This window comes from Monodelphis domestica, chromosome 1 (genome assembly GCF_027887165.1).
Source record: "Monodelphis domestica isolate mMonDom1 chromosome 1, mMonDom1.pri, whole genome shotgun sequence".
NCBI classification, from domain to species: Eukaryota; Metazoa; Chordata; class Mammalia; order Didelphimorphia; family Didelphidae; genus Monodelphis; species Monodelphis domestica.
Window position 1 is genome coordinate 289,082,538 of NC_077227.1, and position 144,179 is coordinate 289,226,716.

Sequence of the window (144,179 nt, forward strand, 5' to 3'; positions counted from 1 at the left end):
GACTAAAAGGACAAACTACAAGAAGAGATTGTATGTGTGTGTGTGTGTGTGTGTGTCTGTCTGTCTGTCTGTCTGTCTTTCTGTCTGTCTGTGTCTTTCTGTGTGTGTGTGTGTGTATAGTTGAGAATTTTCTGGAAGATTCTTGAAGCTCAGTCAGGTGGGATAGTATATATTTGGGCACCCTGAATTGAGGAAATTTTCTCCTGTTTATGAATACACACAAGAACGAAAAACAATATAGAAGTACCATATGCAAACAAGTATATATACATCTTGCAACAATACTTTCTGAACACTTTACATACCACTACCAGCATTAAGAACAGTATGTCAAAGCTGGAGCTTGGATCACTTTTCTCTTTCAGATTCAGTGCAGAATTGATTGTGCTTGCATGAGTATACAAATAAGCACTGACTGTAATAATTATATGGAATGTTTCATACCCATAGCTCATGCAGAAATCAGACTTAAGATCAAAATGCTAGTATCTCCTTATAACACTGCACATTTTCTGTTGGCCTCATTTCAAATACAAAATGGGCTAAATATGATTCATTCAAACACACACACATATAATATAATGTTTACAGAAATGTAAAACTGGGTTGGGCTAAGGAGAAAAATAATTCCCTGAGATAAACTATAATATGCAGATTCTTGTACATCCTTGATATATGGCCAATTGAAAATATGAATACATGTATACACATATCATTAAGACAAACAGAGCTAATTGTTAAATGTACTTGAAATGATTTAATGTTTTTCATTAAGGAATTAACCTTACTGTAGGTTCTAATTTTGTTGTACAGTGTGAGTGGTTGTGAGTACATGTGAATCTGTGTGTGTGCATTGGAAAATGAAAGAGACAAGAGAGAGCAATTTAGTTTGGTAAAGTTGAGCAGTTCAAGCAATAGGGCTGGATTTGTGAGGTTTTGCTATGTGTTAGGGTAAGGTGTGACCACAGTGTGTTTGTGTGTGTGTGTTCTGAGTGGGTGTTGATTTTAGTGAGGAAATGTGGAAGTAAAAGACTACAGATGGTGTGGTGTGGTGTGGTGTGGTGTGTGTGTGTGTGTGTGTGTGTGTGTGTGTGTGTGTGTGTGTGTGTATTGCTGAATGTTGAACCAGTAACACAAAGATTTCACAATTATCTAGCTTGAAACATACTCAAATGGCAAAAAGTTGCAAAATAGATTGACCTGCCCGAGATGAGAAGGAGCTGGCTACAGAGGTCTGCAGTCGTCATCCCTTTTTTTCAATACATTTTAAACAAGAGCATCTAGTAAGTGATTCCGATTCAATACACATAATCAGTTTGGGAGTCTTATTTCCATTTGAAAACAGGGCCATTTGCAATCATAAGAGCTGGACACACTGAAAGATTCAGAACGCATTCAGAACAGATGATAGGTGATAGACTCTGTAGACAAGCACTCAATATTTTCTTCCAGTTTCAGACCCTTTACATTGTGCTTTAATCACGATGTATTTTTAATCTAATATTCTTTTTGAAAATATGACTTAATTGCTTTAGAAAGCAAAGCTTTGACCCACAGTGAGACTCCCTGGTGGAAAAAAAAATGAAAGAATGGTGATTGAAAAAAGCATGTTGATTGTCCTTCTCGTCTCTTAGGGTTAACAGTCATTTAATCAAGAGTACACTGGGTAAATGATTTTGTGGAAAATGCTAACTTGTTTTTAAAGTAAGTGCTGCCTGAAGAACATTGTACAGGGCCTAAAAATAGCAGAGACCATACACAGATGCAAACTGAAAGAGTACAGGCAGTCCTGACACTGTTCAGTGTCCTCTTTGGGGGCTGGGATTGGATGGGGGGGACAGGGAAGGAAAGAAAAGAAAAGATCCCTTGAGAAACATTCAGAGTCTGACAAAGCAGTGGGTTTGCCTTTCTATCTCAAGAGATTTCCAACAACCCAGGACTGATTTTTCAGAAGACATAGTTGATAGATGAAGAGGTAGATTATACTGGCCCCAAGGCTTCAAGTCAGGATATTCAGTCAAAACTTTGAAGATGTGGATTCAGGCGATGTTTTTCATCCTTTCTTATTTTGAACTCCACACCCTCCTTTATACATGAGCTAAGTACTTTACCTCTCAGCACATATTAACATGGATACCACCCTTTATCCATAATACATTACAAAATTCTAGCTCCTGTTTAATCATCATATTAATTTTTTAGTCTAAAAATTTAGACTTTCAGGTGTGAATGGTTGAAGAATATGCAGAGGCAATATTCAATCACATCTTACTCTGGGCTACTTCAACTCAGTATTGATTGCAGACCAGTGGAGAAAACAGCCATAGAAAAAGATAATTTCTGAGGGTGAGAAGGGCCAGGATGAAAAATGAAAAAGTTTTCAAAAAAGATTAAGAATTCTGTTTTTCATTTTAGAATAACCTTGCTATTTCTTAGCTTTTTTCTGAGTTAAATAGATCATTGTATTGTGCTATTGCTATGATTCAAGGAACAGTGAAGATTGAAAACCTAACCTAAAAGTTTATTTTTCAGGCATATATAAAAGCATATAGTGTCCTTTTAAAAAATCTATAGAGGAAATTTCCCTGATTTTTCATGAAGAGGTAGCCTTGGCCCTCCATCAAAGGGCATATATCTAAGGAACTTACTTCTAAGTTGATGCAAAATCTAATAATATTTATTCTTGTGACTCTTCTGTGCTTTAAAAGGAAAGTCATTCATCAAACATCTGGAACTGGAATTTTCAAGGTAAATGAAACATACTTAGATGTCATTGTAAAATATTTTCATTTTGTTAGTGATCCAGATGATGATATTGTAGTTTAGGGGAGAAAATGTATGTGATTAGAAACAAAAAAGTCTGTGCCTAATTCCTATGTCCCATTTTGTTCACTTATATAGAAAACTTGTATAACTAATGAGGCAACATTTGTGAATCATAATTCTTCTGCCAACCACTCTACTATTACCACAATCAACTATCCATTCCCAGATATTTTAGTTAACCAGAATCTGTTAACATATTTTCCAATGGCAATCAGTGGATCTTTTTATTTTACCTTGAAACTAATTAAAAATATTTGAGTTAGTTCAAAATATTTGAAGAACCATGAATACAAATTTTTTTTAAATGCCCAAATCCTATGGGTTCCCCACAGCACTATGTCTCCTGACCTCGCTTTTTTTTTTTTTTTAAGGATCTGGATTCCCTCTATACTTGCTTGCCCTGGCAGTGTCCACCTATTCTCAGTGAGTCCTGTTGAGGGTGCTAATGCAAAGCAGGGTAGGAGTAGAAGGTTTGGGTGGAGACTCTCTGAGGATGGCTAGAGGAAGTAAGTGATATCCATGGTCACCACATAGCAGATTTGGATTCTCAGAAATTAAAGCGACTGTACCCCAAAATTCATTTGTCTAGGAGGTCAGATTCCAGCATCCTTGTAAGAAAATCATCTCATGAGTCGGACAAGGTCTAAATCTACATGACAGTGTACTTTTAGTTGTGTATAGATCACTTAACATATCTTAGCTGAGTTTATATTCACACATGGAGACAACCTGTTCTATGTGTGACAAAAATTAAAGTAATAAGTGACTGTCTCTCTCGGAAATGTAAGCCTTGGGTTGATTGTTGGGCAAGAGTGATGGATTTGCTCAGATGAATTTATCCTCTCTGGTCTGATCCCACTCCTTGAGAATGTTAATAGGAGTTGATGGTTTTATAGTTTTTGCTCTTTTACAAAACACAAATTTTACTAGGAAAAGACACACTATCTCATATAATTGTCCCAACAATTAGATAAGACAAACATTGACTTCCCCATCTTTCAAGCAAGCAATTTTGATTTAAAGAGGTTGAATGACTCTCCTTAATTCAAACAGCTATGAAGTAGTTGAACTAAGACTCAAGGCAGTTTTCCTGAATCCACATTTTTCCCACCATAACAAATTACCTTCCCCTCATAAATTTTCAAATCAATTCAGAACATTTTTAGCTTTGCATTAGAGGAAGCTTATGATTTCTTACTCTCATTTCAACTGTGTTCTAATAAACTGAGCCAAATTTCTACATGCTGTACACCTATTCATACATGAATAGTATATAGTACATTTACATTTTTGAGTATAATATACATGAGATAAAGTGAAAATACTGTAATAAATTGTACCAATGTACAATGTACAACTGTGTTGTACAAATGTAAGTGTACAAAATACTATAACATAATGAAAAGATCATTATACATTTTTGAAATTATGTGACTTCATCTCTTAACCTTTTATGCCTCAATTTCCTCATCTGTAATTTTAGGGATACTAGTGTTAGCACTAATCTTATAGTGTTATTTTGAGTTAAATTCTCTTTAAACTACTATAAGAACTTTATTCCAACAGAAATATGCTGAGTAGTCATTACTACATATTAAGTACCAGCAATTTTACCTGAATGCACATTGGACTTTTTTGTATTTGTAACAAATAGCTTCAGATTAACTTCTTTTTTAATACTTTAATTCTTTCTTTTATCTACATTTGATGATATATTTTCATTCTCTGATTTTAAAGGCCAAAAATGTTAGTTTTATTCTTATACTTTGCTATCCACTTCTGTTTGTTCAATTTGCTGTCCCTTCTTAGAGTAGCATAGATACTATGACCGAGCTTTATTCATGCAAATTTTATTTTGGTCTGTAAATATTGAGACAGTTATAAGTTCCATGTTGTTGGTATTCTTCAATTATTTCAGTCAGAAAAATTCTTCATGACCTTGTTTGTGGTTTTCTTAGTGAAGATAATGGAGTAGTTTGCCATTTCCTTCTTTAGATCATTTTTATAGATGAGGAAACTGAGTCACATAGGGTGAAGTGACTTGACCAGTTTCACTCAGCTAGTAAGTGCCTAAGGCTAGATTTGAACTTAAGTCTTCTTGACTCCAGGTTCAGCACTCCGTGCCACCTAACTGCATAAAATCAGTTCCATATGCTGACCAGTTAAAATTTAATAGATCCTGAAACAAATACAAAAATTTAATTAACTAGTTAAGAGGGTTATAAAATAAAAAAGAACATAACTGAACCATGTTTAAGAGAGAGAGACAGACAGACAGAGAAAGAATTTTGGAAGAACTAAATTAATGATATTTGAAAGTAAGAAATAACTTATTTGGGCAAGGAAGGAAATAAGGAAAAAATATAAAGTCCTTGGCATGCTTCCCCCCCCCCCATCTCATGACTAGTGATTCAGGTTTTCCTCTATTTTAATTCTGTTAAAATTTCTACCTTATTCTTCACCCCCTCCCCCATATTCAGAATTGATCATTCTAGTCCTTGTTGGACTTATTAGTCCACTTCTCCTCCCATCATTTAAAAGAGGAAAATGTTTAATACTTGAAGTGGAAGCAGGAATGGGAAAGGAATTAATCTGGATATCTTTTGGAAAATTAAATGGAACCATCTTATGCTTAGAAATAAGTTTTCTGTATTAAGCAAAGAACAATTTTTTTTTTACCCAAACTGGAAGGAGTACAACTTTGGTTCCTAAAAAGAAGGAAATGTCATGATCTCAGATCCTAAAAAAAGGTACATCTCTTTGCTTTGAAAAATTTGGGATATTACAAGAGTTCAAAGTTTGAAAGGAATTAATTAAGAGAATTTTAGGATTTAACTTCTCACTGATTATGATTTTAAAATATTTAAAAATAAAGAAAACAAATACAGAACAGATACTTCCATGATTTCTGACAGGAGTGTTTTTTTTAAATCCTTTCATTTTTATAGTCCTTAGAGCATTTTGCACCTGAATTCTAATGTATTGAAGCCACTTCCAAAATCAGATCACTTTTCAGAGAAATAAATTTATTTCTTCCAGGAGTATCATCCCTTAGGCCTTAGACTTGGTGGCTAAGTGGGACATGGTGTTACAATAAACTTTAGAGGGACTGGCCTTGGGATTTCCAGACACTCTCTCTACCAAAGTAGACTAATACTATTTTTTTTCAACTTGTCTTAGAATATAAGCCCTAAACAAATGTATACTGAATTGAATTGAATTGGAAATTACATTACCAATATTGAAGACAAATGAGTAAATGGTGAATTAAGGCCAGGACACTGCCTTTGGGCAGGGGAAAAACAAAAAACAAAATAAAAAAACATCTTGCACCCAATAGATTTGCTCAAATACTTTTGCTGTTTTTATAATATTGCCCCTGAAGATTTTAATCTGGTCTCCCAATAATAATTGAACCTGAGTAAACATTATACCAAAATATACTTTTTTTTTTCTGGGACTATATGTACAGTTAGTTAAAGATCTCTATTTGGTTTTGCTTTGAGTCTAAAAATTTAAACTCAGCCAACTGAATTGAAAAGTTTTGCTTTGATACATCTTTTAATAACTACACAAAAACAGATTCAGCAATGTTTTTGAAAATTTAGCATCCTGGTACTTTCCCCCCTCCCTATAACTTACTTCAGAGATAGCAAAAACTGAGTAGCCTTGAATCAGATGCCTAAATCTAAGAAAGCTCTTTCCCTCCTTTCTCCTTCCATCCCTCCCACAGGGAAGCTAACCTGTAGTTTTCTGTCCTTATCTCCAGACTAGATTTAACCAACTATGAAGAGACTGTGGGGAAGGGGAAGGGAACCAGCTAGACTCTCTCAACCATCTTTTCAGCCCATTCTGAAGGGAATGCAATTCTTTAGCTTGAGTGACATATGGCTGGGAAATTAAAAAAAGAAAAAGAAAAAAGAAAAACAGTGTGTCAAAGTGTCAAGGGGGCGGTATTTGCCCTGTAGGGGTTCAACCTTTCTCCTTCTATCATCTTGGATGAGGACACTAGGTAGGTAGTTTACCTTCAGAAACTGGTTTGCTTGAAAAGCAAATCCTGTCTGTTAGAGTAATTCCAACATCCTCCCAAAATTCACTCTAGAGACTGTTTTTTCTGTGCCTGTGGGAGGTATACTAAGTTGCTGTGGATATACTTGGGACAATTTAGGGAAATGTACAAACCTCTCCTTTATCACCTCCAACCTCTTCATGTCCTTTCAACTGTTTGTAATTTTTAAAAAATCAATATTTCTCAGTTTTAAGAGAAAAAATGCCTATCTCCATTAATCTCCTGAAATTCAGAAATGAAGACATCTAAGTTCTTACAGTTCGTTTTCTTTTCTCTTTCTTTTTCTTATCACCATCACAAAATTGAATGCCTTTCTGTGCACTGAACTCATTTGGGGTTAGCTTCTCCATGTATTTCACACCAAAAAAAAATGGGGTCCCTTTTATTTGTACTTGTCCTTAACCTTTATATCAACTGCTGTAGATAGCAGCCCTGTACATCCTCTAATAGATTTTTACCAGGGACTAGTGACAGAGAACTGATTTCTTTTCTATTAGGGTTTAGCACATCTTTGTGGAAGCCCTGTAGAATGACCAGAGATTAGATTTGCATCTCTTAGACTCCCTGTGTGGTCTTTGTGTGAAGCTTGTAACTGTTAAAAATGACTTGTTAGGAAGCGTGTGGGCTCTCATCGTTCTCCTTTTGACAGAATGATTGTGAAATTCAGATTGGCCCTGTAGGATTTAGCCTGCAGATTCCACCTGAACCCTAAGCAATTAGACCCTAATCTCACCGCAATCATATTTGAGTTAGGATTTGTTACACTGTGTTTACTTCAATTAAAATAGCGGAATATAGACTTAAAAAAATACAAATCACAGCTTTCGAATCAGATCTACAGGAATGAACGTCAGAGTTTTGGTGGTGATGGCATTTTAAAATATATTTGTTTTTTGTGTGAGTTCTTTACCCCCTGGCGACCCCTTTAAATAACTGTCCTTTCTTTCACTATTGGCCGCTTATACTAGATATCGGTGGTGGGAAACTTAATGCGGGTCACTGGGGAAAAGCCACACCATAATCTTGCCAAATAGGTCTGGAGCCGGGTGGGGTTGGGTGGGTGGGTTGGGGGGTGGGGTGATGGGGCATGCTTAACGGCCTCTCTCAAACTCTCTCTATACCTTCCCCTTTCCCATACCATCCCTCTGAGAAGCGCAACGCGCCAGTCAGGTTCACAACCCAACAACTATATGCTTTTCGATTTTTTCCCCCTTCTTCTTTTCCCCAAATAATTGGCAGACTCCTAAAACAAGCACAGATGTGTGGTTTCCACTCTGCTGAATTTAAATTACGCAGTGCTAATTCCTAATTAAGCTAGATAGTACGTTTTTGTTTTTGTTTTTTTAAGGTGGCAGTTCATAATTGGGTCGATTTAAAATCCCTCTGAGCCAGCAATACAGGCGGCAGGTTTCCTCTTCCTTGGTCGGGAGTCCGGCTGGTTCTCCAATCCTATCCTAGTCTAAGCTTTCTCTCCGCCTTCGAGCTCCCGGCATTATCAGAAAGGGAAAACGCCCGTCAGATACTTTGCGATCGCTCTTTTATTTTATTTTATTTGTTTGTTTGTTTGTTTGTTTGTTTGTTTGTTTGTTTGTTTGTTTATTTATTTATTTATTTATTATTTATTTTTTTTAAGTACAGTTGTAGGTGTCTGGGAGGCCAGGGCTGGGGCCCGCCGACTCTGGAGTAAGAATGTGTATTAGGGATGAGGAGACCAGGGGATCCAGAGAGGTTGGGGGTGTACCTCACAACTAGAAACTATTTGTATACCTACCTGTCTTAACAATTTTAACCTCACATTTAGGGATGGGGATTTTCAATAGCCGATTAAGGGCATGAGTTACAGATATGGTAGCTATGTCTGTCTAATCATCCCTCAAAATTCTTGGCTAGGCTAGGAGCAGCTACGTTCCGAATTTAGTCTCTCATTCCTTGAAATAATCACCACAAGGGTAGAGTGAGGAAGAAATGGCGAGCGCACCCCGTTTATTTAAAAGTTTCTCCTTTACTTCTGACACTGTTGCTGTTTGGGCATCAGACCTTTATGTCTCGGGAATTCGCAGCCAGAGAAGGGCTTGTGTCCCTGTCCAAATTACATATAGTACCAGCGTTCACTGGGAGCCCCTCAGCTTCCATACTCAGTAGCCTTCAAGCCCCCTTCAAGCTACCGCGCAGCCTTTTGTAATGCTTTGCTGCATCCTGTCTTCCTACTTGTTCCTGCTTCTCAATTCGCCTGCACCGGGTTGCGGCTCCAAGGTCCTTCCTTATTCCCACAAGCTCTAATCAGTCCCATATCCCTTTTTTCTATATTCTTATCTCATTTCTCCTCTATTCACTCTTTTACCTCTCAGGTGACTACAGGCCACAGGTCTGTGTTTTGTTTGGAAAGGAGATACAGCTCACTGGCCCATAGAGTGCTAAGTCTCAACATTAGTGCAGAAAATACTCTCTTCCAGGCTTCTGGAGGTGGGTGAGTTGGGGAAGGGGAGTAGTCAGCCATCTTTAAAGTTTTCTAAGGTTTGAAGTTTGTCTCTTGTTTGTTTTTCCAGGCTTCAGAGTTTGGGTAATTGTCAAGAAGTCAGATTGTTTAATAGACTTTTCCTTAAATACACTTTCTTATAGATTGCTTAATTCATTTATTTTATTTCATCAGAACCTCACTTTAACGGGGAAGGCAAGGAAAAGTTCTTACCTTTACAGTTTTTGTCTTTCCATTGATAAACATTTGTTCCTAACTAGTTTTATTCAGGTCTTTGAATTATTTTGATTACTTTTCTCAGTTAATCCCTAGCAAGGGATGTAAACAAAAACAAAGTTCTATTCTTAGAATCTCCAAAATGTATTTGGGTTGGATTTTGTCTTCCTCTGGAAGGTGGTGATGTGTGGCTGCTTTATGTTTTTTGGTTTGTTTGACTTGGATTTGTGATTTCATTGTTTTAGGGAATACCAAATGAGGAAGCTCATTCTATTAATGCAAATGGACAACAGTTCTTCAATTTATAGGCTCAGAATTGCATGGGAGGGCAAGGTTTACTTGCCTAAATCCACACATCCAATATATATCAGAAGGGAAGTAAACAGATATCTTTCCTTTCTGGAGTTTAGTTCTCTGTACACTACAACATAAACTAATTCATCATCTGTTTTTAAACAAGATTTTCCCTTTTCAACTTGTCTAGTATGGTAGACTTTTCATGATAATTATAGTTTGCTTCTATTATAATAAAAATTAAGTCTACTTTCGTTTGCAAATGACAGTATTATTAAATAATGATTGAGAACTTTGCAAATATTAAGTCCTGTATTAATCCAAAGTAGCAGTGCCTGGCTGAACAGATGGTTATGTTTTAATGATATTTTGACTGTACTAATCACTATTCTTTTTTATATTGCTAGGAATGTATATGTGTGTGTTTGAGGGAGGGGAGGAAGCATGACAACATGAGTAGGAAAAAGAGGACTATTATAGACTTCACTGCCTTCCAAACAGGGAATTTTTAGAAAGAAAGTATGGGATGATAGAGATGAACCCTATTCTAGTAATAAGGATCTTCTTTCTAGATAAATTGTAGGTTCCATGAGGACAGAAACCATAGCTGATCCAAACACAATATCTTCCTGAACACCTGGCATCTACTTAACAATTGTTCCTCCAATGAATGAAGGAATAATGAATGACCAGTTTTTGAAATATCTCATTACATAAGGAACTGAAAATCACTAGGCTAAATTAATCCTAAATTTCTTAGTGTTGCTTTTTGAATAGGAATTATGTCAAAGCTTCAAGGTAACAGTGACAAAAGTAAATCTTACTAACTAGTAAGTTTTTTCTGGCAAAGAAGAAATCTTTAAATACCTCATGATTTGTCACAGTTAATAACTACTCACTTTAATACCATTTATAGGTAATATTTTACAAGTAATGGATATCTCCTTTATTTGTCAACCATTTCAGAATTGTAGAGACTGTACTGGTTTAAAATATATGTAATGTTTTTATTCTTCTTTTAGAAAGTCTTTCTGTAACTTGAGCATCACTCTTTCTGTTATTAAAAGCTGGCATCTCTAATCTATGGCAAACAATTTATTCACTCTTTTGGCTATTTTTCAGAGCACATGTTTTGTTGGCAGAATCCATAGACATTATTGTAAAATTAATGAAAATTGAAATTGAGAGGTAGAGCTTCCAGAAATAATATGATAGTACCAGTGTGTTCTGCCCTGGACAGATCACATCTGGAGAACTGCACTCACTTTTAAGTGTCATATTTTAGGAAGGAGATGATAAGCTGAAAAGTGTCCAAATGAGGGGGGGTGGTTACTGAGATGGTGAAGGGACTTGATTATACACCATATATGAATCAATTAAAGGAACTAACAATGTTTAGCCTGGAGAAGAGAGACCTGGGTGGTTATGATAGCAGTGCTCTAATGATTTGAAGGGTTAGCATGTGGAAGAGATATTAGCCTTGTTCTGTGACCCTTGAGAGTAGACCTAGGAGCAACAAGCAACATTTAGGCTTGCCACACATTAGGAAAACTTTCTTAAGAATCAGATTTATCCAAAAGTGAAATGAACTACTTTTAGAGGAAATGGGTTCCTTCAAGCAAAAGCTGGATAAACACTCACTGGGCAGATGAATTCTCAGAGATATCTTCTAAAAAGAAAATTCTGCAATTTGGTGATTCTATGAATGGCATTTAAAAAAGATAGGAAGATGGCTCTTTAAAAAAATAGTAAGAGCACATTCTACCACACTCACTGAGCAATTTTCAGTCTTTCAGCTGTTTCACTTGGAATGGCATCAGAGGGTTTTATTTCTGGTGATTTAGAGGCAGGCAAAGGGTTGATAAGAAATTATTCAGGTGAAGGTAATTTCAAGAAGTTTCTTTTCAAAATTAACTATTGGACAGATCTAGTTCTTAAAGTGGACATTGATGGGACTATGCTTCATACCACTAACAGGAGAAAAAGTTCAAGGAAGAGTAAAGAGTAATGAGTTCCCTAGAAAAATATTAATAGAAAAGGCAAGAAGTTTAAAAACAACTTTGGAGCATATCCACTTCTAGTGAATTAAAAAATAATAGTGATTTAAAAAGTTTAAATTTTTACTTTTTTAGGTAATTAAGCAGCTACATTTCTGTAAATCGAGGTGACCTGTGTGTTTGATTTTTATATATATAAGAAAGGAAAATATTATAATATAAATATCCCCCATCCTACCCCTACCACAAGGGGGGGTGATTTTTGACATATAAGAACTTTAGAGGTGTTTAAGTCCAATGATAGTGATGAATCAAAGAATGCACTCATTATGACTGGTCACTTCATCAATCTCCTTTCATCAATAGAAAGTAAGATCTGAAACAGGTCCTTTAGTTTATTCTCTGTTCAGAAATTGGCTCTTTATCTCATAGCCATTCATACACAGGTGGTGGTTTTTAAATCTCAAGTTGTCTGTCATCAGTTAAATTAAATCCATAAACTTTACTTATAGATACTTTTAAAAGAAAATCAACTATTAATTTTAAAAACCTGTTTTGATTTTGCTTGGCTTTTAGCAATTTCTGAATAGAAGAAAAAGTATAATTTGCAATTGTAAATAATACAGAAGGCTAGCAATGTGGACTTTAGAATATGAGTAATTTGAAAAATTTCAAAATTATGCTATTGTTACATTACCATACTTATAAAGAATTGAGAAAAGCATTAGTACCTACATCATTAAAGGAGCAAAAGCATTTAAAAATTAGATGACAGATCTATCTCTTATAATTTAAACAATACTGAATGATAAATAATCTTCCAAATTTACTTAAGCAGTAAGGGAAGAGAATGTCCATGACCCAGAAGAGAAATGATCTTATTTTATAATTATGCATGAAATAACATTGTCAACCAAATCATTACTTGGCATCTTTACCAAGAGTCAGCACAGTGAACTCATCATGTGTAGATTGCTCTAATCCCTTAAGAAAATCAAAGCCTAGGTCTTTGCGGTAAGTGTAAAAAGGACGAGCAAAAATCCATATACTCCTTAGAAAAGTTTCTAGTTCTAGATTTACTTATAAAATTCTTAAGTTTTGTATCTGTGTGGGCAAAATTTTAAAATTCTAGGTGGGTTAGAATTGTGAAAGTTAAAGTTTAAATGAGAAGGAAGTGGTTGATGGTAGAAATATAACTATCATTTTTTTCTATACCTTCCTACAAAAAGATGCAGATAAAAGTGAGATGTCATAATATCTTTATGTATATATAAATGTATCATATATTGGAGGTCAATTTCCACACACAGTATGCACAAGGGATTAACTATTTTGTAAAATACTTGAGATGATGTTTTTGTTTTAGGCTTAAAATTGTTAGGAAAGTTACTGCAGTGTCCAATGGACTAAGGAAGGAAATCTGAAGTGGAGAAAGAATCACAAATCTTATCCAATAGAAAATCAATTATCAAGATCTCTTCTTCTAGAAATTTGTCAGTTCTCAGTTCCTTTCCAAAACTAGATGCATATATCTTCAATTACTCTTATTTTTTGCTCTTTCCCCATGTAAATGCCTTCTTCTTCTAGTAAATATTTCCACACTTGGTTCTTCCTAAAATGTAACATGAATTGTGACATATCTCTGTAAAAACATGTTGTTTTTTTAAGATTAAGACCCCACTCTGTTGTCTCTGTCATAGACTTTATATCAATTTGAGCATTCCCAAGTTAAAACTCAAGAAAAATAGCTTCCTTTTACAAATGGAATTTCTGAATTTACTTGAGCAAACCAGTAGCCTCACTTTTCACAGAAGAAACAAAGAACCTATTTCAATTCTGTTGCTGATAAATAATAATTTGATCCATTGTCTTTCAAAAATTTAATTGTCTTATAGAAGGAGATTCAATCATGAAAAAGAATATTAAGATGGCACACTAAAGGAGTGCAATTTTCTCTTTTGACTGAATATATAAAGCGTCCAAGTACATAAGGATATATGCTTAGTTCTTTGAACCAAGATTTCATTCTTAGCACAAGGTAGATTTGCAAGTGAAGAAAGAGTTTATCTGAAATTAATTTAAAAGGTAAAACTTCTATTGGCTCATAAGGGGGCCACTACTTCTACAAGATTTCTCAATTATCTTAAGCCAGAGACACTGAGGGACTGCTTTCATCAAAATTCCCATGAACTTCAAAATAAAAGGCACACTTAATTTTTGTTACAGTTAAGGCAAGGCTTAGAAACCATACTTGCCTTTTATTTTCATTTCCCTGTTGTTTTTGTTCAGTTATTCAGTCATTCCAACTCTTCTTAGCCCAGGGGACCATAGCACACTAATATTTTTCATGGGGTTTTCTTGGCAAAGATACTAGAGTGGTTTGCTATTTTCTTCTCCAGTGGATTAAAGCAAACAGAGGTTAAATGACTGGTCCCAGGGTCACATAGCTAGTCTGATATTAGAGTTGAATCCAGGTCTTCCTGACTCTAGGCCCAACACTCTTTTCCATCCAGCCACCTAAGGTGCCTTTTACTCCTCACCTGTCATCAATCCCTGACCTCCATTTTATGAAATTTATGAAGCCTGATTATTGAACCTGATGGAGCAGTAACATCAAGGAGGCTGCTGTACTTGATTTATGGGATGGTACATGCATAAAACAATTATGTTTACCTTCCATAACTTAGTCTATATATTAAAGGACAAAAAATCTTGGAAGCTCCCTGAGAAACTCTTAATTTCAACTCTTGCAGTTAAATTTTTACTTTACTGAGTCTTAAGGTAGATTTCCAAATGGGAAATGTGAACTTCACTAACCAGGCCACCACTAGCTATATTTGCTTTATGTAATACTAAAGTTGCTATGTCCAAAAGAGTATGGGCCTGAGATTCTGGGAATTAAAAAAAAAATTTGGTTGCTAAATTTCAGGCAACATTATATTTGGATTCCATTTCCTTTAAGCTAAAAATGTGTGGCTTTAAAATATATATCACATACTTTATTAGTTTAAAAATGTGTGGCTTTAAATATATACTAAGCACCTTAGAGGGGAAAATATTGACAGCAATTTCTATTTACCTCCAAATGTAGATTTAGATTCTTTGTATATTGGAAGGCTTTCTTTATCTTAGCCTCTGTAGTAGGATCCTATGGAAAGGTGAGGGGTACCTCTCTATTAACATCTGAAATTGATGTCATCCTTCATCAATCTGAGGACCACTTCATTAAAATTTAATTGTGATTTTTCTTCCTAACTCTTTTGTAGATCAACTACAGAGGGAGAGCTGCAGAAGTTAGTCACAGAAAAGAATTTTTAGAAATAATAATAATAATAATAAGCTTTTCCATCCAAATTACCCATTTCCTTATGCATCCAATAAAAATTGATTTTGTAGACAAAATAGAGGAATAGTCCTAAAATCATTGAATGATAAAGAACCAAGATGGTTCTTTCAATAAACACATAAATCTTTTCTTTCTTTTTTTTTTAAAGTAGAGAGAGGTAAGTCTTATCTTCTCTAGAAGTTATAGCTAGGTAAATCTACACCAATATATAAAAATATGGTGGTCAAAGTTACTATTATACCACAAAAAAAGATCCTTCTCCACTCCCTACTCCTTTTTGTTAACAATTGGTAAACTTTTTAAAAAATGGAAATCTGTTTTTCCTTCCTTCCTTCCTTCCTTCCTTCCTTCCTTCCTTCCTTCCATTCTTCCTTCCTTCCTTCCTTCCATCCTTCCTTCCTTCCTTCCTTCCTTCTTCCTTCCTTCCTTCCTTCCATTCTTCCTTCCTTCCTTCCTTCCTTCCTTCCTTCCTTCCTTCCTTCCTTCCTTCCTTCCTTCCTTCCTTCCTTCCTTCCTTCCTTCCATCCTTCCTTCCTTCCTTCTTTCCATCCTTCCTTCCATCCTTCCTTCCTTCCTTCTTTCCATCCTTCCTTCCATCCTTCCTTCCTTCCTTCCTTCTTTCCATCCTTCCTTCCATCCTTCCTTCCTTCCTTCCTTCCTTCCTTCCTTCCTTCCTTCCTTGATTCCTTCCTTCCTTCCTTCCTTCCTTCCTTCCTTCCTTCCTTCCTTCCTTCCTTCCTTCCTTCCTTCCTTCCTTCCTTCCTTTCTTCCTTAAGTATTTGAAACTATGGTAATAACTGACATCAAAATAGTGCTTTTAAGTTTGTTTTACCAACCTTACCTCATTTCTAGCCTTTCCACAGTCCCTGAAAGGTAGGTACTGCAAGCATTATTACTTATAGCATTACTTTTTTTTTTTTAACAGATGAAATTGAGGCTCAGAGGGGCCATGGTCACATAGCTAGGGCCAATAAAATTCAAACCTAGGACTGTCTTATATTAAACCCAGCATCGTATTCACTATATTACACTCTCTGTTGGGTCAGAACAAAATATATTTTTTTAAAAGAGCAATACCAAGATGAAAATATGAAAATACCTTCAGGAAGGGTTATAGACACTGGCATGAAGAAGTCTTAAAATGATTTACCATTGATCTAGGGAGACTGGTTATTCATGTTGGGTAAAGATTGCTAACTGCATTTCTTTCACACTTCTCACCCCATGTGCATAGTTTTCATAGAGGACACTGCATTCTTTACTTAATTTCTTTTTGTCTTCTTGCTGAAGCAGTCTGAGAAAGCATGAAAAAGAAGGGTTGGGAAACCTAGGACCTAGACTTTTCTCTCCAGATATCTAATCCTATTGAATATGTACTTATAGGTAAAATGAGGGGTTTGGGCCAAATAATCTTTAAGGTTCTTTCTGGTCAGAAGTTGGAGGATGTGAATTCACCTGTTCTTTCCTCCTGCTTCTGAACATTATTATTTTATGTCATTCTCATATTGGAATGCCAATATAAAAGTGGTTATTTGGAAAGTGAAAAAATATAGTAAAGTGATCCCTTTATTTGTTACTTAGAGTTAAATTTGGTTTTAAGTCACTTAAGTCTGAAAATACCATTGACAGTAAACCTTTTGAAATCATATCTTCTATGATATTGGCTCCTTCCTTCCTTCCTTCCTTCCTTCCTTCCTTCCTTCCTTCCTTCCTTCCTTCCTTCCTTCCTTCCTTCCTTCCTTCCTTCCTTCCTTCCTTCCTTCCTTCCTTCCTTCCTTCCTTCCTTCCTTCCTTCCTTCCTTCCTTCCTTCCTTCCTTCCTTCCTTCCTTCCTTCCTTCCTTCCTTCCTTCCTTCCTTCCTTCCTTCCTTCCTTCCTTCCTTCCTTCCTTCCTTCCTTCCTTCCTTCCTTCCTCTAACAGGGATTGAAGAAACCAAAATTAATTAATTTAGCATGTTGGTTTGGAGAAATTGATTTACCTTTCATTTTCACAACTTTAGTTGTATTCTCAATTATTCAATTTTCTGGGGTACAACTGGAGGTTCAAAAATAATGCTCTTAGAAGGTAGGCTGGGGAAAAAATGTGGCCCTTGAAATTATAGCAGGATCACTAGGAGTAAAAACTTCTTTTCCAAGATAAAAATTATACATTATGTTTAGAAAATAATTTTTAAATGTCTTTCTTTTTTGTCATTTAAAGATCATGTTTACATTAGTTAAAATATATATCTTCCAAGGTTCTGGGAGTTCACTGTTTTCATACCTACATAACATCACAATCTATTTCCTGACTTCAGAGCTACACAGTGGTCCTTGTGCAAATCAAAATATTTTTAAAACATCAAACATGTATAGTTAATGAAAAATTCATTATTTCTCCCTGTCAGTGCTGCTTGAGTTTAAGCCACCAGAAAAAGGTGAGTGCATTGAATTTTACTTAATACTCTTAATTCTGGAATACTTCCACCTCTCTCATTTTGAATCCCATATCTCAGCCTGGAAAGAACATAAAGGTACATTTCTGTCTCATACTCTTGTAAAAAGAAAGGAATTAAAAATTAACTGCATACCCTCAATTGCTTTTCAGAATTCCCTACTTAAACCTTCTCTCTGATGTATAACTTTTAAAGAGGGATTTAAATGTGGTTTGAAAATGCAATCATGAACTATAGAACATGCAAAATACATGTGAAAGGCCACAAAGAGTACTGTTGATTTAACTGATTACACTTTATGGTTTAAAGATATTTTCAAATTTATCCTTTTTGAAAGAATGTCAAAGAAAATATTGCAGAAAAAAATTAAATCCAAAATTATGTAGATATTGAGATCAGCTGTTTCTAAGTAAAAATCTTTTCAAAGCAAAAAAAAAAAGCCATTGTGTAGTGTGTGCCTACTAAAACTGAGAACACAAGAGCATTGCAGTTAATTAGTATCAATCAACACAGGATGCTTTGCCACATTTCTTGCATCAATGCACCATCTGATCTTCATAATACACGTTTCCCACAGTCTTGATGCAGAAATAACTGGAAATAAATATTTGAGGCATTGAAAATATGACATTTTAATTTCTCTTCCAATAACTATCTTTGGTTAATTGATATGAAAATAAGAATTTTTTTAAAATGCCTGAACATTTTTATTTGATATTTAAAGGATAATCTTATTGCCATTGTATACTTACTTTGATCTTTTATATACATTTTGTCACAAAAAGAGACAATATTATTGATTTTTTAAAATTTGATTTTAGATTTAATGTAGTTAATTATAATATTTATGTATAATTATTGTATAGTGTGAAAGATAACTGTCTTTCTGGACTGCTAAACCATTATATTACAAAATACTCAATTTAATGCATTATAAATAATGAAGTGCTGCATTATAATAATTATTTTCCTATTAACAGAATCCTGAACCAAATTCACTACTTTTAACATCCTTATCACACTAAATGCCTTTAAAAGATAAGTAGTATTTAATACTGTAACTTTTCTACAATTCTACCAAGCCTTGGTTGAGAGGAAATATCCTTGCGTTAGATTTAATATTTTTTATTATAAGGTTCAAAAGTTCTATGCACATCTAAGCTGCATTTCTGTGAAGGTTATGGTGAGTTTGTTATATTCAAGTTTATTTGACTGATCTCTTCCTATATCATATTCTTTTTCAGAACAGGTTCTTTGTTACATTTTTTTTTTTACATTTAGCATTGCTCATCATTTTCAACTCAATGTGGGGCACTCCAGCTTTCTTAAAAAGCTCTGTGAGAGTATTGATTGCTTAAAAATATATTTGACTTGAAGTGGGGAAAATATAAATCTTGACAGCAACTTATATTTAATATGTAAAGAATTATTTAAAAGCATCTGGATAATGTTTTGTTGTTGCTATTTTAAAACAGGCAGGAATATTTGTAAAATTTTAGTGTAATGATATATTTGTTTACTGTGAAAATTACTTGCAAATCACGTGAGTATAACAAGTATATTTATAAGATGCTATAACTTGTTTGCTCAAGGTGGGGGGGGGGGGGGTTGGGGGGGCAACTTACCCAACAGTCCTGCTGGGGTTTGGGGAAAAGAAACATGCTTTAGAGGAGAGTAAATGCAAGCTGATTTGTGTTCCTTTTTTTTTTTTTATTAACCCCCTAACATGTAGGAAATTCTTTTCTTAAAAGGTTGATTGTTAATTATTTCCTTGCCGAAGCATTCAATCCTTGTTTCTAAGCAATATATTAAATAATTTCAAGGATATATCTGCTCTCTGGTTTATTTTTTTCCCCTCTTCCTTAGAAAGATATGCCAAGTTCTTTCCTATGTAGTTATTCTTTTAGAAATATCATATTTCTTTGTTTTTCAGTAGGCAAACTATGATGCCCAATGCTTCAAAACATTTTTCTTAAGACTGCATTTTGTAGCTGTATAAAAAGATTTGACTAAATATATATATTTTTTCTTTACTAAGGAGGATATCAAGGTGATATTTGTTTATTAATTTAAAATGAGTAGCTTTGCTTGTCAGGATAGAGACATTATTATGCTCAATTCTCTTGCAAAATGCATTTTAAATAAACAAGAGTTGTTTTTGTTTTATTTGCATCTAGTTTACTTTTAGGTTATGAATTAGCAGTGATGAAACAAATGCCTAACAAGTACTATGCACATTTCTCACTAGAATATCTCTTAAAGCAAATAATTTAGAAAGAAAAGTAATGTGATAAAAAGTAATTGGTTTTGTGTGAAATAGGACTCACATTCTTCTCTCACATAATTATTCAGTTGTAGTTCTAAGTTCAGTGGCACTCCATTAGATGTAATTCTCATTCATCTTAAACTCTGAAGAAAACACACACACACACACACACACACACACACACACACACACATTAAAGGGACCCCACCACCGCTACATTAATTTCAGAGAAAGAAACAGGTATAGAAGACATGTAAGAAACCTTATCAACATTTACATGTTATTCTTCACTTGCTAATTTTTTCTTTTTATTTTTTTCCTTAGAGGAATGTTTGATTTCAGAAAAAAGGTGGTTTTAAAATTAAAGAACTTTCAAAAATCTTTTTTTAAAGTTTGTTAAATACAAACACGGATAAAGTATAATTTAAACTATAAAATATCTGAATTTTAGAAAAGTAAAAAATTAGAAAATAAATGAAATTATTAAAATTTCAGAACTAGCATGAGGATTGCATTCAGTGAAAAAAACCTGAAATTACAAGTGATTTAAAAATTCATTTTAGTTAACATGTGTATTCACAGATTCTAGTAGCTTTTAAATGTTGAAATACATAGAGACACTTGGAAATTTTACCAAAAAATAGTGGTTTCAGAATGACAGTTATTGATTTTATTCAAAATCATTAGGATGTAGTTAACTTTTTTAGAATCTAAAAATATTGTCTTAATTAAGGGTTTTCCTTTTTGTTTACTAAATGACCAAATCATAAAGCTAGGAATTTAGAAAATTTAGGAATATTAGTCACTTTAGATTAGATACAAGCCTAGTACTACTTAGTAGCTTGCAATTCATTTAAAACACTTTGTATTTTATTCAGTTAAAAGTATTTTTTATATTTGATTATGAATATATTCAGTTATAATTTTTACAAAGCAAATGTATTTTATGATAAAATTACAATAAATGTTATTGAATCTAAGCTTGTTGGTTTAATATAAGTACGTACTTAAGGTTGCTTTTTAATAGGCTAGAAATCATTAGGTGTTTGTTTTCTGACTTACTATCAAAATGTTCAAATGTTCAATTTTTCCAAATAAAAATAATATTTTACAGCATCAGTGAACCTTTGTTCATTTCTCCATCAACTTTCTTAAGAAACAAGTCAAACAACCACATACTAAAACATACATGCACTTTTGTGTTAATTTCTTCTAGGAAATGTAAATGTGTTTACCAAGGTGTATAAAACAAATGTAACCAAAGCAAGATGTTTTCAAAAGTACAATAGACCAGTGAACTTTCTCTTCACTTGTTTTCAAATTTTCTTTCTAGTACATTATGTAATTAGACAAAACTAGTTAAAAAAAAACCTAAACCATATTAGAAACCAAACTGAAGAATGTTCAAAAAAGAAAAAATGAAGTGTTGTAGAAAATGATATTTCTCCATCCCTGGACAGGCATGCATACATTAAAAGCATAAAAGACAGCAGGGCTAGAAACAAAAGCTGTATCCTGAGGTTCCTACAAGTTTGAATTAACTAAATGTTTAACTTACTTACTTAATAATAAAAAGAGAATGCTCTTTGTTAAATATGCTGGATATAATTATGGAGCAAAAGTTTTCTCCTAGAAATCTATGAATAAAACATGTATTTGAGCATTAGATAAACAAAAAATAAATGGATGAGTTCAGTTAAAACATAGCATTTTATTTATAAAACATATGTAATCATACTTTTTTTGGCAATCTAAACTTAATGACATCTTTCAGTAAAATCAAATTGCCTCATGAGTAACATCTGATAAAGAGACATTGTTTAATGTTTTCCTTTGTATTTAAAAATAGATTTTCAATTAAGCATACATGTGAAATGAGTGAAAAAGTATGAATTCGTACAGAGTAGTTTTAGAGCAAGCAATATTCAAAAAGCTGAACCTAAAGGGGAGTAATAATTTTGACTTAACGCTAATTTGTCTTTGGGTCACTTATATTTACAAATTGTAAGATTTATAAGACATCTATAACTATATTTATATACACATATGTTCAGATATGTGTGTGTTAACAATTTGGTGAGTCTAGAGAAGAATATTAGCAGAGCCATTTCTAAATTAGTCAGATGTGAATAAAGTTATATGTCCAATTGGGTTATACTTTGTGAAATATTAATTAGAAATCATGTATAATAGGAAAAGAAAACAACAGAATGTGTTTCCTCTGTTGGTGTCTTATAAAGCAGTTAAACTGAAAAAGGAGGGAAGAACTCTCTTTAGATATCACTTAATTAAGTAAAGCATCCTAATCAGAGCCCCCTCCAATTGTAAAGACTGTAGGGAGTCAAGTACATTTCTGTCTATATTAGTGTATCTAACCACAATGATTTATTGATATTTATTTTAGAATTACAACACAAAAGCAACAAAACAGGAAGCAAGGAGAGAGGGAACCTGTGATTGCATTATTCCATGTCTGCCAGAAGAGTTCTACAAAATTTGAAGTGTCTGGGGCATGGGTGGAACCTTTTCTAAGTTCAGAAAAAGCTTACAGATGGACATTTTAGTTTTCTAGATATCAGTTTCCCAAATAATTGTACTAACATATCTCTTTACCTTGTGTGAATACTTAAATCATTGGTTCTTTTTCTCCACTGAGTGAATACAGCTGTGCATGAGCACCTGCTGCTCCAGCAGTAGTGCTGAGCTGTATTCTGCCCTTATTTTAGCCATAAACTCTGCCTTCTCTGAATGGGCGAGATGTTTGAGGAAGAAGTGTAAATACACCCGACAGTCAGACAAGTTTTGGCTTCATTCCAGGCTGCACACAACATTGACCTCTTTACCTGCTGTACCTCACATTAAAAAAAAAAAATATGGATCATCAAGGGAACAAATGGATGAATCACACTAGGAACACAACAAATATTCCAATAAGAGAATGCTATAATACAGCAAGTTATTCAGAACAATGTTAATTAGGAGTTTAAAATCATATATATATATAAAATTAATTGGTAGATATATATCTATCACTGTAAACTGCATATTGTCTATGTCTCTACATGCAAATAATCTAAATAAAAGACAGCTAAAATGCATGTTAGCATAACTATCCAGATAATCTGGGTCAAAGTACATTTTATTTGTGTTTCAATTATCTGTCCAATTTGCATGTGCAGACCCAAGTCTCACTACTGGGGCTTAAAATTTAAATAAGAAAAAAATCACACAGCACATGCATTTCTTACAGCACCTTTTAACCTATTTAGTCTGCAGGAACATAATTTTCTACTTATAACTGACTTTGTAAGCAATTCAATGCTATTTGTTTTATCTCTTTATAGAGTATTAATATGTAATAAATATAAATTAGATAAACATGACTGTTTTACATTTACAATATAACTGCAACAGGACAAAATGATTTAATTTTTGCTCATCTATCTTAATAGGTTTTCTTCTATCTAGTTTACTAGCATTTAATCGAGAAGTAGAAATTAAGTTTTAGAAATAAAATTTTTAGGTTACTTTAAAGATTTTGGACTAAGATCATTTACTGTTCAAGTTTGGTCAGAACCACAATGAAATGAATCATCTATTTTTCCTGATATTTGTAACTAAACTTCAGAGTTTCCTTCACCATCTCATCATCATTAAGATATTTTTATTATATGAACAAACTTGCAGTTGTGTCAAAAAGAATGAGGAAATATACTGATTCATTTTACCCTCATGGACTCATTTAAATATTTTCTCATTACAGATTCATATACTATTCTATTTTGTTCTCTCCAGTTTTATAGAAAGGAGGTATAGAGGGGATCAATGAGGAACTAACCTTCCAAGCAGTCTCAGTTATGTCCTGCCTGATTTCAGTCCTTAGAGCATATGAAGATATTGTTTGCCTATTTTCACATGTTAGAGGCTTGGTGAACTTACTTGGTGAGCATGAGTAAGAAAAGGGCTCATATCATCACTGTGTGATGATGAAGTGTTTTGGTTGGAAAGAATAATGATATATTAGATCTTGAGCCGGAAGATCTTCCTTTCCTTAAATGAGATAAAATCTGTTGTTAGCTATTGGGTGGTAGTAGGAAGAAAGGTTGCCTTATGTCTACAAGTATATAGTGCCTGTGGTTCTTTGTGTTTATTCTTTCCTGATCTTATAAGCATGACTATTCAAAGAGAAAAGCACAGATAGCAGAAGACCAAGTGATCCATTAGATGTCCCACCAGCAACTGGATTTGGTAGCAGATTAATGTCTGACCAAAGAAGAGGAAAAATAATCCTTGAGGAGATCAACAACTTTGGGGATCATGATCTCTCATCAATTAGAAATGCTGATTATGAACACTAGAAAGGCATAAATCCTCCATACCGTCCAGAATTACACTTTAAGGGAATTTCAGAGTGCTCCACAGGGGTGAAAAAAGAACTTCCAGAGCTAGGAGTCTGGAGGCACTAGTCCTATTTTCTATATATGTGTTTTTCAACCATCACACCTCAAATTTGGGCACAATTTGTTCAAGTTTGGTGAGATTAATGTTTTGTAATTATTGGTCTTGTGCTACATTCTTAGTAAATTCCTTTTTAAAAAGCTAATAGAGTTCTAATCATTCATCGCCAATAGGAGAACATAATGGATAAGAACTCAGAAACTGTAGGATTAGAAATCCTAGACCCTCAGGATTATTCCTAGGACCCTGAGGGGAAGAATAGTTGAGACGGGCAGAGGTTATCATACAAGCAAACTGTTCAAGTTGTTCCTACTAACCAATCTGTTTCTTTTAGCCATCAAACCTTGTTTCTACTATGTGGAAAGTCTCGCCATCCTCAAATTTTGGTCATGTGAATACATGGGTATCTGAGGAAACCCTCTAATTTCCATATACTATATTATCTTGCTTACTTCCTTATACAGATACAATTTTGATCTTCCAGGAGAGCTCACTCTTAACAATCTGGAGCCTTAAAAATGTCAATAGAATAACATTTCATTGCCCAAATGATATTTTGCTACAAGCACAGATCATCTTGATTATAGCTTTTCTGGAAGATGAAGTATGGCTGACATTGAGTCTACTGCCAATTGCAACTACGGAGGGTTTTTTCCCCTTGGTTTCTTTTATAATATTTTTTCACCTTCTCATTTCTATTTCAGATCTTCTTTCTTCTAAAAAACAATTAAGGCAATCAGACCCAGACTTTCAAATTGGGAGAACCTCTTTGACTATATTTAAAAGTCCAGTTTTACACTCTGTGAGGACATTTGGCTTGTTTTTTTAATTAAGTTGCTGCTTTTGAAGACCCAAGAAACTTACATAGGGAATGACATCTTTGGTGGGTAGAATCATTATAATCTTATACTCTCTATCTTCTCTTCAGTTTTCTCACAATATGGTCAATATCTTTAGAAATGTCTAGGCCAAGATAGGGGGTAATCCTATAGGTGCTATGACCAATCCAGCTACCAAAATATTTATTATAGAGCTAGAAAACTAGTAAGAACTCATGTGGAGAAACAAAAAAAATTGTTCATCTTAAGGGTAATTATGAGGGGGGGGAGTATGTGTGACTGTGTGTGTGTGTGTGTGTATGTATAGTAATAAATTAGTACCAGATTTCAAACTATTTTACAAAGCAGTAGTGATTAAAATGATGCAGTTCTGGCTAAAAATAATGAGATTTATCAGTGGAACAGATTACATAACATAAAAAAGTAAACAAAACGTTACTATGGGAAATACCATTTGTCAAAAATTGCTAGAAAACTGGAAAGAAATTTGGCAGAAATAAGATGTAGAGTAAAATCTCACACTTTATACCAAGATAAGCTCCAAATGGATACATTGCTTAAACATAGGTGATAATATCTTAAGCAAATTGAAGGAATCAGGAAGAAATATCTTTTCCTCTATGTATGGGGAAGAGTTTCATACAAATGATTGAGAGGATCATAGAAGAAATAAAAAGAATAATTTTGATTACATAAAATTAAAAACATTTATTCCCAAATATAATGTATCTAAGATTAGAAGAGAAATAGGTAACTGATTGGGAAAACAAACAAAAATGTTTGCAGTAAGTTCCTCTGATAATGGTCTAGCCAAGATAAACTCATAATTATAGTCAACAAGTATTTATTAAGCCTTAATAATTAAGGGGTTCAGGTGTGAGGCACTATAATGAGTAATTTTCCAATAGTTAATCAAAGGATATGAACAGCAGTGTTCAAATTAAATAATCTAAGCAAAAAAATCATATTTTTAAAATTTCCAATCAGAAAAATATAAATTAAAGAAACACTATGAGGTTCTGATCCATACATATCATATTGGGAAGGATAACAAAAGAGGAAAATGACATATTAGAGGGGTTGTGTCTAATGTTGGTAAAGCAGTGAATTAGTCTATCCATTCTGGAAGGCAGTTTTAAGCTATGCTCCCCAAAGTTACTTAACGAGGCATATCCTTTTAGGGTGTTCATGGAAGACTAGTAACTTTGGTGTGAGGAACTACTGAGACCTTTTGTACACTACTTTTCTCCTTTGGTATCCATCTGCCACCCAGCTCTGATAAACTGTTGCAGCAGGTAGGCTAAACCAGATTGAGGATAAACAATGGACCCTATAGTTGGTGAGTTAGTGAGGTGTTTACTGAGAGCATGTGAAGACTTATTCCTTGTGGAAGGGACAGATGAGAACAATTTGTTCCAGAGTTCATGAAGGCATTGTAAGTGAATGATATGGAGTGCTTAGAGCTTGGTTAGATATCAAAGAAGACAAAGGTAACCCACTACATTTTGAGATCACCAGTTGTCTTAACTTTTATTTTGCCACCGGACTTTAATAACTCCAGAAGAGATGGTGAGGTTGAAGATTTTGTACACTCTGCCTTACTTAAATCCAGTTTATATACAAATCAAAGGACATTACTACTGATGTCATTTGGGTCCCTTCAAAGAACAAAGGACAACAACCAACTGACCACTGTTAGGTCTATATCCCCAAAGAAATCAAAGAGGAAAAGGACCTATATATATAAAATATATCTGAATTCAGGTCTCTCAAAGATCAGGTTATGATCTATGGATCTTGATCTCAAAGCAGTCAGCTTCTTTCTTTGGCTCTGGCTCCATCTTTAAAACAAAACTTTAGTATTCCTTTTTGTCTCAAATTTGCATTGTCCAGGTAACTCAGTAATACAAGGCAGGTTAGTAAGATCTAAATCCCCTTGTCCTTGATGGCATGACCTCAGTCTAATATCACAGAATCCTTTTCTTGGCATTCCCTTTTTTTCTTTCCAGAAGCAAACTATTAAGGAAAATTTCCCTAAGGGGCTAATGCCCAATTTTTTTAACTCGCTATTATCTAGGAGGTAACTTCAAAGCTAGAAATAATCATCCTCAAGGCCAATAGCTTCTTACCTATGGACAAAAAAGGAAAAAAGGCAGAAGGAAGCCAAGAATAGAATGGAAGTCTCTTTTAGCTCTCACATATGTGCTCATCTTACACTGCTATGCTTTCTGGTGTAGGCAGTGAGTGCCCCAGCAAGCTAGAAGTAGACTGTGCCACAGAGACTTCTACAGCTTCCAGAGCTTTCTAATCACAGACAAGAATAGGGGTCAAACAATTGGTTAGAAGGAGATTACATGAGATCCTTTGCTAGCATTTGGTGCAGGATTTTGTTGCATTACACATAGTTTGCAATCCTAGAATGGGGAGCAGTTTGTTAGCACTCTAAAGATCCCAGCCACAAGGGAGAGGGAACCATAGTCCCAGTGGCAGGGCAGAAAACAGTGCTTGTGGTAATTCACAGAAAAGAACACAGTTCAGATGAACAGAGGCTACATTTATATCATAACACTTAGAAAAAATCAAAATGTTACAGGCACCTTGAACTATCCTTGAAAACAGCCACATAAAAACCCTGAATCTTGTATAGTGCTCTTTTTACTTCTGGATCACAGTCTAACATTATCATGAAATTCAAATTCAAGAAATAAGACGTGGAAAGCCTCAAATAAAAATTTGAATTAATCTCAGATCCAAAAAACATTTCTGGAAAAGCTCAAAAAGAATTTAAAAAATAAAATAAAATAAAAGACAGAGGAAAAAAATGAGAGTATGAAAAATAATAATATTGAAAGAATCAACAGTTTGGTAACAGAAGCAAAAAAATTGGGAAAAGATGTACAAAAATTCACTGAAGGAAACAACATCTTAAAAGGTAAAATTGACTAAATGGAAAACCTAGCACAAAAGCTTCACGAAGAAAATAATTTCTTAATAATAAGAATTGAGCTAGTAGTGGAAGCTAATGACTCCATGAGACATCTAGAAAAAAAATAGAATCAAAGAATTTTTAAATAAGAAGAAAATGTGAAATATATCATTGGAAAAACAACTAATCTGGAGATGATTTTGGAATTATTAAACTACCTGAAATTCATGAAAAAAAAGAGTCCAGACATGATAGTTCAAGAAATTGGCAAGACAAATTGCCCTGATGTACTAGAACCAGAGTGTAAAATAGAAATTGAAGGAATACATCAACTTCTTCCCAAAAGAGATCTCAAAATGAAAACTCTATGGAATATTACAGTCAAATTCTATAGTTCCCTGATAAAGGATAAAATACTGCAAACAACCAGAAATAAACAATTCAAATATCTGAGATTCAGTATAACAAAAGTTTTAGTAGCTTCTACCTTAAAGTACTGGAGGGCTTGGGAAATGATATTCTGGAGGGCAAATGAGCTGGGAAAATAACCTACAGAGCAAAACTGAATATGTAATCCTTCCAGGGGAGAAATGAATATTTGATGAAATAGAAGAATTTTAAACATTCCTGATAGAAAGATCAGAACTGAACAGAAAATATGATTTTAAAAGTCAAGATTCGAAGGAAACATTAAAAGGTGAACAGGAAATAGAATACATAAGGAATTCAATAAAGTTAAACTATTTACATACCTATATAGGAAGATGATATTTGTAACTCCCCCAAACCTTATAATTATTAGGGCAGTTAGCAAGAGTATACATTGACTGAGGGCATGGGTATAAATTGATCATGAGGAGAAAACAGCCAATAAAGCAAAATTAAGGGATGAAAAAGAGGGATGTAGTGGGAGAAGGGGAAGGGAGGAGTAGAATGGAGTAAATTATCTTACATAAAAGGGATGTAAAAGAGCTTTTACAATGCAGGGGTGATGAGTGGTGGGCAATTCTAGAAACTTTGCCCTATTGGAATTGGCTGAAAAAGGGAAATATGCTCAACTTGATATAGAAATCTATCTTATCCTATAGGAAAGTAGGAGAGGAGGGAAAAAGAGAATATGGCTGGTGCCAGAAGGGAAGGTGAATTGAGAGAGGTAGTGGTCAGAAGCAAAACACTTTTGAGGAAGGACAGGATGAAAGGGGTGGGGATGGAGAGACAGAAGGATAAATGGAGGGAAATAGAATAGAGAAAAATACACAGTAATCATAACTATGAATGAGCTCATGTAAATAGAATGAATTCACCCATAAACTCACCCATAAAACAGAAAAAGATAGAACAGATTAAAAATAAGAATTCTAAAATATGTTGTTTATAAGAAACACACTTGAAGCAGAGAAAAAATACTATATATATATATATATATATATATATATATATATATATATATATATATATAATTGACAGCTATAAGAAAGGAAATTACACCTTAATATGAAGTACCAAAGACAATGAAGTGATAGTTATGCTAAACATATATGGACCAAAATACTATAAGGTCCAAATTCTTAAAAGAAAAGTTAAATGAATTATAGGAGGAAATAATAGTTAAAATTATACTAGTGAGGAAGTTCAACTTTCCCCTCTCAGAACTCGATAATTATAATAAAATAATAAAAAAGAAAGAAGTTAAGGAGATGAATAGAATTTTATAAAAGTTAGATATTATAAACCTCTGGATAAAATTGACTGAGAATAGAAATATACCTTTTTCTCAATGGCACATGGTAACCACACAAAAATTGACTAGGAATTAGGGCATAAAGTTCTCACAACCAAATGCAGAAAAGCAGAAATATTAAATGTCTTCTTTTCAGAGCATAATGCAATACAAATTATATTCAGTGAATAGCTATGTAAAGACAGATTAAAATTAAATAAAAAGAAGCAAATTAATTCTTAAGAAGAAAGAATCAAAGAACAAATCATAGAAATAATCATTTCATTTAAGAGAATGGCAAGACAATATTTCAAAATTTATGGGATGCAGCCAAAGCAGTAGAGGAAAATTTATACCTCTAAATGTCAATAAGTTAGAGAAAGAGCAAGTTAATGAATTCAATATGTAACTACAAAAGACTAGAAAAAGAACAAATAAAAAAAACTCCAATTAAGTACCAGGTTGGAAGTCCTGAAGATCAAAGGAGAGATAAAATTGAAAATAAGAAAATCATTGAACTAATACTGAACTAAATAAGAATATGGGCTCATTTTATTTTTAAAACAGAAACAATAAAGTAGATAAACTTTTTTATTTGATTAAAAAAAGAAGAAAACTGAATCACCAGTATCAAAAACCAGAAGAGTGAATTCATCATCAATAAACAGGAAACTAAAACAATTATTAGGAGCTATTTTGCTCAACTATATATCAGTAAATCTGACAATCTAAGCAAAATGAACAAATATTTACAAAAATATAAATTGCCTAGATTGACAGAAGAAATAGAATATTTAAATAACCATTTCTTAGGAAAATTAATTGAATAAGCTATCAATGATTTTCTTTAAAAAATCCCCATACCTAGATGGATTCATAAGTGAATTCTACCAAACATTAAAAGAACAATTAATTTCAAAACTATATAAACTATTTGGGGAAAAGGGCAAGAAAGGGATCCTATCAAATTCCTTTTACCACATAAATATGGTGCTCATACTAAAATGAGAAAGAATGAGAAAAGGAGAAAGAAAACCAATACAAATTTCCCTAATGAATAGATGCTAAAATTTAAATAAAATACTAGCAAGAAGATTATAAGTATTATATCACAAGGATCATACATTATGACCATTATGGGATGTATACCAGGAATGCAGGGTTGGTTCAATATTAAGAAAATGCACAGCATACTCAACCACACCAATAAGAAAGTCAACAGAAACCATATGATTAGCTCAACAGAGGCAGAAAAAGCTTTTGATAAAAGACAACATTCATTCCTATTAAAACTACTAGAAAGCATAGGTATAAATAGAACTTTCCTTAAAATGACAAGTAGTATTTATCTAGAACCATCAGCAATCATTATCTGTGATGAAGATAAGTAATAAGCATTTCCAATAAGATTTTTGGTGAAGCAAGGATGTTCTTTAGCAATAAGGTTACTCAGTATTTTACTAGAAATGCTATACATCACATTAAGACAGGAAAAAGAAATTAAAAGAATAAAAATAGGCAGTTGCAAAATAAAACCATCACTCTTTGAAGATGATATCATGATATCAATTGGAGAACCCTAGAGAATCAACTAAAATTTTAATTGAAATTATTAACAACTTCAGCAAAGTTGCAGCATATAAAAAAACCATCAGCATTTCTATATATTACCCACAAAGTCCAGCAGCAATAGACAATAAATAAAAACTCCATTTAAAATAATTAGACAATATAAAATACTTGGAACTCTGACTGCCAAGACAAACCTAGGAATTATATAAACAAAACTACACATCACTTTTCACACAAATAAATTCAGATTTAGACAATAAGAAAAATTTTAATTGCATATGAGTTGGCCAAGCCAATATAATAAAAATGACAATTTTGTCTAAATGATTTCCATACCATACCAAACTACCAAAAATGATTTATGGGGTTAAAGAAAATAATAGCAAAATTCAAACTGAATTACAAAGTATCAGTCATCAAAAAAAATTTGGTATTGTCTAGAGAGATAAAGTGATAAAATAAATTTACATCAATGGAATCGATTGGGTACACAATAGAAGTTAAAAAATAACCATACTAATCTAGTATTTGATAAATGCAAAGATCCAAGCTTTTGGGACAAGAATGTACTATTTGCCAAAAAGAAAGAAACAAGCAAACAAAAACAGTGGGAGAACTGGAAAGCAGCTTGTCAGAAACTAGGTAAAAATCAACATCTTACACCATTTACTAAGTTAAGGTCAAAAAGGATAATTGCCCATGAATAAGGGAAAGACTGAATAGGTTATGGTTGACTGTGATGGAATACTATTGTGCTATAAGAAATAATTAGCAAGAAGCTTTCAGAAAAAAAAAACTGGAAAGGCTTACATAAACTGATGCAAAGTGAAATGAGCAGAACCAGGAGAACATAAAGCATATCATAGGGCACCATGAAATTGTTTTTTTGTCAGATCTGTGGATAATGGAAGAATTTGTGACCAAACAAAAGGTGAAAAGCATTTTGGAATGTAAAATGCATAATTTTGATTATATTAAATTGGAAAGTTTTTAAACAAACAAAACAATTGTTGCCATGTTCATAAAGAAAGCAGAAAACTAGAAAAACATTTTTACAACAAAATGTTTTGGTAAAGTCCTTATTTCTCAAATACATAGAGGACATAGTCAGATTTATAAAAATATGAGTCATTTCCCAATTGATAAATGGTTAAAGGATGTGAATAGGTAGTTTTCAGATGAAGAAATCAAAGCTATCTAGAGTCATATGATAAATACTCTAAATCTATATTTATTAGAAAAATGTAAATTAAAACAACTCTGAAGTACAACTTCATATCTATCAGATTGGCTAATATGATAGAAAAGGAAAATGCTAAATGTTGGAGGAATACAGAAAATGGGACACTAAATTTACTGTTGGTGGAGTTGTAAACTGATCCAACCATTCTGGAGAGCAATTTGGAATCATATCCAGAGGGCTATAAAATTGTGCATACCCTTTGATTACTCTTAGATTAACATCCCAAAAAGATTAAAAGGAAAGAACCATTGTGTGTTCAAAAATATGTATAACAACTGTGAAGATTAAATTTAATTCTCCTGTGATTGTGAAGATCAAATTGTAACCCCTGCCTATTTTTAGATTTTAATCACCAAAAGTGTAAACACCCAATTTAAAATTTGAGTATGGAGATCTGCCCATTTTTAGATCTAATCACCAAAAGTGTAAAAACCCCACTTAATCATTAAGTGGAAGTTCTGTGACCCACATGTGCGATAGTGGGTGACAAATCAGAATTGATTGACTGCCTCCTGGGCAGTCCTAAAGCAGGACTTCCACTGTGATTGGTAGATGTGGAATTAGGGGAAGGCACAGGAAGTTATGCAAGAGAAAGTGTCTTTAAAAGAGAGTTACAACTTCCTGAATGGAGTTCTACTGGCAACTCTTCATTCTTTGGAGTGGAGGCTGAAGGAGAAATCTAAGGCTGGACCTGCGACCCTGTTCCTGGTGAGACTGTTCTAAAATCTTTTCCTTTTAACTGACATGTGGTGAGTGAAAAGCTGACTCTTAACTGCTGGATTTTCTGAATAAACTAACCTCAGGAGAGACTTACCTTATCCTCTCTCTGATGTTCTTATTTCACTCTTTCTACATTTTGTAAATAAATTATAAATAAATCTCTTAAATAATCTAGTCCAACCCTTTTAAAATTAACCCCTTTCCCCACTTACACAGCTTTTTTTTTTTTGTAGTGGCAAGGAATTGGAAATTCAAGGGATGTTCATGAATTGGGGAAAGACTGAACAGATTGCAGCATATGATTGTGATGAAATTCTATTATCCTATAAGAAATGATTAGCAAGAAGCTTTCAGAAAGGCCTGTAAAGACACACATAAACAAATGCAAAGTGAAGTGAACAGAACCAGGAGAACATTGTACACAGTGACAGCAATACTGTATGATGAACAACTGTGAATGACTTTCAGCAATATGAAGATCCAAGACAATTCTGAGGACTGATAATGAAAAATGCTATCCACATACAGAGAAAGAACTGTTGAAATCAGAATGCAGATTGAAATGTGCTATTTTTTACTTTTTTTTGGTCTTTTTTGGGCTGTTTTCTTTTATAATCTGACGAATATGGAAACGAATTTTTGCATAACTGCTCACATATTACTTACATTAAATTTCTTGTCTTCTCTATGGGGGAAGAGAGAGATGGAGGGAAAGAATTAGTAATTCAAAATTTTAAAAATCAATGTTAAATTTTTATATGTAATTGAAAAAATCAAACTATTAAAGCTGAATAAAAGAAACTATGCACAAAATATATATGACAGCGATGATTTAAAAGGAATGGTACATAAGAGTGAATTGAAAAAATGAAGGTTTAAGTGAAGAGATAAAAACTATCTCCTGTCTCACAGAAGATAGGTTGAGCACTACTAGGAGAAAATGCATTGTCAGCTTTGGTCTATATAAGAAGTGTGTGTGTGTGTATATATATACACACACATCCATATATGACTTTTTAAAGATGATACTATAGAAGTTCTAGATATTCTAAGCCACAATGTTAAAAAAATAAAATTGGCATTTCATTATTTTCTATATCAACCATGCTCTGATCATCAGCTTGTTAGAGCCAAGAACAAAATAATTTCCAAGTTAGAAAAATTAAAGAACATGAAAAGATATGATATACAACAAAATGACTAGAAACTGGCCTAGGCAAGCTATTGACACTTCACAAAGTTCTCTTTCAAAGTTTTCCCAAGATATGGAAATAACCCCAGGTACCCTAAAGCCATGACAGTAAGAAGTACAAGCTTTTCAAGGTCCTAGCAAGCTAAAAAGTTTTCAGATATGACTCTAAGAGACCTTTTTTCTTCTTTTTTTGAGGATCAACCTACTTAATTTTGGAGAGACACATTCATAGTAGGCTGACAATCAATAAAAATAAAGAAACAATTTTAAATGGACTTCAGTCTCCTGCTCAAATTCTAGCCTCAGGCTTAGGTGTAAGGTTGTTTTTTTTGTTTATTTTTTTAATCTTACTGTGTACTTGATATACTCTGGCACACAGTTAATTGCCCTGTCTTGGAGATCCACCCTGAGCTTTCCATGCAAAGATATGGACCTACCTCTGGTTCACAAACTACCCCAAATTGGGATCTATATCCTCACCCCAATCCCAGACTGGGACTCCTGACTTTATTCTAGGCCAAGACAGATCAGTTCACTTCAGTACAGACTACTCTGGGCTGGGATTCTGGACTTCCCCATAGGTTTAGATTTTCAAGGGGTGTGGGTTGATTGGACCTCTATTTTCCCAGACAAGATAGGGTCTAGATGTTAGCTTGGACTTAGCTTGTACCTGGGACAGCAGATATTGTTTGGGTGCATGTGTTTTGCTTTTGGCTTGTTCTTCACTCCTTGGTATAGCTTCCTCCTCTCTCACCCCAGGTATTGTTCTCCTCTCTCACCCCAGGGTCCAGATTTCTCTGCCCACATTTTGGGTTTTTCTTTTCTTGAAAGTTATTTTACTACATCTCCTTGTTGGTTCTTTCTCATCTGTATTTGTTTTGTGGTGTTATTTTAATATTGTTTGGAGAGGATTCTTGTGGTGACTCTGAACTTCTCTGCTTTACTTCACTTTCTTGCCCCCTGACTTCAGTCTCTTGTGGTAACCTTTGGCTGCCTAATGTGACAAGAGCAGAAAGAGGGTAAGGAAGGGTCAAACATGCTAAGAGTTACACAGGATTCAGACTATTAACAAACCAATTTGATTGTTGGTACTTGAAATGTGTGACACTTGTATAATTTGAAAGGAGATATAGCTAAAGGTATTAAATCATATCAGTCGATATTTCTGTAAGATAGGGAATTAGAGGAAAGAAAGAAGTTGAGGCTAAATGATAGCTAGGTACTCTTTCAGAAAATCAAGAGTTAGTTTTCCTAAGAACTTCTATATATTGAGGAGTTTGTAATCCATTTACTTGTGGGGAAAGGTATATAAAATAGTAAAGTAGCATACATTTACATATTATTTTGCAACTTATCAAGCACTTTCCTTTCAATAGCCCCATTAATTAGTAAGTACAAGTATTACTAATTCAATTATTTAGATGAGGGAATCAAGGATCATAAAGTAACTCGAACATTGCCAAAGTCTGCACGCATATCTTTATGAACTCATTGTGTTCAAATCTGAACTATTTTCCTCCTAAATTCCCCCTTCATTTTCACTTTTCAGTGTCTATTCTCCAGATCACCATACTTCCAGTCATCCAAGTTTACAACATTATTTTTATTACAAATTCACTCACCCTGCCCCATAGCTATATCCAGTTACCATGTCTTTTCAACTTTACTTCATTAGTAAATCAGTCAAATAGTGGTATTAAGAACTTTTTGTTCTTTTTTTTTTAGGTTTGTCGGGCATTGGGCTAAACATTTAGGATGGAAAAAAAGGCAAAAAATCCAAGCCCATAGTCCTTAGACTGTGAAAACATGCAAACAATTATGTATTGACAATGTAATGTTTTAGTTATTTACATAGCATATATTGGGAACTACAACAAGAGGAAAACACTATAATTAATGGGGAATAGGAAAGATTTCCTGTAGAAGATGACATTTTATCTGGCACTTGAAGGAATTCAGGGAAGCCAGGAGTTAGAGATGACAATGGAGGGCATTTCAGCCATGTGAAACAAATAGAAACAAATAGGAAATTCAACTACCAGTGAAAATTTCTGGAGTCAGGAGATAGAGTTTATTGGTAAGGAGGCCAGGATCATGACACTGCAAAATGTGTGTTATGGGGACCCAAGAGTTAAAGTGTGAGAAAACTGGAAGGATGGGGGGGCGTGTGGCAGGTTACAATGGGCTTTGAACATCAAATAGAAAATTTTATATTTGATCTTGGAAATGATAAAGAGCACTAGAGTTTACTAAATAGGAGAGTGATGTAGTCAGACTTGAACTTTTAGAAGATAACTGACAGCTGAGTGGAGGACTAGAGTGAGAGGAATCTTGTGGCAAGCAGACCAATCAGCAGTATAGTATAATAGTCTAAAGGAGGCAATAAGGGCTTGCACTAGGGTGGTAGTAGTACCAAAGGAGAGAAGATGGTGTATGTGAGAGATGTTACAAAAGTAAAATTGTCAGTCCTCAGCAATAGTTTAGAAATGGGGGGAGGTAAGAATGAGAAGTTGAGGATGACAGTTTGGGAGCCTGGATTATAGGGATAGTGATATCCTTGAAAATAATAGGGAAATCAGGAAGGGGAAAGGTTTTGGGTGGAATGATAACTAGTTCAGTTTTGGACATGTTAAGTTTAAGATGTCTATAGGAATTCAGCTTCAGATGTCAAATAGGCAGTCAGAGATACAAGAATGGAGGCCAGTAGAGGTTAGGGTTGGAAAAGTAGATCTGAGAATCATTGGTATAGGAATGACAATTGGAATTGGAACTATAGGAACTGCTGAGAAGAGAAATAATGGAATAAGAAAAGAAAGGAGTTTAGGATAGAGGCATTGCCTGGATGAAGCTTTAACCAAGGTGATTGAGAAGGAGCAGACAAGTGAAGGATCGGAAGAGAACAGTGTCACTGAAACCTACAGAGAAGTGAGTATCAAGGATTAGGAGATTGACAGTGTCAGAGGGGACAGAAGTCAGAATGGAAGGACGGATGAAGGTGAATAAGAAGTCTTTAGATTTGGCAATTAAGAAATCATTAAGGAGGGGCAGCTGGATAGCTCAGTGGATTGAGAGCCAGGCCTAGAGACAAGAAGTGCTAGGTTCAAGTCTGGCCTCTGTGAGAATAAAAATGAATGAATACTCCAAGCATTTAAATGTATAGGATTTAATAACAACAAAGTGATAGATAAAGGGGTTCCTTCAGCCAAGTGAGCAGAGCACAGAGCCAGAGACCCACACCTGTAATGCTTTACCAAAGCAAAAGCCCTACAGCATGGGTTTCAGTAAAAAGTATCTCCCAAACAGTGAGGACGTAACTTAAAAGGATGCTGGGTAAATGTAGCTCATGTGTGCCAAATTTCAATTTGCATACCTCAGACACTTCCTAGCTGTGTGACCCTGGGCAAGTGGCTGGGCAAGTCACTTAACCCCCATTGCCTAGCCCTTACCACACTTCTGCCTTGGAGCCAGTACATATTATTGATTCTAAGGCAGAAAGAAAGAGTTAAAAATAATTAATAACTTTGGAGAGAGCAATTCAGTGATTAGGTCAGAAGCCAGATTAATAGAATTAAAAAGAGAATGAAAGTAAAGGTAGCAGAGTTATGTTAAGAGACTTTTCAGGGTGTTTAGTCACAGAAATATATATGCAATGATAACTAATAGAATCGGGTGAGGTTTTTTTTTTTAAATAAAGGAGATATGGATATATTTATAAATGATGGGAAGCTAGTAGGGATAATACACAAGAGAAGATAGGCTAGAATGAGATCACTTGTGAGTGTAAGTTTATGTTGAAGTCTCCTAGTATGAGGATTACAGATGAGGAAGAATTGCTGTTTCAGGCGCTAAACTCATTGAGAAAAGGAGATTAATGTTCTGTAGGCCAGTAGGCTATACTATCTGTTGTATTCATCTCCTCCTCTCCTCATACTATGACCACTGTTGTCCAGGGTCCCATCACCTTTTACTTAAACATAGCTTCCTAATTAGTCTCTGTATTTTAACTCTTCCCATACAATTCAACACACAGCTACAAAATTCATATTCTTAATGTGCCAACCTGAACATATTGTTCCTCTACTCAGTAGGCTTCAAGTTGCCTAAAGGATGTGATACAAACCACTCAGGTTAGAAGTTAATCCCATTTACAAAATGGCTCCAACTTAACTTTCTAGCTTGATTATACTATATTTCCAACATTATATTCTGTTGCTAAACTGACCTATTTAACCAAAGCTGCCATTCCATCTCCTACCACTGTGATGTCAGTGGAAGGAAAAGAAGTAGCATGTGATTAAAGTTCATTATCAACTAGGATAAAGGTAGAAACATATGCAAAAGAAAAGGTCCTTATACAAATGATAATGAAAAATTAAGAGAAAAGTAACTTTTGACTCTCTGTACTGAATCACTACCTGTTCACTGCTGCCTTAGCTGCTCTTGTCCCTTTTCACCCCAAGTAGCCATTTTCCTGTACACTGCATTCAATAAACAACTCTTACCATCTTTAGAACCCTTTTCATCTTTAGAAGGTGGTCAAGAGTGGAATGAAGGTAGGCCACTTATTGTTTTATTGATCACTTTTTCTTATCATTGCTCAATTAGTTACTCTCTTTGAACTTTATCAGTGTGCCAGAAAATCATCTTCCTGGGAGATCACATCAACTCTGAACCTTCTATCATCTCAGGACTTCTTGTCCCTGGAGCTCTTTTGATAAGAATGGATGAAGGAGGAAATATGGAGAGCTCTTCCCAGTTTCTCTCTTTAAGGAAAATGTCCATCTCATTATCAGTGTAACAATCTCATCATTTCCAACCTGGTTGTAAATCTTCATCATGTCCACTTAGTAGGTACTCTATCTCCCTTCGCTTCCTCTCTCTTTTAGCTCCTTTTTTTCCCTGTATTGTCTTCCCAATTAGATTATGAGACTAAAGCCTTTTTTTTTTTAATCTACAGTACTTAGCACAGTGTTTGGTACAGAGCAGGAACTTAATAAATATTTGTTGACTTACTGACAAATATTGGTCATATTATTTGCCTCTGTGGACATGCTCCAGGTCCTCTCAGCTGAGAAAATGGTTGTGATAATTCATGAAATAACTGGAAGTAAAATTGAAATTGGTTATATACATATATTTTGGTATCATCTAAGTCTCCTTCTGTGCTCCTCTCCAACACCACCTTGGAACCATTGAGAAGCATCCTTTATAACAAAATTTTATTTTTTAAAGAACATAAGAAAAATTCAGGAAAATCAATTAAAACATCAAAAAATGTTATGTTATATGCAGTGCCCACTCCTATGGATTCCAACTCCAAGAAAAATTAATTGAGAAATTTCTTCTTTATAATTTCACTACATCCGGTTTTTGCTTTTTTTTATTGTCTTTTGCATTTACATTGCTTTATGTTGTTCTCCTGACTCATGTCTTTTCCTGTTTTCCTCTAATTATTTTTTTCATTTTTCATAACATAATAATTCTGTTATGTTTGTATACCATAATTTGTTTAGAAACTCTCCAATTGATGGGAATCTACTGTTTTCGATTTTTTGATACCACAAAGTGTGATGCTATAAATTTCTTGGTATATAGTGTTTCTTTTTTTTCCTTCCAATTATCTCCTAGGAATACATATTTAGAAGTAGAATCTGTGGACCTAGAAGTTTTTATTACTTTCTTTTCATTAGAGACTAGTTTCCAGAATCATTGCACTAATTTATAGCTCCACCAAAAACCCATTCATATATGTCTACTTCAGTATTAACTTTTTCTCTCTTTCATCATTTTGCAAGTTTGCTAGTTTGCAAAATAAAACCATAGGGTGTCTTAATATTCATTTCTCCTAATATTTGGAGCATTCTTTTATATGGTTGTTAATAATTTGCCAACCTTTTGAGAAACATTTTTATAATTTATTATTTGTCTGTTACCTTTAAGATCAAGACCTTCTTAGAAATATTTGTTACAAAGATGTTCCAATTCCAATTTCTTATCCTATATGTATAAATGCTACTTGTATAAAAGCTTTTTAACTTTATGTAATTAAAATTATTTTGCCTTTTGTAATTTTCTTTATCATCTATTTTGCTAAGAATTGATATCATACTAGCTGCAAAAAGATTTATGATTGGTTTCTCATAAGATTTTTAGAGTTTAATTTTAAATATTCAGATTTTAAATCCACTTTAACTTTGTTGTAGAATATGGTGTAAGATGTTGATCTAAGTTGAATTTCTGCCAGACTATATAGACTAGTTTTCCCATCAATTCTTAACAAATAGAGATTTCTTTCCTAGATATTTTTCAGGTTCATTAAAAAATGAGTTGTTGAATTCAATAATTTCTGATTATCCCTTGCTAATTTGGAATCAGGGAATGTGAAAATGAAAGCCAGCCTTCCTCACATGAAAAATTTCTGAATAATTTATCTAAAAAGGACTTAGCCTTAGCTTTTACAAATTTTCTCGAATAATTTTGTTTTAGATAATTATTACATAAATATAAACACCATTGGTGAGCTAGAATGCTTTGTTACATAAGTTGGTTTAGAGGAACTTAGGTGGGGAAACCCCTCTAGTTAAAGGTATTTAATTAAAATGTTCATCATTTGTAACTCCTTGATTATGTTACTCTTTTCAAATAATTGAAATACTTTGTCAGTTAACATCTTGATACATCAGTGATACAAATGCAAATATAAAAGTGCTAAGGAAATGAAGAGGAACTTAAAATACACACCATAACAAATCTCTTGCTTAATTTGGGCTCACTTTGTATTTTTAAACTAAATATTGTGGTGAATAGTTCTTAGTATAAAACCTAAGTATAGAACAATTTATTATACATAATATGAAAATACTTCAGGAAGTATATAATTAATGCTGTGGCATTAAGGCACAGTTTATAGAGATTTTTAAATCAAAGACAAAAAGCCTAAGTGGATGATGAAACACATGAAAGAGGTATATATGTGTTAAAGGAATTAATGCAAATTTATTCATATAAGCACAACTAAGACCCCTTATGTTTTGGATAGGTACAGAAATGAGACATTTTTTTCTATTTGACACCAAAGGAGTTTTCCAAATCAGTCATAAGGGGGTAGTAGTAGTCTCTCTGAAGCCGAGAATGATGATCAAAAATACTTGTGCGTGAAAGAGATTTAAGTGGAAAAGTAGGTGCACAGAGACAGTCCCACTCTCTCGGCGTTGGAAGCCTGGATCCAATGGCACGAAAAATCATTACACCTGGAGACTTCTTCAGCTGCATTAGGTGGCTGTGTTGTCCTTTGTGCTCCAACATGCCCTAAGCACTCCACAGTGCTTTGCTGCATCGCCATCTCAGCCGTTGAACCTTCTTGTTGGTTTCTTCCGTCGAAACAGTCTTCACATAATGGGTGAATAAAGCCCTAGTTCACCAGGGGTCGACAGGACCCGATGGCTACCCTCACAAGGTTTGGCGGGCCTGTCCAAGCCGTTGCCTGGGGTGTGGCCACTGCTGCATGCTAGCAGCTACTGGGAGCCACAAGTGAGAGCTGGGTGTCAGGTGAGGGTCAGAGGCTGGAGAGCTGCCCTGGGAGGGCACAACAAGCCCTCCATACCAGAAATACTACTCCTGAACACCCCATACATCCCATAAGGGGATACTAAACAATAATTGAATAGATTTTTTTCTTTCTATTGCAAAAGATGCTATCTCTGCACCACAGTGATCCTGTCCCTGCCTTCTAGTACTTGCCTCAAACAAAAACTCCAATTGACTTCACGTCTCACAGATTTGGACCATCTCAAATCCACTTTGATACAGAATTTTGACTCAATTCTTTAAGATCTCTCTCAAAGTCTATTGTATTGCTTGAATTTGTTCCTTCCAAATCACAATGTTTGTATTTGGGTCATGCCTAATATTCTCAAATTGCTTTTGAAATTACCTATCAGTGAGTATGCAAAAAATCCATAGAGTCTCTATGCCCTGTTGAGCTCTTAGACAAATCTCTAGGACTATAAGTTCCAGAGAAGATAATTACTTGCATTGTTAAAAAAGATATTTCTTCCTTTGGAGTCCCCTTTATTAATGAAGTCACAGGTATAATCCCTATCTATAAAATATTAATTTTTGTTCTAGACCTATGATTTCATCAGGATTAGGGAACTTTCAGTGAGGACCTCCCCATTATTATTACATTTTTTCAAACAATTATTCATCAATTTAAAATCTTAGAATTGTCTAAGACAATTGTCTCTAAAAATTTTAATTGCAAACACTTATCAGTAAAAATTTTTTAACACATACTTCCAATATATATGTTTACTTCCTTATAAATTATTTGCATGTACTAAAACAAAATATATTATAAAATGTGAATGAAATATGAATTAAATTTAAAAGGGTACAATAAAGTTGGAATATTTTATTCATTAATAGTACAAAAAACCTTTTTGTTGTAAAAAAATGTTATTCCGTATGAAACTTTTAAAAAGTGAGCTATGGTTGGACACACATTATTACTTTGGTTTAATACTTTGTAATATAGTGTTTGGAGGTCTGGTTGCAAGTTCTGGGGTTTTTTGGAGAGGGGGATCATTGGTTTTAATGGATGTTTAATAAAAAATACCTTAAAATTATATATATATATATATATATATATATATATATATATACATATATATATCCAAATGGGAAAAATGCAATTATTGACTATATTTACTGTATTATATTTATTTTTCAATCTATACTCATACCATAATCTATTCTATACAAAGTTTTTGGCTAAAAATTATCAATTTCCATTTTCACTTATTGTCAGTTATTCTAAGTCCTCAGTTTTTTATCTTTAATTTATTTTTTAACAAATGGATTCAAAACACATTGTGACTCTTAGTTTGTATGATTTTTGAAATATGTTAGAATATTCTAGTTCTCAATCTTTTTAAGATGTACACATAGGAGAATTTTTATACTTGTTATAGTTTTAGAAAAGATGAAAGTATATAGATTGAAAAGGTGGCAAATAAAATTATATGCTGTACAAATCAAGAAGGATAAAGGCAGAAGATTGAGAAAGGCATCATATTTGGCAAAGAAAACATTAGTAACACTCAGATGAGTGAGCTGTCGAGGGTAATGAATAGATTGAGAACCTTGTAGACTATAATGATGGTGGGTGCTATTCTCTTTAGAAATGAGAAAGTTTGAAAGAGGGATGAGTTTTAGAGAAAAGTTAATGCCATGATATATGCCATACCATCATGCCACCCACCCCTGATTATTCTGTGCTACTTATTCTTTTCCACTGGAAAAAAATGGAAAATGAGAGGTGATACTCAATGGCCATTGTCTTGAAACACAGAGCTTGTCTTCTCAGGGGAGCCTGTGGCAGTTATAAGATGATTCAGGGAAAAGAATAATCTGAAATTACTGGGGTGGGGAGGGTATGAATTTTGCCTGCACAGTTACTCTGGGTGTCTGTGTCATGGTTAGAAATAATGCCATGATAAGGAGTCAACATTCAGGACAAGAAGATTAGGTAAGCTGTATGATCTCTTTTGGTGTTGACATTTCATGATTGTATGAAGTGACTTGGAGCATGTCCATAAGCCAAAGCAAAGGCCTGAAAGAATAAGAAATCAATATTGTTATCTGTGGGTGATCTGATAGGATAAGGCTTAATTTATAGATAGAGAACATCAGGCTTGGAGGCTACAGTTCTTCTTGGGTACTTGTATTTATCCTGATTATGTTTAGCCCCTTTTCCCCTCTGATGACTAACTTATTCTGTTACTTTCAGCACTTGTCTACTCAGCCTCTTCTGTACTTTTGTACTTGTGAACATATTGTCTTATATTGTTCTCAAACTGCTTCACTTCTTTGTTTTTTTTTGTTTGTTCGTTTTCCTTTTCACTTCTGTTAGTTGTTTTAAGTCAAAGATTTACTTTCTACTGTTTTCATAAGACCCCTGGTATACAGGATGTCATATAATTGTTTCTCTAGAGTTATACATGTTCTTTTTTTGACCCAAACTAGTAATGACTTCTGTGACCCATTCCATTATTTGAGGATGCTGGTGATTTGAGAATTTATCTCCATAGAAGCAAGGCTAAATGATGGGGTACTAGACAAGATTGGATATATTTATTTATCATTTTATACTGAAGATGCTACTGCAGCCCTCATTTTAGAGATTCCCTTCCATAGTAGAACTATTTTTTTCCAATGTAATGTGTTGTGACCTTTTTTGCTTTCATGTTCAAAATAAGTAGTTTTTCTTTGAAGTAGATCAGAAACACTAATAATCTCTTAGTTTAACCATGTCATTCATCCTTTGAAAATTTTATGAGAAATCTTACCATAAGATAATAGTGGTTTCTTCAATGATCATTCTTAGGAAAATCATTAGCCCTGGACAGGTGCTGACATTACATGATCACAATGAAATTATTAGGTTAGACAAGTCTCTCACTGAAATAATAAATAGCTGCTTTTGTGACTAAGACAGTTGAATAGTTTAAATGTGTTCAAAGGTCAAGTTGCTCAAAAGCAAACAAACAAATCATGAGTTCAAAGCATAGTCATGTAAATGAACCCTGTGCTAGCAAATACCTTCAAGGTCAAAGGTAACCTTTTAGGTCAAAGGTAAGAATTTGCCAAAAGCAACACAGAAGTAAGGTTTTTTCTTTATATAGATAAGAGCAACTAAGTCTCAATTCACACTCAAATGAAAAAGATCAAAAGAGCCCTGATGCTGAATATCAAATCTGCAAGATTCACCTAATCCTCATATATGTGGGAAATAAATAGACAGGAAGACTCTTATTAGCCCTAGGAGATATCAGAGGCATATACATTCCATACCCTACTCTTATCACTTGAGTCCCACCTATCTATGGTATTTTCTTCAATAAAAATGTTTGGATTTTCCTTTTTACTAGTATGGAGGTGAAATTCAGTAGGAGAGTATTTGCTACTATAGGTTAGAGAATCTCCTTGGAGATCCATCACCTCCCTAGTTCCTGAAATTATACCTACTAACCTAGTACAACTGAATTTGCTCTGTAAGTAACATTTTAAATTGCATAGAGGTTACAGTTATAAGGACAATATGACAAAATTCAGATTTATTTAAAACATTTGGTAAAGATGACTCTGTGAAAGGTAGCACAATAGTTCAACTTTCCCATTGTTATTCTAGTAGTGACCAAGAAAGAGCACCCTATTGAACAATTATGAAGAAATGTAAAGAGAAACAGGAATAAACTATTCTATAAGACCTAGGCTTACAGAAAACGATAGCTGGAAGTTCTATACTCTGTAAGAGAATGCCTAGCAGAAATAGTCACAGAAGTGAAGTGAAAGAGATTCAAAGCTCACTGAAGTACACTGACAGGGAAAACCCAAGCAGAGGATAAAGTGTCAATGAAGTCACATTAACTGGGGAACTTTTAACAGGCATATTGCTTTCATAAAGAAAACCCCAAGAGGGACAGAAGATCATCCAATATCTTGATTGAAGAAATCCTGAGGGGTGTGAGGAGAGGACAGAATATCACTCTTGTTATGGAAGCCCTAAAAAAGAGAGAAATGACATCAATCCCAACTGTGGAAGCCTTAGATATAATAGAAGTGGCTATGGCCTAACCAAGCTAACCTCAGTGGAAACAGAAGATCACCAAGTGTCTTGACCAGGTAAGCCTGGTGGGGGATGGATGGCTAAGACAATGCCTTAATTAGGGATAGCCAGATTGCATGCTGCTGATCTGGAAACTGAAGATTTCCAGTGTATACTCATCTAAGAAAGTGGAAACTACAAGTAAAGAAAAGTCAGTACCAAACACATCCAAGAGTACAGGCACATGATCCAAATCAGGAACTGAGACCAGATATGCATCAACACATATAGATAACATTTAGTATGAAGAGATAGTATGCATTAATTATTATCCAAGAGGAAAACTCAGATGAGAGTAACTTCATAACAATTTCAAGTAGAATCTGAGAGAAAAAAATAGGGGGTGGCCCACAAGGACTTTAAGAGTACATGAAAGAAATTAAACAAAACATTAAAAGAAAGAGTTCTAGAGGAGGGAAATGGAATGGAAATAAATGGAAAAGTCAAAAGACAGAAAACTTGAATGTATCAGATTCTGCAAAAGAGTGTAGAACAAATAAGCCTCAATGATCAGAACAATATCAAAAATTTGAAAAAATAGAAGACCATGTCAGGTATCAAAAATAATTGACTTGGAAAACCGTTTGAGGTAAGATAATTTAAAGAATCACTGGGCTCTTTAAAAACCATGACCAAAAAAGTACCTATATACCATATTTCAAGAAATCATGAACTAAAACTGCCTACATTAAAATCAGAGAACAAATTACAAAATTATAAAAGAAAACAGAAAGTATATGGCAGTCATCTAAAAGAAACACCAAAATGAATATTAGAAGAAGAATCATAATAAATATTTAGAACGTCAACAAAAATTATTGCAAGAATACAGAGAGTTCAAGTACCAATTCACTATACTCAACATTGAATAAGACTTAACAGTTACTACTAAAAGGAGAGAGAATTATGCATTACTAAATTACAAAAATGCAAAAGATAAAAGCTTACAACCAACTTTCCTGATAGGATAATAGTACTGGGGGTGGGGGAAATGGGTTTTGGCTGGAACTTGGAAACATTCCTAATGAAAAGACAAAACGTAGAACAGAAATTTTTAATGCAAATCCAGAAATCAGGAGAAACTTAGAAAAGTAAATATGTTTGAGTAATTTAAAGGGGATAAATTATAATGAATCATTTACATAATTTTTACATTTTTATCTTTATTGTTATGCAAAACACACTTCTATATTGATCATTGTTGGGAAACCACACTCATACAAAACAACCCCCCCCAATAAAACTGTAAATACACTGATGTTAAAGATAGTATACTTTGACCCATATCCATCTGACTCCAACAGTTCTTTTTCTAGAAGTGGATAGTTTTCTCAGTCCCAAATCTCTCAGAATTATCTTAGATCACTGAATTTGATGAAAGTAGCGAAGTTTTTCAACTGATCATTATACAATATTGCTGTTACTATGTAAAATGGTCTCCTGGTTCTGCTTATTTCGTCTGCATCAGTTTGAACATTTACATTCTAATAAGCAAAGAAGAAATGCTTGTCCCTTCAGAATCTTAATGACTTCAAAGGTCACATAGGGAGTTAAGTGAGACAAATGGTATGATTTGGTGTGGCTTTGTTATAGTTTGATGATTTTAAGAGAGAAAGAAAAAGGAATAAAAAGAATCTACTAGAGAGGAAATTAGGAAGAGGGAGAAATTTACTGTTTCTTATAAATAGTGTTTTTGAGAAGAATATACAAAAATACAAAGAGTAGTAGGACTTTGCATAAATGATGTTCTCATGTAAATGGGACAAAGGAGTATATAGAATGAATACACACAAAGACTGGCATAGTAACATATTAAACTCAACAAAGACAGTGAAAAAAGAGAAAAAAGGAGATAATAATTAAGGCAGGCATATTCATAAGCAAACCAAACCTCAACTTTGGAGGGTATATCTTAAATGTAGTATTAAAGAGAGAAAAAAGAAATGTAGGTTGGAATGTACATGAATGGAAGAGGAAGAGTAGAATGGAAATTGTTTAATTTTAAATTACCTGTGTTGATCACATTCCTTCCTTTCCACTATCTCATTTACTGTAAAGAGGAGGGATACAATATAGGGAAATATACAATCTATAATTGTATCTGTTAACACAAATGGAATTAACTCACCCATGAAACAGAAGAGGATAACAAAAGAGATTAGAAAGCAGTAACCCAATAAAACAAGTCTTATGTTTTATAAGAAACACACTTGAAACAGAAATATTCATAAGGAGCTAAAATGAGGGTCTGGAGCATAATTTATTATTCTTCAAATAAACTAAAAAAAAAAACAAACACAAACCCAGGGGTAGTAATCATCTCCTCAGTGAAGGCAACTATAAAAATAGACATAGTTAAAATTGATAAAGAGGGAAATTACATCATGCTTAAAGTATCCTATACAAAGAAACAAAATCAATATTTAACATATGTGAATTGAGTGGCATAACATCTAAGTACTTGAAGCAAAAATTAATCATGGAGAAATATACAGTAAAATTATAATAGTTGGGGACCTCAATGCATTCCATTCATAAACCTAACAAAAGGATAAACAAAAAAGAAGTTAAGGACTGGAACAGAATGTTAGAGAAATTATGCATGATTTAGTTAGACAGTTGACAGCATTTATTAAACACTTACTATGATCCAATCCTGCTAAGTGCTAGAATATAAATAAAAGCAGAAAGTCCTTGCCTTTCTTACAAGCTTATATTCTAATGGCAAATGAAAAATATAAAAGGAAACTGAAAAGTAGGGAGGGAGGAAATACTTGGTAAGGTGGAGATAGTAAATATCTGGTGATTACTAACTGAGAAACAAAGAAGTACATTTAAAAGACTGACCATGTGCTAGTGCATAAAGATTTTATAAGATAATACCAAAAAGCAGAAATTAAAAATTAGAATAAAGAATTTCTTTAAAAAAGAATTCAAGCTTCTATAAATAACAAATAATTTAATTCTAAAAATTGGATTAATAGACAAATTATAGGAAAAGAAATGATTCACAAAGAAAATAACGCGACAGCATATAAAGACTTTGGGGATGTAGAAAATTTATATCTATAAACACTTCTAGAAAAAACAGATAAATTGGGGGACAAACTTAATAAAAACTAGGAAACAACAAATAAAAATTCAACTGAACATAAAAAAAGAAATTCTGAAAATTATAGAAAGTAACAAAATTTAGAAAAAAATTAAGTTGAATAAAATGAGCTATTTTTGAAAAAAGCAATTAATAAAATATATAATGGTTTCTTAATATGATTATACAGAAAAACAAAATTACCAATATTAAACATAAAAAAGAAAACTTCACAACAAATGAAGAAAAAATGAAGTTATTAGAAACTATTTTGCTCAGTTGTGTGATAAAAATGAAACCTTAAATAGATGACTCTTTACAAAAACATAAAGTGCAGAGATGAACAACTTAAAAAATATTAACTTTAAATAATCTATTGTCAGAAGAAGAAAAAATAAATTAAGCAAGCCATAAAAGAGCCCCAAAGGGAGAAAAAAAAAACCAAACCAGGACTAGATGAAATTACAAGTGAATTTTATCAAGCATTCAGCAAATAATTCCAAAAATTATGTAAACCATTGCAAAAACTCAAAAAAGGCATTATGCCAAACTTATTCTATCATGCAAAGTATTATCTCTAATACGTAAAATAGGAAGGACACAAGGCATAAGGGAGAGGACACTAGTATTGGAGTTGAGAAACGTTGGGTTTAAATCCTTTCTCAGGAACACCACCTAACCTCTCTGTGACTAAGTTTCCTGATCTGTGAAATGAATGATTGGATCTGATGGACTATGGGATCTTTAACAGCTCTAAATTCATTGTCCTATGATTCTAGAGGAAAAAAAAATACTAAAAAGCAATATTGCTAATGAATAATGATATAAAATACTGAATAAACAATTATCAAAAACTACAGCAACATATTAAAAGGATTAAACACTCCAAACTACCTAAGCTTGGGGCACACTCTTACAAAGTATAAACAGAGTCCAGAGGAAAAGCGGGCTTATGTTTATAGCACATCTGGCAAAGGGTGTGTAATTTAGCTCTTATAAGTTCTTTTTCTGGAAGTCCTTTAGTCCCCTTCATGGTGTCCCCATGATATTATCCTTGGGTATGGAGTAGCTAGCTCCTAGATTCCTTGAAGAGACCTGCAGTTGTTTTTCCTCAGTATTTCTTGAGCTTCTCATATAGACACTACTGTTAGCTATGTTGAACATGGGTTACTTTTAGGATGCCCACAGGAAATCCAAAATTATCTAGTTTTTCAAAGTTCACAAGGTTTGTGAACCTGTTCCAGGTTTTGGCATGGGGTATGGTTAAAAAAAAAGTTATCTATTATCACAACTATTATTTCATATAGTTCTAGAAATACTGGCCTTAGAAATAAGACAAGAAAAAACAAGTGAAGAAATAAGCAAAGAAGGAATAAATTTATAGCGGATGATATGATCGTATACTTAGAGAGTCACAGAAATCAAATAAAAATTAATTGAAACAACCTAAAAAAAAACAGGTTACAAAAAAAGCCTACACAAACTATCAGTTTTTCTATTCATTAACAGTGGAACAAAGCAGAAAACAGTAGAGAAATTTTATTCAAAATAATTATATAATACATAAATTAGAAAATGTTTGGAAGTCTGTTTGCTACACCTCACATAAGAATTATACCAATATAGCTTCAAAATGCTCTCTACAGAAATAGAGTTGCACTTAAATAAATGGAAAGGCATTAGTTTTCATGGATAACTCACATAAATGTAATTAAAAACTACTTTTTAATTTATATTAATTTATAATAAACTGCCAAAGGACTAATTTAGAGAATGAAAATACATTTCATCTGGCAAAACAAAAATTTTAAATCTCAAGATTTAAGATTCAAAAAGTAGGAAACAATAGAATAAGGAAGTACTAGATCACAAATATGTTATGATGATGATGATGTTGATGAAAAGAGACAGACAGAGAGATAGATAGTGAGAAAGATAGTGAGACAGAGATAGATGTTATAGATAGGGAACTTAGTATATAGTTATCACATATACCAGGTTCTATGATAAGCAATGAAGATGCAAATGCAAGGAAAAAGTAAAAGTCCTTACACTCAAAGAGCTTACATCTAATGGGGGATTATAACACATGAAGGAGAGCTGTAAAGCAAGATATTCATGTGAAATCAAAGAAAAAATAGTGAATTTACTGATGTTGAACTGATGAATTCAGGATATTGAGAAGTTGAATAAGAAGTGCATTAGAAGGTGTGAAAACATTGGGAGGGGAGAATGGGAGAAACTGCTGCAAAAACTAGAAAGCAGTTTATCAGAAATTAGGTTTAGATCAACATTCCACAATTATTTCCAAATGGATATATTATATTAATAGTAAACATCATATCACAAGTTAGAATAGCGGAGAAGGAAACACCTTCCACAAACTTAGATGTGGGAGCATTTTTGAACAAACATTTTTGATAGAGAGAATCAGAGTAGATAAAATAGATAATTTTGATAGTATAAAATTGAAATGCTTTTGCATAAACAAAATTAATGCTGTTAAAATTATAAGGGAAAAATATAGGCAAAAAATAAATCCTTATATAAGCAAGCTTTTGACAAAGAGAGCTAACCAACTTACTAAAAATTGTATGTTAAGCCCTCTTTGTCCATTTCATGTAAAAATATTCAACTGATTCCACTCCTTTTAAACCTTCCTCTATATTTGTATTCTTTTTATTTAATGGTTATATAATTCATGTCCTTTTTCTCCCTTCTTCCCTCCCCGCTCCTTGTGCTGGTAAGCAATTCCACTGGGTTTTTGGCTGACCATGTCGGTTGTGCTGAAATACCCTCAATCTTCTTAACTTTCCTAAACTTTTTCTTTACTGTGACTTTCTCTAAGTACAGCTTTTAATATCTTATTTTGATCAGCTGTAGAGGTAAGTAAATTTGGATTTCCCCCCCCCCCCCCTCTCTCCTTAAATTAGATAGAACACAGCTGTTTTAAATCTTAGCAATAGGGCCCTGAGGTCCTGGATGGGAGAGCTGTTTCTAAATCTCCTTTTCCTTAGGGAACAACTGCTTGGATTAGGAGTGAGGCAAACCTGTAGAAAGTTTTGGCCTTGTCCTGCTCCCCACGTGCTTTGTGAAGCCTGCTAGGGAAATTTACAACAAAATAAGACCCTTGCCAGTAGAACCATCTACTGACAAAAAGCAAATTTACAGGCAATTTAATGTTTGACTTTAGAAATATGGGGTTACAGACTTCCGATTAAGATGGCGGCTTAGAGAAAGCTAAAGCTCAGATCTCCTGAAAACCCTTCCCGACCGATCTCAAAATATAAGCTCCTAAGGCGCCGAAATTCAAAACGATCAACAGCACAGACCCTGGGAACCCTCCTCCTGGACCTGGACCCGGTTCAAAAGGTACGGCTCCCCTCAAAAGCCAGAACCCGAGATCCCTCGGACCTCAGGGGTAGGAGCGCAGAGTCCAAGGCTCCCGGAAGCCACAGCCCGGCCGGGCTCAGAGAGCAAAACCCTCAGGGCCTTCTACAGTCCCAGTGAAAGTTACTGCCTGGGGCTTCCGCTGCAGAGAGCTGGTCAAAACAACAGCAACCCTCAGGGCGGGCAAGACAGCCTCACGGGCTGGATCCTGCTATCCAAGTCTCAGTGAAAGTCCTTGCCCGGAGCTTGGGAAAGCTGCAGCCCATCCCCCCGCAGGCCGACGAAACAGCCTCAGGGCCAGCGATTCTGAAGGCAACTTCCGGAAAGCGAGCCGGGGGGAGAGTGTGGCCTCGTGGTCCGACCCTTCCATTCCAGTTCCAGTGAGGCATATTCAGTTTAACCCAGGGAAAGCTCATAGAACTATCTGCCCAGGACTAAAGCCTCTGAACACCAGAAAGAGACAAGAAAAACTAATCCTCCACATTCAGAAATGGCAAACTCCACAGAACCACAGAAGCCCCAAAATACCAAGAAAAATAAGAAGAAAGGGGCGACTTTGGACACATTCTATGGAGCCAAAATACAAAATACAGAGCAGACAGAAGATAATATAAAAGAAAATGCTCCAAAACCTTCCAAAGGAAATGGAAACTCTCCACAAACCTATGAAGAATTTGAATCAGAAATGACCAAAAAGATGGAAGCCTTCTGGGAGGAAAAGTTGGAAATAATGCAAAAGAAATTCACGCATCTACAAAACCAGTTTGACCAAACTGTAAAAGAAAACCAGGCTTTAAAGGCCAGAATCAGGCAGCTGGAAGACAACGATCGTGTAAAAGAGCAAGAATCAATAAAGCAAAGCCAAAATACCAAGAAATTAGAAGAGAACATAAAATATCTCACCGACAAGGTGATAGATCTGGAAAATAGAGGGAGAAGGGATAATTTAAGAATAATTGGACTCCCAGATAAGCCAGAAATAAACACCAAACTGGACATGGTGATACAAGATATAATCAAAGAAAATTGCCCAGAGATTCTAGAACAAGGGGGCAATACAGCCACTGACAGAGCTCACAGAACACCTTCTACACTAAACCCCCAAAAGACAACTCCCAGGAATGTAATTGCCAAATTCCAAAGCTATCAAACAAAAGAAAAAATCCTACAGGAAGCCAGAAAAAGACAATTTAGATATAAAGGAATGCCAATCAGGGTCACCCAAGACCTTGCAAGTTCTACTCTGAATGATCGTAAGGCATGGAATATGATCTTCAGAAAGGCAAGAGAGCTGGGTCTCCAACCAAGAATCAGCTACCCAGCAAAACTGACTATATACTTCCAAGGGAAAGTATGGGCATTCAACAAAATAGAAGACTTCCAACTTTTTGCAAAGAAAAGACCAGAGCTCTGTGGAAAGTTTGATACCGAAAATCAAAGAGCAAGGAATACCTGAAAAGGTAAATATTAAGGAAAGGGGAAAATGTTATCTTCTTCTTTTACTCAAACTCTCTTCTATAAGGACTACATTTATATCAACCTATGTATACTAACATGTGGGGAAAATGTAATGTATAAATAGGGGGTAAAGAAAGACCAAATAGAATAATCATTCTCACACAAAGATTCACATGGGAAGGGGAGGGGAAGAAAACTCCTATAAGAAGGAGAGGAAGAGAGGGGGGGTTACTTAAACCTCAATCTCAGGGAAATCAGCTCTGAGAGGGAAAAACATCCAGATCCATTGGGATCTTGAATTCTATCTTACCCAACAAGGGTAAGGAGAAGGGAAAACCAAGGGGGGGAGGGGGAGAGGGAGAACAAAAAGGGAGGGAAAGAGAGGGGGGAGGGGGAGGGAACAAAAAGGGAGGGACTAAAAAGGGAAACATCAAGGGAGGGGACAAGGGGGACTGTTTCAAAGTAAATCACTGGACTAAAAGGTAGAGCCGAAGAAGAAAAGGTTAGAATTAGGGAAGGCAATCAAAATGCCAGGGAGTCCACAAATGACAATCATAACTTTGAACGTGAATGGGATGAACTCACCCATAAAACGTAGACGAATAGCTGAATGGATTAGAATCCAAAACCCTACCATATGTTGTCTTCAAGAAACACACATGAGGCGGGTTGACACCCACAAGGTCAGAATTAAAGGATGGAGTAAGACCTTCTGGGCTTCAACTGATAGAAAGAAGGCAGGAGTGGTAATCATGATATCTGATAAAGCCAATGCAAAAATAGACCTGATCAAAAGGGATAGGGAAGGTAATTATATTTTGTTAAAAGCGACTATAGACAATGAGGAAATATCATTAATCAATATGTATGCACCAAATAATATAGCACCCAAATTTCTAATGGAGAAACTAGGAGAATTGAAGGAAGAAATAGACAATAAAACCATACTAGTGGGAGACTTAAACCAACCATTATCAAATTTAGATAAATCAAATCAAAAAATAAATAAGAAAGAGGTAAAAGAAGTGAATGAAATCTTAGAAAAATTAGAATTAATAGACATATGGAGAAAAATAAATAGGGATAAAAAGGAATACACCTTCTTCTCAGCACCACATGGCACATTCACAAAAATTGACCATACATTAGGTCACAGAAACATAGCACACAAATGCAGAAAAGCAGAAATAATGAATGCAGCCTTCTCAGATCACAAGGCAATAAAAATAATGATTAGTAATGGTACATGGAAAACCAAATCTAAAACCAATTGGAAATTAAACAATATGATACTCCAAAACCGTTTAGTTAAAGAAGAAATCATAGAAACAATTAATAATTTCATCGAGGAAAATGACAATGGCGAAACATCCTTTCAAACCTTTTGGGATGCAGCCAAAGCGGTAATCAGAGGTAAATTCATATCCCTGAATGCTTATATTAACAAACAAGGGAGAGCAGAGATCAATCAATTGGAAATGCAAATGAAAAAACTGGAAAGCGATCAAATTAAAAACCCCCAGCAGAAAACCAAATTAGAAATCCTAAAAATTAAGGGAGAAATTAATAAAATCGAAAGTGATAGAACTATTGATTTAATAAATGAGACAAGAAGCTGGTACTTTGAAAAAACAAACAAAATAGACAAGGTACTGGTCAATCTAGTTAAAAAAAGGAAGGAAGAAAAGCAAATTCACAGCATTAAAGATGAAAAGGGGGACAGCACCTCCAATCAGGAGGAAATTAAGGCAATCATTAGAAATTACTTTGCCCAATTATATGGCAATAAATACACCAATTTAGGAGAAATGGATGAATATATACAAAAATACAAACTGCCTAGACTAACAGAAGAGGAAATAGAATTCCTAAATAATCCCATATCAGAAATTGAAATCCAACAAGCCATCAAAGAACTTCCTAAGAAAAAGTCCCCAGGGCCTGATGGATTCACCTGTGAATTCTATCAAACATTCAGAGAACAGTTAATCCCAATACTATACAAACTATTTGACATAATAAGCAAAGAGGGAGTTCTACCAAACTCCTTTTACGACACAAACATGGTACTGATTCCAAAACAAGGCAGGTCAAAAACAGAGAAAGAAAACTATAGGCCAATCTCCCTAATGAATATAGATGCAAAAATCTTAAATAGGATACTAGCAAAAAGACTCCAGCAAGTGATCAGAAGGATCATTCACCATGATCAAGTAGGATTCATACCAGGGATGCAGGGCTGGTTCAACATTAGGAAAACCATCCACATAATTGACCACATCAACAAGCAAACCAACAAGAACCACATGATTATTTCAATAGATGCAGAAAAAGCCTTTGATAAAATACAACACCCATTCCTATTAAAAACACTAGAAAGCATAGGAATAGAAGGGTCATTCCTAAAAATAATAAACAGTATATATCTAAAACCAACAGCTAATATCATCTGCAATGGGGATAAACTAGATGCATTCCCAATAAGATCAGGAGTGAAACAAGGATGCCCATTATCACCTCTACTATTTGACATTGTACTAGAAACACTAGCAGTAGCAATTAGAGAAGATAAAGGAATTGAAGGCATCAAAATAGGCAAGGAGGAGACCAAGTTATCACTCTTTGCGGATGACATGATGGTCTACTTAAAGAATCCTAGAGATTCAACCAAAAAGCTAATTGAAATAATCAACAACTTTAGCAAAGTTGCAGGATACAAAATAAACCCACATAAATCATCAGCTTTTCTATATATCTCCAACACAGCTCAGCAGCAAGAACTAGAAAGAGAAATCCCATTCAAAATCACCTTAGACAAAATAAAATACCTAGGAATCTACCTCCCAAGACAAACACAGGAACTATATGAACACAACTACAAAACACTCTCCACACAACTAAAACTAGACTTGAACAAATGGAAAAACATTAACTGCTCATGGATAGGACGAGCCAATATAATAAAAATGACCATCCTACCCAAACTTATTTATCTATTTAGTGCCATACCCATTGAACTACCAAAATACTTCTTCACTGATTTAGAAAAAAACATAACAAAGTTCATTTGGAAGAACAAAAGATCAAGGATATCCAGGGAAATAATGAAAAAAAACACATATGATGGGGGCCTTGCAGTCCCTGACCTAAAACTATATTACAAAGCAGCAGTCATCAAAACAATTTGGTACTGGCTAAGAAACAGAAAGGAAGATCAGTGGAATAGACTGGGGGAAAGCGACCTCAGCAAGACAGTATACGATAAACCCAAAGATCCCAGCTTTTGGGACAAAAATCCACTATTCAATAAAAACTGCTGGGAAAATTGGAAGACATTGTGGGAGAGACTAGGAATAGATCAACACCTCACACCCTACACCAAGATAAATTCAAAATGGGTGAGTGGCTTAAACATAAAGAAGGAAACCATTAGTAAATTGGGTAAACACAGAATAGTATACATGTCAGACCTTTGGGAGGGGAAAGGCTTTAAAACCAAGCAAGACATAGAAAGAATCACAAAATGTAAAATTAATAATTTTGACTACATCAAACTAAAAAGCTTTTGTACAAACAAAACCAATGTAACTAAAATCAGAAGGGAAACAACAAATTGGGAAAAAATCTTCATAGAAACCTCTGACAAAGGTTTAATTACTCATATTTATAAAGAGCTAAATCAATTGTACAAAAAATCAAGCCATTCTCCAATTGATAAATGGGCAAGGGACATGGATAGGCAGTTCTCAGATAAAGAAATCAAAACTATTAATAAGCACATGAAGAAGTGTTCTACATGTCTTATAATCAGAGAGATGCAAATCAAAACAACTCTGAGGTATCACCTCACACCTAGCAGATTGGCTAACATGACAGCAAAGGAAAGTAATGAATGCTGGAGGGGATGTGGCAAAATAGGGACATTAATTCATTGCTGGTGGAGCTGTGAACTGATCCAACCATTCTGGAGGGCAATTTGGAACTATGCCCAAAGGGTGCTAAAAGAATATCTACCCTTTGACCCAGCCATAGCACTGCTGGGTCTGTACCCCAAAGAGATAATGGACACAAAGACTTGTACAAAAATATTCATAGCTGCGCTCTTTGTGGTGGCCCAAAACTGGAAAATGAGGGGATGCCCATCAATTGGGGAATGGCTGAACAAACTGTGGTATATGTTGGTGATGGAGTACTATTGTGCTAAAAGGAATAATAAAGTGGAGAAGTTCCATGGAGACTGGAACAACCTCCAGGAAGTGATGCAGAGCGAGAGGAGCAGAACCAGGAGAACATTGTACACAGAGACAAACACACTGTGGTATCATCGAACGTAATGGACTTCTCCATTAGTGGTGGTGTAATGTCCCTGAACAACTTGCAGAGACCCAGGAGAAAAAAAAACACCATTCATAAGCAAAGGATAAACTATGGGAGTGGAAACACCGAGAAAAAGCAACTGCCTGAATACAGAGGTTGAGGGGACATGACAGAGGATAGACTCTAAATGAACACTCTAATGCAAATACTATCAACAAAGCAATGGGTTCAAATCAAGAAAACATCTAATGCCCAGTGGACTTACGCGTCGGCTATGGGGGGTGGGGGGGGGAGGAAAAGAAAATGATCTATGTCTTTAACGAATAATGCTTGGAAATGACCAAATAAAATATATTTAAAAAAAAAGAATTTAAGTTCCATGAGAAAAAAAAAAAGAAATATGGGGTTACAGACAGTTCACAACTTAGTTAACAACTGGCTTTTCAGTAAATACATTGTTCTTTTTACAGTACAAATATTATTCTTTGTCTATTTCATAATCCCAGAATATGTATGGCAATGGCTATACTTCACACTGTTTCTGGTTAAGATTTTACTTGTTGGAGCTGTAATGTATCTAATTCTCTCTAAGAGAGTCCTGAAAAATACCATGCATAAGATATGGAATAAAATAAGAGATTCAGGTCAGTCTCCCCTTGAAAAATCCATTTCTCAGTCAAACCAACCAATTGCTCCTTCTAATATTCAACAAAATGAAGAACTATATACTTGGCTTGAGCTTATAGAGGAAAATTTGGGGGAGATCATAGCTTCAATAAAAAGTATTAAAAGAGAGTTAAGAATATCCTGGGATAGGAGTGATTTATTTCTCCATCCTTCCTCATTATCAGATTCTCTGTCCCACCCTACTCTGGACAATATGGCTCCTAGTTCACAAACGTGCCACTCCCACACCCAACTTACTACTACCCAACCCATTCCTCCCCCTCTCCCATACTGACCACCCCAATTCCTACACCTCACGTTCACATCTAAGTTCACACCCTTCCCATGCTTCCTACCCTATCCCCTCCACCCTAAGTTCACACTTAAGTTCATACCCCACTCATGCCTCCTTCCCTAACTCCTCTGCATCCTTTCACCCAGCTACTGATCCTTCTTCCTTTGCCCCTCCTTCTCACCCTGCCCAATTCAATTCCCATACCCTTCCTACCTCTGATCCTTCTGGCACTATGGGACAACAACAAATCCTCCCCCTCAGTGTGCCCAACCTTTCCCTTTCTCACACCTACCCCATTGAAAATTTTACAAGAAGCTTGCTAAATCCTAAATCCAGAGAATGAACTGTTGCTGAAAGATACCAGAAAACCTATACTAAATCAAGAAGATCAAGAATGAACTTTGGGTGTGGTTGATTGAACATTTATTGTAAATCTACACTTTTATGCCAAAGGGGACTGTCCCTAATTTGGCTTTTTGTCAATGCGCCTATCAAAACATTGGCTTGCTTTCTCTCTTTTATATTCCTCCCTAACTATTGTAATTTCCTCTTAGAAAATGAATATTGTATACATCTGTAGTTAGAAGTGCTTTAGGACTACAAGATGATTATGTTAAATGATCAAGGGGGAAGACTAGACACCCAGTGATCATGGGGGGGGGTGTGAACTTTAAAACTATTCCATCCTACTCAGACCAAACTTTAGAAGATTTGATTTAGCTATTTCTTGATTGTAACAATGGAGATACTTGGTCTTGTGAACTCTACATTGCTCCACCCTACTTGGTCTAACAAGGTCAGGAATGTCTGCACCCATACTTAAGGATTAAGTATTTAGGGGGATGGCCTTTGATAGATATGTGCAGAAAACCTATTTCCTTCTTATTCATATCTGCAGTAGAGTGATCATTTAAAGCCAAAATCCGTAATCACATACCCATTGAACCTTGTGGTCAATCATATGTTCTTCTTCTGTGTTTCTATTCCCACAGTTCTTTCTCTGAATGTGAATAGCATTCATTCTCCTAAGTTCCTCTGGATTGTCCTGAATCATTACATTGCTGTTAGTAGAAAAGAAAAGTCTATTATATTTGGTTGTACCACAGTGTATCAGTTCTTTTGGTTCTGCTCCTTTCACTCTGCTTCAATTCCTGGAAGTCTTTCCAGTTCACATGGAAATCCTCCAGTTCATTATTCCTTTCAGCACAATAGTATTCCATCACCAGGATATACCACAATCTGTTCAGCCATTCCTCAATCAATGGACACCTCATTTTCCAATTTTTCACCACCACAAAGAGTGTGGCTATACATATTTTTGTACAAGTCTTTTTTTTTCCTTATTATCTCTTTGGAGTACAAGCCCAGCAGTGGTATTGCTGGATGAAAGGGTATGCAACTTTTTAAAGTCCTTTGGGCATAGTTCTAAATTGCCTTCCAGAACAGTTGGATCAATTCACCACTCCACCAATAATGCATTAGTGTCCCAACTTTGCCACATCCCCATCAACATTCATTATTTTCCTTTACTGTCATACTGGTCAATCTGCTAGGTGTGAGGTGGTGAGAGGTATCTCGGAGTTATTTTCATTTGCATTTAGAACACTTTTTCATGTGCTTATTGAAAGTTTTGATTTCTTTATCTGAAAATTGCCTATTCATGTCCCTTGATCATTTGTCATTTGGGTAATGGCTTGCATTCTTATTCTTATACAACTTGTATTCTTATTTTTATACAACCCCCAAATGAGAAATATTAATTTCCACTCTCCCTCCTATATATTCTAGTGTAATCTTTTATTTGTTTATTTGTTTTAGAGACTAGGTCACCTTATCTTACCTAGGATTGAAGTGCACAGAACTAATCTCTGTATTGATCTTCCTTCTCTTACCACTTTTCAAAAACTCTTAGAACAAGACCAATGTACTCTTTTTTTCCCCTTTTTAAAAACTTTTTAATTCCCTTTGAAAATAATAAGATTCTGAGAGGTTCTGAAAGCATTTCTTCTTCCCCCATTAAAGCACTGCTTTTACTCTTTGAGATTGATTGTCTACTTAAAGAATCCTAGAGAATCTAGGAAACCTAGAGAAACTAAAAAGCTAGTGGAAATAATCAACAACTTTAGCAAAGTTGCAGGAAACAAAATAAACCCACATAAATCATCAGCGTTTCTTTAGAATTCCAACATGTCTCAGCAGCAAGAGTTAGAAAGAGAAATTCCACTTAAAATAAGCCTAGACAATATAAAATACTTAGGAATCTATCTGCTAAGACAAACAGAGGAACTATATGAACACATCTACAGAACACTTTCCACACAATTAAAACTAGATCTAAACACGTGGAAAAACATTAACTGCTCATGGGTAGGATGAGCTAACATAATAAGAATGACCATCCTACACAAATCAATTCACATATTTAGTGCCATACCTATCAAACTACCAAGAAACTTTTATACCAAGAATTAGAAAAAAATAACAAAGTTCATTTGGAAGAACAAAAGATCAAGAATATTAAGGGAAATAATGAAAAAAATGTGAAGGAGGAGGTCCTACCAGTACCAGATCTTAAACTGTACTATAAAGAAGGTCATCAAAACAATTTGGTACTGGTTAAGAGACAGAAGGGAGGGTCAGTGGAATAGACTTGGAGTAAATAACCTCAGCAAGACAGTGTATGATAAACTGAAAGAGCTCAGCTTTTGGGACAAAAATCCACTATTTGACAAAATGTGCTGGGAAAATTAGAAAACAGTGTGGGAGAGATGTTGGTGATGGAATACTATTGTGCTGAAAGGAATAATGAACTGGAGGTATTCCATGTGAACTGGAACGACCTGCAGGAATTGATGCAAAATGAAAGGGGTAGAACCAGGAGAACGTTATACACAGAGACAGATATACTGTGGCACAATTGAATGTAATGGACTTCTTTCCTAGCAGCAATGCAATCATCCAGGACAATTCTGAGAGACTTATGAGAAAGAAAGAATGCTATTCACATCCAGAGAAAGAATTGTGGAAGTAGAAATAAAGAAGAAAAACAACTGCCTGATCACATGGGACAATGGGGAGATGATTGGGAATGTAGACTCTAAGCAATCACCCTAATACGAATATTAATAATATGGAAATATGTCTTTATCAATGATATGTAAAACCCAGTGGAGTTGCTTGTTGGCTATGGGAGAGGGGGTGGTAGGAGGGGAGGAAGATTAAAGATTAAAAGAGATAATATTTATTTTTTAAAAAGGACTTAGTATAGTGCCTGCTAGATAGGGTGGTTAATAATTGCTTATTCCCCTATTTTCATTTATCATTCCACCTTTAGTTCCTAAATTGGGAAATTATACCTCAGTCAGGCTCCCTACCCTGTTGGACTTTTGGGTAGAGTTGTTAACCTCCCTTTATCTTCCCCCCAGGCTCCTGAATTCCTATGCTATCCTTTACCTACCAGGGATAGAGTCCCTAGACTTTTTTATTGAGTTTTATTTTTTCAATTCCACATAAAAACAATTTTTGACAATTGTTTTCTGACATTTTGATATTGAGATTCTCTCCTTTCCTCCATCCCCTCACTGCAACACAATGAACTGTCTGATATAGGTTATATCAGTGCTTTCATGCAATATATAGTTCCATATTCCCCATGTGATGACTGAAGATACATATATATAAGCACATGATGGAAGTAAAGTGAAGGATAGAGTGCTTTATCTGTAATCAGATTCCAACTTCCTTCATTAGCTATTGATAGCAATTTTTTTTATCATAAGTCCATTATGGTTATCTTGAAACTTTGTTTTGCTAATTATAGTTTAATCCTTTACAGCTGATCATCATACAATATTTCTGTTACTGTGTACATTGTTCTGCTTCTGCCTAATTTGCATCAGTTCATTTATGTCTTTTCAGGTTTTTCTAAACTCATGCTGTTTATCATTTCTAATGGCTCAACAGTAAGTCCACTACAACCATATGTCATAGCTTGTTCAGTCATTCCTCAATTGATGGTCACACCCTCAGTTTCTAATTCTTTGCTACTAAAAAAGAGCTGCTAAAAATTATTTTTCAAACAATGTGGACCTTTCTCTTTAGCTCTGATCTCTTGGAGATACAGACCCAGTAAAGGTACTCCCTTTTTGGTCATATTGACCATTCTGATTATTTGGCATTCCTCTAATCAATAGTGATTTGGAATATTTCTTCATATGGCTATAAAAAGTTTTAATTTCTTTATCTAAGAATACCTGTTTATATCCTTTGAGCATTTGTCAATTGAGGAATGATTTGTATTATAAACTTGATCTAGTTCTCTTTATATTTGAGAAATGAAGCTTTTGTCACAGATACTTGATATTAATTTTCCCCAGAATTTGTTGTTTCCCTTATAATCTTAGTTGCATTGGTTTTGTTTGTATAAACCTTTTAAATTTTATCTAATAAAAATTACTCATTTCACTTTTCATAATGTTCTCTAGGTCTTGTTTGGTCATGAATGCCACACAAGTGTGGCGGGTATACTTTTTCATGTTTCCCTAATGTGTTTATGTTATTTTCCCTTTTATTTCTGGATCAAGTATCCATTTTGACTTTATCTCTGTGTATGATGTGAGATGTTGGTCTATGCCTAATTTTAACATATTATTTTCCAGTTTTCCCAGCAGTTTTTGTCTAATAGTGAGTCTCCTCCCCACCCCCACAATAGCTTGGATCTTTGATTTTTATCAAACATGGTTACTCTGGACATTAATTTGTGCATGTGAACTTCCTATCCTAGTCCATTGACCCACTAATTTATTTCTTAGCAAGTAATAATCAAAATAATCTGGTACACACATGAGGAGAATCCCTAGGGACAGTAGATTTGAAATTATACTAAAGTAGAGCACATAAATAAACTCTGTGGCATAGGGTTACTCAGCTTCTGGTTACTGGCAATATTTTTTCCCTTCATGGAATCTTCAAGAAGTTGACTATAAATATTAGTCTCTGTGAAATGCTGAAGACCAGTGGCCTTAAAGAGTCCTGAAACTCTTTCCCTGATGCATCTAGTTTGTCCACACTGTCTCTTCGCAGATATGTGGACTCTGGTATTACTGCTACTGAACTCTATAGTCTATCATGGTCTTTCAGCCTTTCAAAGTTCACAGAGTTGTAAAACAGTCAATCTGTCTCTGTGTCCTTGGTAACCTTTTACTGGGACACTTTCTGTTGAACCTCAGCCTCTCTCTTCTACTTTCAGGTGGATGTACATCTAATAGTACTATAGTCTCTCTGTTAACATGGTGAGTGGAGAAGGGGGAAGAGAGAGGGAGATACTCTTCCCTCAGGAATGATCACTCCTGAAGCTTCTGGTATTTTTAGTCTTGAATTTTGTCTTTCCCCAGCTCAACTACTAGCTTTAAACTAGTTTGCTAATTTCCTATGTAGCCAAATATGTGACTTGATCTTTGTCAACAAATTATAATATATTTACTGAGAAATAAGGAATGTAAGCCAAGGGATATGGATCAAGTCATTTTGGGTACAGGAATGACAAGGGCATATTTTTTAGCTGGGAAGAGACTGACTTTGGTAAGGGAATGACCATCTCTTCAGTGAGACAGAGTGAAGGAAGTAGTGGTAGAAGGAATCTGAATAATATGATATGAGGAGGAGAGGAGAAGGAGGAACTATGAATGGTTTCGATTTTTGAAGTGAATTAGGAGGAAATTTTCTCAGCTGAGAGGGGTGGGGGGAACCACAGGAGATTTGAGAAGGGATGCAAAGATTTGGAAAAGTCTTTGTCATGAGTAGGATAGTGAATTAATATAGGGAGGTGTAAAAGGGTTGCTTTGCCATAGTGAAGGCCCAGTTGTGAGGTTATATTACATACATTTGTAGTGTTTTGTGATTAAAAATATTTTTTTTCAAAAGCATTTGTGTAGGAGCATAGTGGGAGCAATCCAAAACTTAGGTTTAGTAGTGCAAGAAAAGTGATATGACAAGGTAGCAAAAGACTCAAGAAAAGAAGACAATGTAAAATTGAGTTGCTTTACTAAAGAGTCAAGATAGGGAATGGAAGAGAGTATAGCTAGTGCAAGAGTGATGAAATGGGATTTAAGGGAATAAGGGTTACAGAGAGGATGAAGAAGAAGATTTAAAGCTACAAGTCTGGGGAGATCTAGTCAGGGAAGAAATTAGTAAGACATAAGGAAATTTCAGGGTTCACGTACATGGAAGTGGTACAACTATCTTTTTGTGTGGCTGAGGTGGAAGAGCAGATTTTGTGATGAGTAATTTGAGGAGTTTAGGGTATTTGAAGAAATATCATTATATAGATTCATATATATATGTCAAGGAGAGAAAGAGTTTTTTTTCCTTTTTAAATTCTTTTTACTTTGAATTAAAACACCAAATAAATAGCCATTTTCATATAAATAATAAAACAGGGGAATTGTAAATGAAACTTTGATTCTCTATTACATATGCTTCCTTTTCTTTTAAAATATATAAATAAATTCACTATGTAACTTTCAAATTCAAATTCACTATGTAACTTTATCTTCTTGACTATGATTATTTTCTACTTTTCCTCTGTTCTTCTAGTCAAATGAGATATTTGTGTGTTTAACCCAGTGTGTGGTATTTTGTAAACACTTAATGAATGTTTATTCCCTTCCCTACTTGTGTACATTTTTAAAAAAAAATATGATTATTTTATACCAGTTTTTTTTTTTTCAGTTAACAAGCATCATATTTTTAGGTGATATAGAGGATAGAGTGTCAGGCCTAAAATCAGGGAGACCTGAGTTTAAATGAGGCCTCATACACTTATTTGTGTGACCCTGGGAAATTCACTTAACCCTTTTTACCCCAGTTTCCTTAAGTGGAAAATAAGCTGGAGAAGATGAAATGACAAACCACTCCTGTGTCTTTGACAAGGAAATCTCAATTGGGGTCAAGAAAAAGTTGGACATTACTGAAACAACTAAACAATAACAAAATATTTTTTTCTCACTCCTACTTTTCACCAATGGGGGAATAAACAACAATAAAACCTTTAAAAAGGAAAAAAAATGTTTAATTAAACAAAACAAATTCCAGTATTAACACACCCAAAATATATTTCTTACCCTGCATCTTGAGTCAATCACCTCTGGGTCCATCTCATGGATTTGTGATTGCTCATTGTGTTGATCAGAGTTCTTCAGTATTTCAAAATTATTTGCCTTTACAATGTTGCTCTTACTGTATAAGTTTTTCTTGTGATTCTGATCAACTTTCCTTTGCCTCATTTCACACATCTTCCCAGGTTTCTCTGAAACCATCCTTTTTGTTGTTTCTTATGGCATACTCTTATTTCATTACATTCATATAATTTGTACAGCTATTCCTCAATTAATAGGACCTCATTAGTTTCCAGTTCTTCCTCACTAACAAAAAAGCTGATATATATCATATATAAAAGACATATTTGCATATAATATAAATTTGTATATGATATAAAAATATTTTTCTCTTTATTTGATCTCTTTGGGTGAAGTGCTAATAGCAGTGTCATTGGGTCAAGAGTTAAATGCAGTTTAATGATCTTTTAGGCATAGTTTCAAATTACTTTCCAAAATGGATAGAACAGTTCCACCAAAAGAGCATGATAGTGAGCTTCTTCAACAGCTTTTATTTTCTTTTTCTGCCATCTTTGCCAAGTTGTTGAATATGAAATAGAACCATAGAGTTGTTTTCATTTCTATATCTCCAACTATTATTGATTTAGAGAATTTTTTTTCATATCACCATTAATATCTTGGATTTTGTTCATTGAAAATTGCCCCTATTAAAAATAGCGGAGATTCTTATATATTTGAATCTGTAAACCTCAAAATTTCTTAGACTTATAAATGTTGGAAATTTCACCATTGGGAAATTTCATACTTGAAAAATTTCTTACTGATAGTCTATTGGAATGTGAACCCCATTGGCATGGGAGGGTCATTCTCCTCCCTTCTTAAGATTACTTTAGGACAGAAACCTTTTGCTGAACAATGGAAAGGGCTGCAGCATAGATCAAAATTTAATTATTCCAATCTCCACCCTACTCAGGGTAACAGGATTTAGGAAGGGCTGTAGCAAAGGATCAAGATTTAATTATTTGAGAATATGACCTTCAACAGACATGTGCAAAGCCACAGACCTCTGGATGGTCCTGGGTTAAGGTAGAGCCACCATTGGCACAGGGAAGACATGGACAGTGATTGGTAGATGTGAGAACTGAGGGGAGGGAACTTGGATGTTTTCCTTAAAGATAGTGGGGGTCTGAGGACTAGGGGGTTGGAGAGTTTTTGCTCTGAAAGGTTGTGCTCTGAGAAGCTTGCTCTGAAGGAAGCTGGAGGTGGAGGCCCCTGAGACTGTTTCTCCATTTCGGTCACGTGAGTGATAGGGACTGATCTCTTTCCTTTGCCTCAGCTATCTAAGGCTTGGGCCTTTTGGCCCAGCCTAAACAGAGGGGGTATTTAAGCCCTATTCCCTTCTCTCCCCTTTCTCTCTCTCTCTCTCTCTCTCTCTCTCTCTCTCTCTCTCTCTCTCTCTCTCTCTCTCTCTCTCTAATACTTTTCTTCTTCCTGTTTGTAATTAAACTCCATAAAAGGTTGACTGCTGACTTGAGTTTTCATTAAGGAATTACATAGCTGAATTCCTTGGCGACCTTAAATTAATATATATCAGTTTTTAAAGTGATTTCCTTGTCACAAATCTAATCCACATATATTTTGGATATTAGACCTTTTTCATAGAATCTAAGAGTATTTTTTCTGGTTACTTATTTTCCATCTAATTTTATATGCCATTTATTTTTTTATTACTTGATTTGATTTAATTGATATCAAGATGCCTAGGCATTCCATTACTAATTAAGGTGAAGATGAACCACTGTACCACTACATATATGATGTGAAATTAAAAGTAACAGTGTGAGGGGGTAGGGCAGAGAGTGATGCATAGGATATAGGAGATAATATTTTAAACTCATCACATAGTAAATATCAATAAAGGTTTGAAGATGATTTATGTTTTCATGTCAACAGATTGCAATTTTTCTTGAGAATGAATCCATTTGTATCTATTAATAGGTTGGAAAGCAGTAGGCTAGAGTGTAAGGCTCATAGAACCTGAGATTCCATGGGATTCAAGACACTTGAAGCTTCCGGCTTTGCCACTAACTGTTGATATTTAGCAAATTAATTGGTCTCTTTGGGATTGTTTTCCATTCTTTAAACGTGTCCAAGGTCCATGTTTCAGGTTTTTTCTTTTTTTTTTAAATATATTTTATTTGATAATTTCCAAACATTATTCATTAAAGACAAAGATCATTTTCTTTTCCTACCCCCCCACCCCCCATAGCCGATGCGTGATTCCACTGGGTATCACATGTGTTCTTGATTCGAACCCATTGCCATGTTGTTAGTTTTTGCATTAGAGTCTCTTTTTTGCGTTTAGAGTCTCTTCTCTGACATGTCCCCTCAACCGCTGTAGTCAGGCACTTGCTTTTCCTCAGTGTTTCTACTCCCACAGTTTGTCCTCTGCTTATGGATAGTGTTTTTCTCCTAGATCCCTGCAGATTGTTCAGGGACATTACACCGCCACTAATGGAGAAGTCCATTACGTTTGATTATACCACAGTGTATTAGTCTCTGTGTACAATGTTCTCCTGGTTCTGCTCCTCTCACTCTGCATCACTTCCTGGAGGTCATTCCAGTCTCCATGGAATTCCTCCACTTTATTATTCCTTTTAGCACAATAGAATTCCATCACCAACATATACCACAATTTGCTCAGCCATTCCCCAATTGATGGGAATCCCTTCATTATCCAATTTTTTGGCCACCACAAAGAGCAAAGCTATGAATATTCTTGTACAAGTCTTTTCCCCCATTATCTCTTTGGGGTACAAACCCAGCAGTGCTATGGCTGGATCAAAGGGTAGACTTTCTTTTATCACCCTTTGGGAATAGTTCCAAATTGCCCTCCAGAATGGGTGGATCAGTTCACAACTCCACCAGCAATGAATTAATGTCCCTACTTTGCGACATCCCCTCCAGCATTCATTACTTTCCTTTGCTATCATGTTAGCCAATCTGCTAGGTGTGAGGTGATACCTCAGAGTTGTTTTGATTTGCATCTCTCTGATTATCAGAGATTTAGAACATTTTTTCATGTGCTTATTAATAGTTTTGATTTCTTTATCTGAAAACTCCCTATCCATGTCTCTTGCCCATTTAACAATTGGAGAATGGCTTGATTTTTTGTACAATTGATTTAGCTCTTTATAAATTTGAGTAATTAAAACTTTGTCAGAGGTTTTCATGAAGATTTTTTCCCAATTTGTTGTTTTCCTTCTGATTTTAGTTACATTGGTTTTGTTTGTACAAAAGCCTTTTAATTTGATGTAGTCGAAATTATTTATTTTACATTTTGTGATTCTTTCTATGTCTTGCTTGGTTTTAAAGTCTTTCCCCTCCCAAAGGTCTGACATGTATACTATTCTGTGTTTACCCAATTTACTTATGGTTCCTTCTTTATGTTTAAGTCATTCACCCATTTTGAATTTATCTTGGTGTAGGGTGTGAGGTGTTGATCAATTCCTAATCTCTCCCACACTGTCTTCCAATTTTCTCAGCAGTTTTTATCGAATAGTGGATTTTGTCCCAAAAGCTGTGATCTTTGGGTTTATCGTTTATTGTCTTGCTGAGGTCGCTTGCCCTCAGTCTATTCCACTGATACTCCTTTCTGTCTCTTAGCCAGTACCAAAGTGTTTTGATGAATGCTGCTTTGTAATATAGTTTGAGGTCTGGGACTGCAAGGCCCCCATCATTTGTGTTTTTTTTTTTTATTATTTCCCTGGATATCCTTGATCCTTTGTTATTCCAAATGAACTTTGTTATGGTTTATTCTAAATCAGTAAAGAAATATTTTGGGAGTTCAATGGGTATGGCACTAAATAGATAAATAAGTTTGGGTAGGATGTTCATTTTTATTATATTGGCTCATCCTATCCATGAGCAGTTAATGTTTTTCCAATTGCTCAAGTCTAGTTTTAGTTGTGTGGAGAGTGTTTTATATTTGTGTTCATATAGTTCCTGTGTTTGTCTCGGGAGATAGATTCCTAGGTATTTTATTTTGTCTAAGGTGATTTTGAATGGTATTTCTCTTTCTAGTTTTTGCTGCTGAGCTGTGTTGGAGAAATATAGAAATGCTGATTACTTGTGCAGATTTATTTTGTATCCTGCAACTTTGCTAAAGTTGTTAATTATTTCAATTAGCTTTTTGGTTGAATCTCTAGGATTCTTTAAGTAGACCATCATGTCATCTGCAAAGAGCGATAACTTGGTCTCCTCCTTGCCTATTTTGATGCCTTCAATTTCTTTTTCTTCTCTAATTGCTACTGCTAGTGTTTCTAGTAAAATGTCAAATAGTGGAGGTGATAATGGGCATCCTTGTTTCACTCCTGATCTTATTGGGAATATATCTAGTTTATCCCCATTGCAGATGATATTAGCTGATGGTTTTAGATATATACTGTTTATTATTTTTTAAGAACGATCCTTCTACTCCTATGCTTTCTAGTGTTTTTAATAGGAATGGATGTTGTATTTTATCAAAGACTTTTTCTGCATCTATTAAGATAATCATGTGGTTCTTGTTGGTTTGCTTGTTGATGTGGTCAATTATGTGGATGATTTTCCTAATATTGAACCAGCCCTGCATCCCTGGTATAAATCCTACTTGATCATGGTGGATGACCCTTCTGATCACTTGCTGGAGTCCTTTTGCTAGTATCCTATTTAAGATTTTTGCATCTATATTCATTAGGGAGATTGGCCTATAATTTTCTTTCTCTGTTTTTGACTTGCCTAGTTTTGGAATCAGTACCATGTTTGTATCATAAAAGGAGTTTGGTAGAACTCCCTCTTTGCTTATTATGTCAAATAGTTTGTATAGTATTGGAATTAACTGTTCTCTGAATGTTTGATAGAATTCACTTGTGAATCCGTCAGGCCCTGGGGATTTTTTCTTAGGGAGTTCTTTGATGGTCTGTTGGATTTCATTTTCTGATATGGGGTTATTTAAGAATTCTATGTCTTCTTCTGTTAGTCTAGGCAGTTTGTATTTCTATATATATTCATCCATATGACCTAGGCTGGTATATTTATTGCCATATAATTGGGCAAAGTAATTTTTAATGATTGCCATAATTTCCTCTTCATCAGAGGTGAGTTCCCCCTTTTCATCTTTGATGCTGTTAATTTGCTTTTCTTTTCCTTTTTTTAATTAGATTGACCAGTATTTTGTCTATTTTGTTTGTTTTTTCAAAGTACCAGCTTCTTGTCTTATTTATTAAATCAATAGTTCTATCACTTTCGATTTTATTAATTTCTCCCTTAATTTTTAGGATTTCTAGTTTGGTTTTCTTCTGGGGGTTTTTAATTTGATCGCTTTCCAGTTTTTTATTTGCATTTCCAATTGATTGATCTCTGCTCTCCCTACTTTGTTAATATATGCACTCAGAGATATGAATTTACCTCTGATTACTGCTTTGGCTGCTTCCCAAAAGGTTTGAAAGGATGTCTTGCCTTTGTCATTTTCCTCAATGAAATTATTGTTTCTATGATTTCTTCTCTAACTAAACAATTTTGGAGTATCATATTGTTTAATTTCCAATTAGTTTTTGATTTGGTTTTCCACGTACCATTACTGATCATAATTTTTATTGCCTTGTGATCTGAAATGGCTGCATTTATTATTTCTGCTTTTCTGCATTTGTATGCCATGTTTCTGTGACCTAGTGTATGGTCCATCTTTGTAAATGTGCTATGTGGTGCCGAGAAGAAGGTGTATTCCTTTTTGTCCCTATTTATTTTTCTCCATATGTCTATTAACTCTAATTTTTCTAAGATTACATTCACTTCTTTTACCTCTTTCTTATTTATTTTTGGATTTGATTTATATAAATTTGATAATGGTTGGCTTAAGTCTCCCACTAATATGGTTTTATTGTCTATTTCTCCCTTCAATTCTCCTAGTTTCTCCATTAGAAATTTGGGTGCTACAATATTTGGTGCATATATGTTGATATGTTGATTAGTGATATTTCCTCATTATCTAAAGTCCCTTTTAACAGAATGTCATTACCTTCCCTATTCCTTTTAATCAGGTCTATTTTTGCTTTGGCTTTATCAGATATCATGATTGCAACTCCTGCCTTCTTTCTGTCAGTTGAGGCCCAGAGGATCTTACTCCATCCTTTAATTCTGACCTTTTTGGTGTCTACCCGCCTCATGTGTGTTTCTTGAAGACAACATATGGGATTGTTTTGGATTCTAATCCATTCTGCTATTCGTCTACATTTTATGGGTGAATTCATTCCATTCACGTTCAAAGTTATGATTGTCACTTGTGGACTCCCTGGCATTTTGATATCCTTCCCTAATTCTAACCTTTCTTCTTCACTCTAACTTTTTAATCCAGTGATTTATTTTAAATCAGTCCCCCTTGTCCCCTCCCTTGATATATTTCCTTTTCTAGTCCCTCCCTTTTTGTTGCCTCCCCCAACCCCCTCTTCTTCCCTCCCTTTTTTATGTTCTCTCCCCCTCTACGCCCCTTGCTTTTCCCTTCTCCCTACCCTTGTTTGGTAAGATAGAATTCAAGATCCCAATGGATCTGGATGTTCTTCCCTCTCAGATGTGAGAAGGAAATCACTTTAAAAGACTGATATATATTAATTTAAGGTCGCCAAGGAATTCAGCTATGTAATTCCTAAATGAAAACTCAAGTCAGCAGTCAACCTTTTATGGAGTTTAATTACAAACAGGAGGAAGAAAGGAATTAGCAATAGAGAGAGAGAGGGAGAGAGAAAGGGGAGAGAAGGGAATAGGGCTTAAATACCCCTTCTGTTTAGGTTGGGCCAAAAGGCCCAAGCCTTAGATAGCTGAGGCAAAGGAAAGAGATCAGTCCCTATCACTCATGTGACCAAAATGGAGAAACAGTCTCAGGGGCCTCCACCTCCAGCTTCCTTCAGAGCCAACTCTCAAAGCACCACCTCTCAGAGCAAAACCTCTCCAACCAACCACCCTAGTCCTCAGACCCCTCTATCTTTAAGGAAACCACCCAAGTTCCCTCCCCTCAGTTCTCACATCTACCAATCACTGTCCATGTCTTCCCTGTGCCAATGGTGGCTCTACTTTAACCCAGGACAGCCCATAGGTCTGTGGCTTTGCACATGTCTGTTGAAGGTCATATTCTCAAATAATTAAATCTTGATCCTTTGCTACAGCCCTTCCTAAATCCTGTTACCCTGAGTAGGGTGGAGATTGGAATGATTAAATTTTGATCTATGCTGCAGCCCTTCCTAAATCCTGTTACCCTGAGTAGGGTGAAGATTGGAATAATTAAATTTTGATCTATGCTGCAGCCCTTTCCATTGTTCAGCAAAAGGTCTCTGTCCTAAAGTAATCTTAAGAAGGGAGGAGGAGGAACCTCCCTTGCCAATGGGGTTCACATTCCAATGGTGAAATTTCCAACATTCACAAGTCTAAGACATTTTAAGGTTTACACAGAGTTGATTTCCCTGAGAGTAAGGCTTAAGTAAAAACTCTCTTCCTCTCCTTCTTATAGGAGTTTTCTTCCCCTCCCCTTCCCGTGTGAATCTTTGTGTGAGAAAAATTATTCTATTTGCTCTTTCTTTTCCCCCTATTTACACATTACATTATCCCCACATGTTAATATACATAGATTGATATAAATATAGTCCTTATTGAAGAGAGTTTGAATAAGAGAAAAAGATAACATTTTTCTCCTTTTCCCTTTCCTTCATATTTACCTTTTCAGGTATTCCATGCTCTTTGTTTTTCGATATCGAACTTTCCACAGAGCTCTGGTCTTTTCTTTGCAAAAACTTGGAAATCTTCTATTTTGTTGAATGCCCATACTTTCCCTTGGAACTATATAGTCAGTTTTGATGGGTAGCTGATTCTTGGTTGAAGGCCCAACTCTCTTGCCTTTCTGAAAATCATGTTCCATGCCTTACGGTCATTCAGAGTGGAACTTGCAAGGTCTTGTGTGACCCTGATTGGCATTCCATTATATCTAAATTGTCTTTTTCTGGCTTCTTGTAAGATTCTTTCTTTTGCTTGAAAGCTTTGGAATTTGGCAATTACATTCCTGGGAGTTGTCTTTTGGGGATTTAGTGTAGAGGGTGTTCTGTGAGCTCTTTCAGTGGCTGTATTTCCCCCTTGTTCTAGAATCTCTGGGCAACTTTCTTTGATTATCTCTTGTATTATGATGTCAAGTTTGCTGTTTATTTCTGGCTTTTCTGGTAGTCCAATTATTCTTAAATTGTCTCTTCTCCCTCTCTTTTCCAAGTCTATGACCTTGTTGGTGAGATAGTTTATGTTCTTTTCTAATTTCTTGGTCTTTTGGCTTTGCTTTATTAATTCTTGCTCATTTTCTTCCAGTTGGCTGATTCTGACCTTTAAAGCCTGGTTTTCCTTTTCAGTTTGGTCAAACTGGTTTTGTAGATGCATGAATTTCTTTTGCATTATTTCCCACTTTTCCTCCCAGAAGGCTTCCATCTTTTTGATCATTTCCGATTCAAATTCTTCATGGGTTTGTAGAGAGTTTCTCTTTCCTTTGGAAGGTTTCGGAGCATTTGTTTGTGTTTCCTCTTCTATCTCCTCTGTATTTTGTATTTTTGCTCCATAAAATGTGTCCAAAATTACCCCCTTCTTCTTGTTTTTCTTGGAGTGTTGAGGCTTTTCTGTGCTGTTTGCCATCTCTATCTGAGTGGGGAGGTCTAGCTTTTCTTATCTCTGTCTGGTGTTCAGAGGCTTTAGCCCCAGGCAAATTGTGTGTTCGTGGGTGTTACTGTTCTCAGTTCCCTCCCGATGCTTCTTCGTTGCCTTACTCCCACACTCTGAGCCTGGCTTTGCACTGTCCCCGATGTATCTCAGAGCCTTTGTGGGCCAGAGATGCCTGCACTCTGAATGGGGAGGGGCCGTGGCTCCCCGGAGTTCCGAGGGCTCCTGATAGGATTAACTTCCCTGGGTTGGATTGAGTGTGTCTTAAAGCAGGGACCTTCCCTGAGACTCAGAGGGAAGGATCCAGCCAGTGGGCTACAGGCTCCCCTCCGTCTCTCTCTGTTTCCCTGCTATCTGAGTGCCCCCGCAACTGGCTCAGGTTGTTTTCAGGGTGCGGCCTTCAGAATAGCTCTTAGGTTTCCACTGCTGCCTCAGACTCAGCGCACTGGGTTCGGGGGGATGGGTCCTGGGACCTTCCTTCTGCCTACCCCTTAGGTCCAAGTGATCTTGGGGTCTGGCTTTTGGGGGACCATACCTTTTGATCCATGTCCAGGAGGAGGGTTCCCTGGATCTATCCTGTTGTTTGTTTTGAATTTCGGTGTCCTAGGAGCATACAGTTTGAGATCGGTAAGGAAGGGTTTCCAGAGATCTGAACTTTAGCTCTCTCTAAGCCGCCATCTTGACCGGAACTCTTCCTCAGGTTTTTTCTAAACACAAAAGTGAATCAGTCCATGTAACCAGATTAAAAAAACTACTGGGAACTGGGGAGAAAGGATAAGAGGAAGAGTATTACCCCAGTTGTAAAAGGTTCTATTTTGGAAGGATTGGGCATATACATATGAACTCTGCCTACTTTGAAATTTTCCTGCTGTCTTGAGCCATTTTATTTCTTCTTCTCAGAGACAAGCTTTCCTGTCAAACGAGGAAGTAAGCCAGCCACTCCTTTGCTTCGGTACTTTTAAACATAAAAGCAATTCAAGACCAAACTTACTAATTATTTCAGTAATCTGTGTCTCTCTCTTCCTCTCTCTAGGTCTCTGTGTCTCTTGTCTCTGTCTCTGTCTCTCTGTCTCTCCTCCCCATCCCACCCCCATCCCTCATTATAATAGTGAGACTGGCCAGTGAAGACCTAGTCCTTGAAGTATGCTCAAATTTGGCATTCCTGATACAAGTAAGCATAATATTCTCTGTATCCTTTCAATACAATCAATGAAGACTTAGTGAGCTTAATTCTGGCCATGAATACTTAAGGGGCTAGTGTCATGTAACAATGAAATCTTCTGTCTGATTGATAAAACAAGTACTATGATCATTCAGAAGTCAGAGGATATAGAATATACCATTCAGAGATAGAAATCTAGTTTGAATTCAAAGGGGGTAATATTCCAAACCTCCCAGCCCCCTTGGCCCCTTTATACTTTTACTTTCTAGTAGCAGATGAGGAGCCAGCACAACAGTGGAGTAATTTGCTTGGACCATCCTAGCAAAGGATTGACTTGTCTGCCAAGATACATTGCTTGCAAAGGATCCAGTCCCACTGAGCAAAGGAGCAACTTGTCATTCTTCATTGTTGTGACCTGAATTGAACTTCAGAAAAACTACTCAAAAGGTGAAAAGGGTCCCTAGGGTCAAAAATCATTAAATATACCTCCTTGTACATTAGATTTGAACCCACTACCCTAAGATACAAGAAGTGAACTCTCCCACCTGTCAGATTTGGGGGAATATTTTCATACCTTCTGTCCTTGATATCTCTGCTCAGTAAATATCCCTTTGGAAAAGTGAATTGGTGTCAGTTGATGGATTGACTGAATAAAGTATACCAGAGAAGGCCCTATAACAGTATTATTACAAACCTCAACTTCTTAGGGTTACCACTAGAAATTTGAGGGGAGTCATTGTCCTCTGAGAACCTACCTGCTACTCCTGCTAGGTTTAAAGAATGAATGAATCCATGCTGTGTTATTTAATTACAAAGGAAGGACTCCATCAATGAAGAAACTGGCTAGAAATGGCTAAACATTTTAGTATATAACCCCCATAACCCTGGGCATCTCTTCCAGAATCATCAAAGTCCAGAGGCAAGACAAAAGAGACAGGACAACTGGTGATGACTCGAGATTCAGTGAATGGCTTGGTGTCTTTGATGTTTGACAAGTTCTAAATACTCCACAGCACCTGATTCAGCCACCTGCATTTCTATTGGCACAAATTGTTCTAATCTGCCCATTCCACCTGGGGAAGTTTTCACTTAATTGAAGTAGACATCTCCCTAACTCACTAATGGGTTTGAAGCCTGCTGATTACCCTCAACCTGGTTTAGCCCACCTGCCAAAAAAGATTTTCCTAGGGTGTAGCCACTGTCCATGCTACAGTTTCTTGGAGGCACAGATGAGAGTTGAATGAGAAGAAGAAACCAGGAGGATGAACAAGCCCTCACACCAAAGGTGTTAGTCCTCTTTACACATTTCAAATACCCCACATGAAATATATACAGAGCAATTTTTTTTGAAAAATTTATTTAGTCAATTTAGAACATTATTCCATGGTTACAAGAATCATATTCTTTCCTTCTCTCCCTTCCCCCCACTCCTTCCCATAGCTGACATGCCATTCCACTGGGTATTACATGTGTCCTTGATCAGAACCTATTTCCATGTTGTTGATGTTTGTACTAGGATGATCATTTAGAGTCTATATCCCCAATCATATCCCCTCCACCACATTTTTTCCTCTGAATGTGGAATGTGTTCTTTCTCGTAGATCTCTCTGAGTTGTTCAGGACCATTTCCACTAATGGAGAAGTCCATTACATTCTGTTGTACCATTCTCTGTGTACAAGGTTCTCCTGGTTCTGCTCCTTTCATTCTGCATCAATTCCTGGAGGTCATTCCAGTTCACATGGAATTCCTCCACTTTATTATTTCTTTGAGCACAATAGTATTCCATGACCAACATATACCACAATTTCTTCAGTCATTCCCTAATTGAAGGGCATCCCCTCATTTTCCAATTTTTTGCCACCATAAAGTACAGCTATGAATATTCTTGTACAGGTCTTTTCCCTTATTATCTCTTTGGGGTATAAATCCAGCAGTGCTATGGCTAGATCAAAGGGCAGACATTCTTTTAGCTCCCTTTGGGCATAGTTCCAAATTGCCCTCCAGAATGGTTGGATCAATTCACAACTCCACCAGCAATGCATTAATGTCCCAACTTTGCCACATCCCCTCCAGCATTCATTACTTTCCATTGCTGTCATGTTAGCCAATCTGCTAGGTGTGAGGTGATACCTCAGAATTGTTTTGATTTGCATCTCTCTGATTATAAGAGATTTAGAACATGTTTTCATGTGCTTATTAATGGTTTTGATTTATTTAGCTGAAAATTGCCTATTCATGTCCCTTGCCCATTTATCAATTGGAGAATGGCTTGATTTTTTGTACAATTGGTTTAGCTCTTTATAAATTTGAGTAATTAGACCTTTGTCAGAGGTTTTTATGAAGATTGTTTCCTAATTTGTTGCTTCCCTTCTAATTTTGGTTGCATTGTTTTTGTTTGTACAAAACCTTTTTATTTGATGTAATCAAAATTATTTATTTTACATTTGGTCATTTTTTCTAACTTTTGATTGTTTTTAAAATCTTTCCTTTCCCAAAGATCTGACATGTACACCTAATTTACTGTGTTCACCTAATTTACTTCTTTATATTCACGTCATTCATCCATTCTGAGTTTATCTTGTTGTAGGGTGTGAGACATTGATCCAAACCTAATCTCTCCCATGCTGTCTTCCAATTTTCCCAGCAGTTTTTATCAAATACTGAATTTTTGTCCCCAAAGCTGGGATCTTTGGGCTTATCATAGACTGTCTTGCTAAGGTCACTCACCCCAAGTCTATTCTACTGATCCTTCTTTCTGTCTCTTAGCCAATAACATATTGTTTTGATGACCACTGCTTTATAGTATAGTTTGAGATCTGGGACTTAAAGGCCACCTTCCTTCACATATGTACAGAACAATTTTACAGAAATTTGGGAGATAGGCAAAAGAGTTGGAAAGGGGAATCAGGAAATCTCATGTAGGAAGTAGAGTGTGTGAGCTGAGCATTGAAGACTATATAAAGTTAAGATATCACATCATATCTAAATTTCCTAAAAGAGAAAATGTTTTTAGGCCACTATTATCTGAGGAATAAGCAGGACCAATGTGCCCATTTAGAATTTTATAATTGCCAACATGCTTTCTATCATGTAATTGAATTGATACTGGTATCTTGCATAATCTACAACATATTTATTTCCTGGCTATGACAACTCATAAAGATCAAAACATAGAAAGGCTTGAGATCTGTGCTGCTGGAGAGAGAGATCACAACTACAACCATTTTGCTAATATTAATACAGCACTTTAAGTTTTGCAAAGCACTTTTTATACATTATTTCATTTGATCCTCCCAATCATTCTGTGAGATAAGTGTCATTCTATTTTATAGGTAAGAGAGCAGAATACCAACACAAAATAAATTATAGAATGCTAAAAAGCAGAATGCTAAATTTTGGATTCCAGATATTCTACATAGTATTTAGTGACACTAAGCCCTGGTTGAATTAACTTCTAAGTTGTCTTCTATTAGAATGGAATTGAATTATAGGAAGTTGAATTAGAACACCTCTAAGCTTAGGGTCTATGATTTTAATATTCTGCAATCTATGATCCAGTCAAAACTAGTGCATTAACTACTCTGCCCAGCTACTATTTCTTCTGAAAATTTAGAACTGGCACTAGATGTAGAACTTGTTATGAGAGCTTTCTAGAATCTCAGATGGGATACTTCCTCCATTAGACACATGAAGAGAAAGTTGAGAAATGGCATTCTCACTGGATTGAGAGAGAGAGAAATCTGATACTTTGTTCAGGACTAGTGAAATAGTATGTTTTTCTGATGATGTGTAGGCATCCAGTTTTGCCCCAGATAAAAAACCACAAAAGTCTGATCCTGTGGCACGGGAGTGACAACATTTCTTTTTTTATTTTAGAATATTTTCTCATGGTTACATGGCTCACGATTCCCCACCCCCACCCCACCCCTGTCCCCTTACCTCCCTTCCTCCTGGATCTGATAAGCAATTCCACTGGGTTATACATGTATCATTGTTCAAAAACAATTTCCATGTCATTCATATCTTCAGTAGAGTGATCTTTTAACATCAAAACCCTAATCATATCCTATTTGAACCATGTGATTGATCATTTGTTTTTCTTCTGTGTTTCTGCTCCCACAGTTCTTTCTCTGGATGTGGATCGCATTCTTTCTGATAAGTTCCTCTGGGTTGTCCTGGATCCTTACATTGCTGCTATCAGAAAACGATTATGCCATAATGCACCAGTCTTTGGGAACAATGTTCTCCTGGTTCTGCTCTTTTCACTCTGCAACAATTCCTGGAGGTCTTTCCAGTTCACATGAAGTTACTCCAGTTCATTATTTCTTTCAGAACAATAGTATACCACCACCATCATATACCACAATTTGTTCAGCCATTCCTCAATTGATGGACACCCCCTCATTTTCCAATTTTTTTACCATCACAAAGAACATGACTATAAATATTTTTGTGCAAGTCTTTTTCCTTATTATCACTTTGGGGTACAAACCCAGCCATGGGTTTGGGTCAAAGGATAGGCATTCTTTTAAAACCCTTTGGGCAGAGTTCCAAGTTGCCCTCCAGAATGGTTGGACCAATTCACAACTCCACCAGCAATGTATTAGTGTCTCAATTTTGCCACTTCTCCTCTAACATTTAACACTTTCCTTTGCTGCCATATTGGCCAGTCTGCTAGGTGGCACCTCAGAGTTTTTTTGATTGGCATTTCTCTAATCAGGAAGGATTTAGAATATTTTCCCATGTGTTTATTGATAGTTTTGATTTCATCATGTGAAAACTGCCTATTCAGTTCCTTTGACCAATTGGGGAATGGCTTGATTTTTTGTAAATTTGACTTAGTTCCTTATATATTTGGAAAATTAAACCTTTGTTAGAGAGTTTTGCTATAAACGTGTTCTCCCAGTTTGTTGCTTTCCTTCTAATTTTGGTTGTATTGGTTTTGTTTTAGAAAACCTTTATAATTTGATATAATCAAAGTAATTCATTTTACATTTTGTAATGTTCTCTATCTCTTGCTTGGTTTTAAATTCCTTCCTTTCTCACAGATATGAAAGGTATATTATTCTATGTTCACCTAATTTATTTATGATTTCACTGTTTAAGTTATTTACCCATTTTTGAATTTATCTTGGTATAGGGTATAAGATGTGGATCTAAACCTAATTTTTCCTATACTGTTTTCCAATTTTCCAAGCAGTTGTTGTCAAATAGTGAGTTCTTGTTCCAAAAGCTGGGATCTTTAGGTTTATCAAAAACTAGTTTTCTGAGGTCATTTACCCCTAGTCTATTCCATTGATCCACCCTTCTGTCTCTTAGCCAGTACCATATTGTTTTGATGACCATGGAGTGGCTACATTTCAAATTAGAAACAGGGCAATTTTTCATACATATTTTTATTATTTTCTCATTTCATCCTCTTAGAGTATTGGGCATTAATACACCAGAGATTATTCCAACTGTTTTTTTTTTTCCAAAAAAATAAAAAAAGGAACAAATGCAAAGTTAATCTCCACATCATCTTCATTTTAATAAGAGATTATCCTACTCTTTTTAGTAGGTGGAAGAAGTTTCTAGGTACAAAATGTTAATAGTTTTCTATTGATTCCCCAACCTGTTCACCAACTACTCTGTAAATCACCATAAGTGTGCTATGTACTATGCAAATTAAAGGTGCACTCTCCTCATTTACCCAGTGGAATTCAAAATAAGCCCCACCTTGTGATTATATTAAAGCAGACTGAAATGGATATATGCAGAATTTGTAAGAGAAAACATTCCAGTCAGCACAGCCAACTCTGTACTAATTCTTGTTGTTCTTCCACTGATAAATACCTGCAGGCAGGAACCTTGATAAGAGAGTTCATGCAAGTTCCATTATTTAAATATTATGATAGGAGCCACGCCTACAAGGATCCTTGCTAGCAGTCTAGCTATGTCCATTTTATTTCACAATTATCTATTTCTTACCTCATGAAAAGCAATGCAGTTAACTCCCTTTTAATTGTGTTTGAACTGTGTGAGCTGCAGAACATCAATACCACACTCCCTCTTCCCTCACCAAATGCAAGGTTTTTCAATCTATCCCTCACAGATGTCAGCAGACATCAGAGTTACTGAAAAGCAGCACTTCATGCTTTACATGAATATTCATCTGACCTTAGAAACTTGTCACTGGGGACAAAGCAAACAATCCCCAGTTACAACTAACGAAAAGGTGCTTTAAAGTGGATGGATCAGCTTATGTGGTCATAATAGGCAGCTAGTGCCTGCGTGTCTTCCAGCCTCACAGAGAACTTCCTCTTTCTGTGTTTTTTCCCCCCTTTCTCCTCTTTTTCTCATCTTGAACTTCTAATTAAATTTAACAGTTTCAAGAGTTTAAACTGTATACCTTTTTAATTGTGCCCTACTTTGTATTGGCGGATGCACAAGTCTGAAAATGGATATTACAGCATTTTATGATATAATATCACCCTAATTGGTGCTTCATAGGCCGTGGCTGAATTCTTTTCAATTAAACTCTAAAATACAGTAACTGTTTCTCTCTGCAAATGCTGGAAAGCCATTCATAAGAGAGGACTGGTATTGCACAATTCCAAAGTACCTTAATGTGTCAAAAATGTTTTGTGAAGAAAGCAACACTGTAAATGCAATCACCTACATTGGTGTTCCCATTGTTAACTGGTAGTGAAAGTATTGCTAATTGTCCTGCATTTTAGCTGGGTTTTTAAAGCATTATGTAGTAAGTACACCGAAGGGTCAATTTGTGAAGTGAAATACTTAGCATGCAAAGCGTAATACAAGATGCTGTGTAATACTTGACCTCTCAGCATAATAAATGTAGCAGGGAAATGCTGTGCATTCAGTATTGACTGAATAGAGCCTTCGCAGTGGAACAAAACCAGAAAATGTTCTCTTCATTCCTTTTTTTTTCTACTAAGCGAAAATTATTCTTTATAATGGCCATTGCAGCAATTAGCTGGCATTTGGTAGAATAAATGTGCAGAAATAGCAATTTCTTATTTTAAATGAGATTTTGTATGAAGCCTGCAAATTACTTGAGGTATATGAATAATTGTGCCTTCACTTTATCATACAGAATAGGGTGTGGGTGGGTATAAAGATTTCCTATTTGCAGTTAAATGTTTAGACATTTTATTATTTTAATTTCACTCACAGTCTGCCTAGATTGACCCTGCTTTCCCATTGATCATTTCATGTGTGCCGGGAAGCAAGTGTGCAGATGATGGGAGACTTCCAATTAGGGCACTCTGTTTTTTTATGAATGTGCCATGTAATCAGGTTTCCTCTGGAGACTACTACAGTGTTTAGAGTTTGGACTTCGAAATCATTACAATTTAACAGTCTGCATGGGGTTATCAATATTCATTTTAAGCAACTACAACTGGAAACCTAATTAGATTTTTATCTAAAGTTTTTAGCCTTATCAGAATGCACCTTCATGTCTTCCTGGTTTATTTCATGAGCCTGAAGTAGGGTAGTTTTCCCTGAAAATACTTCTTTTGATGATATCAGTATCTTTGTAATTATAAAGTGGATGAGTTGGGTGAAACTGAAATTATGAAATCTGCAGAGTGTTCTTTAGGGTTAGGATATACAATGGACATGCTGAGTCACCAAGAATTTAGGTAGCAATTCAGGTCTTGAAGTAAAAGCCAGTAGGGTAAATTAAGAAATATAATTTATTTTCAATAATAAAGAAGACTTAATATCTTACCCAAATTAAGAGAAGCATTTGTTGTGTAGAGCTAATTTTATTTTTGTAAATCATGTTACAGGGGGAAAAACAGACAGTAAGAGAAGTATTGCTCTGACTTGGAAGCCCTTAAAGTTTATCTTTCTGTATTAATCCACAAAAATAAACAATATTCTGTAGAACAAATGCTTCTCTTCATTTTGACAAGACTTTAAACATTTTGAGGTTTTATTTTTTTATGGTACAATTTGTATTTATTAATTCTTTTGGGGGTAGTTCAGAATTTTGTTTTGGTTTTTGTTTTTCTAGGAAATTGGCTCAAGAATAACTCTAATCTTTGAAATGATGGGTATATTTCATTTTATTGTTTAGCAAGGCAATCCACATAATTCCTAATTTTTCCCAAGGGCTGAGCTGTTTCAAATAAATTGTTCCCCAAAATAATTTTCTATGATTACACGATTCTCAATAACATGGACAAAGATACACTCTTAACAAATAGAATGCTTTCCCATCAAATTAAAACTCTTACCTTTTTTAAATTGGGAAAACCCTATCATGATAATGACCAAACTAACTGTAAACGCTGTCCTCAACCTACCCATTCCTCCTCTCTTCCTCTGTTCACCCCCCTCAATCCAACCCAACCCCTGAAAAACAACAGCAACAACACAAATGACATTGTCTATTAAATAGATAAAACATATGTTTAGCATATCCTGTATTTCAGGAGGGGCAGATAGGTGGCACAGTGAGTAGGATACTGAACTTGTAGTCAGGAAGTGCCACTCAGACAACCAGCTGTACAACTCTGGGCAAATCTCTTACCCTGACTCATTCAGTTTCCTCATCAATAAAATGTGAATAATGATAGCATATATCTCGCAGGGTTGTTGTGCAGATCAAATAGAATACTATAGAAAAAGCATTTTATAAACTTTAAAGGGATATATGTGTGAGTAGTTATAATTATAGCATAGAGCACTAAAATGTTCCTGAGTAGAATTGCTCTGGGTAAAGCTTTGGAGCACTGGTTCATGGTCCCTGGCCAGAACTTGTTTCATTACTAGTAGTCAGGGTACAAAGTTTTTCTTCATCAACATTCATAAAACTTTCTGTTCTATGAAAAATTCAAATCAATTTAACAAGCTTATTGAGTGCTTAATGTGTACAAAAAAATGAGCTAGGCACAAATCAAACTGAGTAGTCATAACCTTAATTTCTTTTCTCCTCTTTCCCTCCTTGCCTCCCTCCTTTCTTTCTTCCCTTTCTTCCTTCCTCCCTTCCTGCTTTTTTTTTCTTACTTTCCTTTTTTTTCTCTTTGCGCAGGAAAAAGTAGCAACAGACACAGGTATCCTATAGCTATGGTAATTTTGACTTCTAAAATTATTTATATGAAATAGAGTATGAACTGTAACATTTTATGTTCTTCCCTTACAAAATTTTCTTCTTTGTAATTCTTGGGGGAGAATGACAATTAGCAGACATGTTTTAAATGCATGCATATATATACATTGTTGTGGGATAAGTACAAATATTGTGGAACTACATCTACACAAGAGTGTTTGAATATTAGTTATATAAAAAAGAAGCAATGACAATAACAATAATTCTTCAGAACATTCCTCTCCCCCAGGAGGAATTTCAGAACATTTTAATTATGTGATTTTCAACTTAATTTACTAAAGTTCTGTAAGAAGGACAAAGCACATATACTCACTTCTTTATTTGGATAAACTTGTTGACACATGGGATGATTTTATAATGAGCATCTTCTGAAATTTCTGATTTAGGTAAAATGAAATATGTACTTTTTAAATGGTAATATTTGCCAGTGTATGACATTTCCCTCTTGAAGACCAAGACCTATTGCTTCTAGCCATGGGTATCAGGCTCACAACTTCTGCAAAGCTATCATCTTATTTGGTGTTTCAACTAAGCAATAATAAAGAGAATGAGATGGTAATGAAAAAAAAAGTAAGCAAAACAAAATCTCCCTTGAATTTTCCCTAGTATGAAGAGGAAAATGTAAATAATATTTTTCCCAAAAGTATATTAGACTAGTAAAAATAGTGAAAAAATAGAGCAAGTAGAGTTAAAAAGAGAGACAAAAATGTTGATGCTATTACTCATCTGAGTATGAAAACATAGAGGAGAATTTAGAAAACATTCTTACTTCCTATAAACCTGTGGAAGGTTTATTGAGTCTCATATGCTTTTCACACAGGATGGTAAATTAGATTCAATGTATCTTATGAATATATCTGAAAAATTCCTCAGTAATATGAGATTATCATTAGCTTTCTTCTATTGACTTACATATCATAGAGCTGTATATGCTTTTCCTGATTTACACTTTATAGTATAGGAAAGTGTACCAATAGAATTTGGGAACCATTTTAATGGACACATAGTTCTACTTTATAGAAAGGTAAAGTATGAATAGTAATATGAACTTAATAAGGATTTGAATATAGATCTTCCACAGAGTCAAAAGACTAAAATGTAAACCCTGATTCTTCCAATTGCTGGTCATGTGAACTTGAGCAAGCCACAATTTCTCTGAGACTCAATTTTATCAATACTAAATGAGGGTGATAATAGTTATAGTCCTTATTTTGTAAGGTTGTTATAGGACTCTATAAATGACAAGGCAACAAGAGTGAATTATAATATTTTATTATTAAAAATTTAGAAGAATGAAATTATACATGGAATAAGCATAATATAATGTGACATCTCTGAAAGTTATTGTGAAAACAGGTAAGATTAGAAAAAGTAGGCACTAAAAAAAATCTCCAAATTCATTTTTCCTATATATGTTATAAAGTAGGAGCCTGATGTCATTGTAGGAAAACATAGCTACATTTACTCCCCAACCTTTACCTGTCCCATTACTGCCCTTGTTATCAGAACAAAATGAAATAGTGACAAAATATATCCTCAAAGAGCCAATAAACAGCAAAGTACAGTGAATGAGGCAAAAAGCTTACATACCTCTTACTACCACATCATAATGTAAGTTCCTATGGGAAGGGTACAGTACGAGTAAGAGGCTTTTCCTGTTCAGTGAGTTGGAATTAAACATGCTAATTTGAGGTCTTTTTCAAGTATTTTATTTAACTACTTTGGCCTTTAATTCCTTTATATTGCATCATTTAATGTAATGTTATTTATATATGAAGCATGTTATGCTTATTAACCAATGTGCAAAAATCTAAAGTACAGATTTTATGTAATGGGCTAATTACAGGACTTTAAAGCCACCTACTGAGTTTTGCTAAGCTTAACAACAGGTTCACTGAACTGGATAAATTTATTCAAACTTGTGGAAATGAACCCCATTCTATGTACAACCGTACTGGGAAAACACACAAATTATACCTCAATACCAGTTTAATGGGTCAAACAGTGAACCTGAATACTGAACTTATCTACATCTTGAAATAGTAGGAAAGTGAGAGGGCCTGTGGTAAGAAAGGGAAGTGGCCATTCAGGGAAGTTTCTTCATGTTTGTAAATAAAGAGTAAAAAATAATAATAAATGGGCAAAAAGGAGAAAATTTTGCACACTTAGGAAATAGAGGTGATCTGCTAATTTTTTACAAGTAATGAAACCTTGATAAACAGATTTCAGGTAGTCCTTTCATCTTTCCTGTGAGGAGTGTCTTTTCTTATGTCAGATTTTAGAAGAAAAGGGGAAAATGCCATAGAGTGCTGACACCTAGAAATACAAACTGTATAAATATGTAACTAAGTCAATTGGTTTCCAAGATAGCTTTATGCTGGAGCTATTGCTTGATAATAACAGAGGAATGTATACCTCTTAAATACTTCTGAAGACCTCTGAGAACTTCATGCTTAAATGAACTTGTTGAAGTTAATAGTGGATCAGCTAAAAGAAAATATCCTACCCTCTAGGAATGCCTCTATCAATCGAACTGATAAATTCTAGTAATTCTGTTTTTTTTTAAATTTAAGATTAATTTATTGAATCACAACCACAAAATGTTATTAATTGGTATATGTATTCATATCCATGCTTCTTAAATGCCTTTTTTTTAAATTCATTGATAAATCCACAACAGGTGATCCACTAATTTTGTCATGCATGATAGAAAAATGTCATTATTGAGCCTTCAAAGATTCTTATTCTATGAATATTTGACATTAACTATCCACAATCTCTCCAATGGCTGACATTTAAGTATTTATACTCATCTCTTTGAGGCAATGCTAGCATGAGGTGCAGGACTGAAATGAAACAGAGTGAGCTTCACAATGCTCTCAGCAAGTGTCACTTAAATAATAATAATGATTGTAAGATTTCTCTAGGAATCAAGGCATGATACAAGTCAATCTTACCAAGACTCTCGGACCAAGGAATAAAAATTTAAATATGAAATACCAAAATTTAACACTTGATTGAAACAAACTAAATGGCATACCATTGAAAACATTTGAGATAATTAATCGATGCTGTGTTTGTACATATCATTAACTATATTATACTCAGTTTAGATTTGATTTCTATACTCCTTTTATAAAAAGTTAAAAGAAAATACATTTGAATTCATGCTGATACTGAAAACATGCTACTAGCTCCTAGTTTCTTAGATTTCAAATCATTTCCATTAACAAACAGCTATTTGCCCTCTAATAAAATATGTCATTATGCTTTATTCACATTGCACAAAAGAATCACTGAAAAATCGCCCCAATGATGGCCAATAATTATACATTTTGCTCCTGTGCTAGCAATGAAGAAATCTGTTCATTGGAGAAAGCAGGTGCTGGGGCATCGTGCTAATAGTCAATGTGTACCACGGTAATTAGCCATTGCGACTGCTAAAATTAACAATTAGCTAACATGCAATTCTCTTTTGCAGGCTGCAGTTTACTTTGTATAATCCTTGTATGTTCTTACTAATTATTCTGACAGCTTATTATTTTTATTTTTTCTGGTTTGAACACAGCTTTAACATTTGAATCAGCTACCCAAATGTTCAACAGGCAGGAGTGAAACAACTGCTTGACTAGGCATTTTTCTGAGCTGCACATTTAGTTAGATTTCTCAACTTTTCATTGTTCAGGATGATATGATTCCATCATAGCCTGAGAACTGCCATTGTCTTCTAAGTCAGCATATTTTCTCCATGTCTGTAAGTGCACATGAAAGCATTCTGAAGCATTTCCTTCCAGCCTAGTAACAATTGAGACTCTGAGTGTTCTGAGAACCACCTTCATAGATATTCTCCATGTTATCTTCATGAAGAATCACAATCCATTTGAAGAAAGCAACCTTTTTTCTTCTTCCATATTTCTTACCCTTAAGGTCATATACTACTTTCAGAAATACATGGACAATTTCTTTTCACGTGGAGGTGCTTGATATTTCCTCACAGAACTGAATAAGAGAATTGTCTTTTATGTGCATTGATTATGTTTTTCATGAAATGGTGTGTATGTGTGTTCGTTGCATGTCTGTGTACATTTTTATTAACTAAGGTAATATTGTTATAGTTTTTCTGGTTCTGGATGTTGTGTGTCTTTAGGAGGTAGGGAGAAAAGATAAAGAATGATTTGTTTCTTGGTAGAGGTGAATGTACAGAAAACACTCCAAACAACCAATTGAAGTAAATTATGACAATAAAATTTCCAAAGCACTATGACAAAACCATCAAAAAATATGTATTCATTAGACTAAGGAAACTATACTTTTCGGTAGCTGCAAAGTTATTACATGTTTAGAGTCAGGAAAATGCATTATTAAGAGGCAGGAAGGTAAGTTTCCTGGTTTTCATTTACAATAGATCACTATGGCTTTACAGCTAGGGACTTAACTGACATAGAACCTGTGTGGACTAGGCTTTGTCTTCCTCACTCTCCTGGTTTGAGAGGTAATTTATTCTCTGTGGTACTCATGAAACTGCTGGGTTTGTCCTCTGTAAAAGCTATCATCATGTGTACCTGTTTATTATAATGTTGGGTTATATCATACTGTGTTTAATGTTTGAATGAGTCACGTGGATTGCTGTCCACTGAAACCTTGAACCTCCTCCAAGAAACATCAACCATTAAGGCCTTTAATTCTTAAATGCAGCAAGCACTAAAGTGAAAAGCTCTGAATTCTTGAGGAGAGTCTAGTTTCTTTCTACTTCTTTTGGTGTGGCTAGGATGGTGTGTGCTCACAGAGTTAAGGCTGGCTTCACTGAAACACCTTCAACCCTTATAAGAAGATGTTGAAAAACCTGGGCTCTGGGAATGAGTGATTACTCCTAAAAACTGCAGGGTCTACTTCTTAAAGACAAGCAGGTAAGTTTGGGGGTCACACCTGAGAGGTCACAGCATATAATGACACCCTCTAGTTATCTTAACTGGGAGTCAAGAAAGGGAAAGGTAGAATGTGCTAGGCAGATAGGAGAAAAAAAATTTAAGCTAAAATTCCAATTTGGGATCATACAAACCCCAAATTGAAGAATCATTAGGCAGGAGTCAGGTCATGAAGAAAAGGGGTCAAGAATGTTTACTGGCAGGAGAAAGTAGCCTTAGATGAATTATGATGTTTCTGATAATTTACAAATTCAAATGTATAAAAGCTCTATTATGAGTTGATTTATTTTATTGAAAGGATACTTTGCTCTACCAAAAATAGTTCCTTAAATGGTAAGCTATTTAATGCACTTAAATTTAAATCGTTTACCAAAATTTGATTTATATACAACTTTTCAGGAACTTATTTACAGTATGAGATACACACAAGTTTCAGTTCTTTTGAGAAATGTGAAACTTAAGAGGACTTTGGGTTAGGATAAACTCTATTTAAAAGTAGATTATGTTTTGCCAAAATCTAGTCACTCAAAATTGGGAAGTTAGATAGATGGACAGAGAAAAGGAGCAATTTGGAGAAGCAAGATCTTCTCAAGGGTGTCACATAAGTTTACATGGATAAGCATAGTGTTTGAAGAAACCTAAGGTAATAGTTTTAAATCTGGTCAGTGGATAATGACAAAAATTCTGGTATGGAAATTAAAAAAATATGAAACACCTTTCAGTTTGGAGAAAATTCTCCAAAGGATTGCAGTCTTTCAAAAAAAAAGGCAAAACAAGCTTTTCATTTTCTTCTGTTATTATTTTAACATATATATTAATCTTCATTCTCAAAACATTTTGTAATTTTCAAAGAAAAAATATTGCTCCTGTCCAACGTACCAGTCCACTATTACTTTTGACTCTGTTTTATAGATTAAAAATCTAAAGCACTGACCATAGGAACAAACAGTTGGTCTGACAAATCTGGCATTTCAATCCCGAACTCTGATTCTGGGCACTACAAGTCACTTCACACTGGTTCCTGTTATATTTGATAAGTGAGGGCACAGGCACAGAATAGAAAGTTCTAGAAGGTAGTCTGAGATTCAAAGAATCAACAGAATCCTTTTTTTATGAGATGGTATCTGGCAAGGAAAGGTGAACAACAAAAAGTAAATTTGAAAAGAAAATGTATGCCAGTAAAGGGGCTAACCAAGGAAAGATAGATGTAGGGTAGATCCCTTTTTCTAAAGATTGGCAAATTTGAAAGAGATATACTTATTTTATCAGAAGCACTTCATATACCCAGCTTTAAAGTGAAGCAAGGTATGGGATAGAAGTTTCCTCTTTAAAGCAAAACAAAACAACTTTACCTTCTTTCTTAGAATCCACACTAGGTATCGGTTCCAAGGCAGAAGAGTGGTAAGGGCTAGGCAATTTGGGGTGTGACTTACCCAGGGTCACATAGTTAGGAAGTTTCTGAGGCCAGTCTTGAACCCAGGACTTCCCATTTCCAGGCCTGGCTCTCTGTCCACTGAACTCCCTTTCTGTCCCAAATGTTTCCTCATAAGTCCATAAGCAGAAAGAGTTTTGTAGTAAACTTAAAAAATAATTTGCTGGTGAACGCCAAGATAGAAAACCAATCCTTGTTCTGTCCCTCTTCTCTACTTTAGAGTTATATTTTCCTAGTTCCATGTTATTATTATTAACCTTACATATCTGGTAGAATTTCCATTCTAAAAATATTCCAAGGATATAAGATGCATTTGTTTAAGTTTTTCAAAGACAGCATCATAGATGGCTCTAGTTCCAGATGAATAATAATTAGCATAATATATGTGATCAACCAGGAAGTACTACAGAGAAGGATGAGGGAAATATTAAAAACACTTTAACAAGAAATGGAAATCAACCCAACATTTTCTTTGTGGCATTAATCTCATAATTCAGCTATATCCCAATAACTCACATTTATACAGCTCATTCTTTGTTATTCCCTCATTCTTAGGGAATTTAATACTAGTATTGTTATTCCTCTTTTCAATTTTTAACTTTTATTTCATTTCATTTATTTATTTTGCAGAAGAAGGAACTGAGATTCATAGAACTTGCCTATGGTCACAGATTTACAACAAAAATTCAAATCTTCTGGACCCAAGACTAGTACTTTTCCCATTGTATTATGTTGCTTTGCATATAATAAAATGTCTTAAAACCTCTAGGTTCTCCCAGAAACACTCTCTTATTTGGAGTCAAAAACACAGAACATCCCAGTTACTTTGCAGACCTATTGAAAGCTGGTTCAGGTCTCTATACAAAAGATTCTTTTCAGTTTTTGCATCAGCCCAATGATCAGTTATTCTTACTACATTATTTTTCTACAGCAATTGTCTTTTTAGAAAACTGGAATCCAAAAGAGAGGAAGATAAAAGAGTAGCTTTATTCCTTCAAAGATTTTATTGGCATCTCCAGGAAGTTAATTTACCCCACTTCCATTTCATACCTACTCTTAAAGGTAGTTTCTATTATAACAAGATCTTAAGTTCCAACAAATAGCCCCAGGACAGTCTCCATTGCCCTAAAACCACCCTACATATGGGATCAAGGGCCATCAAACCCCTATATTTTTAGCATGAAACTGATTGACTAATTTAATGACAAATTAATGAATAATATTGCTTACAAAAGTATCAGTATTATACAAACGGACACTGAGGAGATCAGCTCTCTATGATTTGTTTCCAGTGTAAGTATTATATGTTATTTATACTAGGCAGTGAGAACAAAAATTGAGCTTCAAAAATTTAGTTTTGGAGGGGCAGCTAGATGGCTCAATGGATAGAGTAGGTCTGGAGATGGGAGGTCCTGGCTTCAAATCTGGTCTCATACACTTCCTAGCTGTGTAATCCTGGACAAGTCACTTAACCCCAGTTGCCTAGCCCTTACCTCTCTTCTGCCTTAGAACTGATACTTAATACTGATTCCAAACATAAGGTAATAGTTTTTTTAATAGTTTTGGAAGTAAAAACTCTATATATCCTTAATTATTTTCAATTCACTCACATAGCCACCACCACTTCCCCCAGACTAACTTCCTTAATCAAAACTCTTCCCACTCTAATCCCAATCTAATTCCCAATCTAACCCACAATCTTATCTAGTAAACAATTGCTAAAGCAATATTCCTGAAAACAATTTTGACCATATTGACTCTAGGATAGAAAACACATTCATCTTCTTGACATTTAAAGCCTTTTGTGTGATTGATAAGTGGAGCAGTGGATAGAGTTCAGGGCCTGGAGTCAGGAAGACCTAAATTCAAATTCAGCCAAAGACATGTACTATCTGTATGATGCTAGGCAAGCTACTTAATCTGTTTGCCTCAGTTTCCTCAAGTGTAAAAATGGGATAAGAATAGTCCCTAATTCACGAGGTTGATATGAGGATCAAATGAGATAATAATTGTAAAGCACTTGGCATAGTACCTGGCACGCATGTGCTTAATAGAATGTGTTTAATAAATATTTGTTCTCTTCCTTTCGCCTTCACATTATAACTCCAGATGAGTATTTCAGATTTATTCATGTTCCATCCACTTGAATATTCTGTCCACCTTCATACAGGATATTTTTCTTCTCACAATGTGTTTACATAGACTGTCTACCATGCCTACCATGTACTTACTCTATTGTCATTTTTTTTTAGGATTTCTATTTTCCTCTAGAACTCAAATTGCGTCATTTTTAATACAAAGCCTTTATTGATCTCTCTCACTCTTAGGACCTCTCCCCTCATCTGAAATAGACTTATTTTCCTTAGTGGATTTATATTTCATTTTATGTAAATGTTTAGGTTTTTTTTCAATAGAATATAAGCTACTTGAAGGTAGGGTTGATTTATTTTTATCTTTGTTTCCCCAGGATCTAATATGCTTAGCTCATAGTAGGCTCTTGCAGGATCTTAGAGAAGAAAGGAATCTTAGAAGTCATGGAAGTTAACCATCTAATCATCTTTTACATGAGTAATCTGAGACCCAGAGAGGTTAAGTGATTTGCTGAGGGTCATCAAGCTAATAAATACCTGAGGTGGGATTCCATCCCAGGTTTTTTTCTGAATCTAAGTCCCACATTCTACCAACTCTCCTGATGTCTCTTACTTAAAATAAGCCCAAGGGCTTGTTGATTGATTGAATGATTGTGTGTGTGTGTGTGTGTGTGTATTTGTGATACTGAGGGTTAATCTTTATGTCATGGAACCTCTATTGTCTTTCTCAAGTAGTTTTCAGTGCAAACTCCTCAAATTCTGAGCAGATCCATAACTAAGTTAAGGCAACTGGAGCTTTTCCCCAGAGCGATAACATGAGAGGAGAGAGGGAACATACTTCTTGGTCATCTAGTCCACTGTCCCTGTACCTCATAATTGTCCATTAGGCTACTTTGACAAGATTGTCCTCACTCCATGATGAGACCCTGGAGTGCTACTTCTGGGGTCTCAAAGCGATCTTCTGTCAATGGAGTGCTCTTCCCTTTTATTGATCTCCCTGTCACCTTTTCCTGGTCTTTCAGAGCTTATGGATATTGGCCATGTGATAAGGGCATGAACTGAATGAACCACCTGTAGAAGGTTTGGGGTCACTGCACCTTGGGTGGATTGTACTCTATTTTCTACCCCTCCTCCAAGTTCACCCCTTTCTCTCCACTCAGTTGAATTTATCTCACACAACAATTTTAATTTATGGTCCTGAGCACGCCACTTTTCAATCTGAGCAGAGTCTGATGTATACCAAATTCCTACTTCTTTTATGACTTCTTTAAAATATCAGGTAAATGGAGGATGTTGTAGCAATATTCTAAGCATTTGATTTTAAATCTTATTATGAATATTTCTATATGATACAACAGCTGACATAGAATCATTTATGACACATGAGGTTATATGAATTTATGAACTATTATTAAAATGTATATATGCTAACTAACTATTGATCTTAATGAGGAGAAATAGTTAAAGCATGAAATGTGGAATGCTTATAAAAGGATCTTATGCAATAGTAAAGTAGAGCAATTTAAAAGTACTTATCAGCTGCTGCTGTGATGTGAGCTGTGATCTAGCTTCTATCAGTTAAAAGCACAGCTTTTCATACATGAGAGTAATTTCTCGATTTTCTTAACTGAAATTAAATACCTTGCTATAATCCTCTTTTTGGTAGAGTTCAAAACATAAATAACCTATGGATGCCACTGATAATAAACCAAGAGAATATACCTTTTCAGAGGAAATAATTCTGAGTATCATCTCTGCTTAGGAGGATTTGTAAGAGTCTGGCTAATTCAGACTTCACTTAGATAAAACTTCTACTAAGGAGCTGCATTTAATGAGAATATTGCTTGAGGAAAATTGTGGCTGGGACGATTTGGTATCATCGTTTCAAATTCCATATGGGAAGCCTGGACTACTAAAGAGAATGTGGAGGTTTGAGTTTGTTGTTGATCTGTGGCATGGAGAGAAGTAATAAAATAGCAACACTTTCATTTTATATAAAGGGCTCTTCATCTAAGGGGCCTTTAGAATGTAGTACTCCAGACATCCCTATGAGGTACAGAGCAAACATTATATAGATCAGAGATCTCAATATAGATAGATTACATAACTGGCCTAAGGTCACATAGGAAGCTATGGGATCAGAACCTACAATACTCCAGTCTCCAAACTCCTGGATCCAAGTTCAAGTGCCAGCCAACATCTACACAAAAGCAAGGCTCTAATGCAGGGAGGGAGAGACTACTGTCTGCAAATGGCTGGCTTGGATGTTTGCTTTCTTAACAACAGAGCCAGCCTGCCCTATCAAGACATTTCAGGGAATAGACTGAATTTGTCTATTCATTCCCAGGGAAGGAAGGTTTCTAACTGATTTATTTGATTGCTCTCCTGTAGACTTCTGAGAGAGGAATTCCTGCAGTTTCGGAAATGTAACCAAAACCTGCCAACTGACACCAAAAGTACTTTCATTTCTCTGCAGAGAAAACTGAGAAAGATAAAAGAATGAACAAAGAGAAGAGGATAATGGTGATGATGACAGTGATGATATAGCTAAAGCTTTCTTTATGCTTTAAGGTTCATAAAGTGTTTTATGTACATGTGAACTTTACAATGCCTGGAGGTATTACAGCCTCATTTTGCTGATGAAGAAACAAACTCATTAACACTTACTTTCCCCACAGCCACACAACTACTAAGCAAGTGTGCCCAGGCTCAAAGTCTGGGGAAAGAGGAAGATATTGTTGAAAACATCACAAAATGTAAAACTGGCTTATTCAGGAACTTCATGCAAACTTTGGTGGTCGTGATGCTTTTCATGAGCTAAGTGACTTCTACAAAATAAGTAAGGCAGCAAAACTAGGATTCAAATCCAGGTCTTTGAACACTAAATTCAGAGCTGTCATTCTCTGTCTTTCCTCTAACTTTATTCTGTTACTTTTCTCTGCTTTCTAATATTCTCCTCAAAATCTGGATGGTTTTAAAGGCACTAACTTAAATCAATCGTCATTTGATGTTTCCTATGGTTTGATCAGTAAGTCTCTCACTCCATTTGCTTATAGATCTTGTCTGGATCTGCTTCTTTATTTACAAATACTATTTATTTGTGTGGAAATATTTACATATGTATTACATATGTTTTAAAGTTCTCCTTAGTTGCCATTAGACCAGACCCCTTTTGTTGATAATGCCTCCACCAGTGTGATTTGTTTCTCCATTGAAGCATATCTCTCTTTGCTGTTTATCACTTTAAAATGAAAAAGTTACTTAAAAAATAACTCCTCTGTATGCACCTCCTTGTTAGTCTAAGAAGATATGGAGCCATGACACTTGTACGTAGAATAGATATATTCTAAGGGAACCAAGAGTAAAGAGTCATGTGGAACATCTATCTGTGTCCAAGTGTCACATTGGAATCAAACAGACTCATATATAGAGTTATCCTTGGGGTTGTATAAATCCTGACTACTTTCCCAGTTGATTCTTAATATTCTTTCTGAATTTAGCTGCATCCTGACATAATGTATACCTATTAAACAAAACAATAGGCATAAATTCATATTGTGACTACAAATAGTTAAATGATACAAGAACAAACCTACCACCAACTGCTTCATCCCATGCTATGCTTTGACTATGTGGAGAAAGCCAAGTTTTGAGCCCAGGTCTAACCTGACTCAGGTCATAACCACTACCAATAACATTATAACCTAGAATATATTGAATATAATAATTAAAGTGTATAGCTGTCAAATGTAGTATGCTATCATTTATTCACTGTGCCAAAAATTCAATAAAATTTTTTCAGAAAAGAATTGGGCCAGTATCTTATCATCTTTTAATTTGAATACTATAGCCCAAGAATGTGTAGTCAATGTCTTAAAACTTCTTACTCTATTATGTATGCCTCTGAGACTAAAGAGAGAGAGAGGCTATCACTAGAGCTAAAGTCAAGAATTCCATGCATATTAAAAAATGTAATTACAGGAGAGGTTTTCTAGATTTGACCTCAGACATCCCTAAATGGGATAATGATCCACTATAATACTCTAATGTCATTAGGGTCCTGGTTTATACCATAGGAGAGTTCATGACAACACAAGGAAATGGAGGGTTGTAGTAATCATGTAGCTTTGTTATTAGTCATCACCAAAAGGTTCTAGGATAGCTTTAATGGAAGAAATGAAGGATGGAAAAGTGGTTGCTTACTAGGTTGGGAGTGCATGGGTGGTACATCTGTGTATATACTGACACTTGCTACTTGTGGGTAAGTTCCAGGTTTCAAGGATGATCTGAAAGAACACCTGGAGGTTGAACTGGGAGAAGAAAACAGTGATGCAGTCATTTACAAGTTGTAGAGGAAATGGCTCATTAAAGAATCCATTTTCCATTTGTAGCAGTTTGATACATTAACAAGCAGAGCTGTGAAAGGATTAGATCTGCTAAATGAGTACCTGTTCTGTGTACCAGTGCAAACCACATTTCAGAAAGCAGTGCATGTGTCTCAAATGAGTATCTGCTGGGGGAGCAAAGTCCTAGGATAACAAAGGGGCACAAGAGGATAAGCTAATAATTCCCGCTGTGCTTTGAGGGCAATGAAATGAATGCAATCCTGAGAACTTTTTTTCCCTCCCCTGCAGTTGATATAAACATAAGAGCCATTCTGATGATCATATCGACACTACAGCAAGTGTTTCTTAGACACCAACAAAATATCTCTTTCTAAAGGGTTAAATGAACCAGAAGACCTCAACATAAAATATTCTTTCTTCTTCATCCATTTATTATGTATACCCATTAAACAAAACAATAGGCATAAATTCATATTGTGACTACAAATAATCAAATGATACAAGAACAAATCTACCACCAACTGCTTCATGCCATGCTATGCTTTGACTGTGTGGGGAAAGCCAAGTTTTGAGCCCAGGTCTAGCCTGACTCAGGCCATAACTTGTGAGTCCTGCTATTCTAACCCTTTCTCTTGATCTGCTTTTCAGGGATTCTTAAGACTACACAGCTTAAAGCAGCAGGGAAGTTTCTTAGCAAAGGGCCACCCACTTGCCTATTATTCCTTCCTTGCCTGTGACATGACATAAGAACAAAGTAGACATTAACCGCTACATTAAACCCAGAAGGAAAGTAATCAGTAACCTGTTATTCCCTTAATAAAGAGAAACACATGCAGTGTGAAATCCAGAAGACTAATCAATAGCCCCAGACAATGCAATGTGCCAAACAAATTGCAAATCAATTAGAATCCTTGTTTTCTTTGAAATGGTTCACTATATCTAAAGCAATTACTCCTTCATTAGACCTAATTTAACAGCATGACTGCCCTAGCAACAACTGGCAGCGTCTGGCTATCAAATGGAAGAATAGCAGCTTATTTCTGTCTGTCTGTGAGTCTAGCACTTAAAAAAAACCACACCAAAACTGAATTCCTTTATAGGAGAAAAACTTTTAATGAATGGGAGCAAAATTTTCTTTAAAGAAGGTATCAATAAAGAATAATGGCATGTGGGAAGATTTAAACAGACAAGCACAACAATGTAAATTTTTCAATAAAATGCTATGATTGCAACAAAAGAAGTCTTCTCATTCTTAATAATCATAAACAAAATGTTGAGAATGGAATTTAAGGTTTAACAATCCTTTTAACCCCTTAAGAAAACCCAGTGGAGTTTTTTAACTTATAAAATGAATACCCTTCTGAGTTATTACAGAATTGCTCACATCATTAATTTGATAATGCTTTTAGGTATGCAAAGTCCACCTCAGAGAATATATCCTTGTAAAAATAACGGTAACAAAAGAATACATTTTACTATTCCAGGTTATTTCCCCTTTTGCTGTCATTTAAACCAGATGGAAATAATATGGATGAAATTTCAATAGTTTGAAAGAAATTGTTAGTGTTCTTAGTCAGATAGGTAAACAGCTATTTCCAAAAGGTTACAATGCAGATGGAAGTTATTTTCTGGAAGCTGAAGAAAATATTAGTAAATTAAGTCAAAGATTACTAGTTACAATTTACTACTGGATTCCCAAGAGTATAGTTTGATTTATTCCATTTCCTCTCAAAAGTATATTCATAGCTTTAGGAATATAAATCTTGCCTTCAGTCACACACATTCATCTTTTCTCCCTTTGCTTCCCTCATAGCTGTCAGTTCTCTCTCCTCTTCCCCTCCCCCAAGTCTCCTTTTTTCCTTCACATCAATGGCATCTCATTCCGTCTGAGTCTTTTGCCTTTCTTTTTCCTCTTGGCTTAAGGTTCAGTTAAAACCCCTCTTTTCCTGCAGCTAGGATGTCTCTGATTTTTTCAAGTCCACTTCACTCACCATTCATCTATTCCCCAGTACATAATTCTCTTTCATAATTTATGACTTCCTTATTTTTAACCTGCCCAGACAAAAATAAACATCATCTCCTCCTTGTTAATTTCACAATGAACAATTCCTAAAGTTGTGTAATTCAATAGAAAGAGGGCTGGATTTGAAATCAGAGGAATGGAATTCAAATCCTGACATTGGCACTTATTAGCCATATGACATTGAAGAGTTACCAAACCTCTCTGAGTTTCAGTGCTTTCAATAGCAAATAAGGAGCTGAACTAGATGACTTCTAGCATCCCTTCTGTCTCTAAATCCATTATCCTATAATTCTGTGAAATTATTTTTCAGTCATTTTTGGTTGTGCTAACACCACTCACCTACAATTTCTCAATAAATTCTTACTGAGTTCCCATTCACCAGTAAAATCTGATTGGGTTGGATCTGTCGATGAATTGTAATGAATCCAAGTCAGCAAGGCAAAGGAGAGGAAAGACCAGAAAGACTACTGAATCTGAAGTTAAAAGATTTGGGTTACAGTGCCAGCCAGACCCACTAATTAGCAGCTTTGTGACTATGAGCAATGGTTTCATCTCTTAAACCTCAGTTTCTTCATCTGCAAAATTAAAAAGTTGAACTAGATGACATTTTCCAGCTCTAATGGTGCATTTAATTATTAGCAATATGTTGGGGACTAGGGAGAGGGAAGTATGAAGAGACGTACTTCAGGAACTTAGGATCATATTCCAAAAGTCAATTTGGTTTGAAATGTAGGCAAAAATTGAAGTGATGGCCGATAATATAGTTTGGTGAATGCTTGGATACATATTGCCTGAACTTTTTTAACTTCTAGTCCATCTCTAAGAACTAGGTCACAGGAGCCAAGTCCAGGGTAGAGATATTATTTGGATGTGGCCCCAGCCATCTCTGGGCTTACCTTGTACCCTTGTTTGTTCTTAGCCTGGATAAAACCATTAATTCTTGATCCAATGCTATTTTCAGTTTCTTGTGACTAGTAGACTTAGACTGGCCTCTGGGCAGAAAAAGAAGAAACAATAACTTCAGAATATTCATTTAGAGAATTGACACATACTAGCTACATGGCACTGAAAAGCCACTAAATCTTTTTGCGTTTCAATGTCTTCAGCAACAATATGAAGGAGCTGAACTAGATGAGAGAAATTATTATCATGTTAACCTTCGGAGTCTAGGTTAGTCTTTCTCTGAAGTCTATATTTATTCATTTCCCAGCATATTACTGCATAGTTTATGCTCATGAAGAAGGTTGTCATGAGGAAGCTCTTCTTCTCATTAACTGTGCTTTTTCAGATTTCGCTATGTTCTTCATTTTCTTCCAGATGCTTTGAGATTTTTGCACAAACCTAACAGATTACCTTTATAATTACTGTTCTCTATCAATAATAATAGTAAAATAATAATAGCTTACACTGAAATAGGCCTTTATATTTTACAAAGTACTTCCAAATGCATTATCTCATTTGGTCCTCATGACAACCCTGTAGGGATCCATAATTATGATGATAATAATAACTCACACTTATATAGTGCTTTATAGTTGCAGAATACATACATTATCTCATTTGATCTTCCCAACAAATAGATGCAGAGAAGTAGGCCTAGAGTTGTGGAAGGAATACTAGATTTAAAGCCAAAGAAAGTGCATTCAAATTCTGATTCTGTTACTTATGACTTATGTGACTTCAGGCAAAACATTTAGCTATTATAAGCCTCAATTTCTCTATTATAAAATTAAGGCATTAAGATAGATTTTTAAGGGACTTTCTTATGTCTTCAAATTAAGGAAAGAAGTGCAGTACAGTAATATATGATATATGTATATATGTATTTATAAATGGAAAACTGAAAAAGATGAAATGACTTGCCCAAGGTAAAAAAAAGTAAGTTGCAGAACTAACTCAAATCCTCATCTTCTGGCTGCAAATACAGGACATTCTCCACCATATCATCTTAATCATTCACTGAATATGTCTATTATTTGCTAAGTACTATGCTCCATGCTGTTGGGGTATGAAGGTGTAAATGCGTGAAAAGAGTTTCAGATCTGAAAGAATTTACTATCTGGCTGAAGAAAGGTGAACATACATATAATAACAACAGTCAACAATATGAAGTAGTACATAAACAAGTATTAAATAAATCAGTAGGAGATTTTCTCAAGTGAGAAATATCAAGTCTAGTCCTTCTCGGTAGGTGGAAAGAAAGATATTATTAGCCTCTTAATTTTTAGGCAGCTCTTTGGAAAAGAATCAGAAAAATAATCTGTTTAAATAGCTCCTGTTGTGGGACAGCATTAAGTGAACCTTTATTCATAAAGTCAAAACCTATCATGATAACTATTTAAAACAGATGAATAGGAGAGATAGAGTCCGAATAAATGTGTGGTGTATAAATAGCCTGACTTTGAAACCTGGAAGATATGTGTGCAAATCCTGCCTCTGACACACACTAGATGTTTCATCTTAGGCTTTGAAGCCCCTTGAACCTTCAAAGCTCCTAAATAATACTCTTAAGACTGCTAAGTATAAAGCAGGTGTTGATTTGAAGTTGATTTGTCAGTATTTGGTTATCCCAATTAATTAAAGATTTGATTAAAAAATAGATGAGGAAGTACGCGATATAGTCAGAGGAATGGAACTGAATTTTAGTCCTCCCACATATATAGCTTGGGCAAACTGATATTTATTTCTGAACTTCTCTTTCTTCATCTGCAAAATGGGAATAGCAGCATTTGTTCTACTTACCTTGAAAGATCATACTGAAGATTAAATTAGGCAATATATGTTCTCTACATTAGACTATTTGTTGCTCTATTTGTAATTATTAAGCACCATGTAAATACATTATTATTGTCATAACAATGGGTTATTTGTAGGTATTTAAATGTTTGACATAGGAATGCCGCACAAATAAAAATGACAAATAGAATCTGATTGCTCTGTGCTATATGCTTCACCTCATTACTGCCCATGGCTCAGAGACTTGATTACTGGTAATGCACAGATAAAAGCCATAACAGAATAGTGGAGGAACAAATGGGGCCCACAGAGAAAGCACTACCCTTTTGTTTGTTCTTCTATACAAAAAGTGAATAGACAAGTCCTTTAGCAAACTTTCAGAGGACCAACTTTTCCCCCTACCCCCACTCCTGGGAATAGGACATTTTGATTATTAAAGGGCCTTTTCCCCCTTTAATCTCGTATTGACAATTAATATGAGTATTTTTATCCACTACTGATGAATGCTTAACTAATACAGTTCTTCATACAAATGCAAACTTCCTATTTACTGGCCTCTGGTGACTATGCGCGTAGCCCCAGAGTGGTATCATTCAGCTCCAGTTGCTATAGCATTTTCAAGAACCTCTCTGTTCTTGTCATAAATTATCTTTAAGTGAAAAAAGCTCAAAGGAGGTCTGCGGCAAACTGTATCAAATAATGAATTTGTAAGCGGTGGAAGAAAGCACTTATCTTACTTATGTTCTCTTACTATCGATTGTTTAGTGGCCCTTCTTTGGGATACAGATGAGCATAACCCTGAGAAATGTTTGTGTGTGTGTGTGTGTGTGTGTGTGTGTGTGTGTGTGTGTGTGTGTGTGTTTAACTGGCAGCCTGCATGATCTAACAAATATTGGCAGGGACAAATGAAATAATATAGAAGAGCTTCCCTTCTTTAAAGTCCATAGACCAAGAGACTCTTGTCACTTGTTAATATCTTCATCAAACACTGAAGTGTTAACATATGTGATACGACCACGCAATCAAGTAAGGACCGATTTGTTGACTAATTAAACCAACACAACAAGCTCTTTAGCACCTACAAGTGACAAGTTTAGAGCAGGCAAGTGGAAACTCTCAATTGAGTCCCTTTTTATGAGACTATCATGCCAAATTCAATTCTGACTGAGTAGTATTTGAATGTACTTGACTTCCACTATGTGCTGACATGCTTACAATAATTCATCATGGGTGACAATTGCCCAATATTAGAGATTTATGATATATCCAAACAGTGACAAATGTAATAGAGTCCTAACATGTGTCTGCCTCCTCTACCCACACTCTATTGATATTATAATTAATGGTCAATTACTTGGGGAGGGGGAATAGAAAATAGTCATTACCAGCTTCAGTCATCATCCTTTTTTGTTGTTGTTGGTTGTATGTGTGTGTGTGTGGGTGTGTGTGTATGTGCATGTTTTGTGAATTCTAGAGGTAAAATAAAACCACTTCTAGCATTTGGTGGTTGCTACAACTAAAATGCAGATACTGAAGCCTAGTGCACAATTATTTTTAATAATAAAAATTAGTTTAGGAACATTTTGAGGAAAGCTGAATGAAGATTCAAGGAAGTAAAAGCCAAGGGAGTGAAAAAGATATTCTGAGTTGTGTCCATGTTTATGTATGTATGTATGAATGTGTGTATATATGTAGCACACACCCATATGTGTTAATATAAAGGAAAGAGCAATTGGCATATATATGTGTATATATATATGTATATATATATATATATATATATATATATGTTGTACATATTTTTCCTAAAATGAGGAAATTGGATGAGATGTCATGTTGCAGTCAGACTTTCAAATGGTAAGATTCCAACTCTCCAAATTCATGCTAATGAGGAGAAACAGAAACAGGTGTGGATAATCCAAAATATGGGATAATTCAAAAGCTATTTGGCAATGGAATAATATGAGGTATGTTCAGACAAACATACACACTTAGATGTTCTCAAGAAACTCATGAAGTTATTCCTATTATGACTACCCATGAATTTTCCTGCATCAACCCTACCACAGGCAGCTGTTGCAGTGGAGAGGAGGAAGGTTCCTTTGTTTCTGAACAAAGAATCAGGAGTAACAGGATTCAAAATGATCTCCATAAAACACAGCCATTCCCTGAACCAGGCCCACCGAGTACTTGCATTTCAAGTACTTGTATTACTTGAGACTTGTATTTTAGACTCGACTTACTGTAGATCCTACCCATTACCTCATGGCAATGTTTTAGTTCAAGATGAATGATCCTCCCCACTCCCATCCCACCCCACAAAAGATGGAAAAGCAGAAGAGATTGCATTGAGAAGAATGATCCACTTTCATAAGAGGTCTCCAAGCAGAAGTTGGATGATCACTTGATAGGGATAACAAAGAGGGGACTCAGGTTTCTTTAAATGAGCTTTGAGATCCTTTCCTATAATTCTTATAAATTGATATCATCTATAGATTATCAATAATTGATTGAATAAACATAAATCCTGACAAGAATATACTATTATAGATGAAGAAATGATTTTAAAAATCTAACAACTTACATTTATAAACTTCTTCAAACCAAGAAAAGTAAAAAAAAAATCAGTAGGCAGTACTTAACATACCAGAGACAGTTCTTCATAACAGGGGAAGAGGTAAATCATAAACACTAAATTTTCAGTTCATTTTATAAATCCACAAAACATTATAATTTGGAAGCATTTTAATTTAAATTTATTGTGTAACCCCATATTTTACAGATCATATGATTGATAAGAAAGTTGTTTTTGGTATTATTCCCTTCCTCTCTAAATCTCAGAATAAGAAGAAATTTGCTTAATCATTAGATGTATTAAACATGTAATAGAGATGTATGTAAATCTGCATCATTAAAAGGAGAAAATAAATACCTCCATATGGTGGGGAATTTCCTTTCTGAAAAAGTAGTGGAAAGCCAAACTACCATAAACTCACATTTACCCTAAAACACAGAAGCTTTCTCTTTGTACTAGGTCCAGCCTTTACTACGAACATAAAATATTTATATTTCAGATTTTAGCTATGATGATCTTGACCCAATCCCCCTATAACAAGGATATAGTTCAAACTAAATCATACTCCATATGCCACAAAAGGTAGAAAATACTGTTCAAGAAGATACAACTACAAAGGAAAAATGGGGAAGGTGTCATAATAAATAATTGCATAGAGAGGAAATGACTTAAGTGACTGAGGGAAAGGGGTCTAGCAAAGTAGTTTGCCAGTATTACTCTTCTAGAGATTGAAAACCCAATCAGCATAAGAAGGTTACTAGTTGGTTGTGGATATCTGTACAGAAGAAAATATATTTACCTTAAAATGGGAAGTCTGGTAGAGCAAAACAGGGAGAACAAAAGTTTGATTTAAATTACTAGGAATAAAAATAAAAAAATATGAAAGAAAAAGGGTTCAAGATACTAGGTATAGGCCTAACAACCTAACATCAATAAACAGATTTGTAAGATCAAAGGGAAAATGAATAAGAATTCCAAAAATAATAACAATGCAAAAGATAAATATTATTCTTTAAGGGAAAACATACCCAAAAAATCTGTGAAAAATACAGCAAGACAATAAAGTCTAAGGATTCCCTAAAGATCATAAAATAAGAGAAACTCAAGAATGCATCAAAAGGAAAAGAAAAGACATTTTTAATGGAAAATTAGGTAAGAAATCAAGAGAAATAAATGAGACAAACAACTTAAATATATTAGAAGTAGGGAAGTCTCTAAAACAGAGAAAATTACTTACTTGGAATTTAAAAAACACAAGTAGAAGCTTGGTATATGAGAATCAAAATCAAACTTATTTTTTAAACCCTTACCTTCCATCTTGGAATCAATATTGTGTATTGTTTCCAAGGCAGAAGAGTAGTAATGGGGGTTAAGTGACTTGCCCAGGGTCACACAGCTGGGAAGTGTCTGAGGCCAGATTTGAACCCAGGACCTTCCATCTCTGGGCCTGACTCTCAATCCACTGAGCTACCCAGCTGCCCTTCAAAATCAAACTTTTAAATAACACAAATGCAATATAAGCACAGTAACTTTTTTCTTGAAGATAGGATATATATATATATGATATATTCAAGAATATTCGATAAATTTAGCAGGCTATAATGCTGAAGGAAATACAATAAAATTCCCAGATGTTTTGAAAACAAACAGTAGAATATATGATTCATACACATTATAGGTATATTGGTAAGCCCCAATCTAAAAACTGGCAAGGCATGTTATGATTAAACTTCAGCATTTAATTGCCAACCAATGAACTTTATCACATACAGAAGGAAGGTCATAGAAATGAAAGTCAATTTGAATAGTCCAGGATTTTTCTGAATCTGTGAGAGTAGAAAATGAAATATGATATTTTAAAACAATTAAGAAATCATGAAATAATCTGTACCCTGAGGCCTCACAATCAATGAAAACATATGGACCTTCAACCTGTTGTTCAAATGACCAACAAGAGGAGAATAGGCTCTTTCTTCAATCTAATCCAACCTCTCTAATCTCTCTAAAAATGAAAATTATGCACAAGTGATAGAGTAATTTTGGTTGTCTCCCTGGTATTAGACATTAAGAATTCTAATGAACAAAAGACAAGGAAAGTGTATTCCCAATTTCTCAATTTCTCACTTAGCATCTTTCCCCAACTAAGCATCACTATCATGACCTCACAAGTCAATCCATTGCCTTGCAATAGAATTTAACTTTCCCCTCTTCCTATGCCATAGAAAACCCCAAATACAAAACTTTCTCTGGTTGAGAATACAGTAGGGCAGCCCTCTGTGATGGAACAGTACTCAATCAGACTACTAAGGAACAGAAATAACAGGAGCAGGATGCTATTGTGTAAATAGATCCACAAAGCAAAGGGTATAGTGATATATATTGATCCAGATAAGTCTAGTTCTGTTCCCCAGAATTCATTTGAAGCAGAAAATGAGGCTTTTGAAAAGTGAATTGTCCAATTTAGAAAGATGCTAAGATAGCTTTGAAGCCAAAGGCCTCAGGTAAACTGCCATCAAAAGGGAAGAAGACAAAAAGTCAGCAATAATACAAAAGTAAGCAATACTCATTTAGGGGAAAAAACTGATACTGCCAAAGATCTTGGGAAGAACGAAACCAAGGTAAAAACCTTGAGCATAAGTGGAGAAATTCAAAAGAGAAGATATTATTTACAGAAAATAAGATAGTCTCCAGATCAGGCAATAGATTCTAGACCTCCATGATAAAGAAAAATGAATAAACATCTGAGGAGGTAGAGAAGACCTTCATATTCTCAAGAGAGCATGGACCCAAAGCAAGATGTTCTTGAAAGTTTTAAGAAAGAAATAAGAATTTATAGCCTGCACAATAGAAAAATAATCAGTATAATAGAGAAATATGAATCCACAGTGGCACACCTTACCAAAGAAACAAAAGAAAGAACAATAAATTAACTAGGCAACTATATAGGAATGGAGGTCAATCTGGAGTGACAATAAACAGTAACATTAAAATGTTCAATGAAAGAGACATTTCAGTAATTCCTGAAAAATAAACTAGAGATGAATGTAAAATATGACTTATGAAGATTCTAAATAAGAGAATCATTAGTATCAAAATGCTTTGGACAAACTCTCACAGAGTGGGACTAGTTAGGTCTTCCTCTCATTATTTTTTTTTTTGAGAGAAAATCCTGAAGAATTAGAGTGGATTTATTTTATATTATAGTCTTGAAACCCATTCTGGTAAATAAGAGGTAGAATAAATAAAGAAAAGGAAAACAATTAAGATAAATTCAAGGAATCTGGGACAGAAAAGATAAATGGGAATTAGGGAGGGAGGGAGGGAAGAAAGAGACCATATGAAAACAGACTAAGATCAAATTAGCATATTTGATTCCAGGTCATGTGAACAATAAGATGCAGGGAGTTGTGTAGTGCTCACCTAAGCCTAAAGAGAAGAAAGAGTATGGGAACCAAAGGGGCCAGTTTTGACCACTCCATCACTTGGGACTAAGATGCTGAATCATGAAAGTTGCCAAGTATGGGAGGAAGCTAAGATGCTTTGAAATCCAGCTCCCAATGAGATCATAGTCAGAGGGAATGGAGTCAGAAGAAGCAATAAAGAAAAGAAACAAGGAAGGCGGAGACTGAAAGTACCAAAGTCCAAGAAGAAGAAGTCTCAGAGAAGTTGGACATAAAACTCAATAGTAAAAACAGAAGGAGAAAGAAATATGATCTTCAGAATTAGTAAACAATTTCAGGCATCTGCAACTAAATATTGCAAAATGAAGGGAAATGGTTCAACATTTGGCAAGTCAAGAGGACCCTGTAGAATTTGAGGACAACTCGGAACTACAACATACTGTTCCTGAGTGGTTTAAATGAGAATTATAGCAGACAAATTTATACCTGTAATAGTAAAAAAAAAAAAGTGAGCAGATTAGAAAAATTTGGATTTCTAATAAGTCTCACTAAAGAAACAAAAGCGAGAACAAGTGATTGGGAATGCCAATACAAGAAAGTGAAAGACAATTTAGAAAGTTTTAGAGTTTTAAATATCTGTTGTGGGTTAGAAGTAGGTTGTTCCCTCATCCCTTTCCCTTCTCCCTTTAATTAAACCATTTAATTTTATATATATATATAGCTATTTTGAATCCCTTCTTTTAACCCACATATAACAGTATGTGGTACCTGAAAAGTCTACTTTTCTTGGGAAATGGGGGCAGGGTAGAACTCCTACAGTAAGAGAATCCCAACCCAGAGAGATTTCCAGGCAAACATAGAAGGGAAAAAAGACATCAAGAGCGGGTCTAGTGAGGGATAGATGCATGAGGTGGAGGAAAGGAGGAGGGACTCTATCACAGGCCAATGTGCTCTCTGATATCTGCAATAGATGTCATTGTTCTGTAAGGGAGACACAGTGGAAAAGAGGAATCCAAGGAGTAAGCTTTATAAGACAGTAGCAGAAAATGCCTAGAGGGGAGAGCTTAGAATGGGTACCTTAGAAGGTTTGATTGTATGAAGAGTACAAAGAAAAGAGAAAGTGCAGATGATTATAGTGATCATGATTCAGACTACTGGATAAGCAAAGAGAAAACAGATAGTGAAGAGCATGAAAAAAATCCTTTTGGGAAAGGGGTACAAAAATGAAATTTTAAAAATAATCAACAGGCTACCTGACTAGAAAGAGAGGAAAGAGGAATTTATCTAAAAGAGAAAAAAAGAAATGCTTAACTAAATAAAAATAGGAAAGAGGAATAATAAACAAAGCCCCAAATAACAAGGGATAACAAATGAGAAAAGAGGATGAGTTGTGATGGGAAGGGAAACACTGGAAACAAAGTCACCTAAAAAAATGGAGATAAGTAACTAAAGAAACATAATACTGTATTTGCAGCAGAAGGTTGGTGGGGGGGGAATTGTAACTTGAAATAAAACCTGAATCTTAGAGGTAGATGAAAGAAAACATAAACCTAAGAGTTATAATTTTAAGAGTGAATGTCTTAAACAATCCAATAAAGCAAAAAAGAGTGACTTTTGGGTTAGGAAACAAAATTATACACCATTGCTTATCAGAAACATTTAAAAATTCAAGCATATAAAAAATAAAAGTGAGGGAATAGAAAAACATTTGCTCTGCATAAAGTGAATCCAAAAAAGTATATGTTGTCATCATGCTATTGGACAAAGCAAAAAATTAAATTAAATGGAAAAAATAAAAGCAACAAAAAGGTAAATATATTATGCATAAAGGAACCATAGACAACAGACCAATATTAGTATTTGACTTTGTTGCTGAATTGTTATTCAATCATGTATGACTCTCTGTAACCCCATTTTAGGTTTTCTTGGCAAAGAAACTAGAGTGGGTTGTAAGTTTTTTCTCTCACTCATTTTATTTTTTTTCTCATCTTGCCTGAAGCAATTTTTTATTAGAAAATTTTTATTTAATTAATTAATTTAGAATATTTTACATAGTTACATGATTCATGTTCTTTCCCTTCCCACCCCACCCCCAGCCAACGAGCAAATCCACTGGTTTTTAAATGTGTCATTGATCAAGACCTATTTCCATATTATTAATATTTGCACTAGATGATAATTTAGAGTCTACATCCCCAGTCATATCCCCATAGACCCATGTGATCAAGTAGTTGTTTTTCTTCTGTGTTTCTGCTCCTACAGTTCTTTTCTCTGGATGTGAACAGCGCTCTTTCTCATAAGTCTCTCAGAATTGTCCTGAATCATTGCTGCTAGTAGAGAAGTCCATTACATTCGATTGTGCCAGAGTGTATCAGTCTCTGTGTATACTATTCTCCTGGTTCTTCTCCTTTCACTCTGTATCAATTCCTGGAGGTTATTCCTGTTCACATAGAAATCCTTGAGTTCATTCTTCCTTTCAGCACAATAGTATTCCATCACCAGCATATACCATAATTTGTTCAGCAATTCCCCCAATCAAAGGGCATTCCCTTATTTTCCAATTTTTTTTTTTTGCCACTACAAAGAATGTGGCTATAAATATTTTTGTACAAGTCTTTTTCCTTATTAACTCTTTGGGGGTATGAACCCAGCAGTGGTACGGCTGGATCAAAAGGCAAAGAGTCTTTTAAAGCAGTTTGGGCATAGTTCCAAATTGCCATCCAGAATGGTTGGATCAATTCACAACTCCACCAGCAATGCATTAATGTCTGGCGCATTTTACAAATAAAAATCTGAGGCAAAAAGGATTAAGTGACTTGTCCAGGGTCATGCAGCTAGTAAATGTGTGAGGCAGATTTGAACTCACAAAGATGAGTCTTTCTGTCTCCTGGCTTGGCACTTTATCCACTTGCCCTCTAACTTAAAATATACACTTCAAAAACAATAGCATCCAAATATATGAAGGAAACTCTTAGGGTTCAAGAAAACATAAACTAACACAACAGTGTGGATATATTTAACAGAAACACAAAAATCTAACAGAAAGATAAACAAAAGAGAAAATATAGAAGTAAACAAATTTCTGGAGAAAATAGAATAAAGACTGAAAGAATAAATGACATCTACATGGAATAGCAAAATATGCATATTTCTTTCTACCAAATGGAACTTTTAAAAAAGTGTGTACTAGGACACAGAGTTTATAATTAAAAGGCAGAAATAGTCAATAAATCCTTTACAGATAATAATGAAATGAGAATAGAAAATGGTTCAGGAACCACAGTAAAAAAAAAAACAGATTTAAATGAAGATATAACAATGAAATCTCAGTTAATGAGATTCAAAGAACAAATCATAGAAACAATTAACTACCATATAAAAGAAAAAAAATGATAAAATAGTAAAATTTCTAGGATTAACCTAAAACAATTTTCATGAAGATGATCATATCCTTAAAACTATATGTTAACAAATGAAATAAGAGAAAATTAATGAACTGAATATGCATTTTAAAAAATTAAATAATATACAAATAAATAAAGCAAATCACATAAGAGAAGATATTAAAATTATATGGGAAAAATAGGAAACTAAACGTTCCATAGAAATGATAAATAAAACTAAAAACTAGTTTTTGCTAATAAAAATTATAAACTCTTAGCTACTCAGATAAAAAGAGAGCAAAAAAAATCAAATCAACAAAATAACAAATAATCTAGATAAAATCACAGTAAAACTAGAGGAAATAAAATGAATTATTCAACCAGATTATGCCCAATTATATATGAACAAAATGGAGAACACAAAAGAAATAGATCTAACTATAAAAGAACTACCAAAAGAGAAAAACAAACCTCTTGCACTCAATTGATTTACAGAAGAATTCTATTAAACATTTAAAGAACAATTAGTACTTCACAAATTATTCTCAGAAATAGAAAAAGAAAGGTTTCTGCCTTCTGAATCCTTTTATGAAACAAACATAGTCCTAATATCAAAATCAGGAAAAGGTAAAACACAGAATAATAACTATATTCCAATATATGACAAAACTTTTAAATACAATTTTACTTATTTTGAAGATGGGAGATTTTTAGGTGTTACATTTTGGACTTTCTCTGTGTTTTAATTAGCTTTGCAGATTTTATTTTTCCTCTTCTTATAAAATAACATTTTTGGCACATGGCACTGCTTTTAGGGAAGTGCAAGAAACGGATACATGTATTATCATAGTGGGTTTTTTTTTAACATTATTCATTGGAGAAAAAGATCATTTTCTTTTCCTCCCCCCCCCCATCCCACCACCTCTCCCATAGCCGACACGCGATTCCACTGGGTATCACATGTGTTCTTGATTCAAACCCATTTCCATGTTTTTGGTATTTGCATTAGAGTGTTATTTAGAGTCTCTCCTCAGACATGTCCCCTCAACCCCTGTAGTCAAGTAATTGCTTTTCCTCCGTGTTTTTATTCCCACAGTTTGTCCTCTACTTGTGGATAGTGTTTTTTCTCCTAGATTCCTGCAGATTGTTCAGGGACATTGCATTGACACTAATGGAGAATTCCATTACGTTCGATTGTACCACCGTGTATCAGTCTCTGTGTACAATGTTCTCCTGGTTCTGCTCCTCTAGCTCTGCATCACTTCCTGGAGGTAGTTCCACTCTCCATGGAATTCCTCCACTTCGTTATTACTTTTAGCAAAATAGTATTCCATCATCAACATATACCACAATTTCTTCAGTCATTCCCTTATTGAAGGGCATCCCCTCATTTTCCAATTTTTGGCCACCACAAAGAGCACAGCTATGAATAGTCTTGTAAAAGTCTTTTTCCTTATTATCTCTTTGGGTTACAAACCCAGCAGTGCTATGGCTGGATCAAAGGGTAGACAGTCTTTTATCGCCCTTTGGGCATAGTTCCAAATTGCCCTCCAGAACGGTTGGATCAATTCACAACCCCACCAGCAATGAATTAATGTCCCTACTTTGCCACATCTCATCTAGCATTCATTATTTTCCTTGGCTGACATGTTAGCCAATCTGCTAGGTATGCGGTAATACCTCAGAGTTGTTTTGATTTGCATCTCTCTGATTATAAGAGATTTAGAACACTTTTTCATGTGCTTATTAATAATTTTGATTTCTTTAACTGAAAATTGCATATTCATGTCCCTTGCCCATTTATCAATTGGAGAATAGCTTCATTTTTTGTACAATTGATTTAGCTCTTTGTAAATTTGATTAATTAGACCTTTGTCAGAGGTTTTTATCAAGATTGTTTCCCAATTTGTTGCTTCCCTTCTGATTTTAGTTACATTGGTTTTGTTTGTACAAAAGCTTTTTAATTTGATGTAGTCAAAATTATTTATTTTACGTTTTATGACTCTTTCTAAGTCTTGCTTGGTTTTGAAGTCTTTCCCTTCCCAAAGGTCTGACATGTATACTATTCTGTGTTTGCCTAATTTACTTATAGTTTTCTTTTTTATGTTCAAGTCATTCACCCATTTTGAATTTATCTTGGTGTAGGATGTGAGGTGTTGATCCAAACCTAATCTCTCCCACACTGTCTTCCAATTTTCCCAGCAGTTTTTATTGAATAGTGGATTTTTGTTCCAAAAGCTTGGATCTTTGTGTTTATCACATACTGCCTTGCTGAGGTCACTTGCCCCAAGTCTATTCCACTTATCATCCTTTCTATCTCTTAGCCAGTACCAAATTGTGGTCAAATTTTGATGACCACTGATTTGTAATATAGTTTGAGATCTGGGACTGCAAGGCCCCCTTCCTTTGTATTTTTTTTTCATCATTTCCCTGGATATCCTTGATCCTTTGTTCTTCCAAATGAACTTTGTTACGGTTTTTTCCAAATCAGTAAAGAAATTTTTTGGGAGTTCAATGGGTATGGCACTAAATAGATAAATAAGTTTGGGTAGGATGTTCATTTTTATTATATTGGCTCGTCCTATCCATGAGCAGTTAATGTTTTTCCAATTGCTCAAGTCTAGTTTTAGTTGTGTGGAGAGTGTTTTGTAGTTGTGTTCATATAGTTCCTGTGTTTGTCTCGGGAGATAGATTCCTAGGTATTTTATTTTGTCTAAGGTGATTTTGAATGGGATTTCTCTTTCTAGTTCTTGCTGAGCTGTGTTGCAAATATATAGAAATGCTGATGACTTATGTGGGTTTATTTTGTATCCTGCAACTTTGCTAAAGTTGTTGATTATTTCAATTAGCTTTTTGGTTGAATCTCTAGGATTCTTTAAGTAGATCATCATGTCATCCGCAAAGAGCGATAACTTGGTCTCCTCATTGCCTATTTTAATGTCTTCAATTTCTTTTTCTTCTCTAATTGCTACTGCTAATGTTTCTAGTACAATGTCAAATAATAAAGGTGATAATGGGCATCCTTTTTTCACTCCTGATCTTATTGGGAATGCATCTACTTTATCCCCATTGCAGATGATATTAGCTGATGGTTTTAGATAAATGCTGTTTATTATTTTTAGGAATGACCCTTCTATTCCTATGCTTTCTAGTGTTTTAATAGGAATCGGTGTTGTATTTTATCAAAGGCTTTTTCTGAGTCTATTGAAATAATCATGTGATTTTTGTTGGTTTGCTTGTTGATATGGTCAATTATGTGGATAGTTTTCCTAATATTGAACCAGCCCTGCATCCCTGTTATAAATCCTTCTTGATCATAGTGAATGACCCTTCTTATCACTTGCTGGAGTCTTTTTGCTAGTATCCTATCTAAGATTTTTGCATCTATATTCATTAGGGAGATCAGTGTATAATTTTCTTTCTCTGTTTTTGACCTGCCTGGTTTTGGAATCAGTACCATGTTTGTGTCATAAAATGAATTTGGTAGAACTCCCTCTTTGCTAATTATGTCAAATAGTATGTATAGTATTGGGATTAGCTGTTCTTTGAATGTTTGATAGAATTCACTTGTGAAACCATCAGGCCCTGGGGATTTTTTTCTTAGGGAATTCTTTGATGGTCTGTTGGATTTCATTTTCTGATATGGGATTATTTAAGAATTCTATTTCTTCTTCTGTTAGTCTAGGCAGTTTATATTTTTTGTATATATTCGTCCATATCGCCTAGATTGGCATATTTACTGCCGTATAATTGGGCAAAGTAGTTTTTAATGCTTGCCTTAATTTCTTCTTCATTGGAGGTGAGTTCCCCCTTTTCATCTTTGATGTTGTTGATTTGCTTTTCTTCTTTCCTTTTTTAAATTAGATTGACCAGTACATTGTCTATTTTGTTTGTTTTTTCAAAGTACCAGCTTCTAGTCTTATTTATTAGTTTAATAGTTCTATCACTTTTGATTTTATTAATTTCTCCCTTAATTTTTAGGATCTCTAGTTTGGTTTTCTCCTGGGGGGTTTTAATTTGTTCACTTTCAAGTTTTTTTATTTGCATTTCCAATTCATTGATCTCTGCCCTCCCTAGTTTGTTAATATATGAACTCAGGAATATGAATTTTCCTCTGATTACTGCTTTGGCTGCATCCCATAAGGCTTGAAAGGATGTCTCACCATTGCCATTTTCCTCCATGAAATTATTAATTGTTTCTATGATTTGTTCTCTAACTTACCGATTTTGGAGTATCATATTATTTAATTTCCAATTGATTTTTGATTTGGTTCTCCATGTATCCTTACTGATCATAATTTTTATTGCCTTATGATCTGAAAATGCTGCATTTATTACTTCTTTTCTGCATTTGTATGCCATGTTTCTGTCTGGTGTGTGGTCAATCTTTGGGAATGTGCCATGTGGTGCTGAGAAGAAGGTGTATTCCTTTTTGTCCCTATTTATTTTTCTCCATATGTCTATTAACTCTAATTTTTCTAAGATTTCATTCACTTCTTTTACATTTCTTATTTATTTTTTTGACTTGATTTATCTAAGTTTGATAGTGGTTGGTTAAAATCTCCCACTAATATGGTTTTACTGTCTATTTCCTCCTTCAATTCTCCTAATTTCTCCATTACAAATTTGTGTGCTATACCATTTGTTGCATACATGTTGATTAGTGATATTTCCTCATTGTCCATACACCCTTTTAACAGAATATATTTACCTTCCCTATCCGTTTTGATCAGGTCTATTTCTGCTTTGGCTTTGTCAGATATCATGATTGCAACTCCTGACTTCTTTCTATCAGTTGAGGCCCAAAAAGTCTTACTCCATCCTTTAATTCGACCTTGTGAGTATCTACCCACCTCATGTGTGTTCCTTGTAGACAACATATGGGAGGGTTTTGGATTCTAATCCATTCTGATATCCATCTACGTTTTATGGTGAGTTCATCCCATTCATGTTCAAAGTTATGATTGTCACTTGTGGACTCCCTGGCATTTTGATATCCTCCCCTAATTCTTACCTTTCTTCTTTAGCTATAACCTTTTAAGCCAGTGATTTACTTTAAATCAGTCCCCATAGTCCCCTCCCTTGATATGTTTCCTTTTCTAGCCCCTCAATTTTTGTTCCCTCCCCCTCCCCCTCTCCTTTCCTTGCTTTTTGTGTTCCCTCCCCTCTCCCCTCCCCCCTTGGTTTTCCCTTCTCCCTTACCCTGTTGGATAAGATAAAATTCAAGATCCCAATGGATCTGGATGTTCTTCCCTCTCAGAGTTGATTTCACTGAGAGTAAGGTTTAAGTAAAAACTCTCTTCCTCTCCTTCTTATAGGAGAATTCTTCCCCTCCCCTTCCCATGTGTGTCTTTGTGTGAGAAAGATTATTCTATTCAGTGTTTTTCCCTATTTCTTGGAGTATATCAGTACCATCAAGTATTCCCCCTCCCTTTTTCTTTCTATCCCCCCTTTTCTCTATATCATCTTGATGCCCCAAACTTTCCCTATGTGTGATTCTTCTTACTACTCTAATGATGCATACAATTTTTGAGAGTTACACATTACATTTTCCCCACATATTAATATATATAAATTGATATAAGAGCAGTCCTTATATAAGATTAATGCAGAATGAATCTGTGAAGCAAAATTAAAATTTCTTTTCTATTAGGCAGTTTTTAAAATTCAGGACTTATAATCATGGCACCAGATATCACATAAATAAAAAAATTAATATAAATTTACAATCTAAAAAGACAAAAGACAAAAGATGGAGGAAAAAGGTATGTAGACCCATCTGATCTCTAACAAATTATCCTCCCAAAATCTATGATATAATGAATTGATATGTTTAAAAAAATGTTGGTTCATCATAATTCACAAAAAAATGGGTTAAAGTAATTTCTCAGTCCAAAACAATTTGGAAGGCTGGAATGCGGGATGTACTACATCATGGTGGAGGTGAAGTGCAATGTTACACAAGAGAGGCCCTGACATGGCAAAGGGCCCTGGGTACTGCTGAAGCAATAGCAAAGGTTTCTGGAGCTTTCAGCCACAGATGGTGAGGGGAGTCTAACAGCTTTTCAGAAGGAGATTAAATGGGTGCATTTTCTGTCTCTAGGTGCAAGACTCTTATTGCATTGTTCATATGTGGATCCAGGAGCAGTCCTGTGGTGAGGTTTCATGGTGAGGAGGAACACTAGCACACCAACACTGGTGGCCACAGGGGAGCAGGGGATCTTGGTCACAATTCCAAGAAAGAAAAGAGCACTTGTGGTTATTCACAGACCAAAGCACAGGTCAGGAAAATATTAAACAAATATTTCCTTACATCATATCCACCTTGGAAGAACTGAAAGCAGATAGATTCCAAAGCCAGCTCAAGGAACCTGAAGCCCAGAACAATGCTCCCTTCACCACAGTTACAGAGCCAAACTTGAATAGTTTCTTTTTTAATAAAAAGAAAAGATAAAGGTTGGGAAATGGACAAATAACAAAAAGGAAACAACAAAGAAAGTGATTTTGGTGACAGGGAAGGCCAAAACCCAAAAGAAGACAACAACGTCAGTACTTCTAAATTGAAGATCTCTAAGAAAAATATAAACTAAGCCCAAAAACAATTAGTGGAGAAGGTCAAAAAGGATATAAAGGCTCTACAAAGTTAATTAAGAGAGGTAGTAGGAAAATTGGGAAAAGAAATGAGAGTCAACATGAAAAAAGAATCAATAGCTTGGTAAAGGAGGCACAAAAAGTACTGGAGAAATTAATACTTTAAAAAACAGAATAGACCAATTGGTAAAAGAAGCACAAATTCAATGAAAAGAAGAACTTCTTAAAAAACAGGATTGGCTAAACAGAAAAAAAATGTAAAAATATATCAAAGGGGGGGAAAAACTCTTACAAGGCAGAATTAGCCATTCACAAAAAGGTACACAAATTTACTGAGGGAAAGAACTCTGTACAAAGTAGAATTGGCTAAATGGAAAAGGAGGTACAAAATCTCACTTAAGAAAATTATGCTTTACAATTGAATTGGGCAACTAGAAGCTAATGACTGCATGAGGCATGAAAAAACAATCAAACAAAGCCAAAAGAATGAAATAATAGAAGAAAATGTGAACTTTTTCATTGTAAAAACCACTGACCTGGAAAATAAATTCAAAAGAAATAATCTAGGGGGCAGCTGGGTAGCTCAGTGGATTGAGAGTCAGGACTAGAGACAGGAGGTCCTAGGTTTGGATCTGGCCTCAGACAGTTCCCAGCTGTGTGACCCTGGGCAAGTCACTTAACTCCCATTGCCTAGCCCTCACCATTCTTCTGCTTTGGAACCAATATACAGTATTGATTCCAAGATGGAAGGTAAGGATCTAAAAAAAAAAGAGATAATCTAAGAATTTATTGGATTTCATGAAAGTCATGATCAAAAATACTTAAATATTATTCCTCAAGAAATTATAAAGGAAAATTGTCCCTATATTCTAGAACTAGAAGGCAAAATAGAAATTGAAAGAATCCACTGAACACCTCCTGAAAGAGTTCCTAAAAGGATAACTCCCAGGAAGAATACAGCTAAATTCCACAACTCCAAGGTCAAGGGAATCAAGTCAAGGACAAGGAGAAAAGGACAAGGACAAGGATAAGCAGCTAAAAGAAACAATTCAAATATTGTGGAGCCACAATCAGATTAATATAAGATTTAGCAGTTTCTACGTTAAAGAATTAGAGCACCTGGAATATAATATTTCAGAGGGCAAAGGAGCTAGAACTGCTATCAAGAATTACTTACCCATGGGGCAGCTGGGTAGCTCAGTGGATTGAGAGTCAGGCCTAGAGATGGGAGGTCCTAGGTTCAAAACTGACCTCAGACACTTCCCAGCTGTGTGGCCCTGGGCAAGTCACTTGACCCCCATTGCCTAGCCCTTACCACTCTTCTGCCTTGGAGCCAATACACAGTATTGACTCCAAGATGGAAGGTAAGGGTTTAAAAAAAATCACTTACCCAGTAAAACTGAGCATAATGCTTTAGGGGAAAATCGATGTTTAAAGAAACAGGATTTTCTAACATTTCTGATGAAAATACCAGAGCTGAATAGAAAATTCAAATTTCAAATATAAGACTCAAGAGAACTGTAAAAAGATTAACAGAAAAGAGAAAAAAAATTAACAAAGTTCAACTGTGTACACTCTTTCATGGGGATATGATTCTTATAACTCCAAAGAACTTTATCGTTAGGGAAGTTATAAGGAGTATACATAGACAGAGGGCAAGGGTGTGAATTGAATAAGATGGGATAATGGAAACAAATAATATTAAGGTATGTGAAAGAGGAGGGGGAAAGGAAAAATAGAATGGGGTAAAAGAAGCATGAAAGAGCATTTTATGGTATAGACAAATATGGGAGAGGTGGGGAAGGGGACCTGTGAACCTTACCCTCATCAAAATTGGCTCATTGAGGGAAGAATATACACAATCAATAGGGTATAGAGATCTATCTTACACCACAGGAAAGTAGGAGAGGAAGGGGATAAGAGATGTAGAGTGGGGCTAGATAGATGGTGATCAGAAACTAAATAGGGGAAAATGGGATGGAGAACTGATGTAAGTTTTTACAAGTCTCTAATAAAGGCCTCATTTTTCACATGCATAGAGAAATGAGTAAAATATATAAAAATACAAGTTATTTCCCAACTGATAAATTATTAAAGGATATGAACAGGCACTTTTCAGACAAAAACTCTATAGAAATACAAAATTGTTCTCACTATTACTTAGAGAAATGAAAATGAAAAACTTAAGATACTATACCACACTTATCAGATTGACTATGATGACAAAAAAGGAAAATGACAAAACTTGGAAGGGATGTAGGAAATTGAGAGTGCGTTGTTAAGGGAGTTGTAAACTTATTCAATCATTCTAGAGGAGGACAATGTGCACCTATGCCCAAAGAGCTTATAAAGAGTACATATTCTTTGACTCAGTAATATTATTTCTATATTTGTATCCCAAAAAGATAAAAAACAAAAAGGAGAAGGATGTATATGTACAAAAATATTTAAAGCAGCTCTTTCTTGGGGACAAGGAATTGGAAAGTGGGGGGATACTCATCAATAGAGGAGTGACTGAGTAAGTTATAGTATAGAATTGTTATGAAAAAGTACTGTGCTTTTAAGGAATGACAAGCAGAAGGAGCTCAGAAAAAACTGGGAAAACTTACATGAACTGATCCAGAGGGACATAAGAAGAACCAGGAGAATACTGTACACAGTGCCAGGAATACTGTACAATGAACAGCTGTGAATAACTTATTTTCTGCAATACAAAGATCCAAAACTATTTCAAATGATGCATCAATGCCATCTGTTTCTAGAGAAAAATAACTTCTAGAATCTGAATCCAGACCAAATAAAACTTTTTTCTACTTTCTTTTTTTTTAGTTTCCTTCCACCAAAAGATTAATATGGAAAAGTGGTTTACATGATTGCATATCTAAAATCTATATGAAATTGCTTACCTTCTCAAGGAGGGTTGGGAGGATGAAGAGAGAGGGAAGGCAGGAGAGAATTTGAAGCTCAATATTCTTTGAAAAATGTTGGAAGTGTTTCACATGTAATTGAGAAAAAATATAATTAACAATGACTATTTCTTTGTCTGATATCTTTAAGAATGACATCATTTTGCTTAGTGTTGTTTGATTTTATGTGCACTAAATGTCAGAATATCAAAACTTTTTATTATAATTATGTTTGTTTCCCCATGTAACATGAAATAATATATAGCATGTAATAGCATGTAACATGTAATAATATTTAAACATTTTTTAAAAAATACATTTTGAGCTTGAAATCTCTTCCTTCCTCTCTCTTTCCTTTCCATTCTCCTTGAGAAGACAAGCAATTTGATAGCAATTATACATGTTAAGTCATGCTAAACATATTTCCATATTAACCATGTTGTTAAAGAAAATAATTGATAAAGTAAAACCAAGAAAAATAAAGTTTAAAAGAAATATGGCTTGATTTGAAATCAGATTCCATTAGTTCTTTTTAGAGTTGTATAGCTCTTTTTTGGCATAAGTTCTCTGAAATTGACTGGGATCATGGTATTGCTGATATGATGTTATTGTGTATAATACTGTCCTGGCTTTGTTCATTTCACTTTGCTTTAGTTCATGTGAGTCTTTCTATTTTTTTCTGAAGTTAATCACAATCATACACCACAAGCTCTTCAACCATTTCCTAACTGATGAGTATTTCCTTATTTTCCAATTCTTTACCACAACAAAAAGAGCTGCTATAAATATTTGTGTAAATGTGCATCCTTTCCTTTTTTCTTCTTCTTCTTTGGGATATATCCTTAGTAATGATATTGCTGGATCAAAGGTATGCACAGTTTTATAACACTATGGGCATAGTTCCAAATTCTTCTCCAGAATGGTTGGATAAATTTATAACTATATCAAGAGTATATTCATGTCCAAATTTCCCCACATCCCCTCCAACATATATCATTTTCCTTTTCTGTTTTATTAGCTAGGATGATAAGTGTGATGTGGTACTTCAGAGTTGTTTATTTCCTGTTTATCAAGTAAGCTTATTTGTATAGTTATTTGCATGGTGTTTTCCCCATTAAATTGTAATCTCCTGGAAGCAGGGCCTGTCATTTGCCTTCTTTTATATCTTCAGTGCTTAGCACAGTTCCTGGCATATGAAGAACACTCTAAATGCTGATTGGCTGACTTTCACCTTATCTAGGCTTTTGTGGCAAATATATATTGACTCTCAGATCATTCTCCCTCATTTATCAATGCTTGATACTAGTAAGTCAATCATTAAGCACCTACTTTGTGCCAATCTAAAAAGGAAGCATTTTATTAGGAAGAGTGGTTTCAAATCAGAAAAGATGTGGATACAAATCCTGCCTTTCATGAACACTGGTTATGTGACACAGGATGACTTATTTAAGGTCTTAGTTTTCTAGACAACTCTCTAACACGACAAATTACAGAGAAGTTGCTGAGCAGCACTGGTAGACAGAATTTTCTTACCTGAGTGTACCAGAGATATCACAGGTCTGATTCCTATTCAGATCTCTGTGCTAAACATTATATAAAGTTCTGGTAATATAAATCCAGAAATAATACAGCAATTGTCCCAAAGATTTACATCAGAATTACATTCTAATGAGGGAAGGACAATAAATATACACATCCATATATGTGTGTATATCTACAGAGTTTTACCCAAAAGATATACAAGATAATTTTGAATGGAAGTTACTAGAATCTGGAGATACTAGTTAACTTCGCACTAGAAGGTAGCAATTAAGATGAAATTTAGAGAAAATTAGGGATTCCAGGGGGGTGAAAGTGAGGAGAGAGTTCATTATAGGTATAGGTACACCATTATCGCAAAACATAGAGAATGTAGGAAAAACAGTAAGAGGCAATATGTGTAGACTTTAGTGAGGGTGAAGGAGAGTAATCTAAAATAAGGCTGAAAAGAGACCAAAATGTTAAAATGGAGTTTATATTTGATCCTAGCACTATTAAGGAGTTTTATAAATTTATCAAATAGATTGAGAACATTACAACTAAGAAAGATTTATACCATGTAGGTAGGTATGGTTTAATATATGGGAAACTATTAACATAAATGATTATATCAACAAAAAAGAAACAAAAATAATATAATTATATTAACAGACGTAGAAAAAGCTTTTGATCAAATAAGGTATTATGGTAAGACCCCTGCTGTTGGAGACTTCCTTTTCACTCAACCCCAGCCCTGAAATGAATGTCTACATCTTTTCAATTAGGTGTTGAGTAACTTGTCCAGCTCACAAGGAAATCAAATTCCTCAATTCTCATGACTTACATTGAACATAAGGAGACATTAATATCTAAATCCAATCATCATCCACAAAGGTTTTGCCTCTATCATTCAAAACTCCACCTTCCTGTCTTATCATAGCCACCTGTCTTTCCATTTCTCCTTGTGTCTCTGCCTTCCCAAACCTCTTTGTCATCCTTAGAGCAATACAACCTCTACTTACTCTACTCTTCTCTGCTTTCAAGGCTAGCATCACCTTCTATCATCATTTCCTCCATTTCCAATTATCCTCTGAAGTCAACCAAATACATTTCACATTGTCTCCAACCCTAGAATCCCTTTTCACCTTGTAGTATAGACTCTTGTCTTTTCCCCAAACTGAGTTCTGAATTATTCCCACTATCTAGTTTCTCCAGTTCTATTCAGATATTGATAAATTCTGCTAGAGGGGGTTATACAATCATGCTGAGTGGGTTCATTAAATATTTTACTTAAAAAGATGTGGACCCTCAGATCTAATTAAAATATTAAATCAATTATTTAGAACAATTGTTAAAGTAGTCCTGCCAAACTCTTTTTATGAAAGAAATATGGTACTGGTACCTAAACCAGGAAAACCAAAAACAGAGACAGAGAATAATAGGCTAATTTCATTAATGGATATGGATGCAAAAATCCTAGATAAAATATTAGTCCAGGAGACTATAAAAATATAGCACAAAAGTCACACATTACAACTAAGAAAGATTTATACCATGTAGGTAGGTATGATTTAATATATAGAAAACTATTAACATAAATGATTATATCAACAAAAAAGAAAAAAATAATATATTAACAGATGCAGAAAAAAGCTTTTGGTAAAATAAGGTATTATTCCTATTAAAAAAATTAAAAGCATATATATTTTTTTCCCTTACATAATAAGTATATATTTAAAACAATCAGCAAACATCTGCTTATGGGATAAGTTAGAAGACTTCTCTATAATATCAGGATTGAAACAAAGATGCCCATTTCACATTATTATTTAATGTTGCATTAGAAATTCTAGCAAGAATAATAAGAGAAGAAAAAACTGAAGGAATCAGACTGGACAAAGAGATAATAAAACTATCATTTTTGCAGATGATTTGACAACATAGATATAGATAAAATTTGAAGATTTAACTAAAGTTAATTGAAACTATCAATTATTTTATCAAAATAGCTAGATATAAAATAAACTCACATATATCACCAGCAGTTCCATGCATCACTAAAAATGCCCTGGAAGAAGAAATAGAAAGAGATAATCCATTTAAACTAACCATAGATTGGATGAAATACCTAGGGCTGTATCTACCAGAACAAACTCAGAAATTATCAAAACATAATGCAGTTTGATTTTCACCCTTTCTAGTCTTGTGAATGTTAATTAAAACTCCCCTAGTCCATTTTCCTTTAATGTAGCTGAAGATACCTTAGCTCTTTTGATTTCCATATTCCACACAAAACCTTTTTAATTAAATGTAATTGAAAATCAATTTCCTTTTTCATAATATTCCCTATATCTTATTTGGTCATAAATGATTCCCTTATTCAAAAGTGTAACATATAAACTTTTCCATGTTCTACTAATTTGTTTATGTTATCCCTCTTTATTTTTAGATCAAATATCCATTTTGACTTTAACCTGGTGTATTGTGTGAGATATTGGTCTATTCCTAGTTTTTGCCATATTTTTTCTAGTTTTCCTAGCACTTTTTGTCAAATGGTAAGTTCTTTCTCCCAAAGTTTGGATCTTTGGGTATATTGAACACTAAGTTGCTATGGACATTAACCACTGTGTTTTGCTTACCTAATTCATTCCATTGATTCACTACTTTTATTTCTTAGCAAATACAATATTGTTTTGATTATTAATGCTTTATGGTATACTTTGAGATGTGGTATGACTAGAAACTGTTACTTCATATTTTTTCTTCAATTCTTTGATATTCTGGGCTTTTTGTTCTTTCAGATTAATTTTGTTGTTATTTCTTCTAATTTTATGAAGTAATTTTTGGATAGTTTGATATGGTTTTCCTAATAGTAAACTTTTCCTGCATTTCTGGCATAAATTGTGTATATGATTACCTGATCATGGTGCATAATTCTTGTGATACAATCCTGTAATCTCTTTGCTAACATTTAAAGTTTTTGCATCAATGTTCATTAGGAAGGTTGACCTATAGTTTTCTTTCTCTGCTTTTAGCTCTTTCTGGTTTAGGTATCAGTACCATATTTGTGTCATAAAAAGAGTTTAGAAGGATTCCCCCTTACCCCACTTTTTCAAATAGTTTCAACATGTATTTTTAAGTATTTACTTTGTGAGTTATGTGATAAGTACACCAAAAAAAAAAAGGGTAAAAAGTATCACCTATCTTAATGAAGGAAAAAATTCACATAACTGTACATAAAAAAATAAATATAAGATAAATTAGAAGTCATCTCAGAGATAAGGCACTAGTACTGAGGGGAACTGAGAAAGGAATGTTGCAGAAGGTGAGATTTTAGGTGAGACTTGAAGGAAGATGGAAACCAGAAAGCAGAATCAAGGGAGGAGAGCATCCCAGGGAGCAGAGTTAAGAAAGTACAAGGACAAAAATCAGAGACAAAAAATATAGCATTAAGCATGTCCATTATCACCACTATTATTTAATATTTTATTAGAAATTGCTAGGTTTTTTTGAAATTTTTATTTAATTAGTCAATTTAGAACATTTTCCCTTGGTTACAAGAATCATATTCTTTCCTTCCCCTCCTGACATCCTATTCCATAGCCGATGCCCAATTCCACTGGGTTTTACATCAAAAGCTATTTGCATGTTGTTGAGGTTTGCACTAGGATGATCATTTAGGGTCTACATCCCCAATCATATCTCCATCGACTCATGTAATCAAGCAGTTGTTTTTCTTCTGTGTTTCTACTCCCACAGTTTTTCCTCTGAATGTGGATAGTGTTCTTTCTCATAAGTCCTTCAGAATTGTCCTGGATGACTGCATTGTAACTAATAGAGAAGTCCATTACATTTGATTGTACCACAGTATATTGGTCTCTGTGTACAATGTTTTCCTGGTTCTGTTCATCTCGCTCTGCATCAATTCCTCGAGGTCATTCCAGTTCACATAGAATTCCTCCAGTTCATTATTCCTTTGAGCACAATAGTATTCCATCACCAACATATACCACAATTTGTTCAGCCATTCCCCAATTGGAGGGAATCCCCTCATTTTCCAATTTTTTGTCACCACAAAGAGTGCAGCTATGAATATTCTTGTACAAGTCTTTCTCCTTATTATCTCTTTAGGGTACAAACACAGCAGTGCTATGGCTGGATCAAAGGGCAGACAATCTTTTAGAACCCTTTGGGCTCAGTTCCAAATTGCCCTCCAGAATGATTGGATCAATTAACAATTCCACCAGCAATGCATTAATGTCCCAATTTTGCCATATCTCCTCCAACATTCATTATTTTCCTTGGCTGTCATGTTATGCAAATGTGAGGTGATACCTCAGAATTGTTTTGATTTGCACCTCTCTGATTATAAGATATTTAGAACACTTTTTTCATGTGCTTATTAATAGTTTTGATTTCTTTAACTGAAAATTGCCTATTCATGTCCCTTCCCCATTCATCAATTGGGGAATGGCTTGATTTTTTGTACAATTGATTTAGCTCTTTATAAATTTGATTAATTAGACCTTTGCCAGAGGTTTTTGCTATGAAGATTTTTCCCAATTTGTTGTTTCCTTCTAATTTTGGTTACATTGGTTTTGTTTGTACAAAACCTTTTTAATTTTATGTAATCAAAATTATTTATTTTACATTTTGTGATTTTTCCCCTCTCTTGCTTGGTCTTAAAATCTTTCCCTTCCCAAAGATCTGGCATGTATACTATTATGTGTTCACCTAATTTACTTAGAGTTTTTTCTTCTTTATATTCAGGTCATTCACCCATTCTGAGTTTATCTTGGTGTAGGGGGTGAGATGTTGATCCAACCCCAATCCCACCCATACTGCCTTCCAATTTTCCCAGAAGATTTTAGCAAATAGTGGATTTTTGTCCCCAAAGCTGGGATCTTTGGGTTTATCATAAACTGTCTTGCTGAGGTTAGTTACCTCAAGTTTTTTCCACTGATCCTCCTTTCTGTCTCTTAGCCAGTACCATATTGTTTTGATAACCACTGCTTTATAGTATAGTTTGAGATCTAGTACTGCAAGGACACCTTCCTTCACATTTTTTTTCGTTATTTCCCTGGTTATTGTTGATCTTTTTTCCCTCCAAATGAACTTTGTTATGGTTTTTTTCTAATTCAGAAAAAAAAGTTTTTTGGTAGTTTTATGGGTATGGCACTAAACAAGTTAATTAATTTGGGTAGGTTTGTCATTTTTATTATGTTAGCTCATCCTACACATGAGCAATTAATGTTTTTCCAATTATTTAGATCTTTTAATTGTGTGGAGAGTGTTTTGTAGTTGTGTTCATATAGTTCTTGTGTTTGTCTTGGCAGATAGATTGGTAACTATTTTATATCATCTAGGGTGGTTTTAAATGGAATTTTTCTTTCTAACTCTTGCTATTGAGATGTGTTGGAAATATATAGAAATGCTGATGACTTATGTGGGTTTATTTTGTATCCTGCAACTTTGCTAAAGTTGCTGATTATTTCAACTAGCTTTTTAGTTGATTCTCTGGGGTTCTTTAAGTAGTCCATCATATCATCTGCAAAGAGTGATAGCTTGGTCTTCTCATTGCCTATTTTAATAACTTCTATTTCTTTTTCTTCTCTGATTGCTACATCTAATGTTTCTAGTATAATGTTAAATAATAGAGGTGATAATGGGCATCATTGTTTAACTCCTGATCTTATTGGGAAGGCTTCTAGTTTATCTCCCATTTAAGATGATGTTGGCTGATGGTTTTAGATATATACTGTTTATTATTTTTAGGAAAGGCCCTTCTATTCCTATACTTTCTGGTGTTTTCAATAGGAATGAGTGTTGTATTTTATCAAAGGCCTTTTCTACATCTATTTATATATTCATGTGATTTTTGTTGTTTTGCTTGATAATATGGTCAATCATGTGGATGGTTTTCCTAATATTGAACCATTCTTGCATTCCTGGTATGAATCCCACTTGGTCATAGTGAATAACCCTCATGATCATTTGCTGGAGTCTTTTTGCTACTATCCTATTTAAGATTTTTGCATCTATATTCATGAAGGAGATTGGTCTATAGTTTTCTTTCTCTATTTTTGACCTGGTTCTGATATGAAATCAGAACCATATTTGTGTCATAAAAGGAAATTTCTTCTTTGCTTATTCTGTCAAATAGTTTGTATAATATTGGGATTAGTTGTTCTTTAAATGTTTGCTAGCATTCATTTGTGAATCCATCTACACCTGGGGATTTTTTCTTAGGGAGTTCTTTGATGGCTTATTCAATTTCCTTTTTTGATATGGGGTTGTTTAGGTAGTCTATTTCTTCCTCTGTTAGTCTAGGCAATTTATATTAATTTGTATTTTTATTTATATTTATATTAATTTATAAATATTCATCCATATCACCTAGATTGCCATATTTACTGCCATGAAATTGGGCATAATAGTTATTAATGATTGCCTTAATTTCCTCTTAATTAGAGGTGAAGTTTCCCTTTTCATCTTGTATGTTATCAATTTGGTTTTCTTCTTTTCTTTTTTAATTAGATTGACCAGTACTTTCTCTATTTTCTTTGTTTTTTCAAAGTATCAGCTTTTAATCTTATTTATTAAATCAATAGTTCTTTGACTTTCAGTTTTATTAATTTCTCCTTTGATTTTTAGGATCTCTAATTTAGTCTGCATCTGGGGATTTTTAATTTGTTCACTTTTTAGTTTTTTAATTTGCATGCCTAATTCATTGGCCTCTGTCCTCTCTAGTTTGTTAACATATGAACTCAAGGTTATGAATTTTCCCCTAGTTCTGCTTTGACTGTATCCCATAGATTTAGAAAGGATGTCTCATTATTGTCTTTTTCTTCAATGAAGTTATTATTTCTATGATTTGTTCTTTAATTAACAGATTTTGGAGAATTGCATTGTTTAATTTTCAATTAATTTTTATTTGCCTATCCATGTACCCTTACTAATTATTATTTTCATTGCATTGTGATCTAAGAATGTTATATTTATTATTTCTGCTCTTTTGGACTTGGTTGCAATGTTTTTATGCCCTAATACATGGTCAGTCTTTGTGAATGTACCATGTGCTGCTGAAAAGAACTTGCATTCCTTTTTGTCCCTATTTATTTTTCTCCACATATCTACTAATTCTAATTTTCTAAGATTTCATTCACTTCTCTTACCTCTTTCTAATTTATTTTTTGGTTTGATTTATCTACTTCTGATAGAGAAAGATTCAGGTCTCCCACTAGTATAATATAGAACGAGTATAGTATAGAACTAGTGTAGTTTTTCTATCTATTTCTTCCCTGAGCTCCACTAGTTTCTCCCTTAGAAATTTGTATGCTATGCCATCTGGTGTATTCATGTTGAGTACTGGTATTTCCTCATTGTATATACTGCCTTTTATCAGGATGTAATTACCTTCACTATCTCTTTTAACTAGATTTATTTTTACTTTGACTTTGTCAGATAACATGATCGCAACTCCTGCCTTTTTTTTTATCACTTGATGCCCAATAGATTTGGCTCTATCCTCTTACTTTGACCCTATGCATATCTACCTTCCTCTTGTGTGTTTCTTGTAGACAGCATATAGTAGGGTTTTGGATTCTAATTCACTCTACTATTCACTTGAGTTTTAGGGGTGAGTTCATTCTATTCACATTTAGAGTTATGATTACCAGCTGTGTATTTCCCAGCATTTTGATTTCTACTCATAGTCCTGCCTTTTCATCTTTCACTATTTCCTTCTACATGAATGTTTTGTTTTTAATCAGTCCCCCTAATTCCCACCCTTTTTTTACTTCCCTTTCTATCCCCCTCTTTCTTATTCCCCCTTATTTTCTTTATAGTCTTTTTAAACTACCCCCTATCCTCTCCCTCCCTTGTACTTCTTCCCTCCCCACCAGTCTGTTTGTTACCCTTCTACTTTCCTATAGGGTACAAATCAAATCTCTGCCCCAAAGGATTGGATTGTTCTTACCTCTTTGAGTCAATTTCAATGCATGTAAGAAACTAAGCAAATTATGCGAACATAGAATAATATACATGCCAGAACTTTGGGAAAGAAAAGACTTTAAAACCAAGCAAAAGCTAGAAAAAAAATCACAAAATATAAAATCAATAATTTTATTACATCAAATTAAAAAAATTATACAAACAAAACTAATGCAACAAAAATCAGAAGGAAAGCAACAAATTGATAAACAATCTTCATAACAAAAACCTCTGACAAAGGTCTACTTCCTCAAATTTATAAAGAACTAAACCAATTGTACAAAAAAATCAAGCCATTCTCCAACTGATAAATGGGCAACAGACATGAATAGGCAATTTTCTTTTAAAGAAATCAAATTGTGTCATATTTTGGTGATGGAATACTATTGTGCTCAAAGGAATAATGAAGTAGAGAACTTCCATGGGAACTGGAATGACCTCTAGGAATTGATGCATAGCAAAAGGAGCAGAACCAGGAGAACATTATACACAGAGACTGATACATTGTGGTACAATCGAATGTAGTGGACTTCTCCATTAGTGGCAATGCAGTGATCCTGAACACCTTGGAGGAATCTAGGAGAAAAAACATTATCCACATTCAGAGGAAAAACTATTGGAGTAGAAACACTGAAGAAAAACAACTGCTTGATTACATGGGTTGAGGGGGATATGATTGGGGATACAGACTCTAACTGATCTCCCTAGTGCAAACACCAACAACATGGAAATAGGCTCTGATCAAGGACACATGTAATACCCAATGGAATTGCACATAGGCTGCAGGAAGCATGGGGGGAAGGGAGGGAGGGAAATAATGTGATTCTTGTAACTAAAGAATAATATTCTAAGTTGACTAAATAAATTAATTTTAAAAATAAATACTGAATTTCATCCCTGGCTTTTTGGTCATCCTTCTTCTGACCTTTCATCTCCTTTGCTTCATTTTCAAGCTGATTAATTTTTGGTTTTAAAACACTATTTTCTGTTTCCAGATTATTTATTTTGCTTTTTAAGTTATTTTCCCAGTTGTCTTCAGCCTTTCTTAATTGTTTTTTGAATTGTAATTTGAGTTCTTCCAAAGCCTGTGTCCAATTCACTGAAGTTTCTGTGTTTTTGCTTTAGAAATTGAAGGAATTAAAGTAGGCAATGAGGAAACTAAACTATCACTCTTCACAGATGGTACACTCAAAGAATTCTAGAGAATGAACAAAAAAACTAGTTGAAATAATTAATAACTTTAATAAGGCTGCCGGATGCAAAATAAATGCAAACAAATCATCAGCATTTCTATATATTACCACCAAAGTCCAGCAGCAAGAGGCAAAAAGAAAAATTCCATTTAAAATCACTCTAAAAATATAAAATATTTGGGAATATACTTTCCAAGGCAACCACAGGAATTATATGAACACAATTACACAGCACTTTTCCCACAAATAGAATTAGATCTAAACAACTGGAAAAATTTTTTTCTCATGTAGACTGAGATAATATAATAAAAATGACAATTCTACCTAAATTAATTCATTTATTCAGTGCCATACCAATAAAAGTACCAAATAATTATTTTATAGAACTTGAAAAAATAATAACAAAATTCATCTGATAGAACAAAAGATCAAGAATATCAAGGGAACTTATGAAAAAAATGAAGGATGGAGGCCTAGTGTTACCAGATTTCAAACTGCACAATAAAGAAGCAATCATCAAAACGATATTATTGAATGGTATCTCAGTGGAGTCAATTAGATACTCAGGGGTAATGACATTAGCAACCTAGTATTTGATAAAGACCCCAGCTTTGGGAATAGAAATGAACTATTTTACAAAAACTGCTGGGAATATTGGAAAACAGTGTGGCAGAAGCTAGGTATAGGCCAACTTATCACATGCTTTCCCAAGATAAGGTCAAAATGGATATATGATTTAGATATAAAGAGTGATACCATAACTAAATTAGGAGAACAAATAATAATTTACCTGGCTGATCTTTGGAGAAAGGAAGAATTTATGACCAACTAAGAGATAGAGAGTATTAGAAGATGTAAAATCGGTAATTTTTGTTATATTAAATTAAAAAGCTTTTGTACAAACAAAACTAATCTAACCAAGATTAGAAGGGAAACAATAAACTGGAAAAAAGATTTTATGACAAATGTCTCTGATAAAGTTCTTATTTCTCAAATTTACAAAGAATTAAGTGAAATTAATAAGAATACAAGCCATTCCCCAATTGACAAATTGTCGAAGGATATGAACAAGGAATTCAGATCAAGGAATCAAAGCCACGCAAAATATTTTAAGTAACTCTTGATTAGATAAATGCAAATTAAAATAATGCTGAGGTAGCATCTCACACCTATTAGATTGATCAATATGGCAGTAAAGAAAAATAATAAATATTAGAGGGAATGTGGCAAAATTAGAACACTAATGCATTCCTGGTGGAGTTTTGAATTGATCCAACCATTCTGGAAGGCGATTTGAAATTATACACAAAGGTTGATAAAACTGCATACCCTTCGATCCAGTAATATCACTACTGGGTCTGTATCTCACTTGTACAAAAATATTTATAGCTTCTCTTTTTGTGGTGGCTAAAAGTTGGAAACTGAAGGTATGTCCATCAGTTGGGGAATGGCTGAACAAATTGTGGCACATGAAGTACTGTTGTGCTATAAGAAATGATCAAGATGATTTCAGAAAAATCTGAAAAAATCTATGGGAACTTATGCAGAATGAAATAAATAGAGAACATGATACATAATAACAGCAATATTGGACAGTGATTATCTGTCTGTGAAAACTTGGCTACTCTCAGCAATGCAATAACCTGGGATAATCTTGAAAGACTTATGACAGGGGATGTTATTTCCCTTCAGAGAAAGAACTATTGGAGTCCTCTTTCACTTCAGCCTATTTTGGATTTTATTTGGTCTATTTGGGGTTTGGGGTTTTTCCACAATGACTAATACAGAAGTGTGTTCTGCATGGCAATAAAAATTTTTTTAAAATGTAGAATTATGTTTGAGAAAGGCAAGCAGGCAAGTATATCTGGGGCAGGGGGGATGGGAGTAAAGTGTATGTAAGACTGCTGAAAATGTAAGAAGGATCTGGGCCATGAAAAGCTTTAAATGCCAAATAGAGGACTTCATATTTGGTCCTGAAGGTAATAGGGAAACCCTGGAGCTCATTTCAGAAGGGGATTAGATTGTTATACCTGGAATTTAGAAACATTGTATTGGTAGCTGATTGGAGAAGGAAATGGAGGCTGGGGGAACCAGAGCTATTGAACTAGGGTTGTGGCTGTAGTGAGTGGAAAGAGTATATAAGAGATGTGGTGCAGGTAAAAAAGATAAGTTTTGACTGTAGATAGGATATATGTCATGAGGGGGAGTTAGACAGTCAATAATCATATGTTAAAAGACAGTAGGTATAAGGCACTGTCCTGGGAATAGATAAGCCAAAACAAGTGTCTGCTCTTAAGAGCATTGTTTAATGTGGGAGATTTCATGAAAACAGCTATGTATAAATAAGATATATACAAGATAAATTTGAGATAATTTACATAGTGAAAGCACTAGTATTATGAGGAAACAGGAAAAGTTACTTGTAGAAGGCAGGATTTTAACTGAGATTTGAAGGAAACCAGAAAAGCTAGGAAGTAGATATAAAAAGGAAGAGAATTCCTGGTGTAATGGACAGGTAATGAAAATTCAGAGTTATAAGATAGTGCACCTTGCTCTAGAAAGAAGAAGGCCATTATCAATGGATCATACAGTGTGTGGAGTGGATATTATGTAAGGTATAAGAAGACTTGAAAGAGGAAGAGGTTATGAAGGGTCTGATGTGACAAACAGAAGGTTTTATATTTTATCCTGAATGTGATAAAAATTGATTAGTACTTAATAAACAGGAAGGATTCAAAGATGATACCAAAATTATAGGTCTCAGTGACTTGGGGCAGTGGGGTTTTAGTGGAATAGACAATAATATGGAAGTTTGGAAAAAGAGAAAGTTGGTGGGACAGATATTAAGTTTAGTTTTATACATGCTGAGTTTGAGATATTTGTATGATATCCAATTTGAGATATCTAATAGACAGAGATGAAAAACTGGAGGTTAGAAGAGAGATGGAGAAATCAGTTTGCAGTGATTTAACAACAGAGTGAGAGGAAATGATTTAGAGGCATATAGATTGTATTTTCAGAGAATTTAGCCACAATAGAGTGGAAAGACACAAGATCTTGGCTACTGGAAATCAAGTGATAGTTTTTTGAGGATGCAGTAGCCGTGAGGATGTTTGTAGGCAACAGAGAAACAAATAGTCTGCAGAGATTGAAGATCAGAAGAGATAAAGGGCGACAATCTCCTGGAGAAAATACTATGGAATTGGGTCACATGCATGTAGTAAGATTTTCCTTGACAAGGAGAATTGCTACCTCTTCATGAGAGATGGGGGCAAAGCAGGATAGAAGGGGTCATGGCATCCGAGTGATGTGAGATGAAGAGAGAAAGAAGAGCTCTAGATAAATATTCTCAATTTTTTTTCACATGAAATATGAAGCAAGGCTCTCAGGTGAGGGGATGAGGATGAGGGATTTGAGAAAGAATATACAGATTTAGAAAAGTCATTGTGGTAGTGGATTGATTAAGAAGATGTGATAGAATTTTCTTGCTGTAGTGAGGGCCCAATTGATATTATGCAACATAAATCTAGGGTATACCTAAGCATCATTGTTTTATGATTTTCCCTATCTCTGACTAGAAACAAAGGCAAAGGATTATGTAGGTAATCCGAAATTTAAAAATATATATATTTATTACAGCTCTTTTTGTGATGACAAAAAAATGGAAATCGAGTTGTCCAACAAATGGAGAATAACTGAACAAGCTGGGGTATATAACTGTGATAGAATATTTTTGTGTTATAAGAAATAAGCAGAAAGATTTTGGAAAAATATGGAAAGACTTATATGAACTGATGCAAAGTGAAGTAAGCAGAACCAGAAGAACATTGTACACAGTGAAAGTATTAATAATTTTTGACAAACAACTGTGAAGGACCTAGTTATTCTCAGCAATGAAATGATCCAAGACAATTCCTGAGATTCAAAGTACTATCTGCCCTATGAAAAAGAATTTATGGAGTTTGAATGGAGACTGAAACATCCTATAGTTCACTTTCTTTCAACACCTTCTTTTTTCTGTTTGAGACTTCTTTCATAAAATGACTACTATGGAAAATGTTTTACATGATTACATGATTACATGATATGGCTAAAAACGTAGCCATATCTCCCATTCTTATAAAAATTTTTCACCTGGGTTTAGTATCTGCAAAAGTTATCAATTTATCTCCCTTCTTTTCTCTGAAAATCTCCTTGGAAAAGCTTCCATTTCTTCTCTCCTCTCTTTTCTAAAACCTTTATAATTTGGCTTCAGTTCTCAGCCTTTAACTTATACTTAAATTACTTAACTTAAATTGCTCTCTCCAAAGTTATCATTGATGTGTTAATTGTTAAATCTAATTATCATTTCTCAGTTCTCACCCTTCTTGTCCTTTCTACAGTCATTCTTGATCCCTTTTTTCTTCTGAATACTTTTTCCTCTATAGGTTTTCATGATACAGTTCCCTCCTTTTTCCCTATCTGACTGTGCCTTCTTAGTTTTCTTTTCTGTCTTCATCCATGCCATATCATCTAAGCATAAGTGCCACCCAAGGCTATGTTGTGGGTCCTTTTCTATTGAACTCTCTCTTAAAGCTCAATTGGTGATATCAGCTTCTTCTGGTTTAATTATTTTCTCTAAACAGATGATCCTCAGATCTATATGTTCAGCCCTAATCTCTCTTCTGAGCTCCAGTCATGAACTATCATAAACTGTATTTTGGACATTTCAAATTAAATGCCCTGTACCACCCCAAACTCAACATATACAAACCAGAATTATAATTCCAATTCCTTCAATTTCCCCATTATTCTCAATTTCTATATTATTGTCAAGGGCACTACTATCCTTCCAGAACCTCCAGACTCAAATTTTACTGATCCCATTTACACATATTTTTGCCAAGTCTTGTCATTTCTACCACCAGAATATTTTTCATCTATGTCTCTACTCATATAGCTATCATTCTCTTACAGACCTTGATCACTTCTCTCCTTGCCTCTTGTAATAATCTTTTCATTGTTCTCCCAGCCTTTAGTCTTTCCACACTATAATCCTTCCTCCACTCAGTTGCCAAAGGATTTTCCTAAAGTATAAGTTTGCTCAGATCATTCCCCACTTCCAAATAAACTCCAATTTTTCATATGGTATTTAAATATTTGTTTTCTTTTGTCTCCTTCCTACCTTTCCAGTCATCTTATACTTTACTCTCTTTCCTTATTTCTATGATCCAGGAACACTGATCTACTACTTACTGTTCTATAAACATAACAATCCATGTACATAATCTGTCCTTTTCACTGACTGCTCATCAGAACTGGAATGCTTTCCTTCTTCATCCTTACCTCTTAGTGTTCCTGTCTTCCTTCAAGATTCAGTCCAAATACTGCCCTCTCTGTATATACATATATGTCTATATGTATGTCTATATATGTATATACATCAGTTTGTATACACATATACATACTTATATGAACATACATACACACATTTGTATGCATTTATTGTATATATACTTCGTTCATACATAGTTACTTGTATGTTCTTTTCTCCTTATAATAAAAGATCCTTCAGGACAGGAACAGTTTTTGTCTGTCTGTGTATCCCCATTACTTAGTGCCTGTCATACAAGCTTATTAATTAATTGATAACTGAAATTCTACTCTGTTACTATTTCATGTCTTTCAAACAGTGTTCTCATTTATTTCCTGAATTCCTTATCTACATTTTGCTCATGACTTTTAACTAATGTTTTACATATTAGGTTTTAGAAAACACCAAATGTATTCCTCTCAATTTAGGAGGAAGAAAAAAAAGCAAATCTGTTGATCTGTAATGCCTATAGCTATGTTTACAACTTTAAATAAAAGTTGAAGCATTGTGATTAAATCTATAAAATAGATGCAAGTGAAATTGTTTACTTTTTAAATTACTTTTATTAGAGAAAATAATGATATTAAAAATTTTAAATTAGCTGAAAAGAGTGTATTTATGCTTGTGAGAAAGCAAGATTACAATAAGGGAAGGAAATCAATATGCCTCAGCAATACTTAAGATATGTTTTTCATCTCAGAAAAATGATTTTAGGACCACTTTTGCTATTTTGAAATCCAGCCCAAGCACTTGTGCAAAGATGCCCTTCTATATGCTGCACTTTGTGGAGACTATATATAGCCAGATGGGATGTCCTAACCTAAAGGAGGTAAATGAAATATCAAGAAAGTAGTGTTTATTGATATATCAAAAAATGTGAGGGAGGAATAGAGGAGAGTGCAAACTTGGCCCAGTACACACTGACTGAAATGTCATTATGTGGAGGATTCTAGACATCTGCATTATTTTGCAGAGTATTTTCAAAATAGATATTCCATTCCTTTTATTTAAGAATTATATTCTAATTCCTTTACTTCCTGAGCATTTGAGAGCTATAAAAAAGATGTTTGAATTTCGGAAAAGTTAGATGTGCCTTTAAAAAAAAAAGAATACCATTTCAGCTTGATATTATTTTAGTATTTACCACTCTGTATTGTCTTAGACATCATCTTGGCAAAGGGTTCCTAAACAACTGCCACTTTTAGCACTGCTGCCAAAAGGCCCCCTTTCACAATAAAGCATGCTGTGCTTTGGCAGGAAATCAATAAAGTGAAAATCTGTTCTCATCATCCATACATTTACCATCACAATCAACAATCAAAGGCAAGACCTGGGTTCTTTATCCACAGGCTCCAGCCTCCCAATTTTCTGCTATGAAAGGCAGCATAAATTAGAACCCTTGGTTCCTGTTAGCCGGGCTTAATGGGTATGATTTATGAACCATTAAATGAGGTTATGTAAATTGATCCTTAGCAGAATGCTAGCACACAGGTGACAGGTGCAGCACATTCGAATGATGAGTCCACAAGGGTTCTGCACACATCAGATTGCAGTGACATTCAGTTTGAGGAAAGAGAAATATGTTGTCAACAAGGAAGTGATTTAAATAGTGCCCTGGGTTTGTCAGCAATTACTCCTTTCTTCTTAATTGCTGCAAACTATATAAATTCTAATAGGAAATAAATTAGTGATTTACCAGTTAATGACAAGGGATATGGAGGAGAAGGGTTTAACTATTTTAAAAGCCATATTAATAGTGAGGCCATATACATGGATGATTTCACTTATGCTGTTAAAATTGAAGAGCTGTATAGAACCAGAGTTTTCCAGACTGTGGGGTGGGAGCACGAGGCTCTCTCCAGGGGTATATGAAGCAATGGACAAAATTGTCAGCTATTTCTGAGTACAGTTCCTCATAAATGCATTCCTTTTTCAAATGAAAACAAAGTATAAATAAAAGTCAACAAAAGCAAGAGTAACATGAATTTACTCCAATTGACAGTGAATGCAACACAGCAATTACTTAATACAGTATCTCAAACAAGGTCAAATTTGAGTTGGTGCATGTCAAATTTCTATACAGGCATGATCTCCCACTGTCACTGTCAGTTGGCATAGGCATATGACAGAAAAGTTGTGTTTTCAACATGGTTGATTAATTTGAACATAAAGTTTGTAAACCCAAAGTTAATCAGTGCTTATGTGGAAGTTAGAGTACAACTTGTCATAGTTTTTAGTGTCACTTATTTTACTAAATTTAATAAAATGAGCTTATTTTTATATCCTTGTGATTTAAAAATAACACGTAAAAAGTACAATTAATAGTTTGAAATTTTCAACACTTAAAAATGTAATTTTATTGATAATTTGTTTTACATCACTTCATTTCTAGTATATTCCTCTCCCATCTTCTGCCCATTAAACAATCCTTTGTTACAAAAATGTAAAATGATAAAACCAACACGAACAACAACAATAATTAGCAATGTCAACTAACAAATTGATCATGTCTGAAAGTTATACAATATTTAAATTCCCTAGCCACCCACTTCTGTCCAAATGAGAGAAAAGTACATTTTCTTTACTTATCTTTGGTATTAAGCATGATAATTATAATTACTCAGAATTGTTTCTCAACAATTAGTTTTAAATTGAATTGCTTTAAACTTATATTGTCTTGAATTTCTAGAAATAAAGAATATCCTTTTATGATGATGAATATAGAACCGTTCTGGAAAGAAGATCCACCAAAGCAATTGAAATTAATATGAGGAAGTACAGTGAAGGCATGTTAAAGTAGTGGAAATGGAGAAACACAAGCTAAACTGCCCAGATTCAGAAAATAGATAATTTATATTTATTCTTAGAGTTTATGAGTTCTATTATTGATGGAAAGATCAATGTAATTGTTTTGTATAAAAGCTTTAACAGTAGACAATATGAAAATAATAAATGGAAACACCTAGAAGTCTGCATTACTTAGATTATATTGGCATGACAAGGGGATTTTTCCAATTAAAATCATATGCTTTTAATAAACAAGAATAGACTGTAACATTGAGTAATGGGAAAAGTGTTGAATTTAGAGCATTGAACCTGAATACATGGGGCCTGAGTCTGAACTCTGCTCTACCCTATATGTCACTTTGTACTTTCTTAATTTTTTTTATCTTTCTTTTATTTTAATAATTAAATTCTACATACTTTTTCTGAAGTTATATGATTCATGTTGTCTTCTTCCTCTCTTCCCTCTTCCCCCTCCAGGAAATGACAAACAATTCCACTAGGTTATACATGTATTATTACTGGAAACATATTTCCATATTATTCATTTTTTAAAGAGAATAATCTGATAAGAACAAAACCCCAAATCCTATACCCAAATAAACTAGTGATAAGTCATACATTTTCATCTGCATTTCTACTCCAATGGTTCTTTCTCTAGAGGTGGAAAGCATTCTTTATCATAAGTCCCTCAGAATTTTCCTGGATCATTGTATTGCTGTTAGTAGAAAAGTCTATCACATTAGATCGTCCCACAATATTTCAGTTACTGTTCTCCTGATTTGGTTTATTCCACTCCGAATCAGTTCATGTAGGTCTTCCCAGTTTTTTCTGAAATTTTTCTGTTTATCATTCCTTATAGCATAATATTATTCTATCACCATCATATACCACAATTTGTTCAGCCATTCCCCAGTTGAGGGAAATTCCTTTAGTTTCCAATTCTTTGTTACCACAAAAAGCACAGTTATGAATATTTTTGTACAAACAGGTCCTTTCCCATTTTTTAAAATTTCTTTGGGACATAGACCTAATAGTGGTATTGCTGGATCAAAAGGTATACATATTTTAAAGTCCTTTGGGCATAATTCCAAATTGCCTTCCAAAATGGTTGGATCAATTCATAACTCCACAAGAAAGTGTCTCAATTTGCCACATTTCATACCACATTTATTATTTGACTTCACTGTCATCTTGGATAATATGATATGTGAGAGGTGGTATCTCAGAGTTGATTTGATTTGAATTTCTCTAATCATGATGAATTTAGAACATATTTTTATATAATTATTGATAACTTTTATTTCATCAACAGAAAACTGACTATTCATATCTTTTTACCATTTATCATTTGGAGAATGACTTTGATTCTTATAAATTTTACTTAGTTTATATATTTGAGAAATTAGACCTTTATCCTAGAGATTTGTATTAAAAAATCTTTTCCCAGTTTGTTGCTTCCCTTCTAATCTTGGTTGCATTGGTCTTGTTTGTACAAAACCTTTTTAAGTTAATATAATCAAAATTATTCCTTTTACATTTTGTAATGTTCTCTATCTCTTGCTTATTCATAAATTCTTTCCTTCTCCATTGATCTGACAGGTAAACTATTCTATGTTCACCTAATTTACTTATTATAATATCACTCTTTATGTTTAAATCATATACTCATTTTGACTTTATCTTGGTATAGGATGTGAGATGTTGCTCTAAACCCAATTTTTGCCATACTGTTTTTTGAATTTTCTCAGCAGTTTTTTTTTTACCAAATAATGAGTTCTTATCCTAAAATTTGGGATCTCTGGGTTTATCAAACATGAGAATGCTAAAATCATTTACCCCTAATCTATTCCATTGATCCATCCTTCTTTTCTCAGCCAGTACCAGATTGTTTTGATGATTACTGCTTTATAGTACAGTTTAAGATCTGATAGTATTCAACCCCTAGCCTTCATTTTTTTTTTCATTAGCTCCCTTGATATTCTTGACTTTTTGTTCTTCAGATGAATCTTGCCATTATTTTTTCTGGTTCTATAAAATAATTATTTGGTAGTTTGATATGGCACTGAATAAATAAGTAAATTAATTTAGGTAGGATTATCACTTTTATTATTAGCCTACCTATGTTTTTCCAAATGTCTAGATCTAATTTTATTTGTGTGAAAAATGTTTTATAATTGTGTTCATATGATTCCTGCATTTGTCTTGGCAAATAGATTTCCAAGCACAGTGATCCCTCACCTATCATGGGAATTATGTTCCAGAGATCCCCAGTATAGTTGAAAATCTGTGAAGTAGCTAGAGAGCAAACAGAACAATGCTAAAGTCACTGAGCCAATCAGTGCCCAGGATACAGAACACAGTGCTGTAGTTGGACACACCTTTCATTCCATCAGCCAATAGTGTGCTGTGTACAATCTCACTTTGGCAAATTGTAGTGGTGTATTGCATTTCCATTGTGTATTCATTCACAAAATCCCACAATATAGTGAAAACTCCATGATACAGAATTATATATATATATATATATATATATATATATATATATTTATTTATATAATGAAGCTGCAGTAAGTAAACTCAGATAGAGCAAGGGATAACTGTATTTTACATTCTCTAAACCAATTTTAAATGGAATTTCTCCTTCGAACTTTTCCTGCTGAATTTTGTCAGCAATATATAGAAATGCTGATGATTTATGTGGGGTTTTTTTGTATCCTGCAATTTTGCTAAAATTATTAATTATTTCTACTAGTTTTCAGTTGTTTATCTAGGATTCTCTAAGTACAGCATAGCATTATTTTGTTTCTGTGTGGCCTGCTTTAATTCCTTCAATTTCTCTTTCTTCTCTAATTGCTAAGGCTAACCTTTCTACTACTATATTAAATAATAGTGGTGATAATGGGCATGCTTACTTCACTCCTGATCTTATTGGGAAGGCTTCTAACTTATCTCCATTGCAAATGATATTTGCTGATGTTTTTAAATAAATATTGCTTATTAATTTAAGACAAGGCCCATTAATCTCATGCTTTCTAGTATTTTCTATAGCAATGGGTGTTGTATTTTTCAAATACTTTTTTTGCATCTCTTGAGATGATCATGTGGTTTCTATTAGTTTGATTATTAATATGTCAATTATGATGATGATTTTCCTAATATTAAACTAGTCTCGCATTCTTAGTATAAATCCCACCTGGTCATAATAAATAATCCTTGGGATATATTGCTGAAGTCTCATTGCTAGAACTTCATTTAAGATTTTTGCATCAATGTTCATTAAGGAAATTGATCTGTAGTTTTCTTTCTCTGTTTTTGTCCTTTCTCTC